This window comes from Neovison vison, chromosome X (assembly GCF_020171115.1).
Source record: "Neovison vison isolate M4711 chromosome X, ASM_NN_V1, whole genome shotgun sequence".
Taxonomy (NCBI): Eukaryota; Metazoa; Chordata; class Mammalia; order Carnivora; family Mustelidae; genus Neogale; species Neogale vison.
Window position 1 is genome coordinate 129,619,763 of NC_058105.1, and position 144,179 is coordinate 129,763,941.

The 144,179-nt window shown below is 46.4% G+C and overlaps 1 protein-coding gene across 1 annotated transcript; it reads left to right on the top strand.

The window, feature by feature from the left end:
* Positions 1-30,996: 30,996 nt before the first annotated feature.
* On the top strand, positions 30,997-113,780 carry PRKX (protein kinase X-linked). The gene is made up of 11 exons (XM_044234765.1): positions 30,997-31,060; positions 33,519-33,634; positions 34,299-35,181; positions 62,806-62,974; positions 77,370-77,633; positions 91,472-91,591; positions 98,808-98,903; positions 102,300-102,357; positions 104,619-104,696; positions 106,500-106,648; positions 109,198-113,780. Exons 1-10 carry the CDS (start codon positions 30,997-30,999, stop codon positions 106,623-106,625), a joined length of 1,974 nt encoding a protein of 657 aa, XP_044090700.1. The 3' UTR covers positions 106,626-106,648; positions 109,198-113,780.
* Positions 113,781-144,179: the final 30,399 nt, after the last annotated feature.

Below are 144,179 nucleotides of genomic sequence, written 5' to 3' on the forward strand. Positions count from 1 at the left end.
CCAGCCTCTAACTCATATTGAGCCCCTCATGTGCCATCATTGGTCTGATGGTGCAGCCCTGCACATTTCCCCCCAAAATGCTGACAACATGTAAGGTTGACTTGGGATTTCCTTGTCTCTATGAGCAAGCACAATCCCCTTTTCTATTCTGGACCCTTTGCATGAGTCTTTGTCTATCTCTGTCTTTTATTGAAGTCTCCTTCTCTGCATTCTCTGTGCTCTGAGATGCCCTTCCCCTTCTCCCCGTGATGCAGACCCTTGGGTGTTCTCCTTGGCAACAGTTCCAAGACATTCCTCTGCAATGTCACTTATCCCCTCTTCTCTCACATGTGCAGACAACTTGGCTTTACTTTCTCTTATTTTCTCTGCAGTGTGTCTGAGGCCAGGAGCAATATTTGGGCTTCTGGACGCTAACAAAGTCTGACACTGATGGATGAGGCCCACCCCCCTCAGAAGCACGTTCTGATTGTCAATGTTCTGAAACACTGGCCTCGGTGATGCCAGGGTGTGTGGAACCTTGCCAGTGCCTTTGTCCAGTTCAACTATGGGAAGTTATAGGAAATGTAGGTTTATAAACAGAAAAACGGGGAGTTGCTGTTGAATATGGATGGTTTAAGACAGTCATTTATTCTGTTTCTCTCCCTTCGTCTGTCTGCCTCCATCTTCCAAGACCCACATACACTGGAATAAAGAGGAAACCAAGGATGGAAAGAATGTGTAAGGAGATAATGGATAATACATGACTTTTGGAAAGCCTATGGCTGATGAGCTGGAAGTAACAACATTGGTGGCTGGAAGGAAATGAGAAGAAGGAACATCTAGTGACAGGCAGAGGAGCCAAGGAAAAACAAGATCTACAACTCTGGAAAATCACACAAATCGCAGACAGACCCTGGGCAGAAAGCAGGAGATTTGCAGAAAAATCCCACCATGTTCCTTGCAGCCAGGTGAACACATTCTTCCCAACTTTGGCAAACTCCGTAGAATGGGTTTCTTTAGAATCAAGGACAAACAGGTAGGACATGGATTCATGAATGCCGGGAAGAGTTGAGGACAAATGCAAGATATTCTGCTGGAGAAAATTATAAGGAATGAAAGCCCACCATTCCTGGGTTGATACCCTCGAAGCATTGGAAGCAGGGACTTAATCAAATACGTATATACCCATATTCAGAGCAAGATTATACACAAGACGTTCAAGATGGAAGCAACCCAAGTGTCCGTCAACGCAAGAATGGATAAATGCAATGTGGTCCATCCATGGATACCATAGGACTCAGCCATGGAAAGGAACAAGACTCTGACATCTGCTACCCCATAGAGGGACCTTGGAAACGTCATCCTCATTGAGAGAATCCAGACACATGGGTGCAGAGTACATGATGCCATATATGTGAAACACCAAGATGGGCATCCTGGTGGCTCAGTTGGTTTACTGTCCGACTCTTGATTTTGGCTCAGGTCATGTTTTCTGGTTCCTGAAACTGAGCTCCAAGTCAACTTCACACTCAACGGGAAGTCTGCTCTTCTCCCTCTGCCCCTGCCCCCACTTGTGCTCTCTCTATCTCTCTGTAAACTAAATAAATAAATCTTTAAAAAAATAAAAAGAAAAAGAAAGATCTAGAAAATTCATACAGCAAGAAAGTAATGAGTCAGTTGGCAGGATATGGGGAACAGGGAACACTTAAATGAGCTTAAAACACCAGATTTGTAGATGGAAAAAATTTTCTGCAGGGAACAATTACTTAAATGAGCTTAAAAACCCGGATCTGTGGAGGGATAAAAATTTTCTGGAGCTACATAAAGGTGGTAGTTGCCCAATGCCGTGATTATACTAAATCTCCACTGAATTGTTCACTTTATAATAGTTAGTTTTCTGTTATGAATTTCCCCTAATAAAAGAAAAAGAAAGAAAGGTTGCATATGGCATGTTGTAATGCCCCGTCCCCTGCTCCTACTGGGCGTCCAGAAAACATTTCTGTTATGAGTTCCTCCACAAGGAAGTAACTGACCCAAGAGAAAAGTTCCAGAGAGAGGAAAATATGGAAGACACAGAGACACAAGTCAGCAACAGAAAGAAGCTTCCAGTAAAGCATGGAATTGTCAGAGAACTAAAAACATCCATTCACTACAAAATATACTATGAAGTATTTTTTTAAAAAATGGAGTAAAGAAAGAACTCTTGGAATTTACAAGGCAAGGTGAAAATCAGGATTGATACACTGTCTGGGATGATAAATCATGGCAAATAAGCAACTCATTCAGAAAAGGGAAAAAAAAAGGAAAGTAATAACACAGAGACAGAAAACAGAAAAGAAGATAAATCCCGTCAGCCTGACAAATAAGTTTTAGAAAAGAAAAAAGAAAGATGGGTTGCTTTTTTGCCGGGGAATCTCCATCTTTCCAAAGGGTAACCAACGTAAAGGGTTCCGTGTGGCGTTTGAAGAAGCTTCCTGAGAGGCATGCATCCGTTTCCAGCTGCACGGAGGCAAGGATGTGCCGTCTTTCTGGGAGAAAAGTCTCTGCCCACCACCGCGTTGGTGTCTTCAGCTCCTCAGTTCCGCTCTTTTGTGCATGTGCCTTTGTAGATTAAATCTGAGGACAGCCACTGTCTGCGGGCATTAATGCCAACACGGATGCCACCTTCCAAAGACAGCCCGTGGATACACAAGCGGGTCCTGGTCACAGGCTCTGTTCCAAGCTGGAGACACGTCTGTATCTTAATGTGATTTCTGAAGCCCATGCTGGAAAATGGAGACACACGCATTGTAGACTTGCCTTGTTGGCTGCTTGGCTGGTTGGCATTCCTCCTAAGACCTGACAGTGCCAGGTCATACTGGCTGGGGTTCTGCTGGCTCAGCCATGGCTGGTTGGAACCCCACTGAGTGTTTGGGTCCAAAACCCATGTGGACCTTAAGATGTGGGCAGAAACTAGTCTTTTGGTCCTCAAAAGGGTTTTGCTTCATATATGGCCATTGAATAGAAACACAGTCACCATCCTTAACATCAGTAATACAAATCCCTAAAAATAACGGGACCTCACACCTCCAAGGGCAGTAAGAGTAGTGGGGTTCACCTGCTGAGCTGATTTGTGGTAGTGACTTAAAGTACTGGACTCAGAGCCAAAACAAACAGGGTGAGCCCATTCACAGAGGACTCCAGATGCACCCAGTGGTAGACTGAGGCTGAGGTAGCATGGACCACCTTATGGACACTTTCTTCTGGGTCTGTGGTCCTTTCTGCCACGTGTATGGTGCTCATTCTGATCTTTTATGAGGATACTCTTTAAGAATCATCATATCTCACAAAACCCAGCACAGAATTCCAAGGAAGGCTGCTCTGGACTAAGCTGTGTCCCTCCAAAGACATATGGTGAAGCCTCAACCCCCTGTGTGTCTCTGTTTGGAGATGAAGCCTTTAGGGAGTAAGGAAGATTAAGTGGGGACATAAGGAGGGCACCCTGATCCCATAGGACTATAGCCTTATAACAAGAAGAAGGCACAACTTTCTCCCTGTCCCCTCTGGCCTGTGCAGAGAATTGGCCACACAAGAACACAGGGAGAAGACAGTACCTACACTCCAGGGAAAGAGTCCTCCCCGGGAACTAGGCCAGCCCACACCTAGATCTCACACTCCCAGCCTCCAGAACTGTGAGAGAATCAAGGGGTTGTGTAAGCTGCCCCATGTGGGGAACTGTTTGTACCTGTTTGTGTCTTTTTTTTTTTTAAGATTTTTTAAAAAGATTTGTATTTATTTATTTGACAAACAGAGATCACAAGTAGGCAGAGAGGCAGGCAGAGAGAGAGGAAGAAACAGGCTCCCTGCCAAGCAGAGAGCCTGATGTGGGGCTTGATCCCAGGACCCTGGGACCATGACCTGAGTCGAAGGCAGAGGATTTAACCCACTGAGCCACCCAGGCTCCCCTGCCTGTTTTTGTCTTTAAGACCAACACCGACCCTTACACACCATAAGCCCTTAATAGTTGTAATTGAATTGAAATTCTTATTGGGGTGCCTGGGTGGCTCAATCCGTTAAGCACCTGACTCTCGGTCTTAGCTCAGGTCTTGATCTCAGGGTTGAGTCCAGTCCCAGGGTTGGGCTCCACACTGGGTATGGGGGCCTACTTAAAAAAAAAAAAAAAAAGTATTGTGACATGGTGGGAGAAGGTATTTGCAAATGATATTACAGACAAAGGGCTGGTATCCAAGATCTAAAAAAAAGAACTTCTCAAACTCAGCATCCAAAAAACAAATAATCAAGTAAAAAAATGGGCAAAAAAAACATGAGCAGACACTTCTCCAAAGAAGACATAAAAATGGCTAACAGACACAGGAAAAGGTGTTCATCATCACTAGCCATCAGGGAGATTCAAATCAAAACCACATTGAGATACCACCTGACACAAGTTAGAATGGCCAAAATTAATAAGACAGTGAACAACGTGTGTTGTAGGGGATGTGGAGAAAGGGGAACCCTCTTACACTGTTGGTGGGAATGCAAGTTGGTGCAGCCTGTCTAGAAAACAGTGTGGAGGTTCTCAAAAATTAAAAATAGTGCTTCCTTATGACCCTGCAATTGCACTCCTGGGTATTTACCCCAAGGATACAGATGTCGTGAAAAGAAGGGCCATCTGTACCCCAATGTTTATAGCAGCAATGGCCACGGTCGCCAAACTGTGGAAAGAACCAAGATGCCCTTCAACGGACGAATGGATAAGGAAGATGTGGTCCATATACACTATGGAGTATGATGCCTCCATCAAAAAGGATGGATACCCAACTTTTGTAGCAACATGGACAGGACTGGAAGAGATTATGCTGAGTGAAATAAGTCAAGCAGAGAGAGTCAATTATCACATGGTTTCACTTATTTGTGGAGCATAACAAATAGCATGGAGGACATGGGGAGTTAGAGAAGAGAAGGGAGTTGGGGTAAATTGGAAAGGGAGGTGAACCATGAGAGACTATGGACTCTGAAAAACAATCTAAGGGTTTTGGAGGGGAGGGGGTGGGGGATGGGTTGGCTCAGTGATGGGTATTAAGGAAGGCGTGGATTTCATGGAACACTGGGTGTTATACGTAAACAGTGTATCATGGAACGTTGCATCAAATACTAATGATGTACTGTATGGTGACCAACATAACATAATAAAAAAATTGGTGGGTATGTGTGTTTATCCTCCTCTCTGAAGTGCCCACAAACCATTTGGGGAGGAAAAAAGTGATAGATACAGAAAGAGAAAACAAAACAAAACAAAACCAGAACAGTTGTATTGCAAGGGAAGTGAATGATAACCATCTTTGTTAGAGCTTCTGGTAGTGTCTGAAATGGCCACTGTGATCATGCCTCCTGGGGACACAGACAGGGCAGGTGTTGGCTGGAAACAGGTACAATCCATCACATTCTGCATTTGATGAAACCCTCACTGTACTCTCTGAGGGGAGTACTGTTACTCTGTTCTGTCCTGGCCATAGTACTCACTACGGAGGGACAGAATGGTTTTACCCACCCCTTCCCCACCCTCAGTGCAGGTGGTGAACCCCATGAGCACAAGAGCCAGGTGTGTCTACATCACAGGTCAACACTTTCATTGTCAAGGGCAGATGGTGAATACGGGGGAGCATATGCGCCCAGAACAGGATCAGAACAGGATGCCCTGTAGGCATGTTTTCACTGATGGAAACAGACGCTTTTGTCGCATGAACATATTCCCAATATCTAAGAAAAAAGATTGTGCGTTGCTATGGTCAGGGCATGTTAAGGTCCAAGGAGAAACCCAGGGGACCGTCATGGTGATGAGGGAGCACAGGGGTGGGAACCCGATGCTGTCCTGCCTGGAAGATTGAAGACAGAGATTCAAATTCAAAATTCAAAAATCAGAAAGATCTGATAAAGGCAAAGTCAACAGGATGTGGTAGTAACTGTCTTCCAAAAAAACGGAAGTAAGGTAGTGATCACTTCTGAGTTAGGACTCAAGAGAGTTGAACAGAAATGTGCTTTTTTTTTTTTTTTTTCCTTTTGATACTGAGAGTGGGAACTAGATTGGGGAGAAGAAGCAAAGTAGAAATCAATTCTCTTTTTATTATTTTTACTGAATAAAAGTCAAGTTTAGGTGCTAAGCATGTATAAAGAAATAATAAGAATTAATGCAATCTTCCAATGACCTTTTTAAAATCATATGCTCTTGGAAGCACATCTACTTGCTTTAATGTCCAAGACTTATGCTCCACCAAGACCACCCAATACGCCCTGTTTGGGGAATTAGTTGAATTTTAGTTTACCTTATTAATGCATGAAACTAATGGAAATGCACACTTATCAAACGAACCATGAATTGTTTTTCCCAGTCACAGAGTTGAGATATTTTTAGAAGAGCTTTGCATGACATGAAGTAGAGTTGACATCTTGCCTAGAGAAAGACCAAACTCAACACACTTGTCCAGTCCCATGTGGGCTATGTTCCTTTGACAATGACAGAAAAAGAAAAAAAAGCTGCCTCTCAACCTCTTCTGTCATGAATCATATATTTTTGAAGAGTCTTTCTCCATGCATTTTTCTCCACACCTGGTCCTCTCCAGTTCTGGAGTTCTGGTTGACCTCGTGCTGCATGGCCATGATGTCATAATCTCTACCAAAAGCTTGGCCACGTGGTAGAAATGAATCAGTGGATAGAATTATTTTTTTTTTCATGGACCACTGAGTAGACAGTATTTCAGAGAGTCAAAGGATTGTAAAAGGAATGCTCACATCCAACACCACAGAAAGAAAACACACATACTACATACATTGTAAGCTTCCTGTGTCCCTCCGATCCCTCAAGAAGGATAGACCTAAAATTCACATTAATCATTAATTTGTCTTATGTACAGTTTTGTCACCGAGCCGTCATCTTGGATCTGCAAATTATATTATGCACATGTTTTTTATCTTCAAATATACATCATTACGTTGCATTTTCTCTTGCAACATGATTATCTCTCCAACATTGTCTGTGAGCATTATATTGTTGAAGGACTTGGCCATATTCCTTTAATTTCATTTTTTGTCTTAAATTGTTCTTAACTTCATGACTTGTCTTTACAGTCTATGACTTCAAAGTCTGGATATCCTGTGACTTACTTATGCATTCTTTTTCCTCTCCATGACCCTTTGGATGGTTTTCCATTTTTTGCTATTACAGACATCAACGCCATGAGCATTTTTGCATAGGGTTCCTTTGTAAGACTTTTTTATGGGAAGTCTTCAGCAGAATGGCTCCTGTTTCCTAAGTAATGCCACATGGTTTCCCCCAAGTAGTCGTACCAATTCCCACATCTACAGACAGAGTATGAGAACCCCCCTGCCTCCACATGTGTGCCCTGCTTTCACTCTTTGATGGCAAACATGCTTTTAATTTTGTATCCCCTGTCTAGGGCTTAGCAAGCCACCTCCCTCTGTTTAATTCTGATTCAGATCTCCTCTTCTTTGAAATGCCACTGGAGACTCTTACCCATTTTTCTACAACCACGTGGTCTTTCCAAGTTGTCCTGGAGGAGGTGTTTACGTACAATGAACACTAAGCTTCTGTTGATTTTTTACAGGAAATGCGTTCTGCCAGTCTTTGCTATGTGTTCTCACTCTTTTATTGGCGTCTTGACACAAAGAACTTCTTGGTTTTCATGGAGTCGACCACATTGGTCTTTGCTCAATGGTTCCTGCTTGGGTTGTGTCTTGGGTGAAGAAATCCTGCCTTCACCCGAGGTCATAAATGCATGCATTCATGGTTTTTTTTCTAAAAGGGGTTAAGTTGGGACGCCTGGGAGGCTCAGTCGGTTAAGCGGCTGCCTTCGGCTCAGATCATGATCCCAGGGTCCTGGAATTGAGTCCCACATCGAGCTCCTTGCTCAGCGGGAAGGCTGCTTCTCCCTCTGCCTCTCTGCTTGCTGCTCCCCCTGCTTATGCTCTCTCTCTCTCTCTGACAAATAAATAAATAATATCTTTAGAAGGGTTCAAGTTTACCCTTTCATACCTAACTGCTTAACTTGGATAGTGTCGAGTATTAAAGCTGGGGTTTCCTCCCTCTGGACAACCCATTTTCTGACCACCATATTAAACATTACTTTCTGACGGACGGTCACACACGAAATGCCTCCCCTCGACGGTCTTCAATCCCAGTGTCCATGCTACCAGACTAGGGCTTCTTGGAAGGAAACTTGATATTGGCAGAGATAGTCTCCACCTGATTTTTCTTCCTCAAAGTTATTTCATCACTATTCCCTATTTTCATATAAATTTATTTTATTTTTAAATTTTTTTTTTTTTAGTAATCTCTGTGCCCAATGTGGAGCTCGAACTCACGGCCCTGAATTGGGACAGTTATCCATAGTATACCCTCATTTTCCTTGTAAACAAGCCTACACCTGAAGCTATGTGTCCTTATTCTTGGTATGATTTATGGACACATTCTGTCTTCTGTTTTTTTTTTTTTTTTTTGTAAGATTTTATTTATTCATTCAAGAGTGAGGAAGAAAGAGAGAGAATGAGACCATAAGCATGGGGAGGGGCAGAGGCAGAGGGACAAGTTGACTCCCCTTACAAAAGGGGGACCAAAGTAGGGCTGGATCCCAGGACCCTGGGATCATGACCCACGCTGAAGACGACACTTAACCAACAAAGCCTCCAAGGCGTCCCTCCTTTTTTTTTTTTTTTCCCCAATATCACCAAAATTTTGTTGATTCCACTCTATTTTATTCAGTATATTTTAAGTTTTACTACAAATTAAATTTTTCTGTAAAAAAGTAAAAAAAAAAAAACCCTGATTGGTTAAAAGTAGAAAGTAAAAGAAAGCCAATTTTCTAAAACTAAATCTTAATTTAAAATAAAATTAACGTCACTAAAATGTTTTACGTGATGTTAATTTGGGCCACATTGACTCTTTGTGTTTCATTTTGCTTCTTAATGTAATAACTCACGTAGGAAATAATGTTAAGGTTCAAAGCCGAGGGCCAAGAAAGAATTCTTGAGATGTCTTTGGTGCAAAAAGTGGTTTTATTAAAGCACGGGGACAGGACCCATGGTTAGAAAGAGCCATGCCAGGGTCATGAGGAGGGGCCCATTATGTACTTCCAAGTTGGGAGAGGGTCAGGGAGAGTGTAAGTGTCTTAGGAATTTTGGAGGCAAGTTTTCCAGGACCTTGAGGAGCTGGCTGTTGTTGGGAAAAGGTCATTTATTACTGTCTAATAAAACCCTAATCATGAGACCCTTCAGATGTCTCTCGGTGGGCCCTATGCTTGGGATGACTGTCTATATCTATCTTGGGGGATTTAGGGATAAAGGGAGTTTCCAAAGGAATTTTTGTATCCCAAAGTAGACTTATAAGGTCCTGGGGGTTGGACTAAGATTGCCTTTTGCCCTTAGGAAACCATTAACATCAAGGCAGCTGAGTCCGTAGAGGGAGGTCACTCAGCCCATTTCAAGGACTTGTCAGTGGGCGGTCGGAAATGTGGTGATGTTTCTTCTGCCTTCGTGTCCCACATCAGTGATCTCTGCGGCTTCCCATTGCTGTGTGTGTGTTCTGCTGCTCTTCTTCTGACTTCTTAAGTCAGGCGCCGAGGTCATTTCTCTGTGCTGTTTTTCTTTCTCTGCCATAAACATCAGGCGGCTTTGCAGAGGAGCCTGTCATGGGACCCCAGGTGCACACACACAGCTCCCGGGCCTCTGATGTGCGTACCGAGTAGCCGAAAGTGGAACTTGAAAATGTTTTCTTGAGGGGTTGCGATGATCTCTGCCAACACAAGGGCACGTGGGGCATAAAAGGTAAACATTTGCCCCGTGTGAAGGCCAGTCTGTTCTACCTTCTCCGCGGTGCATTTGGGTAGAAGGGGCACCTTGTTATGCTTCCAGGAGAAGATCCAGGCGTGGGCTCCGGAAGCAGGAACAAGATGTCCCACATCCCTTCATGCGGGGTGTCTGTCGTTCCGGGACAGAGAAGCAAGCAGATGGAAATCAGCGCTACAAGGATCTGTCACCCCATGGCTAAGTGATCCAAAATAACACCAGCAGGACCCAAGTGGGAAAACACCACAGAAGGGAATTAGCCCTCATTCCTGTTTCTCGGAACGTGGCTTACTGGGCTCCCGGGAGACCCTCCATGACTGTCCGCTTCCTCTAGGCAGAGGACAGGATGCGGGCTCTGTCCTGGCTTCAAAGGGAGACCCCGGGGGCAGAGGGAAGGGGGCAGCGGGCAGGGGGCAGCGAGAAGGGAACTCAGCAGAGACTGCGGAAGGGAAGCGGGACTCAGTTTCCCTGGGACGTTTCTGGGCTGACACAGCAGGAAGAAGGGAGAGCATCTCCAACCCTGTCTCTCTCGGAAGCATGGACTTTTTGCTTATCATGCATCTGCTTCTCCCTCTGCCGCACCCCCTCAGAGAAATAAATAAAGACAAAACAGGAGTCCCGTTGGATCCCATACAGCCCCAAGCCAGCAGTCAGGTTTATTTTAGCTGAGAAGTAACACCGCACCTGCTACGTTCCCGCCCCTCGAGCCCAGCTTCCCGTCCACCATTGGCCCTCCGTGAACACAGCATAATAAAGAACACCCCAGCCAAAACACAAAACCAAAACCACACAAAAGCCTCTCCTTCCCTCCCTACAAACCGTCCTAACAACACTGTAATTCCTTTGCTAGTGCAGGGAAACACCATGAATTCCTTTCCTTGCAAAAAAATGTGCTCCCTTTATCTGGAAAAAAAAAAATTCTGATTATATACTCATCAGACGTGTAATGGCACTTTTATTATGCGCTGGATTACACAGTTAGCATAATTATAGCAACCGCGGAAATCTGTATTAAAACCGTGTAATTGCTTGGCAGGGTGACACGGAACACAGCCCATTCTCTGGAAGAACGTAGAGACTAAATAAACCCACCCCCTGATCTGTATTCACTCACCCCAAACACGGTCCTTTCAAAATAAAGGAAGTTCCCCTGCAGTGACATGCCGCTCCGAAGAGCGTATCCCAATGAAAATGTGGAGCAGGAAAAAAAAAAAAAAATCGGCAGAGGGGAGACTTCTGTGTGAGCATCTCGGATGTTTGGTTGGTTGCAAATAGACAAATTGTCAAGAAGTACAATTTGATCTGGGTCTGTCTGAAGAAAGTATCTGTGGCATTTTCTCTTTCATGGAAATGCATGTTGCAGGAAAACGTCTGTGCGTCCTTGTCAGCAGAAACATCAGGGAGAGTCGGTGTGTTCCGCAGAGTTCTGGGATGGTGCCATGGGGCAGGTTGAATGGGTGGCCCCCAAAATGTGTGCCCACCCAGAAACCAGGAGTAGAACCTTATTTGGAAGCAGGATCGTTGGCAGATGTGACTAGGGAAGGAGCTGAGTCCATCCTAGATCAAGGTGGCCCTAAATCCACCTTATTTGGAAACAGCGTCGTTGCAGATGTAATAACGGAAGGATCTGGGATGAGCTCATCCTAGATCAGGATGGCCCTAAATTCAATGGCAGGGGTCCTTGTAAGAGACAGGAGAGAGGCCACAGACACAGAGGAGAAGCCATCAGAAGACAGAGATGGGAGGGATGTGGTCACAAGCCCAAGGAAGCCTGGAGCCCCAAAAGCTAGAAGAACCGGGAAGGAACCCCCATCTCCAGAGCCTCAGGAGAGACCATGGACCTCCCCGCCTGGATCTCAGGGACCCTGCCCCACCTGGATCTCAGACTTCTGGTCTCCACACCTGACACAGGGTCTATGTCCAACTGACCATCTTCCTTCTAGTCATCTTCACGTGGAGAAGCCCCTACCCCCATTCTAAAAACCAATCAAAGCACCTGCTTCTGCACAAATAAGCCGTATTCATCTGTTGGGCTGCCATGACACAATCCCACACACTGGGTGGGTTAAACCCAGAAATTCCCTGCTTCCTGGTACAAGTCCAAAGTCAAGATGTGAGTAGAGTTGGTTCTTTCTGGAGGCTTTAGGACAGACCCTGTTCCAAGGCTTTCCCCAGCTTCTTCGGGTTCAGAGACAAGCTTTTGCAGGTGCATTTTCCCCACCAATGTCCTCCATCTGCACATGGGCTTCTTCCTGTGTCTGTCCCTTTATGCAACGCCCCCCTTTTGTTAAGGACACCAGTCCCATGGTATCAGAGGGTGCCCCCAATGACTTCATCTTAATTTACTCCATCTGTCACCACCCTCTTTCCAAATAAGGTCATCCTCTGTGTTACTGCAGGCTGGGACTTCAACATACAGAATTTGGGGGCAGGAGGGATGCAATTCAGCCTATAACATACCCTTGATAAAGAAACCTTCAACATTCAAACCAACATGATGTCAGGGACCTGTGGACAAACCCTATTCCAGGAGCTCTTTCCATGGTGAAGGATCTCAAAACTGAAACCCAAAGCAGCACAGCAGATGGCCTCATTTGGCGGGTTTCTAATACTTCTGTGTGTGTGTGTGTGTGTGTGTGTGTGTGTGTGTGTGTGTGTTAGAGTTGTCCAGGGAGCTTGTTAAACACAGCAGCCTGGAGCTCACCCCACTTCTTTGGAATTTGATTCGCCTGGGGTGTGGTTATTTTTTAAAGAGTCTTCAGGTGTTTGACTGCAGCAGGAACACTGGCAAGTCCCAAGAGACTCACGGTCCTGTGTGCCCCACCCAGGTGGCCCCGACTTCAAGCAGGAGCCCCATTAACTGGGTGCATGACCCAGAACTGGAGACACCCGGGGTCATTGCGTGGAGGTGTGGTCACAAATGTGCCTTGCTTCAGCCGATGGGTTTAATTAGCGACTCCTTTGTAGACAAGACAAGAAACAAAAATTGTTTCCAGATAAATCCAATAAAACGTCGTGGATTAAAGACTGCACGGGCGTAGGAATTCCTCCTAGGCGGGATGCGACGTTGTAACCTGTTTCTGTTCACTGAATGCTGTTTTGAAGTTGGAAAGACAGGACCCAGAGCTTTCACGGGCTCTGATGTTGACTGTGCATGTAAGCATCCACTCCCCGCTCATCGCCAGGAACGTGAGAATGAATCACAGTCTCCTCCAGGCCTTTGGACCCCACAGAGCCCAGAATTCCTTTAAAGTGCTCAGGGCCTGATCAACAAGTGTTTGTTCCTCAATTGTTGGCTTTACCACAATAGACCCTGCATCCCTTCTCTGTCTATGAGAATCCCTGAGGCCGTGCATTCTGAGAGTGGGACTCTTTTTGAGTTTGATGGAAAGCGGGAGGAGAAGGATGAAGCCCACGTCAGCTCCTGTCAGTCCCGAAGAGCAGCCTTTTTTATTCAGACACATCTGTTCTGGGCCATAATCATGAAAAAAGGCAGAATTGCTACAATGCATATACAGAGGCAGAAATGGAAATGCAGGCATATTGAAAGTTTGCCCAAAAGGACAGCTTCTTGATTTCTGAGTTGCCTTTTGGTGAACTGTTAGCAAATCCCTTTGTGTAATGGCACGACACCTATACCTGGAACCACGCCTACAACCTGCACCTGGAACCGTAGGTGTAACCCACACCTGGAACCCACACCTGGAACCTACAACTATTACTGACACCTGGAACCACACCTAGAATCCCCCCACCTGGAATTACATCTAGAACCCACATCTGGAACCGCGTCTAGAACCTGCACCTGGAACCACATCTAGAACCCACACCTGGAAACAGAATCTGTTTCCACAACTTCTTCTTAAAAGGGTAATACCGATAGCCACCAGACAGCAGGTAAGAGTACACTCCTACCTGACTTACAGTCAAGCTCTCTTCTGGATGCTAGTGCCCTGACCTTTTTCATTTCCCATGGGTTTTTCTACGTCATCCTCATGGCTGGTGCAGGCTGGCCCCTGGCATTGGGTGGACTTTTCCATACCCACTACTGCCCTTCCTGGATGGCCGGCCCCATGCCTTCCTGAATTTCCCTTTCTCAGTCTCCACAAACTCAATGCCTGCTTTTTTCTTCTTCCTCCCTTGACACACTGCCTGGCACAAAATGAAAGGAACCAGACATTTCATTAAATGCTCCTCCAAGAACACCATCTCTTCCAAACAAGAGGAATGAGTCCTTTGCGGAAGACAACCTGGACTGGAACCTGGCAACCCCCAGTTGCCACCGAGATATATTTTATCCACGTGCCTTCTTGACATCTTTCTCTTCCAGTTCTGCAAGGGACAAAAGGTCATAGAAACCCTCGCATAACATCATGGAAAAGATTCCTAATCTATCCATCTATCCAATCTACCCACATGTCCCAACAATTCTACTCCCAGATAGAAATAAACCCAACGGAGATGGAAACACAGGTTCATGCAGAAACTCGTCCACACATGTTCACAGCAGCGTGATTCACAAGAGCCAAAGGGGGGAACCACCCAAGCGTTCGTCAACAGATGGATAGATAAGCAACCTGTGGTTCATGCACACAGGGGACTATGACTCAGCTGTAAAAAGGAATAAAAGTTCTGACACCTGCTACAAATGTGGATGAACCCTGAACCCACGATGCCCGGCGAAAAACAGCAAATCACAAGATACCACATCTGATAGGTGTGTATTTGTAAGAAAGCTTGGGATAGGAAAATCTATTGAAATAGAATGCAGACTAACAGTTTCATAGGGTTTGTGGGGCTTGGAGCTCTAGGGTGTAGGGTTTCTTTCTGAGGCATTCTGGATCAGGCTGTGGTCATGGTTGCTCACCTCTGTGCAAGGACTAAAAAACCGTTCCCTGGTTCCCTTGGAACAGGTGCATCGGATGCTATGTCATCTCTATCTTGATAAAGCTGTTTTTTTTAAAGAAAGCTTTAAGAGGGCTAAAAGATAACACAGGACCAACCAGCATGGGGCAGAAAGGTGCTTTTTGTGTTAGAACATAACTGTTTCCCCCAGAATTCATACCTCCTCCACTCACTCCTGAACTTTGGTCTTCATCGATTTTTATTTGTGTCCAATCATTTGCTACTGGGTGCTACCAGGTGACAAGCTGAGGCTTGATTATGGCTCCCAATTCTTGACTCCTTTCATTTTATAGACTCACAGGAGTGTAATGGCCGCCATGGTGGGATCTTGCTGGAGCTCCTGTAAAAGCAAGTGTGCTATTGTGATTTGTGAGAAATATATATATATATATATATATATTTGGCACTTCCTTCCCCACTTCTGCTCCTTTCTGGCAAAGAGTTGCTAAAGTCCTTGGAATCGCTAAGCGATAAGATAGGAAGGTATCTTTTGTTACGTGAATAAGGTGACATTTGGAATGCCCAGAAGGATGGGGGCTGGTTGCCACCATAACCAACGGTAGGATTAAAGGGACAGAAATTCATGTCCCACAGAGAGCAAAGGGGCAGGAGGGTGAATCAACTACCAATGGCCAACGATTTAATCAATTCTAACTACAAAATGAAACCTCCATAAAATCCCAAAAGGATGGGGTTTGGAGAGCTTCTAGGCTGGTGAAACAGGACACTTCCACCTTCCTCTGTGCCCGACCCCAAGCTCCAAGAGGACACACACTCCTTAGTGCCAGGCCTCACTCAATAGGAGTCCCTTCCCCCAATTGATTCTTTATCCTAATAATGTTTGTTCCTTTGTAATAAACCAATGGGTAATCTGAGTCAATGAGGTTTCCTACGTCCCTTTGAAAATTAATGGAACCCAAGAAGGGGTCGGGGAAATCTCCAGTCTAGAGCTGGTTCAGGGGCTGACGCAGACGGGAGCTTGGCATCTGAGGTGGAGGAGTGGCCTTGCGGAACTGAGCCCTGACCGTGCGGGACCTGATTCCATCTCCAGGCAGACACTGCTGGAAACAAGGTGCCTTGTAGACAGCCAGCTGCTGTCTGAGAACCAGTTATCTGTGGAAACCCCCACCCCACACACTTGGAAAATGGCACCAGAATTATTTGAGCAGGTGCAAGACCATACTCTTGTGCTATGATACTGGGTTCAAACACGTCCCTGGTCACGGCCAAAGAAACACAAACGGGTGACACAGCACAGGTTATCGGTGTGTCCGCCGGGTTGGCTTGTCTCCTTTGCCCCCATTCACGGCCCCAAGTGAGGTGTTACAGAACACAAATTCAACGAAGCAAACATTGGCGTCAGGAAGCTATTCACCAACGGGGTAGCATCCCATCCAGCAAGTATAGCGAGGCCCAAGATAGAAGGTTTTTGTAGGGAGGAGGTGGAACATGAACAGTATTACCAAAATAAAGGAAAGGTATTGTCCTGGCAAGGTCACCTTCCCTTGTGGGGGGAAGGGCAGGCAGGAGGCATTAGCAGGTGCATAAACTCATCTTGCTTTGGTGAGGGAATGGAGACCATCTCCAGGACAGATACCCTTATTGCTGTGTATCAGAAAATTCATACCTGACTGACCAGTTCAGACTTAATTTATCTCTTTTCCTTCCTTCCTTCCTTCCTTCCTTCCTTCCTTCCTTCCTTCCTTCCTTTATTCCTTCCTTCCTTCCCTCCTTTTTTTTTTTTAAGGCTTTTTATTTATTTGAGAAAGAACACAAGCGGGGGAGAAGCAGAGGGAGAGGGAGAAGCAGACTCCTCGCTGAGCAGGGAGCCCATTGTGAGGCTCGATCCCACCACTGTGGGATCATGACCTGAGCCAAAGGCACAATCACTGACTGAGCCACCACGGCGTCCCCCACACTGAATCTCTGGGACAAGTTGAAACTGCAGTCGACTTAGGTATTAAGCCCCATTTGCTTTGGTGACTTGACCTAAGCATCCCCGTTTGGAGCCTGTGGTTTTCTTTGCATGACCCCAATATCCGCTACCCCTTTCCCCCACTTGGGAGACACATGCAGGAGAGATAAGCCCACCTAGAAACTTAGAACCCCACAACCTGTAACCCAGCAAACATCAGAGCGGTATTTCCAGACACTTGGTTTCCAGTGTTCGTGTCTCCAGAGGAACCCGGGGCCATGTTGTTCCCAGGGACAGCAGCCAGGTCTGGAGATACTTGGGTGGTCAGAGTTATGGGGGAGGGAATGTTTCTGGAACCCAGGAGGTGGAGACCAGAGATGCTTCTCAGCCCTGTACCGTGCACAGGATGCTGCATAGCACAGTCTTCTAGCTCCCGCTGTTCCTAGAGCTGAGGCTAGCAGTCATTTTACATGCAGTAAAATTGGCGTCATTTCTGGGGAAATGAGCCATCTGCAATTTACTTGTGCTCACTTCTGGCTAAGTGCTGTGCCTTAGACCTTCTCATCCAGAGATAAAACGTTTGTGCAATTTTCTCTACCCCTTCCCGGAGAACAAAAGACCACACGGCACTCATAAGATGCCTTCCAAACGGAGCGTACAAAAACACTTAAAACGCTTAATGCTTAAGCATGCACAATTTAGACTTTTTTCTTCCCCATCGCTTGATTTGTTGGAAACATTTGATTCCACTCAAACATCCAAACTGTATTTTAGGAAGTGCATTTGGGTTTGCAAATATGTTTCTGTAATATGGGGTAAGTGCGTCTGGGCAGAACTCACAAATGCATTTCTCCGTGTAAAAATAGATAGTCATGCTGCTTGGCGAAATCACAGAATTTTTCCCTAAATAGTCTTCCGCCTATTAAATAATTTAAATGCATTTTGAAAATTCCCAGAAATAAAATATTAGTTCCAGACAGTAGAGCAAATACACTTTCAAGAAAAAAGATATCATTTCAATATGTGGAGAATATTTTCATAAAAGTCAAAATTACTTTATGGATATCATTCTTAGCAAGCTCAGAATGGGAAGGACACTCTTGGTCTGGTGATCCAGTTTTTAAAAATTATTTTTATGGCTGGTAATCTAGTGTTTAAAGATGCAATCATTTCCCTTTATGGGAGGGTCATTAATGCTGATTCTGTTTAACGATACTGAACCGGAAGGCTGGGCTGGGACCCCATCTCTGTGTCACCTGCACACATTACCTAGAACACAGTCTCCTTGGGGCTACCAACATTTCTTCAAGTTAACAAAAAAAAAAAAAAAAAGAGAGAGAGAGAGAGAGAGAGACAATGTCTTAAGAATATTGAAGAAATGATAGAATGAATACCAAAGTCCCAATAATTTCATTAAAATGGAGAGGATAAAGCCTCCACTTGGGGCTAAAATCACACCATGTCTCCATTGAATCTTGAATCAAGGAAGGAGTGTTAATTTTAGAGGTCAATTCCACAATGACCACACCATGCCCCGCACTTAGCCACGTCTTACTAAAAGTCTACTTAAATAGCACCGACTTCAGTCACACACTGTTTCACAATCGAAAAGTGCTTTATTACAAGGGTCAACATAATAACCACTATTCAGTGCTGAACTTGGAAGCTTTGGGCTTCTTCCTTTAAAAAAAAAATATGTCTAAGCAAAATATTACGAGACCAGTGCTCTAACCCCTGAGCTACGGAGCCCAACTTGTCTAAGCAAAATATTAAATCAATGTAGGCAGCAATGTCACTTTGGTCAGAACCTTTGGGGCTGCTTTTTCAATTTGTTTCATGTCCATGTGTTGGAAGGACCTCCACGGTCAATAAAAGGCAGACCAATGAGAATGAGTAAATATTTCCACCTGTGTCACGTTGAGATAAGTCATCCTGTGAATAGTGGTCAAGGCTGCAGACACAAACTATGTGAACACCCAGGACATGGGCCCTGTATATATGATCCAATTGGAGTCTGTCTACAGACAAGCCCAGAATTCCATGGGATAAATTTGACTTTCCCTCTCAGTGAAGTCCCTCCACTCATACCCATTCAACCATCCATCCTTCTATCCATCCATCCACTAACACATCCATCCACTAACCTCTTCATCCATCCATCCATCCATCCATCCATCCATCCATCCATCCATCCATCCACTAACCCATCCATCCACTAACCTCTTCATCCATTCATCCATCCATCCATCCATCCATCCGTCCATCCATCATGTCTATCTATCTATTCATCCATCATATCTATTATCTACCTACCTATCTATTGATCCATCCATCCAATAACCTATCTATCCACTAACCCATCCATCCATCCATCCACTAACCTATATATCCACTAACCCATCCATCCACTAACCTCTCCATCCACCCACCCACCCATCCATCCATCCATCCATCCAGTACCTTCTCCATCCATCTATCCATCCATCCATCCATCCATCCATCCATCCATCCATCATGGCTATCTGTCCATCATATCTACCTATCATCTACATACCTATCTATTGATCCATCATCCATCTACCCCTACATCTACCTATGCTTACATCTATCTGTGTATCTATTTATCTACCTATCATCTATGCAAACATATATACACACACCCACACATGTAAATTGTACCTATGATGTGTTGAATATAAATAATACATTGTGCTAAGACAGTGGTCTTCAGTTTATAAACACACACACACACACACACACACACACACTGAAGGACATGGATGTGTCCATGGGTGCAACAGGGTGATCAGGTCACATGTTTCTAAATGCTAAGCACACAATCTCAGCCTCAACATCGAAACAGTCTAAAGCCTATTATTATCTTGCTTCCACTTAATGTTAAGGTGTTCATTCACAAAAACTAGTTTCCCCATGGAGTCAACATATATTTGCAACAAATGGTTAGGTTGGAAAGAGGACGTTTGAGGTTTTCTACCTGCTTTTCCTGGAGAAAAGCCGCGTTTGGGGATTCCTTTTAAAGATGTGTTTTTAGTTTCTGCATGACTCTAGGGACATTTTAAGGAATTATTGATATGAGCTTGAGATCACAGAGGAATAGATCATACACAGATTATAGAAAAATCGGCCCCCAAAGTGTCTCCAACTTCTCTAAAAAGACCACGCAAATGCAAGAAATTCCCACAGATGCAATGTTGTAATCATGCTATGTGCATGGATAGGTAAACAAAAATAGCTGAAAATTTTAAAAAAGAGCTCCTTATGCTTAAGAGCATGTTGCAAATGTGACATGATTTTTTTTTTTTTCCTTGTCATCACTGTGATGTCTGCGTTGGACTTCTCGCTATCTTATTTTCCATGCAAATGTAATCTCACCTTCCCAGAATGGGGTTTTCTTCATGGACCTGGTCTGAATTACCAACTACACACTTTAACTGTAAATTGCTTGATTGGGAATTCTGCCATAGGACGGGTAACGGGCTACTTGCTAACGTCATAAGATTATTATTTCTTTTAAGATTAAATGGAGGGCAATCAACCCGAGGGTTGTTTTCTTTCAATGGAAATTGTGGCCAAATTAAAAAAATAATAATAAGTTTGAGACTATCTATGAGGGTATGCCTATGATGTAATTAGATCAGAATTTTCCATCGACCCATTATCTGTCTTAACTATTTACTTGTCTGTCATCTACCTATCGATCATGTATCATCCATCCATCCATTCATCCATCCCTCCCTCCCTCCATACATTTATCTCTATCTCACTGTCTCACTATCTATTTCTATCATATCTATCTACCATCCCCCCCCTCTCATCTACCTATCTATCATCTATCTATCTATCCAAACACATATATACTTACCCACCCATATAAATTATGAGTATGATCTGTGTTGAATTTACAAATTGTGCTAAGATGGGTCCTCAACCAGAAATAATATCCTTTCAGTCCAGAGCCCATTGGGTAAGGTTGAGACATTTTTCGGTTGTTACAATGGGCTGGGTAGGGAGATGGTATTGGCATCTGCTGAGTGGACATGGAAGATGGTGCTCAAACCCTACAACGTGCAAGTCAGCCCCTACAGCACATGTCACTAGTGCCAAGGATGAGGGACCCTGGGGCAAAGATTAAGGAGGAACTATTCAGCAAGATGCAGTAAATATGCATTGATCATAAGCTAATCTACTACCGACCCAACGTGAGAAACAACATGGAAAGTCCCTAGACAGCTTTTAATGACATTTTCAATAAGCAAATGCATTTTCTTTAAAACTGTGTTTGTAAAGCCTACACACAATGAATCCCCTCCCAAACCCCGAAACCTCAAACCACGCCTTGTTTACACATCAAGGTCGGGCCGAACATGCATCTGGCTTTGTCTGCAGTCCTAAGCAGGAAGTGTTAGGGGTGGGGTTGGCTACTGGTTGGCAGAAGTCCGGGCGTCGGTGGCTTTCAGAAGTCTGGGAGGTGACGTTCGGGAAAGCGGGTGAAGCGAAAGTTCTTCTTGCTTCCCTTGTGCAAACTTTACATGGATTCACTGACTGAACGCAGTTTGGGGCAGAGTCAGAGGACTGCAAAGGAACCCAGACCCATCTCTCCACTGTCCCCTGGAAAAGGGAATGTGAAAGACAGAACAGCTGGTCCTATTTCCCAGAAAGGACCTGTCATGTCCCAGGACACACACTTATCCTGCTGCTCCTCATTAAGAAGGGGTCTACATGTCTTCCCCTGGAAGTTCAGATGGACGTACCCTGACCCCATGTCTTTTTTTGCTAGGGCTGCTGAAACAGAGCACCATGAGCCAGGGGCTTAAACACAGGGAATTCATTCTCTCTCCTAGTTCTGAGGGCCAGAAGTCCAAAGTCAAGGTGTGGACAGGTTCCTTCTGTCTTCTCCTCCATAGTCTTTTCCTCTGTGTGCATCTCCCATTTTTTCCCCCTATAAGGACATGCATCACTGCCTTTAGGGCCCACCTGGTTAATCCACCATGATCTCATTTCAACATCTACAAAGACCCCCTTTTCCAAGTAAGGTCCTATGATCACCTCCCAGGTGGGCAAATCTTTTGGGGCACTGGGAGTAGGCTAGGGGTGTGTTACCCTTCAACCAAGTACATAGTCCATTATGTCCAATGGCCTTGCAGCAAAATATGGCGGAATCTCAACACTTTGGCCAAGGATTGGTGAATCCCCGTCCCGGGAATTCAGATTTGTCCAGATACCTTCAGATTCCTTCACGGTGACATCTTTGGAATTGTAGACCTCCCAGATGCATTTTCCAATCCTGCTACTTAGAGCTACTCCTCCCCTGTTGAGATGGCTGTGTGTCTGCATGAAAAAGGTCTCCTGTCCCCCCATTGAAGGGTGGATCCATTGACAGGTGAGTTTCCCCTAAACTCTGCAGCTCACTGCACCAAATATTCTTGTCCATCTTTGGGAAATTTGAGTGTCCTTTCCCTTTTTCTGGACCAATCCACAGAGACCCGCGCTTTTAACAGCTAAAGCCCTACTGCACGGTGTATACTGAATTTTGGTTCCACATATTTCCGCACAGCACCCTAAATTCATTCCTAAAAGTGTTTTTGAGGTCTGTATTCTTCAGGATTTCACACCACAGCACGTCCCTAACCCATGAAGGTCTTTTATCTTTGTATTTACCCAAGCTTATCTGCAACGCTTACATCATCTTTCTTCCAACACACTCAGCAGAACGCCAAACAAATGATACCCGACACTCATCTTGTACCAAGAGCTGCTGTTTATTCTGTTCATGCAGCATCTTGTTGGGAGTGCTGGTGGCCCCGAGTAAACCCAGCCAACGGGTGCATGAAGCACCCTTTGGGTTCCATATCTGAGTCTGATTCCAGGTGTGAGCTACGGATGGTCTTTTTCCTCAAGCTACGTGGGCTCTCTCTGTTCTTCAGTTGTGTCTGCCTCTACCCAGGACTATGACCATATCACCTAAAGCTGTTTTTGAACTGGATTTCTTGGGTGTCATACTGCTGGCCTCACTATGGGGCACAACTATACCTCAACAGAAAACAAAGAAAACCACTTCTGTATCTTCTTCTCAAGGACCTTCTCTCTGTAGCCTTCAGAGTAGAACAATATTTTAGACAAGGGGACATCTTCCAAGATGTGCTCAGGGTCTCAGCCTCCCATGGGGAGCTTAGTCTGGACCCTTGTAGGAACGGTGACATACACAAGTTACCTCATGCAACCATGTGCATGCTATTGGAAGGGTGTCCTTGCTGGGCATGGAGATTGCCCTACTTTGGGGGTCATTGGGCTATTGGACCACTCCTTCATCTTGGACAACTGAACCCTTCCTGCAGGCTCTCAAAACAAAGTCATGCATGTTCCATTCTCTCTTCCCAGACCAATGTCTTGGGGGAATTCGGCCCCCAACGGGCAGCTCAAGAGTTACATTTCTGCAGTCCTGAAGAAGCTCTGACTGGCCCGCTTCAACCGAGTCATCGCAACTCCAGCATAAAGCAACAAACGTCCACACATCAGAGGATGCCAGGAGACCTCTGTGTCCCCGGGTCACTCAGACCCAGATCCCATCTAGCAGAAACCCAGTGTTTCCTCCTTTGCACTCTTGCCCAAGAACCAAGCCGGGCACAATCTCTAACACCAGCCAAGAACGTTCCTTAGGAATACATCACGGGCACAGCTTCCTTTTGCTCTCCCTTACGTATCTCAAGGCATCGGACGGTGAGAACGGTTCTTACAAATTCAAAAATGAATAAACAGTAATTAGTGGCATGACAGATTCATAGCCCATCATTTTTAGCCCCACGTGGGTTGCTCTAATTATACCCATGAAGCCACAATAAATTGGGAGTGGGGAGATCTTTCCCTCCATCCAACGTAGGGATACACAGTTTTCTCAGAAACTTTGTTTCTGGATTTCGTTTTCCCTTCGTGCGTTTGGCCTCCATCGACTCTGTAAATATGGACTGAACCATAGGAGACATTCGTGCCGGGATGTGCTGTTGGCTCTGTTGGGCACCATGACCCGGAGGCCATCTCTCTGGGGAAACAGGTTGTTTCAGGATTTGTGTCCCCCGAGCGCCCGGGTTCTTGCTCACGACACTTTGACGTGGGAAGAGGTAGAGCAGACGGAGAGTGGTGGGCCGCCAAGCAACGTTTATTGAGCAAAGGTGCAAAGCTCCCAGAGACGAAGGCGGACGCTGGTGGGTTGACCTTGAAGTTTCCAAGTTTAGGGGGTTTTTATGAGCTCTTGTGCAGAACTTTCTTAAGCAATCATGGTGTGCTGAGTCATGCCAATCAGGGCTTTCATTATGAATCTGTCTACCTGTTAGGTTCATGTCCACGTGCTGATGGTTTTTTTTTTTTTTTTTTTTTTTTGGCTCATATCTGAGGGCTTAGGTCTTAACGGCCCCATGCCTGTGATACTGACCCATGCTCTTATGGTTCATTGTCTTATTTTAGGACACTTTGCAGAAGTCACTTCTGCAGAGGTTGCCAAGCAGAATGTCAGCACTGCTTGACCTCAACTGTCCTGACTCCATATTTCCTTGTTGGGGACCCTGGTCCCGTCTCCCTAACTGCCCACCTCACAGCTAACCAGGTGTCTGCCCCAGTCACCAGGGTGGGAGGCCCTCTGAGCTGCTTTTCCACCGAAGATGCTGCATTCCAGCATCACCTGCCTGAGTCCCCATCGACCGTATGACCTTTAGCATGTCTTGGTGATGGCCACAGAGGGACCAACACATGACGTTCATTGTCCTGGAAGCCAACACAATTAACATATTCTACTTTATTTTATTTTATTCTGTTTTGTTTTGTTTTATTTTATTTTACTGATGTATTTTGTTTTCTTCTGTTTCCTTTTCTTGTTTTATTTTATTTTACTTTATTTTGTTTTATTTTTTTGTTTTTATTTTATTGTTTTCTTTTCTTTTGCTTTATTTTCTTCACTTTATCTTACTTTTTGCTTTATTTTGTTTCTTTGTTTGTTTTTATTTTATTTTGTTTTCTTTGCTTTATTTTACTTTTTGTTTTATTTTGTTTTGTTTTAATCTATTTTGTTGTATTTCATTTCATTTAGCTTTATTTTGTCTTGTTTTACTTTGTTTTATTTTCCTTTGGTATGTTTTATTTAGTTCTGTTTTAGTTCAGTTTTATTTTATCGCATCCTATTGTATTTTTTCTATTAACATAATTTAACCCCTGATATCAAGGAACATCTCCTGTCCGGAAATTCAAACCAAACACAAAGCCACGCAATGTCATCCTTCCCATCACCGTGAATTGATTCACCCTCCTGGTCGCAAAGCCGTGTGTCTCTGGGCTCCCTTCCAGATGGTCTGCGAAGAGGGTTCCCAAGCCCCCAGAACGGCATATGGTTTCCCATCACACGACTACATCCTACAAAGCAAGGTGCTCCTCATCCACATTACTCTGAGATCTTCCCCACAAATACACGTGCACGGATCGCCTTCCTTTATCATTCTTTTAGGGCGATGACATAGTCTCTTGCAAGGGCATGCCCCAGTTTACTGTTTATTTTGTCGACATAAAGGACGCCATTGCCTGGAGCCGTGTCGGGTTCACAGAAGCACACGACACCACCTGCCGACGCGTCCCACGTCCGCCTGGCCCTACACCCCGTTTCCCCTCCTACAAACACCTGTCACTCCCGGGTACATGCCTTCCCATTACTGAACCAGTATCAGCACATCCACACCCCGAGCCCACAGTGTCCGGCAGGGTCCACTCTGCAGGTGCACAGCCTCTGGGTTTGCCACGACCCATGGGCCCACCATGAGGGCATCGTGCAGAGTCATCCCCTTGCCCGACCCCTCGTTCATTTCTGGTGCCACCACTATGTGCCTCTGCAGAACCCCAGAAGCCTCCTCGTGGGGCTCTCGGGCCTCTGCAGAATCCCTCGAGGAAATAGGAAATGAGTTTGCGTCTGGGGGTCTGAGCCCCTGCCCGGCCTGAAACAGGCATCAGGGGTTCTCTGCGGGAGCCCATGCTCTGTGGGGTTTTCCAACGTTTCATATACATTTTATACTAATATGTATATATTAAATATATATACATAGCCCCTCTAGGCATATGTATATATTATATATACATTATCTGAAATTCAAATTTATCTTGGTGTTTAGCCTCAGTATGTTCCAAATATTACATGGGGACATATTTTATACTAATATATACACACTTACATATTTTGTACAAATATATATATAAATAAGTTAGTGTAAATATGTATATATGTGTATATTTGTATAAAAATTTGTATAGATTTGTATAAATTTGTATAAATTTTTATACAAATATAGACACATTATATATGCCATATACAAATATACAGATAACAAATTAGTATAAATATGTATGTCTGTCTGTATATTTGAATAAAAATTTATAAATTTATATTATAAATAAAAATTTATAAATTTTATACAAACATACACACATACATACATATTTATATGTATATAAATATAAATAAATAACAATATAGATAAAATAATAAATAATAAATAATAAAATAAAAAATAAAATAAATAAAAATATAAATAAATAAATGAAAATTGATAATTCTTTATACAAATATACACACATGTATACATATTTATATGTATATAAATGAAAATAAATAAAAATATAGATAAAATAATAAATAATAAATAATAAATAATAAAATAAGAATAAACTAAATAAAAATATAAATAAATAAATGAAAATTTATAATTTTTATGCAAATATACACACATATATACATATTTATACTATTTTGTACTAATTTATACTAATATATACACATATATTTTACTAATATATACACATATACATATTTTATACTACTATGCATATATTAAATTATTCATATTAATATATTATGTATTATATAATATATTACAGTGTATATTAAAATATACTATATGTGTACTATATGTATATTATACATATTTATATATACATTGTTTATCTGAAATTCCCATTCACCTTGATGTTTGCCTAAGTGTGTCCCAAATACGATATGGGGACATATTTATAGTGATATATATTATATTAATTTCTATATATATTCTATTCTTATAGTTTATATATTTGTATATATAAATGCACACAGATATTGTTTATCTGAAACTCAAATTTCACTGGGCATCCTGCTTTTTTTTTTTTTTTGGTAAAGATTTTATTTTTAAGTACTCGTATCTCCACACCCAGGGTGGGGTTGGGCCTCAACCCCGTGATCAGGAGCCTCACGGTCCACCGACAGAGCCGGCCGGGCACCCCTCATCCTGCATGTTTATTTGCTCAACCTGGGGATCTGCCTGGAGGAAGAGGCAAAGTCATCCTAAGGACGGCTAGGGCCACACCCCGGGCAGCTGGGCTTGCTCAGCTCAGGACACGCTGTCCCCTGTCCCCTCCCCTGACTCGGACTCACCGGCTCCATCCCTCGTTCAGGTTCTTGTCCAAATCCCACCCACCCCCCGCCCTCCGACCTAGTAAATATGCCCAAACATGGCCATTTGCATAGGCAAATCATGTACATCTCTGCACGCACACGTACATGATATGGCACAAAGGGTTAATGCATACTTATACCCATGTAATTACACGCATAGCATGAAAACAGATAATTACGGCGATCCCAACGTGCCCCTCCCTCCGTCCCTCCTGCTTGGCTATTTCTCTCTCTCCAGCCAGCAGGTCACATCCTCTGCCGACTGCCACGGCTCATCCTCCTTCGCTCCCCAGTGGGATCTGAGCCCCAGGAGATGGGGATCTCAGTCTGCTCACCCCGGTTTCATCCAAATGCTCACGTCCCGAGTGCCTGGCACTTGGTAGGGTCTCCACCACACCCTGGCTTCAAGGCTATGCAGTGCTGGCAGCCTTTGCTGTTTCAAGCTTGGCTGCAAAGAGCCGTCTTCCCCAAATGCCTTCACAGGTCGGGGCCCGGTTCCCCAAACGCAGCCACATCAAGCAGGTGCATGTGACCACGGGGACGGTCCCTTCCTGATAATTCTCTGTAGCATCTGCATGCACTCAGACTCTCCTTTTCAGGGTGCTGCGGTGTCCATTGCCTGGAAAGCCGGCCTACGTGGGGTGCTGTGTAGGGTTCCCATCACGTGGGGGGACCGGACACCCAGCTCTGAGCGAAGCTGCCTGACTCCAGTGGGAGACAGAGTGACTTTTCTCAGGGGTTGGCACACCCGACAGCCCCATCGCCCTACCCTGAGGACCGGCTGGGTGCACAGACTCAAGCCCTGACAACAGCCCTCCCACGGAGCATAATAGGAATACCAGTCCCGACGTGACTGCCAACACCCAGGGCACAAAGCCTACATAGATACTTTGCACGCTAACATTTGCCTTTAAAATTAGCTTCTGGGGGCACCTGGGTGGCTCAGTCAGCAAAGCATCTGCCTTTGGCTTAGGTCATGATCCCAGGTCCTGGGATCGAGTCCCGAGTTGGACTCCCTGCTCAGAGGAAAGTCTGTTTCTCCCTCTCCCTCTGCCTGCTGCTCACCTGCTTGTGCTCTCTCTGTCAAATAAATAAATATATAAAATCTTAAAAAAAAATAAAAAATTAAAATTACCTTACGTACTTGTAAATTATGTGTGCTTTAAATGATCATAAATGCACAGGTAAGTCTATATATACACACAGGCTTGTGTACAGGTGGCTTAATACATATTAGGTTTGCATATTTGTATATATGTTTATATACATTTGTATACAATGTATACATATATGTTACATTGTAACATATACATTTGTATATAGACACACATATGTCTATATAAAAACATATATATTTTTTTCCTTTATGGTTTCTTAGAAAACTCTCCCTCTCCCCAAATGGTGTATATTTTTTTATAAATTATGTAGAGCATATATTAATATATTTTATTGTCTAATTTTTATTTTTTAAAAGATTTTATTTATTTCAGAGGGACAGAGAACCCGTGCACAAGCAGGAGGAGCCACAGAGGGAGAGGGGAAAAGCAGTCTTTTCTGCCGCAATAACCAAACCATTTCTGAAATCTGGGCCCTGTCGCGGGAAACCCGAGTTCCCGTGTTGAGACAAGTCCCCTTTTCTCAGAATTTTGGAATCTGGGCTGTGATGCTGGTTCTTTTACATCAACTGTTCACCCCCCTGGGGTTGGGCTGAGACATGAGCTTTGGTGGGCTGGTGCTGACCCATTCCTGAGGAATCCCACCAGCCAAGTTCTCTCCTCCAAGGTCAAGGCATGAGTCTGGCTTTGCTCACACCACCTTAATGTCCTTCATGATGCATCAAGTTTCCTCCTTACGAATCTCGCCCCGATAAGTCCTGATGACTAAATAAATCTGGTTTGCAGATAAGACCCCGTAAATGTTCTCTGTTCCTCCGCCCTGGACATGAGGATGAAACGCACTACTGTGGCTTCCTAGCAAGACCTGACATCACTGTCAATCCAATCTGTCATGTCCCGGAAACCAGTTCCCAGACCTCTCCATCTGGATCTCCTATGATATCATTTCTTGTGTTCTGAAGTCAGCTTCCTCACTACAGGAACATGCAGAAACCCTGAAAAAAATGTGGGGAAGATACTCAAAATCCACGGACAACCTTTTTGACACGTTCCCGCCTTGAGAGGGTCACCGTAATAGTGTGCAGATGACACACATTCATTCTCTCACCGTCCTGGAGGCTGGAAGTCTGAGATCCAGGTGGAACTGATGCTCTTTCCTTCTGAGGCCTTTCTCCGTGCTATGGAGACCCCGTGTTCTCCCTGTGTCCACATGTGGTCATCCCTCTGGGCGTGTCTGTGTCCTCATCCCCTCTTCTTCTAAGGATCCCAGTTCCATGGGTTCAGGGCCCATCCTGCTGCCCTCGTCTTACCTTAATCCCCTTTAAAGAGCCCATCTCTGAATACAGTCCCATTTCAAGGTCCTGGGGAAGCCTCAACCTGCAAGTTTTGGGGGACACTATTCAGCCCCTAACCAGGGCTAACCTTGATCACAAAGCCGTTGCTATTCTCCAAAATTTAATCTTGAAAAACAAATTCACAGACATAAAAGGAAGAGAGTGAAATGCGTGATGGCTTCTAAGACGGTAATACTTCCCCTAATGGACATAACCACCGAAAGTATGTAAGAATTCTCTCCTCCCTGCAAACTAGTTCATCTTTCAAAAGTTAGCTGGATTTAAAAAAACAACAACAAACAGCGACCACTTTTGTTCTTTGATACATTTCTTTGATTGTTACTTATTAGCAACATTTTTTTTCTCCCTATGTCAATGACCTTCAGTATGGCTTTTCTGGGAAGGGCATGAATGCTCTTTGACCAGATTTCCGTTTGGTTTTAGATATATATCATGAATGCTTCCCATCAATGTATTTTAACTTTGCTTATATTTCCACAACTTTCTCACATTTTTGAGTTTTGGTTCTATTCATCTATTTACCCCTGTGGTTCTATTTCTGACGAGTTTAGAACGTCCTTCCACAACCACACAGGGATTTGAACGCTGACCCCAGGATTTTCTTCTGGTTTCGTTGTTTGGATTTTACCTCCTCTCAACACCTAATATTCCTGGAATTTATTTTAGTTTTCTCTTCTCCTGACGCCTTCCTGTTATTTTTAGAGACCCAAACAAGGAGACCATCTAAGTAGCATTTAATCCCAAACAAAGTAACAATTTGATACTAATGTATCCTTTATGATGGCTGGAGAAACACACAGCTCCATTGGAGAAGATTTTTCTCTTGTTACTTAGTCAGACTCTTGATTCCTTGGAAGTCAGGGCTCCATGCATGAAAAAGCCCATCCTTTCGCCTTCGGGATGTGTCCCGATTTTCAAACTTTAATCTGGAGAGACGGAACGCCTCAAGGTTCTGCTTGATTTTATCGATGCATGACTCACTCATGTGACTGAAATCCGCAATTATTTGAGGACTCATGTTTCCACCCTGCGATGACTTAAGTGCTCGGAGCCCATCTGGAATTCATGACCTGGCCACCCAGGGAACCCTGAGTGGTGTCTTCATGGTGAAGACGGCCTTTGCCTCCCTGGACAGGCCATTTTGAGGTCAGCTTCACCTGGTTTGAACACATGGGTTGGAGTCTTTATTGGGATCTTTTTTGGGAGGGGGTGGATGAGGGCATCTGTAAGGTAAATTAGGTTGAAGCAGTTTGGAAAATGAGGTCCATTTGCATGAAAATAGGGCACCTGGGTGCCCACACAGGCCGATCTGCACTGTGGTGGCTAGGCAGGGCTCACACTGGAGCGAGGCTTGGATTCCTGTGGCTACGCATATAATTATAAAAGAAGTTTCATCACCTCTGATGACTCACGATGGGCCTGGCTGCCTCTGCGGAGGCCCAAGGGCCCATCATTGTCACAGAATGTAACCCACAAAGTAGGTTACCACGAGTTCCCAACACATTCAACCCACGCAGACCCCCCGCAGGGCTGACCTGCAGGACGAAATGAGAACCAAAAGCCTGCACAGCGAGAACAGTGAGTGCTGCCCCAACTTGGGATCTCGTCTTGCTGAGAAAACATTCCTCGGCGATGGACCAGAACATCCAAGCCCCATTAATTGCCCTTGCAACAGCAGGTCTGAGGAACGGGGAGCAGATATACCAACCACGGAAAGCCAAAGCCACTCTGTTCTATTCCTACCGCACAGGGGGCACCTGGTGGAGGCCCTTGTCTGCCTTAGGGGCAGAGCTAATGAGCAGAGTCTAAAACCCTAATCCTGCCGAAATTTTCTGCCTGCCTCCAGAGACCAAAATCCTAAGCAGACAGGTCTTCTGGCATCCATGATAAAAAAACAAACAAACAAAAAACAACAACAAAAAACAACAACTCCCATCCCTGGCTGAGTCCAGATTCAATGCACGGCTGTACTGTTTTGTAGGATCACTTTCCAGAAGCCCTGGGAAGGCCTCTTTTAATAAATACTGAAACCCATCATGTATGTTTCCAAAATATGGGTTTATCTGACTGAGTGGCAAAACACAGGGATATACCGAACTCAAAATACACAGGGACGCATGAGTTGGTTAAGCAATCTGCCTTCGGCTCAGGTCATGATCCCAGGGTCTTGGGATGGAGTCCCGCGTCTGCCTCCCTGCTCAGCGGGGAGTCTGCTTCCCCCTTCCCTCCTCTCTTCCCCATGCTTGTACTGTCTCTCATAAATAAATAAAATCTTAAAAATATATATATATGTGTATACTTTTTCATAATATAAGTTTATAATTATAATTATACACTATATAGAATATTAATATAATATATATAATAAGCACATAATATAAGTTTATAAATATAAACTTAAAAATTATAATGTCTGTAAACACAGCTGAATATGTTTTTTAGGATACATGCTTTACAATTTATAATGAAATGTATTAGAATATGCATTATAGAATGTTAGAATATACTCTATCATATACGTCTAATATATGCATACGTTGTAAAGTCTGAAGGCAGCTGAACATGTCTTTTAGGATATGCAAGTTAGAATTTATTTATTTATTTACTAATTAAAAGATTTTATTTACTTATTTGACAGAGATCACAAGTAGACAGAGAGGCAGGCTGAGAGAGAGGAGGAAGCAGGCTCCCCGCTGAGCAGAAAACCCAATGCGGGCTCCATCCCAGGACCCTGGGATCATGACCTGAGCCAAAGGCAGAGGCGTTAACCCACTGAGCCACCCAGGGGCCCCTGCAAGTTAGAATTTATAATAAAACAAAATAAAATATATAATAGAATACATTAGAGTATATTATAGAATGCCACAATATATATAATATGTATCATTTTATGTATCTCTATGTTGTAAAGTCTGTGAAGGCAGGTGCACATGTCTTTTAGAATATAGAGAATAAAATATATTAGATTAGATATCCTAGGATACAGTAGAACATAATGTATATGATATATAATGTAATCTGTATACATTGTAAAGTCAGCTTTCTTTCTCTGAAGCTCATGGACACCTGCACAGGTGAGGGGGCTGACCTGCTGGTCCCCTCCGGGTGGACGCAGGAACTCTTCTTTCCGCATTCCCGAGCTCAGCACATCCTGTGTGCACCCCGAGGGCAGGCGGCCGCCTAAAGGCAGTAATGACCCCACACACACGGCACCTAACCTACGGGGGTTGCTCTGTGTCGTCTCCTGAGTCCTGGGCTGTGGTTTCTGAAGAATTTTTATGATCCCTCCACATGAAAGTCTCTTTGTACAGCAGCATGTTGCAAAACCTGCCCAGGATATTTATAGGAAGATGTGGGTCCTTGGCCAGTGTCACGGGCAGGAGAGGAAGGAGTCACACCAACTCTGCAACCCAGAGTTCAATTCCGAAACTTCGTCTGGAATCCTTTTCTGCCCGGGTGCAGCAGGAAGGGAAAAGCATGTCCCTAACTGACCTAGCCTTGACCACCAACCCTAGTCACCCAGGAGCATCAGTCACAGTAGCAAGGGACATGGGGACCTGCCCCGGAGGCCTGTCCTGGGTCCCCTGAATGGCTCAGCAGGGCCTGGTGGCCAGAGGGCCTCCTGGTTCCAACCCGGTGCGCGGGGCCTGCTCAGGGCATGCATTTTTTGCATTCCAGCTCAAGATTTGGCAACAAGCAAAGAGCAGGCCTCATGCCCGGGGAAAATGCCACCCACAATGTGCAGATGAGGGTTGGGCCCCAGCTGACAGCCAGGGGCCGGCAAGGCACACCCAGAGACCGCATCTGATTTCCTGTGGCCCCCTCCCAGTTGGCCGAGCCTGGCAGACAGGGCCTGGTGTCCCTAAGAACGCCCCGTCCCCGACCCCAGGACAACCCCGTCCAAGGGCGGAATGATTGAGATGCCTCCAAACCAGGTGGGGGGCGGTACGATCTCCTTCAGCAGCTCAAAGTGCGCGTCCTCCGGGCCGCAGCTGGGAACTGCCCTTTCTGGGCCGCGTTTGAACCGGATGCCCGGGGACAGGGTGGCCCGGTAAAGGACAGGACGACCAGTTACATTCTAGTTTCAGAGACGCACGCGTCGTCTACTGCGCTCAGTACATCCAAATGAGCCCCGGGACATACTTACACTGCGGGGGGCTGGGGGAGGGGACTCTGTGTCCGTCTCAAATACAAACGGATTCGGGGCGTCCTGCGTTTCTTTTCTAAAGTGGTGCCAGGTGTGTTTAAAACAGCGACCCACCAAGCTGCGTGCGTTGCGTGTTTTTTTTTTTTTTTTTTTTTTTTTTTTTTTGGCGGGGGGGACGAGGGGGACAAAGGGGTAGGGCTCGTCCTAGCTCTGAAACCTGGGTCTCCTTGTTTTTGTTTAAAAAAAAAAAAAAAAAAAGGTACTTTGGATATAATCATGGATTCTTAGGAATGTGCCCAGAAACTGGAGCGGGGGCAATGGGGAGCCCGGCGCCCTTACGCGCCAGCCCCCCGCCCGCCAGCTCGCATTTTGCATCACCATGGTCCCCCCGAGAAACCGGGAAGCTGACACGGGCCGGGTTTTTATTCGCTAGACCCCGCAGCCGCCCTCGGGGACGCGCGGGCAACGAGCGGCCGCCCGCCCGAGCGCCCCAAGCGCCTTTCGCTCGGGTTCAGTTTGATTTTTTAACTTTACTTTTGTTGGAGCCACGCCCTCGCGGTCCCCCCAGCGCGGCCCGCCTCCCACCCCTCCGGGCTGGGGCGCGGCGAGCGCGGTGGCCCGTCCGCGCGTCCCCCGGGGGAGCTCGGCTGGGGACCTCAGCCCCGGGGGACGCCTCCCGCGGCGCTGCGGGCGCGGCCACCTCTCGGATCCCGGACTGGGGCGCGGCGGGGGCGGAGCGCGGGGACCCGAAAGGCCCTCCCGTGGGCGGGCCGAGTCCGGGCGGGCTCCGGGGCGGGTTGGAGAGCGCGCGGCCCCGCCCAGGCCGCTTCCGCCCGGCCCCCGACCAGCGCGCACGCAGCGCCCGCGCGGGTGGCGGCCGGCGCGGGCCCCCAGGAATGAACAGGGAGCCGGGTGCCGGCGGCCGGGACCCCGCCTCGCCCCCGCCAGCCCGGGCCGCCGCGCCCCCAGCCTCGGCCGCGCCGCCGCCCCCGCCCCCGCCGCCGCCGCCCGGGCCCCCGGGCCCGCCCCCCGAGGCCGCGGGCTACTCCCACCAGCTGCTGCTGCTGCTGCTGCAGTGAGCGCCGCCCCGCGCCCCGCCATTGTCCCCGTCGCTCCGCCTGTCGCGCCGGGCCGCGGACCGGGAGGCGGGGGACGCGCATGGGTGGGCGCCGCTGATGCCGCCGCCGCCGCGCCGCCCTCCGAGGCTGCGTCCCGGGAAGCCCGGACCTCCGCGCTCCCCGGCCCGGCCCCGCGCCGCGGACTGGAGCGCGCCCCCATGGAGGCGCCCGGGCTGGCCAAGGCGGCCAAGGCGGCCGCGACGGACTCCGAGCCTCAGGAGAGCCGCGGGGAGACCCCCGACGGGGCGCCCGCGCTCTGCCCCAGTCCCGAGGCGCCCTCGCCCGAGCCGCCAGCCTACCGCCTGCAGGACTTCGACACGCTGGCCACCGTGGGTGAGTAGCGCGCGCGGGGACCCGGCCCGCAGGGTCGCTCGGCGCCGCCCGGGACGCTGGCGTCAGACAAAGGGCCGGTGTGTCGTCGCCGGGCCGCCTCCCTCAGCCGGCCCTGCCCGGTCCCGTCCGCTCGGGGTCTCCGCGAGGGCTGGCGGGGCGCCCCTGGACCCTCGGGCGCTCCCAGAGTTGGAGGGTGGCCCTCCACCAGCTCCCGCGGGCCTCCCCGAGTGTCCGCGCCCTGCCCCGCGCGCCAGGAGTGTGCGGACTTGCAAGTCCTTTCCTTCTCCCCCCCCTGGTATCTGTGCCACCCGACGTCACAGAACTTGCCAGGGGTCATCTCCTATGGGGGACCTCGCCCGACCTCCCAGCCAGGGGCCCCTAGGGATAGAGGCGGCGCCCAGAGGCAGCTACGGAACTCCGGCCAGCCTCCCTGTGCCCAGCGGCGGGATGCTCCGGCGCAGACTTGGGACCTTACTGGGGACTTGGCGGGGGACAGGTGTCCTGGGGCGGAACGGGGGCGGGCGTGGGGTGGGCGTTTAGGACGGATTACACGTGCCCCCCTCCCCGCGCCTGCTTTTTATCTTGTTGTTCCCAAAGTTGGCATTCCGGGGCAGACGCTGATTTCCTTTTGTCCTGTGCGGGGAAAGGCGCTGGTAGATCCTGGGGCCGCCCTGACTGGGCTAGAAAATTCCCCTTCGGGCTGGGGCTGGGTGCGAAGGGTGGGCACAGGCCGCTGTGACTTCTTAGCAACTCTTTGTTGCTCCCGGGGCTTGGGAGATGGGTTTCTTGTAGGAGACCTGCATGGGGAAGGCGGCAAGCCACAGGTCACCAAGGGGCTGGGGGTGTTCAGGGGCTTTTCCCGGGTCCCCTGCCCATCTTGTGAAAAGGAGGAAGCTGGCCAGGGCGTCAGGAAGCCAGGGCTCAAGGTCACGGCCTCAGAGTTTAATTAGAAACGGACAGGCACGGCTACACTGGGGGACGGGTCTCCAGGGAAGCTGATTCGGGAAGGAGGGGATGGCGGGCACCTTCTCTGCCGCTGTGTGCCTCTCTCCGTCTCTCGCTGTTTACCTCCTTCCGTCCATCCGTCCCTCCCTCCCTGTGCCGCCCTTTCCTTCCCTCCCCCCCGGGGGAAGCTGGCACTGATGGGAAAGCAGGCTGTGTTTTGCAGGGCTGCAGGGTAGGACAGAAACCCAGCCCCGGCGGTCACACCGGCCGTCGGTGGAAATAGAGACAACAATGGAAAGTTGGTAGAGGACCGAGTCTCCGGGCCTCGGCACCGAGGGCCAGCAATTGTATCTCGTCTGGGCACACGCACGGGGCTTGTCAGCGATGCCAGGGCTGGAGGACAGGGTAGCCCGCAGCGTGTGGGCAGGCTCGGGGGCTGTCGCCACGACCTGTTCTGGTGCTGGCGGTCCCGAGGGGCCCTGGGAGCCCTACCTAGTGGGTACGGGGCGGCCAGCCAGTGTTCTTGTCCTTAAAAATAGAACGTGGCCGCCGCTGGGGATTGAGGGGGCCGTGCACGGGAGGGGGATTTCTTCCACGGGCTCTTGCCTCTTCGTGAAGAGGACGCTTCTTCTCTGAAGATAACTTCAGTGGTCCCCCCTGGGTGTGATGGACACAGGACGGGCACGGCTCGGGGAGGCTGGGGATTCCTTCAGGTTTGGCCTCTGTCTCTCGCATACAGACCCACCACCTGGAGGTCCCGTCCTGACGCGCGGTGGGTCCCACAGAGGGGCCAGGCTGAGCTCTGCCGGAGCCGCTACAAGCTCCCCTCCTCGCTGTCCCCCTGTGCCCATCAGGCACCCGCAGGTCCTGCGTGGTCCTGGGCCGTTTGTATGCACTTTTCCAGTTGAGGAACGCGCCCCTCCTGGATGGGAACCCAGCCCCCACGCACAGCAAACCCACAACACACCGACGCCCCAGACCTCTCTTTGCTTTCCTTCAGCGGCATCTTGGAACCTTCTATCCGGAAGGAGTCAGGAGGCCGCCGGGCTCCGTCCTCGCCGCACACATTTCGTCCGTGCTTTTTGCTCTTTTCCTGACCCCACGCGTGGGCCCTGTGATTTCCGTGCCTCACATCTACCTGCGAGGTGGGCACGGATGGGAGGCTCCCCAAGGGGCAGACATGCTGAGTCACAGTCGCAGACACACGGTGTGTGGGTCTGTGGGTCTGTCCGTGCAGGTAGGATGCCCTGGGTTCTGTCCGAGTTCGTTGGGCACGCCCGCTTTGGCTCTTAGACAGTCCCCGTGTCCTCAGCTCTGGACCCAGCTGCAAAGGGATGGATGGCCCCTGCACGTAGGTGGAGAGCAGGACGGTGGGACTATGGGCATTTCAGACCCGCTGATTGCCCAGAAATCCGGAGAGCCGGGAAGAAATCTCAGCTTGTGCTGCTGCGACATCTGGCGAGCAGGGAGGCGACCCTGGCGCGTGTCCGGGCCCCACTGTGATTTCCAAGCTGTAGAAACTGGGGAGGGAGCAGCCAGGCGGCCGCCCGGACGGGACGTGGGAAAGCAGGCTGTGTTTTGCAGGACACTTCAGGTCCCCACGAGGACGCTTGCTTGATTCCCGCGGTGACAGACAACGTGCTGTAAAAACAGAATCATGGGTTTGGAAATAATTACAGACTCCCGGGGCGTTCCGGAGTCCGAGACCGGCGTCCGTCCCGTGCAGGCTTCATGAAGCTTCCCTCCGCGGGGACATCGTGGGTGACCCGGTGTGAGGAGGAGGAGGTCGGCGTTGGTCCCGCTGGGCTCAGAGGGCACCGATCGTGCGCTTTGCTCCTTGCTTGTGCAGGCTCTGCTGCCATTTTCACCAGTTTTATCTCATACCTTTGTCAGCCGACACCCCCCCAGATCGAGGACAGAACCGATGCGTTCGGCGCAGCCTGGCGCGTCCTCCCCGTCCCCTGTTACCGTTGCACATAACAGCCGTGGGCGGGTTGTGTTTCCTTAAGACGGAGGAGACCTTCCTGCATGAGGGTTTTCCAAAATTACACGAACTGTTAGAAAAGAGTATCCCCAAGGGCAGAAGTCCTACACGTTGTTCCCCTTCGTTTTTTAAAAACGGGCATAAAATTCATAAATTTTAACATAAAGCGAACCCTTTTCCCAAGGAGCCGTCCAGCTGCGTTTCGTACATTGAGAAAGTTGCATGACCAGCGCATGGGTCTGCTTCCAAGACGTTCTTGTCCCCAGACGAGACCCCCGTCCCCGTGAGCTGTCCCTCCTCAGCCCCCTTCCCCCGGCCCCCGGTGACCAGGAGTCTGCGCTCTGTCTCCATGGACTTTCTGGTTCTCTGTGCTTGATTCTGTTGCTTCTTTTTTTTCCCCCTTGTCTTCTCCAAGGGGTGAGGGTCCAGTGGGAACAGAGCATGGGGAGATGCGGAGCCCAAATTTCCCTACTCAGGTGGTGAGAGAAAAATGCACCCACGAGACCAGATGAGGACAAACTGGGAATCAGAAATGGTCAGCGGGAGTGAGCCCATGATGAGCAAACACAGGCACACAACCTCCGCTGTCCTGGGGTGAATCGAGTCCCACCCCCATCCCAAATCCATGTCCTCCCTCTCAGAACTGCAAGGGGAACCTTATTTAGAAGTAGGCTCTTTGCAGATACAGGTAGTTAAGGACCGTGAGGAAGTCCGTTGTTCTTAAATGCAATGACAGGGGTTCTTACAAGAAACACAGGAGGAGACACAGATGCAAAGGAGAAGCCATGTGAGGAGGAAGGCAGGCATGGGAGGGATGCGACCACAAATCCAGGGATGCTTGGAGCTCCAGAAGCTGGAAGAGTGAGGAAGGACCCTCTCCTGGAGCCTCAGAAAGGAGCATGACCCTGTCCCACCTGTCAGTAGCCGTGCCCCACCTGGATCTCAGTGGTCCTGCCCCATCTGGATCTCAGTGGTCCTGTCCCACATGGATCTCAGTGATCCTACCCCATCTAGGTCTCAGTGGTCCTACCCCATCTGGATCTCAGCGGTCCTGTCCCAGCTGGATCTCAGCGGTCCTGTCCCTGCCTGGATCTCACACTTCTGGTCTCCAGTGCTAGGAGGGGATGAATTCTCATTGTTTTAAGACACCGCGTGGTGGCAGCCCCAAGACAATTAGAAAATAAATACCCCTGCCAGAGAGGATTGCAGAGCTGACTTCTAGGCTGCTTTAGACCATGGTGCCTTAGGTCCATGCACTGGTTTCCCCAGATCCTTGGAGGGGCACACCATCTAGCTCCAAGCTGGACCGATGGTTTCCATGGGCGACCTAATCCAAGCGATAGTGTTCAGACAGCCACGTGTCCATCTCAGAAGACGGGGCATCCGTAACCCACTGCTTGAGGAAGGTCGTCCCCAAAGCTAGATGCAACAGAGCCAGGACTTGCTCTCCATCTGCCTCTACTGCTCCCTTGCAGCCATCCTCTCCCTCCCCAGAGAGCAGCCAGGTGAGGCCTGCACGCACCGTCTGCTTCATCTTGTCACTCGCTTTGTCAGATCCGCGGCTTTCCCACATGGCCAGACACCAAGGGGCGCCATCTTGAATCATGTCTGACCTTGGGCTGCTGTGACAAAGTACCGTCCACCAGGTGGCTTATGACGACCCAGCTTTAGTTTTTGCAGCTCTGGAGGCCAGAAATCTGAGGTCAGGATGCCAGAGCGTGGATGGTTTCTGGTGAGTGCTCCCCCTGGCTTATAGATGGCCACTACCTTCCCACAGGGTAGGAAGGGAGGCAGGGGACGCAAGCTTCCTGGCGTCTGCTATAAGGGAAATAAGGTCATCATAAGGGACCCCGTTCTCATCTGATCTTAATTACGCCCCGGAACCCGCTTGCAGATATAAATAGTGTTATATTGGGAGCTTGTGATTCATCATGGGAAACTGGGGGTTGGAGTTGGTGCACAAACATTGGGTCCACAATACGCTTTTACTCCTCGTTATGTGTTGTCCTGACTTCCTTCTCCTGAACTCCTACCTTTGGGGTACAGGTGGCTGCCCCAGCAGCACGCTTCCCTCATCTTATCCTGGAATTCCCAGGGGAGGACAGCTCACTCTCCATGTCTGTCTAGGACAATCCTCCTTGTCCCTGCTTGCATTACCCACATGGGTGGGGACATGGCTGATGGTCTCAGATCCCTTTCCTGGGTGAGTTCCTCTTCAGCTGAGGAAACCCTGGGAGGGTGTCTTTGTCACTGGGAGAAATGGGCAGAAGCAGCACATGCTGCCTGGGTTCAGCGGTGAGGACACTTCTGACCACAGTGTTCTTTTCTGAGAGATTAACGTGTTACCATTTCTCTGAAAACCACTTTCAGTCTCTGGGAAGGACATCGTGGGGCTCTCTCTGTATTTCCCCCAAGGTTTCTTCAAGACCACAGTGTCACGACCTTCACTACCCTTTGGAGACTCATCTTTTCCTTTTTTTTTTTTTTTCTTGGGGACTCTATGTGCTGTTTCTTGCAGGGAAGGGGAGGAAAGTACTGGGTAACCCAGGCTGATGATGTCGTGATGATAGACGGGGCCAGTCATCTCCCGTGATCTCACAAGGATGTCCACGAGGGGAGCTGGCCGCTGCCTCAGGGGGTTTCTGCCACCCTTCTCTGTTTGCACCGTCTGGTAACTGTTGGTGGCCCAGCAGTCCCCTGCCCTGTGTCCTCCTCTCCCATGGCGCCCATGTCTCTTGCCCTGCTTCAGTGAGGCAGCTGAGTGGGGACAGAGACTCTCTGGGGCTCTTTGCTGGCCCCATGTCTAGGGCAGGGGTTGTCCCTTCTCCCGGGAGCATGTGGCTCATGGTGACATCATAGCACCCTACTGCAGAGCTGTTGGGTTGTATTGTGGTGTTCAGTACGGCCTGTGTGCTGAGGGCAATGGCCCAGCAGCTGTTTATTTATTCCCTCTTACATAGGCCAGTTGTCATGTCCGCATTGGGCAGGGACCTTCCCGGAAAGCCTGAAAGTCCCCCATGTTGGGAAGTCCCTGGGCCCAGGCTCCTCAGGTTGGTAATTATCCCTGCTCACGCTGGACCCTGGATGGCGCAGGTCATAGGGAGCTCAACACGGGGCCCTGCTTCTTGAGTTTATGTTATCCTGAGAGTGGTGGGCAGTGAACACCTGCATTTGGGGGTTTATTGGAAGTCCCTGTCTGAAGTGTGGGGGAGAACAGAGCAGTGGCACTGGGATTGGAGAAGCAGTGTGCAGAGGAGGAGTAGGTCCTGCGTGGGAGGTCCTGCGGTCTGCCTTTTCCAGCATGAGAGGTTTGCTCAAATCCTGGAAGGTGAGGAGGCTTAGCCGTGGGGACACCCTGGGAAGACCACGGGCACAGAGGCTGGTTCTCCACCTTGAGCGGCAGCAGAATCCCCTGGAGCAGGTGGCCGGCCCCACGCAACAGATTTTGTGATACCCCAAGATGGAGGGCGCCTGAAACTCAGCATTTCTAACAAGTTTCAGTGGTGCTGCTGCTACTGTTCTCTGCAGTGTGCTTTGGAGCTACAGGGCCACCTCAGAGCCCACCGGGCATGTTCTCGAAGTTCTCAGAAGGTTACTGTGGGCCAGTGTGGGACGGGACAAGCAGAGACGTGAAGGTGCAGAGCTTCTGTGTGGGACCTGTAGTGTGTGTCCTCATGTGGGTTTTCCTGGCTGCATGTGCGAGGAGAAGGGGTGTGGGTGGTGTCTCTTATAAGGACACTTACATATGGTCTGTAGGATGAAGGCCCACCCTGATGACCTCGTTTCACCTTTGTTACTTCTTGGAGGTTCATCTCTAAATACGTTGCGATTTAGGCCTTCAAAGCATGAATTTTTGTTGGGTTTGGGGGTGTTGGACACCAACATTCAGTCTGTAATAGTGACTTAGAGAAGAGTCCTGGGTAACTCCATGGTTTTTGGGTGAAATATATTTCGGGGGTGAAATAATTAGAAAACTGGCACTGCCATTGGGCCACATTGGGGGAGGGTTCTGGATGGAGCGTGTTGGGGAGAGAAGATCTCTGTGTCATCACCATCACCTTTATCAATGCCTCCCCCTTCCACCTGCTGACGTTCTACCTTCTCCACCATATTGATCATCTCAACCATCATCTCCATCATCATGACCACGGTCACCATCACCATCAAACTCCTCATCATCACCACCTTCCTGTCATCACCCACCCACATCTTACTGCTTTCTACCATCTTTCTCACCAATCCCATCATCATCATCATGGCCGTCATGACCACCATCACCATCGTCAGCAGCCCCATCATTGTCGTCGCCATGACCATGACCACCGCCTTCATCACTACGTTCCCTTCAACTCCCGTCCACATCCTACCACGTTTCTCCCATCTTCAGCATTATGTCTGCCATCGTCGCCACATGGGACAGTCGTGAAACTTTTCTTTGAAATTCACAGAACACCAGATTGTTTTACAGTGAACATCTCAGGCACATTTACCACATCTACAATGTGGGAGCATCCCTTTCATCTACTTCTTAAACACGTCCATCAGCCCCAAAAGAACACCCTGTACCCATTAAACAGTCACTCCCTATTCCCCTTGCCCTTGGCTCCCACCAGTCTACTTTCTGTCTCTGTGGATTTGCACATTTCATAGGCATGGATTCATACGGTATGGAGCCCTTTTTTAACTGGTTTCTTAAATTTCAAATGGTGTTTTTGAGTTTTGTCCGTATAGTTAGTATGGGTCAGTAGTTCATTCTTTCTTGTGACTAATATTTCATGGAATGGATAAGACTACATTTTGTTTCTCTTTTTGTGGTTTGCTTAGAGAAACAAAGTAGCAGAGATGGGACGGCTTCAACAATAGACATTTATTCTCTCTCTCCCAGTCCTGGAGGCTGGAAGTCAAGATACACGTGCGGCCAGGGCTGGTTCCTCCTGACACCTCTCTACCTTGTGTGTAGACTCCATCTTCTCCCTGTGTCCTTGCGTAGTCTTCCCCCTGTGCATGTCTATGTCTTTTTTTTTTTTTTTTTTTTAACTTATTTGACAAAGAGAGATCACAAGTAGGCAGAGAGGCAGGCAGAGAGAGAGAGAGAGAGAAAGAGAGGAGGAAGCAAGCTCCCTGCTGAGCAGTGAAGCCAATGCGGGACTCGATCCCAGGACCCTGAGATCATGACCTGAGCCGAAGGCAGTGGCTTAACCCACTGAGCCACCCAGGCGCCCTATGTCTTAATCTTCTCTTCTTATGAGGCAGTCCTGCGGGATCTGGCCACACACCTCAGTGACCTCCTTTTACCTTAATCACTTTTAAAGACCCAGTCTCCAAAGATAGACGTATTCTGGGGTCGTGGAGATTGGGATGTAAATACAAATTTTCTGTGCGGGAGAGACAAAGTTCAGCCCATTCCACCTGTGAAACTTTGCTTTAGAGATACTGTGTCCCCTTGGGGGGTCCCATCATGGAATAGGGTAGCGTCACCCCAGGTGGATTTGGCTCATCAGCTTCCAGGGCCGAAAGCAAGATCCATTCATGAGAGAAGGCTAGAAGACTCTGGTAGTAGAGCAAAGACCCTCTCTGCTCTTCTCGGCAGCACCTGTCCTTCCCGTCGTCGCATGCATCAACACCCACCCATCATCACTCGTTCTTTCTCTCCGGTCACTTATAACCATCCCACAAAGGTGTTGGGGCTTCCATTGAAGTGATGCCCCCCAGAACCCATCAACTCAAAATGTTCTTTGTTCATTCAAGTAGCACCTTTCCCAGACCACTGCATGGCTGGTGGGCATTCTTTCTTCCTTGAAAAGGGAGAGCCCCTTCCGATGAGAGGTGTTGCTCATTCCCAAGGTTGGTGTGTGTAGGTCCTGCTGCCGGAATGCCCCATGTTCCGGTGGCTTTCCTGGGGTGCTGTGTGGATCTCCTTCATGCTCCATTGAGAATGGCGACCCTCCAGTCCATCTGCTGTGATGTCTGTGTAACTGGGTGTATGCAACCGGGTCCCTCTGTGTGTGTCGGGAAGTCACCTTGGGTGACCACTCTGGATGGTCAGGTGGCCTCTCCAACTTTCTAATACTTTTTTTTTTTTTAATACGAATTTTTTAATGGTAATGATACCATGTGAAATTCACCATTCTAACCAATTTTGAGTGTACACCTCAGTGGCATTAAACAAGTCACACTTTTGTGTGACCATCACACATGGAATGGATAAGACTCCATTGTGTTTATCTTCTTATGAGTTTGCTTAGAGAAACAAAGTACCAGAGATGGGACGCCTTCAACAATAGACACTTATTCTCTCTCTCTCCCAGTCTTGGAGGCCGGAAGTCCTAGGTTTGCCTGCCTCCAACACTTATCCATCTGCCCAAACTGAAACCCCACACCCATGTAGAAGTTACTTCTGGAGAGATTGGTGTCCTTGAAGCTTTTTTTCTGGGTCTGTAGCTCATCCCTGTTTCATGACCTACCTTTCTTACTCTTTTGCTCCTGGGGGCTGCTCCCACCATTCTTGCTGGGGAGCAGGGGTTTGGGCAGTCAAGAACCAACCCAGTGCATGGGATTGGTGCTCAGCTTCTTGGGTTGGGTGATTGGGACAGAAACCCTGCCTCTTGGCCTCTCTGGCTCCGATCTCGGTGTTCCCTAAATGGAACATGGTTTCATGATGGTTGTGGACCTGGTTTTCCATCCCACCATGTGCCCCACACAGTCCTTGAGGCTGCGTCCATGAAGGGCTCAGACCCTCTGTGATGGAGGTGGTCCTTGTCCACGTACCTGGTCAGGTTTGTGTTGTGTTTTATTCCATCGTTGGAGGAGGAGTGTGGACCTTCAGCCTGGAGCACCTGTGTCTCCTGTCCTCTGTGCATTAGCCAGGAAGTAAGCACGGCTCACCAAAGCAGGCATCGTGATTGCTGTCATCATCATCATCATTGTGATGACCATCCATTCCCAAGTGTAGTGGAGGTTCATCATTTCAGGCATGGGTGCTGGTGACATTTGCCTAGATTTGGAGCTTCCTCCGTTCAGTGCACCTGCCGTCTCTGGCCAGGCTTGTCCTGAGGCTGCTGAGAGCCATCACCCTCTACCCACCCCTGCACAGGACACCTCTGTGTGATAGCTCTGGGGTTAGGGAATCGGGGCACAGGGCAGGGTCCCAGAGGCAGCCCCACTGCAAGGTCCTCTTCCCTTGTTCTCCTTCTGTGATCTCTCTCATGGACCTTCTCCCCGTATCGCTTTTCCGCAGCTGCTCTAACAAATGACCCCATGCCTAGTGGCTTGCAACACCACATAGTTTTTCAGTCTCTCAGCTCTGCAGGGTGGTGGGTGTTAGTGGGTTCATATCTAGGGTCAGCAGGGCTGTGTTCCCTCCCAGAAACTCTGGAGGAGAGTCCATTTCCTGCTTCTTATAGCTTCTAGCTGCCGTATTCCTTCTTTGGCTTACGATTCTTTCATGCCACCAGCCGAGTTGGGTTAGATCCTTCTCGCGATGCTGTGTCTCTGTCTCTGGTCTTTCTCCCCTCCCTCCCTCCCTCGTAATACTTGGAAGGACTCACCCGCATCACTGAGGATGTCTCCCTATTGCAAGTCAACTACTTAGCATCTGTAAGGAACACCTGGAAACTCAGTTCTCCCTTAAACTCTCGTAGGCACAGGATCTGGGGATTAGGATGTTGATGCCTTTTTCGGGGCAGGGGGTGTTATTCTGTTTACCTCCTGTCATGTGCTCTGTGTGCTCGCCTTAGAAATGGCTTCTAAGAGTGGGCTTCAGAGAGTGGGGTTGGGTGGGGTGGGGTGGCCGCTGTGCCCTGTCCATCTGCGCTGACTTCCGCCCACGGACAAACCACATTAACACTAAAAAGCTTTCCTTAGGTGGAGAGATGCTGGCTCTGATTAGCTATGCATGTGGCTTTAAGTTGTGTGTGTGTATGTGTGAGAGAGAGACAGAGACAAAGACAGAGATAGAGAGAGGTGGGAAGACAATGGATTCATTGGGTTAACCCACCAGTTTACACCTGTCCCCTCCTGTACCTGACTGGACCCTGACAAGGACTCATTGCCCCCCTCCCCTGGGACTCGTCCCCTTCGCTGGGCACGCACAACCCATTTTCACGTGACAAGGAGCCCCGGGGATGGGATGGCCCAAAGCTGGGATGAGACAGCCTTACCTTCCAGAAGCTTGGGCCCGGCCCCAGATGCACGGTCAGGCGGGGGGCTCTGAACCAGGCACCAAGTTTGGTAAACGTGACCAGTTCTTTGTTCTGAGTGAGCTCATGCGAGGATTAATAAACACAACGAGAGCTTCTAGGCAGCTAATTCCAGGAGTGTTCCCTTTGCTTCTCGCGGGTAGGGGTCTCCAATTATATGCTGGGTGTGGTGGACCGGGATGGAATGCTCAGGCTTCACCGTTAGGACATGTTGAAGGAGTCCAGTGGTCTTTGGACGACATCTGAATGACACACAACGTGATAGTACCTTGACACCAGTGCACTTGAAGTTGTCCGGTGATCTGTCCATGGATGGATCCTGAGTGGCCAAGGCTCACCCCAGCAGAACGTCCTATGTCAAGGATGGAAGTGGGTGTGTGTTCCATGGCTCGCTCTTGCTCCCCGTGCTCCCCAAGGAGGCCAAGTGGAGATATTTCAGGGTGGGAGCCTGCTACAGCCCTCAGCATCCCAAGTCCCCATGTAGGAGTTTTCTGTAGGACACATCTGGGTAGTCCTTCCGGTCCCTTAGCTCAGCTCAGGTGTCCACTGGACCCTGTCAACATCTGTTTGCACCTTCCCAACCTGCTCAGTGCAGACAGCCTGCCCAGGCTATGTCCTGGGCGCCCCGGGACTCTGCGTAAGTGGACAGTTCTATGTTTGAGAGACTCATGCACCTTGGGCACGGTGTGTTTCTTGTTGACCTTCGTTTCCCCCCTTCCCCACTTGGAAATCCCTACTGGTTTCTCCAGGAGGTAACCGAAGAAGGCTACTGTCCCACAGACACCCTGCTGAAATGCATGCGGTCCCACCAGGCAGGCACATCCAGTGTCACGAGAGCCCAGTGTCCTGGGCAGGCACAAGAGACCCTGTGTTGAGGTGGTTGGTTTGCAGATCGCTCCGATGAAGCAGCTCGTGGAGGAGGTTCCCCGGGCAGCCTCCAGGGAGTTCTTCTGAAGTGGTTGACAATTAATTTGGTGGATGATTTCATCCCGCTGGATCATTATCTTGGGAGCCACTCCACAGAACAAAGGGCCGGGGCAGATGTGGGGCTGGGTGTGTCTGGGTAACAGCCGGGGCTCCGGAGAAAGAAGGTCTTTGTCATGCCCGCTCCCCCCCGCCCCCTCGGGGATCTGAGCTAGGAGAGCAGCCAGAAGCGGGGCCGGCTGTGCAGGCGGGCGTGCTCACGTTGGGGGCATGTCACTGGGCGGTCCCCGTTGACCATACGGAGCCAGCCGGACATTTGGGGACAACTCCCGAGGAGGAAATCGTTCTGCAGAGATGGCACAATTCAGGAAGGGCATGGAGCAGCCAGTCTGCCCAGATTGTCCTCTTCTCTGGGGCTGGATCCTATTGTCTTTCCACCTTCAGAAAAAAGCAATGCGTGTAGGAAAATAAAATCAGGAATGACTCCCTACACCCTGGACGCTCGGGCGTAGTTCTTGTCGGGTGATTGGACTTAGGAAGAGTTTTCTTTGCTCCGTTTTTACACATTCTGTATTTTATTTTGGTGACAGATACCAGAGTGTCCACTGTGTGGATCTTTTCCAAGAACCAGAGTTTCCTCTCTTTGATTTTTTTTTTTTTTTTTCTTCTTCTGTCGATTTCCTGGTCTTCATTTCACGGATTTCTTCTTTTGTGTTTGGTCTTTCTTCTGCTTCCGGATGTGCTCACCCTCCCTCTGACTTTTCTTCCTACAGTGTTGGAAAAACACAGGTCAGCAGCCAACGGATAGAGAAGCGTGTCCCCAGAACGCGCCGCATTTCAGGACAGCTGCTCTGAGATCCGGGGGCTTGTGTTCCTTGGAAAAGAAAATCTGGGGGCGCCTCGGGGGGCTCCGTCGGCGAAGCGACTGCCTTCGGCTCAGGTCGTGATCCCAGGGTCATGGGATCGTGTCCTGCTTCAGGCTTCCATTGTTCCTCTGGAATGTTCCAGAAACAATGACACACACCGCAGTTGGGGTCCCAGGCTCCTTAATTTATTTTTTCTGCCATTGATCTTCATGTCCCAAAGGGGTGGTGTGTAGTTGTTCGAAACGGGTCTGACTTTCACTGCCCTGCCATGATGGGGCTCGCATGGGAATGTGCCTTAGGTCAAAATCTCACCTTGCCGGGAGAGAGTCAGGCCTGGGATGTAGCAGACGGACCCTTCCCTTGGTTTCTTGGCTCATGATGGGATCCCAACGTGCTTGCTGTCTACCTGGCTCACCTGCATCTTGAGAAGGTGAAGAAGGATTGATTGTTACCCTAATGTAGGGATACGGCGGGGGGATAGTTTCCGATGTCTGTCTTGGACCCTCAGGCCCCTTCCCTCCTGAAGCCTCCTGGAGGATGACGTGGGAGCCCCGTAGTCATTGGGGAAGCAGGATTGAGCTATGGGAACTGGATATCCCTAGGGATGGGGAAGGAAGGTTGGAGGGAGATGGCTGGGGGCAAGCCGAGTCTCATCATGTTGTCCAGGAGCGCCTTTGATCCTAGAGGCTGTGGCTTGAAGTGGGAACCCTTAGCAGCAGTGAATGGAAGACTTTCTACATCTGGCTGTGATTTCTCCAAGGACATGTTCTTTGGTCAAGACTTTCAGGACGCCCGGATTTCATATACGGCATGTCTTCCCTGCATTTGCAGAATGGACTAGTCCATTGAACGCCTCTTGAGGGAGCGTGTTGGTTGCATGATGGCTCACTACGATGAGCTCATCACCAAGACCAAAGTGGTTCTCCAGGTGGGGTCTGGAGAGCCTTCTGGGGGACTCCATGAGTCAAGGGTCCTTTCATGCTACCATGAAGATATTTTTCATCCTTTTCTCTCTTTCTCTCTCTCTTGCCTGGGTGTGTGGCTGTTTCCGGAGGCTCCCCGACCTTGGGACGGTATCACCTGTGACCAACAGCAGACTGTCCTTACTCGCTCTTGTGTTTTAGACATTTCTTCTTTGCTTGCTGATATGGTTACTATCTCCAGAGAGCGACGCCCACAGGCAAGCAGACATGGGTTGCGGTCCCGGATCTGTTTCTGAAGGTCTTTGCCAAAGAATCTTGAGATCGGGGAGCTTGAAAACTCTTGTTTTAAACCAGTGCCCCAGTCTACGAGGTTCTTGATGGACCACCAACAGGGACTGACTGATGGGGAATCTTATGTCCAGAGAGCCTTCAGGGAAAGAAGCGCCTCACTATGCCCCAATTATGTGGCTTGAATTCTCGTTTTTCATCTTGCGCCACCGAAGGGAATGAGTCGCTTGGTTCAAAATCAAATGCTACCAATTGCATTGCTTCTTAGGAACTCTGGGTGTCCCCATCGTGATGTAGGTTTGGGTTATCTTTGCAAAGGCATCATTTAGGCTGTTCTGAAAGTTGTAATTAGCGTGTGCCCTGGGCAAGGAACTGCAGAGTTTATTTGGGGGACATTAAAAGATAGGATGTAGTTTACATTTCCAAGAAGCTTACTAAATACAGATAAATGAGAAAAGGTCATTGTGTTCAGGGTTGTAATCAAGGTGCCAAGAAGGAACTGGGATCTGATAGCAGATGTTCAGGGCTGAGTAGGGTTTCGGGTAAACACAAGTGGGGAGGAAGCACACAGCTTCTGAGGCGCTCCAGGACCAAGTTCTCCTAATGCTTTTGCTCTCCGCACCCCCAGCCTCTCTCACACATGGAAACTTTCTGAGTCCCTCTTCTTGGTGTCCGTCTTCTTCTTCAGTGGGAAGAGACCGCAAACCCGGTGTTTATCAGGAGGTTACCCTGTGTGAGGCATCGAGATAAGTAAAGACATGTCATCCGAGGAAACGCAGATAATTCAGGGCACCAAAGAGAAGACGGATGAAAACAAAAAGAGGAACACAGGAGACCTTTTTAGAGTCCTGTTTTCAGGGAAGCTGGAGAAGATACTGTTCCCATCAGCGAAAATAGGATGTAACAGCGAAAGAGAAACCATTGTGAATGGGATTGCGGAAAGTTTAAATAATTAAAACAGTAAATTCCCCCAGATCAAAGGGTGTCTTGGTCCTGCTTGCTTCATGTCCACTCACCTTGGAGGTGTTGGCTGCCGGAGGCACGGCTCTGATCTACACCTTTCTCTTGAGTGAGCATGGGGGGCATGTCTCTGAAGCAGTGTCTGTTGGGGGTCCATGTCTCCCCAAAACCAGGAAGCCCATTGTTGTACATTCCTGGGGCTGTTCTGACAAATCCCTGCAAACCTGGTGGCTTACAAGAACAGAAATTTATGCTCCCCCAGCTCTGGAGACCAGAGTCTGGGATCCAGGTGGAGCAGGACCAGAGACCCAGGTGGGGCAGGGCCACTGAGATCCAGGTGGGGAGGGCCATGTTCCTCCTCAGGTCTGCAAGGAGGGTCCTTCCTGCCTCTTCCAGCTTCTGGGACTCCAGGCATCCCTGGGCTGGTGGCCACGTCTTTCCATCTCTGCCTCCATCTTCATGTGGCTTCTTCTCTGTGTCTGTATCCCTGCTCTTCTGTGTCTTACCCTTATCATTGGATTTAGGGCCATCCTAAAGCAGGATGACCTCTTCTTGAAATCTTCAACTTCGTTACATCTGCAAAGACCCTGTTTCCAAATAATACCACATTCCCATGTAGTAGGGGTCAGGACATGGACCTGCCTCTCTGGGTGGACACAATTCAGCCCACGACACCCTTCATCCTTGACATGTCCACAGGATGGTGCCACGTGGAATTTTGGACCTTCTTCCCCCAAACCAAACCACTCAGCAGATCCGTGCACACCTGCCAAGGTTTCTGGTAGATGACCGCAACTTGTCATGCTGACACGATCCCCTGGAGTCTTGTCCACCCTCCCTCTGCTGCCCACCACGCCCCTCCACTGCTGCCATCTTGGCTGTGCATCTCCCTGTCACCCCTGCTCTTCACCCTTGGCTCTAGCCTCTGTCCTGATTGGTATCACAGCCCCCATACTGCCCTGGCTCTTCCTCCCAGTGGCTTCTATCATGAGAAGGACATCTTTAAAACAAAACAAAAGCACACGGAACCCAAAGCCACCCCCACAGGCACTTCCTGTCATTGGGTGATTTCCTGCTGCCCTTGGCATGAAGAACTCACTCAAGGGGTTTCACAGTCCCTCCCTTCTCTTGCTGCGCTCTCTAGTGCTTCTCCGAAATTCCAGTGCTCTGTGTGGCTCCCGCCTCATTCCCTTTACTTCTTCCCAGTCACCCTCCAACGTAGTCTTCAGTCTGCTCCACTCTCCAGTTTCCATTAGAAACTTCCTCAAAAGGAAAAGTCTTGGGTGCCCTGGGGGCTCAGTTGGATAACCCTCTGCCTTCAGCTCACGGCATGATCCCAGGGTCCTGGGATCGAGCCCAGCATCGGGCTCCCTGCTCAGCAAGGAGTTTGCTCTCCCTCTACCCTTCCCTGAGCTCATGATCTCTCTCAGACACATACTCTCTCTCTCAAATAAATAAAATCCTTAAAAAAAAAAAACAAAAAAAAGTCTTTTCTGACCTTTACATTAACATAAGGTCCATTTGTTTCTTCCTCTACACACCTGTCTTATGGAGTCATCAAACCTGAGGAAGCTCATTAAACCCAAATGAGCTGATCAGTGTTGTTACAGCTATTAAAATTGATGGTTACTGTCCACCTTTCTGGCCTGATTGTAACTAACCCCAGTGAACGTGGAAACCAGACTTAAGTTGCTCCTTGCTGCTTTGCAGTCGTATAGAACACCTGGCACACAGCCAGACCAGTGGTGGGGAAAAATGCCGGACCTCATTGTGTTGACTGGATCTTTGTTCAGAAAGCGAGGTTATACCCTTGGGATGAATATTTTCACCCCATGGACTGCCTAACTCATTTGTGGTCAATGGTGGAGTTTTCTAAATATTTCTAACCTGGTAGTTAACCCTTGATAACAGAACTGAGCGTGAGCCCAATGGTAGAACTTTAAAGCTGTCCAATATGGCACCCGTTAGCCCCATGGAACACGGTAAGAGTATTGTCTCATTAACCAGTCAGTATTTCAGATCCTCAGGAGCCCCCTGTCAGTGCGTGCCTACTGGCAGCAGACAGCAGGATGGAGAAGGTTCCTGCCCCATGGCAAGTTCTACTGGGCAGTGGGTCTTAATAGGGGACAATTCTGCCCCTACTGGACACTTTGCCGTGTCTCAGCTGCAGTTTGGGGGGCTGAGATGTGGGCATCAAATGGAGGAAGCTGCCTTAGTGAGAGAGATTCTCTCTGATTTGTCTGTCCGTCCATCCATCCCCTCCTCCATCTGTCTTTTGGTCCGTCCATCCATCCATCCATCCATCCATCCATCTATCCATCATTGATCCATTTATCCATCCACCCATCCATTTATCCATTATTGATCCATTTATCCATCTGTCCATCCATTCATCCATCTGTCTGTCCATCCATCCACCCTTCCATCCACCATTGATTCATTTATCCATCTGTCCATCATCCATCTGTCCGTCCATCCGTCTGTCCATCCATCCGTCCATCTGTCCGTCCATCCATTCATCCATCCATCCATCCATTTATCCATCATTGATCCTTTTATCCATCCATCCATCATCCATCCACCCATCTGTCCATCCATTATCTGTCTATCCTCTATCATCTATCAGTCCTCTATCTGTCATCTGGCTGTGTAATTACCCTGTAGCAATCACTTGGCAGTGGTTTTCAACCAGTGGTGTTTCTGCTCCTCCGTGGACACCTGACAAGGTCAGGGGACAATTTTGTTTGATGCAGCTGGGTGTAGGGTTGCTCTAGGCATGTGGTGGGTGGAGACCAGAGACGCTGACGCCCTGCCCCGGAGAGTCATGCAGTCCCAAATGTCTACAGTGCTGAGGTTGAGAAACCCTGATCTAAAGGGCTGTAGTACATTTTGGAGCATTTCAGGGGTGACTGTGACATTCCATCCCATCCTGCAACCAGCGTAGGGCTGCATCTAGGGCTGCCTAGCTTTTAAATTGGGAACGTGTGAAGACCCATCTTTGTTCTTCTTGGTGACAGTTCACCCAAGTGACATTCAGAGTTCAAAGCTGCAGATACCATGCTTATAGGAACTCCACAGCGGAGCCAGGAATTCCAGGCATTTCCCTTGTGGGACATTTGCTCGTGTTGGGGGTGGGTGGAAACTTCCTGTGTTTTTTTTTTTTTTTTTCCTTCCTGATTATCCGTTCTGTATGTCTGATAGGGGAGAGGATAATTTAGTAAATAACTTGTAGAATTGTGCTTTCAAAATGGCTGTTCTATTTTTATCTTTTGAAATAGGACAGTGTGAAATCGAATGTCAGTTGACTCAGCAAAATTCTGAGGGAGTTACTCGTTTAAAAAAAACAAAACAAAAAACAAAGCCGTCTAAATTCACACAACCCCCCTCCCACCCAGGGTTGAGATGAATTAGTCCAGTCTTTTCACCTGATCTTTGAAGTAAATATTCTAAGTTTAAAAAAAAAAAAAAAAGAATCTTCATGAGACTATCCAAAACACACTTCTCTTCTGTAACTTTTGCTTATTGAGGTACAATTCATAGGCCATATGATTCATCCTTTCAAAGTGTCCAGTTCTGTGTTTTAAGTTCAGTAACAGAATTAGCACATTTTTTTTAAGGGCCTTGTCCCCCCAAAACAGAAGTCTGAGCATAGTTGTGTACAGCAAGAATTTTATTTTTATTTATTTTTTAAAGATTTTATTTATTTATTTGACAGAGAGAGTGAGCGAGCGAAAGAGAGAGCACAAACAGGCAGAGCAGCAGAGGGAGAGGGAGAAGCAGACTCCCCACTGATCAGGGAGCCCGATGTGGGGCTCGATCCCAAGACCCTGGGATCATGACCAGAGCTGAAGACAGATTCTTTTTTTTTTTTTTTTTAAGATTTTTTTTTTTTTTTTGAAGATTTATTTATTTATTTGACAGAGATCACAAGTAGGCAGAGAGGCAGGCAGAGAGAGGGGGGAAAGTAGGCTCCCTGCTCAGCAGGGATGTGGGGCTCGATCCCAAGACTCTGGGAGCGTGACCTGAGGTGAAGGCAGTTGCTTAACCGACTGAGCCACCCTGGTGTCCCCAACAAGAATTTTAAAAAGCTGGGTTTTTGAAGGAGGATTGCATGTGTTAGAAGCTATTTCATATATTGCAGCTTATAACCTTTTCTGAGATTACGAGGAGGGGGAAATGCTCCCCCCCAAAAAAAAGTCAAAACAAAAACAAAACAGGAGAGTTTTACAGTGATAAATTCATGCATTGTGTTATAGTAGTGAACTCTTAATACAGTGGTTTTGAACTGGGAGGGGTCACTTACACACGATTTTTATTTTATTCTAATTTTTTTTTAACAATAAATGCAGTATGGTACTGTAAATGTATTTCCCATAGCATTTTATCAATCACGTTTTCTTTTCTGTAGCTCACCTTATTGTAAAAATACAGTAAATAATGCATAGAACATGCACACTCTGGGGTTGTCAGCTGTCCTGAGGTAGGCTTCTGGTCAACCATGGGCTATCAGTAGTTACGTTTTGGAGCAGTCCGAAGTTGCGTGAAGATTGTTTGGCTGCATAAGGGGTCGGCACAGCTAATCCCTGCGTTCCTGAAGGGTCAGCTGTCTAGGTCACTCATGGAGTCCGAGAGCCTTCCTGCTGGGTACCAGTCTTGCTAAATTCCTTCAGACCACATTGAGCACCTGCTCAATGAATGTGTCATTTTCCCACCAAGTCATGTACTGTTGGTGCATCTTGGGCCACGGCAGGGGAGGAGGACAGGGATGTACCATCCTCAGATAGTCTTGGATCTGAAGCATGGTCCAGACCCTTCAGTAGCTTCTTGGGGGTGCCACCAGGGAAGGGTTGTGGTCAGTACTGCTCACTGTAGACCCCCTCTGTCCTTAATGTACCACACCAAGTTGAAAGAGAAGGAAGGAACGTGTTCCCTGGAAATGCAGGGCAGGGCACAGTGGCTGGCCAAGCAATGGGCAGGGAGGTGGGGGGTGCTCTGTTTACTCCTGGAGACAGCCCCTTTGAAGCGTGCTTCTCTGCAGTATACATAGGGAAAGCATGTACCCCAACATTTCCTTCCCACGTCTCTGCAGCCCTGCTAGGAAGCTGTCCTGTAGATCTCCCATCCACCATTGGCCTGTTGGCCATCCCCCCATTTCAGGGGCACAAGGTCTCCTGCACCCTCCTTTCCTCCCCTGGAAGGTGCCTGCCCTGTTTCCTTAGCATCTGGGATGCCCGTTGGATAGCGCACGGAGCGTCCTGATTGAGGAGACACTGCCCATTAGGAAACGATGCAGGATAGGGGTGATGGTGAGCTACATGGGTCTTTAACTCAGGCATGGCTGTGCCGTCCCTCTTGCGTGTCAGGAGCGACTCTCACTTCCCTTCCTAGCAGTCGCCGCTGGTGTGTTTTAAGTGCTGTCGTCCGTGTGTTACTGTTCTACTCACGCATGGCGTGCTGGGTGTAGGCTCTTCCAGGATGGGGGGTGGACACGGGCTCGGTCTTGTGCTGATTTTTTTTTTTTTTTTTTTTCTCTCTGTGCTTGAAGCTGTTGAGTAGTTTTGAGCGTCCCAACCTTGTGTGGCCTATTATGTGAAGCAGGAAGTTAAGTGTTAATGCCAAGTGGGTTTTGATGAAGTTTTCTTTGCTGTTTGGGAAATATGCTTAAAAAGTGAATTAGTATCTGTCTGTCTGTTTATAAGCTGGTGTCTTTCTGTCCATCTGTCTGTCCATCCATCTCTTACCTATCTCATTTTTGTTCTCTGTCATTTATCAATGTATGTATCAACCACCTGTTTATTTGTCTATATCTCTCTTTATGTACTAGCTGTCTAATCTTTTTGTCTCTCCATCCGTCCACCCCATCCACCCATTATCTTACTTATATCAACTGTCTGTCAATCATCTGCCTATGTTCTGTGTGTCTGTCTGTGCTGGTCTATGAGCTTCTATTATCTTCTCCTCCATGCTTCTGTCCATCCATTATCTGTCTCATTTATCTTTTCAATCAGTCAATGTCTCTGTCCATCCATCCACCCACCCACCCATGTATTCGTCTGTTTGTCCATCCATCCATCTGTCCATCCATGCATCCACCACCATCCATCCATCCATCTATCCATCTAACCATCCATCATCCATCCATCCATCCATCTATCCATCTAACCATCCATCATCCATCCATCGATCCATCCATCCATTCATCCGTCCATCCATCCATCCATCCATCTATCCATCTAACCATCCATCATCCATCCATCCATCCATCCATTCATCCGTCCATCCATCCATCCATCCATCTAACCATCCATCATCCATCCATCCATCCATCTATCCATCCATTCATCCATCCATCCATCCATCCATCCATTCATCCATCCATCCATCCACCTACCCATCCATCCGTCCATCCATCCATCCATCCATCCACCCATCATCTATCACATGACTGTGCATCTCTCCATCTTTAACTCCTTCTGTGACTCTTCTTACCCTGGGATCAGGGAACACAGTTTCTCTGTAACCCAGTCAGAGTCCATTCCATGGCACAGAATAAAGCCCTATTGTCATAGCCAGATTAAATAAATAAATGAAGTGGCATTTAATTTTGGCTGTGCCTTTGGGGAGGAGGAGGAAGTCCTGAATACAGACACATTCAAATCAAACCCAGTATCCATGTCTGTCTTTGTGTTTACTTTTTCTTTTCTTTCTTTCTTCCTTTTTTTTTTTTTTTTAAAGGAGGCACCACACCCAGCATGGAGCCCAGTGTAGGGCTTGAACTCATGACCCTGAGATCACGACCTGAGCTGAAATCAGGAGTCGGACGCTTAAGCGACTCAACCACCCAGGCACCTCCGTCTTTGTCTTTGTTTAAATAGAAATGCCTTTGTAATTATTTGTGTACATGTGAATACTTTTATGTAATTGTAGTGGTTCACTCTGACCTGTCTGGGCTGGCTGCCAGGGTTTCTTTAGTTGGGATCAATTGCTACCTTTTCCTTCTTCTTCTCTTGTTCTTTTCCACAGTGTGTAAACAGCGAGGTCGTGGGTTAGGTATTTAAACTCCTGTGCTCAGTTTGAATGCTCTTTTGGACCTGTGCTGTGTTGTGGTTCTTGTGTGTCTGCTTGATTATGAGCTCCTTGGGAACTGAGAGCATGTCCCACTTGTAGTTAGTTGTACGTTTATAGTGGAAGACCTCATGGGGCGCCCATCTGTGGGGAAACTCTGCTTGAAGGGAGGCCAGCGAGATGCACGGTTCTGTCTCTGGGAGTGTCAGGGGGGACAGAATTTCATTTCGTTCTCATTTCTTTATTTTCGCAGTTACCTGCAATCAGGCTCAGGACCATGGGCTAGGATGGATCCATCAATTAGTGGCACTTGCTTAAAAACTTACAGGGACAGCAGGAAGAACATCACGAGGAGTCTTTTACAGGAAACTACAGGAAATGCCTCTTTTTGCTGCTGTCAAAAAACAGTGAAATCATTGCACTAAATTTAGCAGTAGACTAAATGTGTGGTGGAAAAAAAAAAGTAAAATAAAAGTTAAAAAAAAAAAAAAAAAAAAAAGTAACCTAAAATGAACTATCCAGGAGGGAAAGATTCTTAGCAGCTGGCTCGGGATGTTGTCCCTCCTAATTTTTTTTGTTTCTTTGTTTTTATGGTAGCAAAGGAAGGTCCACTCAGATAAGAGAGAAGGCGGCAGGTGACCTGCTCCAGTCACTGGACTTTTAGCTAATCAGACTGAACAGATGTTCTTGGAGCAAGAGACTTTATGGATTCCTTTTGCAAAATATCTATAGTCAGTTCCTGCATCTGTGGCCTTAAGTGATAGGGTTTCTTTCTTTCCTTTTTTTAAAAGATTCAATTTATTCATTTTTAGATAGTGTGCATGAGTGAGGAGAAGGGCAGACAGAGACAGAGAAAGAATCCTAAGCAGACTGTGTGCTAAGCCCAGAGCCTGATGTGGGGTGAGACCTCACCACCCTGAGATCAAGATTTGAGCTGAAACCAAAAGTTGGGTGCTTAATGGACTGAGCCACCCTGGTGCCATGTTATAGGACTTTTTGAAGATGACAACCTAGGGTTTCCATCTAGGGTATAATGATCAAGATGACTTTTTCTAAAACTGTTTAAGTAAAATATATGACTATTCATAATTTAAGAATCACAAGATGTTGTAAAATAATAGATGGGAGAGTCCACATGTGCCCTCACCCCCAGAGATAGTATCTTCCATAATCAAAGGGTGTCCATGAAACTAGGAACTGGCTTCTCTTGATCCCATTAACACCTGTCTGGACCTTACTTGGATTATAGTGGAGATATATATATATATATCTATATAGATATAGATATATATTTATTTATTTTACTTTTTACAAATATATGGAGATGCTTTAAATGCTCTATGGTGCATTCTTTGTGAAATCTGAGGTATTTAGGGCCAAAGGTGTTTATGCCATACAGAAACATAGGACCGAGATGCCACCCTGGGATCTAACCTCCTCCTCTCTCCTGCTTCTCTATCTATGTGGGTTCCTCTGACGTTGCCCACATTTGCAAAAGGACCTCCGTTGGTTTAGGCAAGAGATATTCTGTTGCTTCTTTCATTAAATGGTTTCCTCCATTGGCGTATCCATGAATTCAGTCATCTGCACATTTATCCAACTAACATGTGCCCAGGGATTAATCACACAGGTATGGAAAACATGAGCTTACTGCCACAAGTTACAGTCCAATCCCAACATGGACCCCTCCCCCCCCAAAATGGTGGTCTCTGGTATTTTGGAAGTTGGTGTGTTGACTGGAGCATTTTTATCATGGCTAAACTTTAGTACCATTTTTCCCGTGATTCTCTAAGTAAGAGTGCTTCTTACACCCTGGGCATTTCTAGTTCTTGTTGGTCCTAGTTGGTCCTCCCAGAGCCATGGGTACTCTTTGGTGACTTGATATCCCAGGTGGACTTCCATTCCCCAATATTACAGACGTGGTGTAGAGAATCTGCCTCAGAAAGTGAGCAACTCCATAACATCTCTTTTCAGATGACATTTCTTCAGCTGCATGTTTGCGGAAACTTCTTCGGAAGTGTTTTGCACATGTCAGACTTTGGAATTATGATAACGTGGAAGTGGGAATATCAGCCCTTCTCTCTTTAGCCCTGTAGCAGGAGATTTGTCTCCAGTCCCCGTAGTCTGGTGTAGGATCCTTTTCCCATAGGGTATGTTCTGTCATTCAGTCAATGGTTGATAGATGTCGGCATCTCCTACCCCAAAGAATAAGGAGTAGAAACAAATGCCAGTTATGTTTAATGGAGCTTACTTAAAAAAAAAAAAAACCTTTATCACCCTAAATTTTTTTGGTGGAGGGGACGATTAATGTTCTTGATATAATATACACACAACAAAATTCATGCATTTTAAGTGTCTCCATTGATGACTTGTTGACAAGTGCATAGAGTTACGTAACCACCATCACACAGAACATTTACGAAGCTGACTTCATTTTATGCTGATGGAAGATTCATTTATTACCTCCACTGAGGTGCCGTGTGATGGGCTTTGCATGTGTTATTTTATTTAAAGCCTGTTGGGCGTAAAGACTTTTTCTTTCCAGTTTTATTGAGAGATTCTCGACAGCACTGTGTGAGTGTAAGGTGTACAGCATAATGAGTAGACAAATTCGTATTTTGAAATGATTACCTCAATTAGTTAACATCCATCTCCTCATGTAGCTAAAGAAAGTTCTTTTTCTTATTGTGAGGACTTCTAGGTTACTCTCTTAGCAGCTTTGACATATATCCTATAGCAGTGTTAACTGTGGTCATCAGGTTGTATGGTAATGTCCCAGGACTTAGTTATCTTACAGTTGGAACTTTGCACCTTTTGACCATCTTTATCCAGTGTCTCTACTCCCGTACCCCACCTCCAATCTGAACTCTTTTCTATGAAGTTTTTTTTTTTTTTTTTCCTTTTTAGAATCCACATATAAGTGAGATCATTCTCTCTTTGCCTTTGACTTATTTCACTCAGCATAGTCCTCAAGGTCCATCCATGTTATTGCAAATGGTAGGAACCTTTCTTTCTTTCTTTTTTTTTCTTTCTTTTTTTTGTTTGTTTGTTTCTTTCTTTCTAATGACTGACTGCTATTCCATTGTGTATCTTACTGGGCAGAGGCAGATCCTGTGGCCATCCTTACCTGCAACAAAGCTAAAAAAATGGACTTTCCTACTTTCTGAAGGGAGTTATTGAGACCTGGGGGTATATACTGGTGAGGCTCCCAACACCAAGTGGGGAAATCTGTGCCCATTTTCTTTACACCACCTTTATACCTTTACAACCAATACCATTAATGTTGTCTTGTGTTCTGTGCATTTAAGCTGGCCGAGCTGAAAATTAGAGAGTGCTAGTTTCATCCACCTTGAACAAGACTCCTATCCTGTGTGGTCCGGTCACCTGACTGTGGTGTCCAGGGACTCCTGCATCCCCTAGGGTAGCTCAGGCTCCGGCTGCCTGAGTGCATTAGTAACCCGTTTGGAGTTCTATGTGCTTTCAGTTGACCCTGCTCAGACAGAGTTTGAAAGACGTTGCCTACAGCATCGTTGTTTCCACGTTGCTGTGGAAAAATCTGAGTCATATTTGGTGTTGTCTTTCACGTAGGCACAGGGAACGTCCAGATGCAGGTCAGACACTAGGGCTGAAAATGCAAAATATGATCTAGTAAAGGCAACCCAGTGATGAAGGGACTCCTTCCCTGGGGGTGGTGGAGAAAGGTGATCAGGAGGAATGGTATCAGAGAGAGAAAGGAGGGGGAAGCCACATGGTCTTCTTTCTACCACAAAAATGTGACAACATGGCAGGACTTACAGGTTGCACTATGGTCTGTCCTGTCGGAGAGAGGGACCATAGAAGCCCAAGGATTCATGTGTTTGCCCCACTTCACAGATCAAATAAAGGGCAAATCTTTCAGCAGGTGCTGGTGTCCCCAATTATGTGCACCTAGCCCAATGGAAACCTCAGTGTCTGCCTAAAGACCCCTAAGCTTTGCCGGTTCATCCTCTTTTCAGCCTCTCCCCCATAGCCCGCCCCACCCCACCTCCCATTTGGGACTCGATTCCACAGCATCTCACCCCATGTGACTGCCTTACCCTGTTTCAGTTCTGTGTTCACTTCCCAGTGACCTTCCAATGAGCACATGCCTCATCATTTGCTGCTGCTTACACAACACTTGCTTTCCTGGGTTTTCAGCGCTCCCTCTCTGCTCCTCCTAGGGTAAAATATTCATGATCGGAAACTCTGCCTAAAAGCCAAGGTTACTCATCGTGGGCCCCGCCCCTCCCCGCCATCAAGGAGGCGAGGAGATTTATTTCACAGCCCGGCAATTCTCATTTATAGAAAACTCTAAAAAAAAAATGTTCTTGCTTGAGTGTGACTCCGTGCTCTTGCTCATGTTACCGTACGTAGGTCCTAACCCTATGCAAGAAGAAAGGATGTCTGCTGCTGTGTGGTTGTGTTGGGAGGGAGGAGAACGTCCTTTGTCTTCCCCGCAGATCTTCCTGGTTCCTTTCTTCCTTTCTCCCTCTTAGGTTAATTGCCATTTTTCTAACCAGAGACCCTTCCTGTTCCCCAGACTTTCTTCCCCAGAAATGCCCCTTCCCATGCCTCATTGCTTAGACACACAGTGATGGAAAACCCAGCCGACATGGATAAGCTCACTGGGCACCCGCGATCCTAACGCTTACACATACCAATTTCCATTTTTCTGCCCCTCTACTTTACATTTGCTCTAGTCACAGGAAGAATTCCTTTGGATCTTTGATCTCATGTTTGCATTAAGTGGTTGCCCACCAGTATGACGGGTGGACACCATGCCCCACACTGAGGCTCAGAGGAACAGGACAGCCTGACGGTGGAGAAAGAAGATGCATTTGGGTTGGAAATGTCCCACCAGGGTACAAACGAGTGTCGGATTTCCTTGCATAGTTGTATTTTTAAAATTTCACCCCAATCTCAGCCCTCTCTCCCTTTATATCCTACCCAAGTAGCCATCTTTTTCCCGTATCATGTAGGTATCTATCCCATTTTCCAGTCCTTAGCAAATTCTGAAATAAAGACCAAACGCTTTGAGGAGGCATTAATTAACGTGTTCAAGAGCCTTCTTCATGAGCGTCGCGTGCCTGATACCTTTGCCTTTATCTAGAAATCCCAAAGAGAAACTATACAACACGTCTTTACCACACTTCTGCATCCCACCTGTCTTGTATGAGTGTGTGCGTATGCGCGTAGTCTCCACAGTGGCCCATATGCAGAGGGGATGGCCAGCTTTCCCTCTAATTCAAGAACATTTCCGAGGCAGGTCTTCGTCAACCTGCCTTTGATATGTCTTTGTCGACGTGTGTGTTGTACATGCCCTCACCTGAAAGTTCCAGAATGGAGCTTCTTGGAAATACTCTCACCCACCATATACCACGGTTGGGAGCTGCAGAAGCTGATGGATTCTCTTAAGGTCCTGATGCAGCCTGGTGTGCTGTCTCCCCTTCCAGGCACCGGGACGTTTGGACGGGTGCAGCTGGTCAAGGACAAGACGGCCAAGCATTTCTTTGCTCTGAAGGTCATGAGCATCCCCGACGTCATCCGCCTAAAGCAGGAGCAACATGTACACAATGAGAAGTCGGTGCTGAAGGAAGTCAGCCACCCCTTCCTGGTCAAGCTGTGAGTCTTCCCCTGCCCCCCACCACTGCCTTCTCTGGGTCCTCTCCCTCTCTGAGATGTCGGGCCGGGGGTGGGTGTGTGGAGTGAGGTCACAGCTGGCCCTCTGGCTGGATGGGACCAGAGCCTCTGCCTGGGCCTTGCTCCCATCCTGGGTGAGCAGTAGGAGTGTGGGTGGTCCCACCAGACACTCCATTCCCCTCATCCCCTTCTGGGTCACCATCACCAGTTCAGCCTCATTCATGCAGGTCACTCCTCGGGTTTCTGGGGGACGACTGTATCTTCATTTGGACACACCACATATGTGTCCAGTTGAGGGTTCCCCGCACTGAACAAATAAATCCCTGTTCTCCCACCCTGTTTCCTAATACAGGATAAGACCATTCTGCACCCAGGTGCCAGAAATGGGAGGCCCAGATAGGGCTCTCTTTCCCCATCCACATTGTGGGTGCCTTCCAACCAGGGTCCATGTCTCCCCTCCACCCTCTTCTTCTTGTTCCTTCTCATTCCCAACCCACAGCCCCTGCCTGAGCTGGGGCCCCCTGTCTCTGCCCTGATGTCCAATACTGGCCTCTCACCTGGTTTTGCCCTAGCATCCTTTCTTCCTTCCTTCCAAGGCATTCTTCATCTTCCAGCCATGGTGATCCTCACCAGATACCTGTCTGGTGACTTTCATTGGTACCTACAGATCCACGTGGAATAGTGACCCCAGAATCTGACCCCAGCCACCTAGGGCTCATCGTGGACTGACCTCTGGGTTTACCTTCTGCTTGCTATCTCTTTCCCTCCACTCTGCCATCCGTGGTCCCATCTCGGAAAGCCACCTGCAGTAGGGGGGAGGTGCCACCTGCAGAAGGAGGCAGATGCCATCCTTGTGGTCATTCCCTGTCTCTGGCAGGCCACCCCTCCCCTGCAGTGCCTCCTTTCTGTGTGTCTCCCCACCAAGCATCCCTCCCTTTGGACCAACTCCTATCTTTCTTCTCTGCTACACCTGTCCTCACACAGAGACAGCCCTTGGGCACAGCTCTGGAACATCTCCCGTGCACACAGACTCTGAGAAGGACGTCTGTAAATGCACAGCTGCCCCAGCCCCCCATCCTCTAAGCCCAAAGCAGCGTGTTGCCCAGAGTCCCGACTCTGTTGCATGTTTAATGAGGAGGAGAAACGAATAGGCTGAATTTTTTTTGTTTGTTTGTTTTACTTCCCTTTTATGGAGCTGTGGGTGATCTTGTACTGATAAAGAGGGGTCAGGTGCATCTCAGGGTTTCAAGTCCTGGAAACAGAAATAGTCAGTGATTCGGGGACTCAGCGTTGCTCACTCACCATGTGTGAATTCCCCCATCCGGTCCACGGTGGAACAGCCATTAGAAAAATGAGTGCGTTAGATCTTCCTCTGGAATTAAGGAAAGCGTCTAGTTATGTCTCTTGGAGGAACTAAAGTAGTGATTCTAGGGAGGATCATTAGCTCGCTAGGGTTTTAAATAAATATCTTCTACTGGAGACCTGGGTTCCGTTATGATATTGCCAGATTGCCGTCACGTGTCTAGGGCTTCCTTCCCAAGACAGGGAGTCTCAAGCCAACCACTTCATGGTTGAGAAGACACAACGACCTTATGTTTACACATGATGGACTCTGGATGGGCTTTGTGATTGCAGAACTGGAGTACAGGTCACAGTCAAATGTCGTCTTCTTATATGTCAAGTTCAGTGAAGGGTGTGGTTGAGGAATAGGAATGTCTCATCATTAAATCAACATGGAATTTGAGGAACAATTCACTCGTCTTCTCAGAAGGGTTATCCTCATTGGCAGAATGTGGTAGGACGTCATTTAAAAATCTGTCTACCAATCCTGATCCATTTTTGGTTTCTCCCCAACAGTACTGAGATACTGCACAAAATGAGGCACGTTGTCGTGTCTGCTCTGTCCTGAAATGCTCAGATTATGGAGAAATTATTATCAACAACAGATCCTTTGAAGATGTAAAGTGATGTGAAGTGATATACATTTCTAGGTGGCCGTTATCTGAAAATTATGGAAAATGAAAGTATCAGTCCACTTGGGCTACCATAACTCAATACCATGGAGTAGGGCGCCTAAACAAAACACATTTATTTCCCATAGTCCTGGAGGCTGGGAGTATGAGATCCAGGCAGGACTGAGGCTGATTCCCCCTGATGCCTCTCTCCTGGGTGTGTAGACCCTGTGTTCTCATTGTGTCCCTACATGGTCATCCCTCTGTGTGTGTTTTGTCTTCCCCTCTTCTTTTTCTTCTTTTCTTTAAGAAGATTTTAAGATTTTATTTTATTATTTTTTTTTTTAATTTGAGATAGAGACAGCACAAGGAGGGGAAGAGGCAAAGGGAGAGCCCTATGGGATTATGGTGTACCCTACTGACCTCATTATACCTTAATCCCCTCTTTAAAGACCCCATATCCAAATATGGTCCCATTCTGAGGTCCTGGAGTTAGGGCTTCAACATGTGAATTTGGGGGGAGGGGATATAATTCAGCTATAACACCTACTTAGTGACTTGCCAAGGGTAGACCTCTCAGAGCACGTGGATCATATTACGATATTCTTCTAGCGCTTGCTTTTTTCTGTGTGTTCTCACTGGAGTGACCAGGTGTGTCTACACACTGGGTATGAGTTGAGCTAGTGAAATCAGACTCTGGAAATTCTCTGAATGTAGCATGGAGATCATGCTATGGATGGGATCCACATGTATGGATGGGAGCCACAGAGTGTCCAGGTCCATGTGATGAGGGACACGTACTAGTGGGGAAAGACCATCCGTGAAGAATTGTATTTAGTCCCCCAGCGGCACAGGTTGTCTTGTGAATGGAGGTCACTTCACCCGACACCCTGCATCCCACAAACTGTCTGAAAACATGGAGCAGGTTTTGCTTGCATTTCTTGAGGCCACATGGAATGCTGTGGATTCCGGGTATCAAGCTGGTTATTTGGGCCTTGAAGTTGGGGTTGAGTGACTTGGCAAGTCCGCCGGTGGCATTGTCCGAGCTCAGTATGGGAACCACTCTAGTATTTTTGAGAAGATGTCAGGGGATTTGTTAAATGCACATTTGAGAACAAGTTCTGTTTGGAGATAAAGTCGTTCCAAAGGCCAGCTCAGCCCATGGCGATAATTTTAGAAGAGCTGAGTAACTTACTTTCTGGGGTGCAAAATGCAGATTTCCGTGGGACAGAGACTTGGGGTCTGCCCAAACACCAGCCTCTGGGGTCTGCTCTTTGCCCTTTTGAGGGCATAGAAATTGCTGATGTCCTAGATTCGTTTGACCCCAGAATAGGGTTTTCTGCCGTGACACCATTGACATAGGGGATCCAGATCATTCTCTGTGGTGGTCTGCTCTGTGTAATGTAGGAGCGTAAACAGCCTATCTGCACTCCTCCAACTCAGGCCAGTAGCATGCCATGTACATGTAGAGAGGAACTTTCCCCAGACCCTCCTCCTCCATCTCTCCTGTGAGCATGTGTCCTGCTTGCCTGTCTCCTGCTAGAACCCAAAGCCACAGAGTTTGGATCTCACTGTCTGCACAGAAAAGTGTCCGCACATGGCCGGTGTGCCAACTCAAGGATGCCGAGTGCAGAGATGGGGAGGGAACACCATGGGTACAGTACACGCCATGTTCCAGACAAGGAGAGCAAAGAGATGGAGTTTCGGGAGCAGACTCCCGTGATTGTAGGGGCTGCCAAGTCTGAAATCCATGGGATTGGCCAAGTGATTTGAAACGAAGGTAAGAGCTGATGTTTCTGTCTTGAATCTGAACTCTGCAGAGCCACCTGGGAAACTGCTGACTCAGGCACAATTTTTATATAGCCGTCAGATCCAGAGGCAAAATACCCTCTTCAATGGGAAACCTCACATTTTGTTGTTGTTGTTGTTCTTTTTTAAAATATTTTATTTATTGACAGAGGGAGCAACAGAGCACAAGTTGGGGAGGGAGAAAGAGGGAGTTGAAGAAGCAGACTCCCCACTGAGCAGGGAGTCTGACTTGGGGCTTGATACTAGCACCCTGGGATCGTGACCTGAGCCGAAGGCAGACACTCAACCAACTGAGCTGCCCAGGCACCCACACTTTTTTCCTCGTAAAGCTGTCAGCTGATTAGATGAGGCCCACCCATCTTATGGAGAGTCATGTATTTCTCCTAATGTCTGCTGACAGTACATGTTAATCACACCAGGAAAAAAAAAATGTCTACACAGCAACATCAAGATTCCTGTTAGATCACATGTCTGGGCACCAGAGCCTCTTGGAATTGATCCACTAAAGTAGCCATCGCAAAGGGCAAAAGCAAGAAAGCTTGAGCAGAAGAGCAGAGCTGTTCCCTCATTGGGCATTTGAAGTGCCCACTGTAGCGGACAGGTTGGGGGCTGCTCGCCCAGACTGGATAAGGAAGTAGGACACATTACCTACAATCGCAGTGTCCAGATCTTGAGCAATACTCTGGCGAGGAACCCTGTTGTACAAGCCTCCCATCTCTGGCCTCCAGGGACCATGTTCTCATGGAAGTCCGTGTGGATTTCCAAGCCTTTGTTTACACTTTTGCAGGACTGGGGAGTTTTACCCTCTTCTGTCCTCCGGGAGGGCAGTTCCTCCATCTTCCCTCCCTGGTTGGTGTCCTTCATGCCCCCTTCCCTGTACCTCTGGGTGACAAGGGCTTATTCTTCTCACTGCCTTGTCTTGGACATCTCGTGGTCAACTATGTTGATGCCACAGTCTTTATCGAACTCTCTGCACCGTGGGTTGGTCGTTCTCCATTGACTCAGAGGGGCTGCAGGAGGTCAAGGACAGGTCCATCTGTCCCAGGAACTAACTTGCAACCCCCTACACCTCTGTCTGACCTCCTCCCGTGTCCCGCTGCGTGTCTGCTTCCAGTCCCTCCCCCATCTCAGCCCTCTCTTATTTCTCCTTTCTCCTAACCGTGCCAGGTTGCTTTTTGTTTGTTTTTCCAAGATGAGAAAAGAACCACGTGTCTCCTGGATGCTTGTGACTGGTTGTTCCCATCATTCTGAAGGACGTAGGAGAGTGTTTCTTGACCAGCAGCTTGTTCCCTTTCAGTGTTTGCATGTGTGCTTGCAAACTCTGGAGATGGAGATGGAAATGGCCTTGCTTGCAAGCAGCTATTCCCATGTGGTGACCGCTCTTAGGGAAATGGGCGCCTTGCGTCTTTTGCTAAGATGTCCCCCACCACCCTGCCCACGGTGTGACCCGTTGATAGGCTTTCAAGGCAGAGCCTAGTGACTTTACCTTGGGTCCTGGTGGATGGGGGCGGTGGCCCCTCTTTCTGAGCCGCAAAGATGTGGGACCAGTATCGCTGGCCGCCAAACAGCGACATTTGGCATAGGACCTCTTGGTGTGCTCCGGGTGTGCTGTGCTGCCTGCCATGGGGCGGAATCAGTCAGGCTTCTGGCACAGGTAATGACAGTTGTGGATGGTGATCATGCTTCACCAGGGCTATTCTGGAAGCCTCCTTGTCGTGCTGATGTGATCTCCATCGGGATGGGAAGAATGATCCGCACGCCTGCTTGGCTCCGGCCACCTTTACCTCTTCTTACCATGGGTTCCAGCGCTCAGACTTTACCTGATGGAAGTTGCTGCTTCCAGATTTCTCAGCCTGGGTGCTCCTGACATTTGGGGGTGGATGTCTCTGTGAGGTGGGGTGTCCCAGGCATTGTAGGACGCTGAGTAGCATCCCTGGTCTCCACCCTTAGATGCTAGGACTTCTGTCCTTTCCCATTTTTGACCATCCACATAGCTCTGAGCACTTCCAGTGATCCCTTGGGGGGACAGAGCTGTGCCAGCTGAAAAAGCCAGAGCTGAAGACAGAGATGCAGACAGTAAGTGGGCATGCATGGGGTCCCACTGTCCCTTCCTGGACCCAGCCGCTGAGCCAGGAGTTCCATCACTGTGTCTGTGGTGACCAGCCTGTGGACCCCATCACGTTCCCTAACCTGGTACACCTCCTTGCATATGAGCAGAGCCAGGCTAGGGCTGATGTTGCCTAAAGCAACGATCTCTCCGTGTCCACCAGCTTGGGTCTGCTCTCCGTGTCCCTTAATCCGCCGTCAGGTAGTTGGTAAAGCTGTTCCTTCGTTGCCCTTGTAGTCACAGGGGAAAGAAGACCCTTTTCTGACTCTCTATGCATGCTTGTCCATTTGAAGCTTAAAAATGCTGACAATGTGTCTTTGAGTTTTGGAGGTTCTGGGAGTGTCTGGAAGGGCAGCATCTGTGCCAGTGAGCAGTGGGGAAAAGCAGATGGGAAACAGGGCAGTCTGCATGCTGTGGGGGTACAGGGGGAAACATGTGCACCTGGGTGCATTTGCTGGGCTCCTGTGCGCTTGCCGGGGGCGGGGGTTTCCAGAAGCATGAGGAGGAGGACACGCTGTCCCCACCTGGCCCAGTAATATACTGGGGATGGCACACTCCCCGCAGCGTGGGTGGGGGGTGAAGTGGAGCCTGTTTACAGAGGGGCAAGAGGTAGCTATCTCTGGACAGAGTGGTGCACAGCCACCAGCTAGGGGCCATCAGAACCACTGGTGGTAGGCAGGGGACCCTTGGGGTCAGGAGCCAGAGGACGCCCTGGAATGGGGGATGGAGTAAGCCAAGGGCACCTTGGGGCAGATCTGGTTGCCATGGTGACAGGTCAGAAAGTAGAAGAAACTTTCCAGAGCCTCAGGTTGCACAGAGAGGTGAGCAAGAACAGATAGGGTGACATCCATGGGAGGTGTCTACTCTTCTTATTTAATGGCAGAAGTCCTCTGCAGCATCACAAGCCATTACGATAGACTCTTTTTATTTTTTTATTTTTTTTTCCAATTTATTTATTTTCAGAAAAACAGTATTCATTATTTTTTCACCACACCCAGTGCTCCATGCAAGCTGTGCCCTCTATAATACCCACCACCTGGTACCCCAACCTCCCACCCCCCCGCCACTTCAAACCCCTCAGATTGTTTTTCCGAGTCCATAGTCTCTCATGGTTCACCTCCCCTTCCAATTTACCCAAAAGCACATACCCTCCCCAATGTCCATAACCGTACCCCCCTTCTCCCAACCCCCTCCCCCCAGCAACCCACAGTTTGTTTCGTGAGATTAAGAGTCACTTATGGTTTGTCTCCCTCCCTATCCCATCTTGTTTCATGGATTCTTCTCCTACCCACTTAAGCCCCCGTGTTGCATCACCACTTCCTCATATCAGGGAGATCATATGATAGTTCTCTTTCTCCGCTTGACTTATTTCGCTAAGCATGATACGCTCTAGTTCCATCCATGTTGTCGCAAATGGCAAGATTTCGTTTCTTTTGATGGCTGCATAGTATTCCATTGTGTATATATTTGCAAATGACATATCAGATAAAGGACTAGTGTCCAAAATCTATAAAGAACTTAACGATAGACTCTTTTTAAATGAACGAGGCTTGGCTTTTGGGTCGGTTAACACCTTCAGGTAGGAGCCCTGCCACAGACTTTGCACATAGAACACAGTGGTCAGTGTTAACAGCGGAAGGCACTGCTCTGAGCTGAGGTCAGGGACAGGCGGGGGGCCTGGAGTCAGAACATCCTGTGTGTTTCTTGTCGTTGTAAACTACAGCCCGTTTTTTTGTTCTTCACAGGTTCAGATCTACTCTTGAATATACTTAAAACTTATAATTTCTCATTGCAGTAAAATGCACCTAAACGTGCAATAGGACACTTTACCTATCTTTAAGTTCACAGCTCAGTGGCATTGAGCACATTCACGCTATTGCATCCCCCCTGTCATCTCCAGAACTTTCCATCTTTCCAAACTGAAGCTCTGCCTCCATGAAGTAGTCGCTCTCCATCCCTATCTCCCAGTCCCTGGCCCCACCATCTCTCTGTCTCTATGGATGGGACTCCACTAGGGACCCCATATACATGGAATCAGGTAGGATGTGTCCTTTTGTGTCTGGCTCCTGTTACTCGGCACCATGTTCTCAAGGTCCCTCTACGTCATAGCTGGTGCAGGAAATGTGCTTTTCAACGCTGAGTCATATTCTGTTCTCTTCATGGACCACATGCTGTTTATCCACCCATCCCTCCATCCACCCATCCATCCATCCATCCATCCCTCCCACCATGCATCCATCCATCCATCCATCCCTCCTTCTGCCCACCCACCTGTCCCTCCATTTACCCATCCATCCATCCCTCTATCCACCCATCCATCCATCTACCCATCAACCATCCATCCATCCATCCATCTATCCCTTTGTCTATCCATCCATCACCCGTCCATCCATCCATCCATCCATCCATCCATCCACACATCCATTCATCCATCCATCCATCCATCCATCCATCCATCCATCCACACATTCATCCATCCATCCATCCATCCATCCATCCATCCATCCATCCTTCTTTCCATCCATCCACCCATCCTCCATCCAGGAACACTTGGGTGGCTTCCACATTCTGGCTCATAAATAATGCTGCTAGGAACCTGCTGTGTACATGTGTCTGTTCCAGTCCCTGCTTTAACTGCTTGAATGCATTTTCAGTTTCTAATTATATCTCCTTCCTCTTAGTAGAGAGATTTAAGATTTTCTCTTTTCCGGTTTTCTTTTCTTCAGGTTGCCTCACTCAGGGCTTTCCTATCTGCTTCCCACCCTCCCTCATCACCAGGTCATCCCATGGGCAGTCTGATATGGATCTTTTGTGTCCTTCAAGTGCATGTGCACACATAAACACACACACTGGGTTTGGGCATTATTGCAGTATATTATACACACCCTTCCCTCTATTTCTGTCTTACCTTTGTGGGGATCCCTTGTGGGGGGTTTTGGGAGGACACATTTGGGACGTTTCCATCGGGACAGGTGTGTATGTGGGTGTGCATGTGCTCCAGAAATCCCCACCTGACCCCTTTGCTCCAAATTTTGGACTTAATGATTCCAGCCAAGCCATGCTCTTTCTTCCATCCCAGCTTCCCCCTGAGCTGGATGTTTGAGTCCTCCTTATTCCCAGCCTGTCCTGCTCAGATGCCTCCCAGACAATTGAGAGTCCCTCTGTCCAAACATGAATTGTTGACTTTGCTCCTGGCCTCCTATCCCCAATCAGTACTTCCTTTTGGTTTCCCCAAATGGCCCTTCCAGTCCCCCAGGCGCTATTTTGGATCCTCTTTTCTTTGCCTCCATGGACACTCCAGCCCGGGATCCTGCCCTTTCCTGTTGTAAATCACATCACCACATCCATCCAGATCTGTCCAGTTCAGTAGCATCTTCACAGAAGCTACTACACACAGTGTAGTGTGAATGAGCTACTACTACAGCTCACCCATATCCCTCTCTTTCTCCTGAGCATCCATCCACTCCAGATCCCAGGATAAGGCTTCCTTTTGGTGTAACCATTGACCTGGGCAATTCTCTGCAGTCAAATCCCATGGGAGAGGGAGGTACCCTGTGTGCATACGATAGAATTCAAGCTCTTTGGCACAGAGTTGTCCCAGTGTTGTCCTTGTGCCTCAGTTTCCAGGCTTTTTGGATGTCCATTGGATAGTCTCTTTTGCCAGAGGTTCATCCTGCCTGCGGGTCCCCCCTTCCACCCACTCTTGACTCCCTCCTGCCATCCTGTGTTTCCTATTTACACTCAGCTCCCCAGTTAGCCTGCAAGGCTCAAGACCATCAACACTAGACCTGCCCTTTCCATTGCTCTGTATCCAGATTGTTACCTGACGCACAGTGAGGTCCTTGGTCAGAATTTACCCAGTAAGGGTGCCTGGGTGGCTCAGTCCATGAAGTGTCTGCCTTCAGCTTAGGTTATGATCCCAGGGTCCTGGGTTTGAGTCCCATGTTAGGGTCCCTGCTCAGTGGGGCATCTGCTTCTCCCTCTACCTGCTGCCTACTGCTTGTGATCTCTCTCTCTCTCTCTCTTTTGGATCTATAAAATCTTAAAAAAAAAAAAAAAATTACCCAGTAAATGAAGCAAAGAGCAAGTTTGAATGTGGAAGTGAATAGAGTTGTGTTTCAGGAGTTGTTGATCCACAGTGCTCAAGCAAGACTCTTAATACATACTGAACTTTAGATCCACAAATGCCTCTTTCTCTCATACCACTGGTGACAAACCTGCTTATGTCTTTTTGCCCTTGGGTTTTGTTGTTTATAGACTCCATGCAAGGGGCCAAGTCCTACAAGGAATGGGAATGAGTTAACCAATGCTTTGGCTGATGCCCTTATTACGGTTTCTCAGTTTCTAAAACCAGATTTGAATTCATGTAGGGCCACCCAGACTCCTCCTCCCTTCCCACAAGCCCCAACTGATGACCTAATGCTTGTCAATGTTTTTGGAAGAGTAACGTCAGCATCTCCTAAAATATTTTGGTTCTTACTCATAATGCCCAATGTTACCCATTCTCTCCATATAAGAGAAGTCTAATTCATGCAAATTTGAGGAAAAGATGCCCGTGGAATTTTTTCCCCCTCTTAGGATATTTATTGGACTTGAGGAAAGACAGGGAGGGGAGCTTGGGCCCCCACAAATTTTTTTTTTTTTTCCCCCACAGTCTCAGTTTTTGAGTCTTCATGGAGTACGTTTATTTGAAAGCTGTTACTTACTTCTCAAGGATTCTGGAGATGGATTGCGCTGGACTGTGAGGTGTGTAGGTAGGATTGTGTCCACTTAAGATAGAGTGCCCTTTTTGGGGTTGTTGTTGGCACTTTGTTGGATTTTATTGAGAGATCTGTGCAACAAATGGGCTACACATGTCTATAGGGCTAGTTCTCCCCACTCAGTCATTTGTCTGTGATTTTTGTCACTGTGATAATCTGATTGTAGATGTTTGGTCTTTGTCCCTGCCACTGAGCTCTTAAAACCCTTGGAATTTCCTCGGTGATAAGAGTGACAAAGGTGGCTTTTGTTATGTGAACAAGGTGACTTTGGAAAACACCCTAGAGGCAGGGGCTGGTTGCCTGGGAACCAATCCTATAATTGGAGGGTTAGAATTCTTGGTCCTTTTGCATAGGGGCGGAGGGGCTAGAGGCTGAGTTAATCCCCAATGGGTGGTCATTTAATCCTGAAGCTTCCCTGAAACCACAGAAGTACAGTGTTTGGGAGCTTCCAGGATGGGGAGCTTGGGGAGATTTGGGGGGAGTGGATCACTTGGAGAAGACCAGATGGCCGGTTCTCAACCTTCCCAACACCTGGTGCTCTGCGTCTCCACCATCTGGCTTTTCCCAAGTTTTATCTCTGTATAGTAAACCCATGACCCAGTGAGTAACATGTTTTTCTGAGCTCTAGGAGCCCCTCTGCCAGATTATTGGGACCCAAGGAGGAGCTATAGCAGCTCTACGAGACACACAGGACCTGGACTGTGATTGGCACTGGAATTGTGTGTGCTGGGGGAGTGTTGAAGGGGGCACCCTTCCCCTGTGAGATCTCCTGCTGTTTCCAGGTGTAGACAGCGCCAGAATGGAGTCGAATTGTAGGACACCCTGCTGGTGTCACAGAATTGCTCGGTGGTGTGGGGAAAAGAACAACACATCTTGGAATTGGGAGCAGAACAATAGATACCAGGTCTCAATTTTTATGTAGATAGACCTACAGGTGAATGAGATTCCACTCCCCTGGAGCCCAGTTGATGGACTCTGAGATCATCAGCCCCACTCCTTCTGCCCGAATCTCCTGGCTCCACCCATCCTGTCTTGGGGGTTGACGGATTCCACTTGGTTGATTAATCCCCACTCCCCTGGCCCTGTTGTCATCTCCCCATGGTGAGTTATCTCCCATGCCTTCCAAGGGTGACATTAGGTTGCATTCCAACATGGCTGATGCATTGTTCTCAAGCGTTGAGAAAGGATCGGAGTAGATTATTATTTGGGCTGTGGGTCAGTAGGAGTGGCTGTAGAATATATCCAGAAAATGGGTGCATACTAATTGGTGAGTGTGCGCGCGCGTGTGTGTGTGTGTGTGTGTGTGTGCACATGCATGTACCTAATGTATTTGAGTGGTAGACAGGATTCTGCATATTTTCCTACCTTTCCAGTGAAATTCGACAAAACTGCGGAAGGTGGTAGTGCTAGGACTTGATTTTGACCATGGGGGGTCATTTCCAGGGCTCCATGTTGCCCCCAAATTCTGGAACACCAGGCCTTTTCTGGTCAGTTCTAGCTCAGTTTGGCACTCCTCCTGTTCAGGAGTAATCTGGAACGTTCCCCAGCCTCCAGAAAGGTTCATTCTAGAAGTTCACCACTCCCGTGCTGTTTGGACCCTAGAACATAATTCCCCACCAGGGTGGTGAAATCGTTGTTGGATTCCAAGCTCCCCCAGGAGAGCAGAGTATGGCCACCATTTGCTTTTGAAGTACTGGGCATTTATATGGAAGCGTTGCAGGAAGAAAACGTTCCTGCCATACGAATGAAGAAGCTGAGCCTGGGGCAGAAAGGAAACCCCCCTCCAGGCTTGAAATGGTCGGAAGCCTGTGGCTGGTCACAGAGTCTGTGTAACTGTAAACGATTTCTCCAGGAAGTGGCAGTAGCAACCAAAACCCCCAAAGCAGCGTTCCTGCTTCCTGTATCCGTTCGTGCCTCCAGACCGCAAATCTTGAGCGTTTGGAGCTGCCCGAAGCAAGAACGGGAAGCAGGACACAGATGCAACGCCTTCAGTAACTGAAAACAGGGACCTCCGGCCCGTTAGTAGGTTGGAGAGACGATGGCGTTTGTGCAAAAACCCCATTGGTGGGTACGTGTTCTTTCCAATCAGCAACCCCGAATGATTTCCACGTGCATTTCGTGAAAGCCTCTTGTACATCTGACCGGTGTTTTGCTGATACATGGAAACACCGTGATGAGCAAACCAAACATCCTTTTTTTAACTGCTTTCCTGGAGCGGAGCAGAGTGTTTCATTTCTGTGGTGGGGATTTTTTTTGCTCTTGTTCGTCATGTTTTTATTACTTTGCCTTAACTCACATGCATCCTGATCACTGGATAGGCTTACCCCTTTATGGTTTCCCTTCCAGTTAATAGTCCTGTCGTGGCAAGCTGTCCCTCCCCACCCCACCCCATTTTACTTTATTTTATTGGAGTGGCCCATCCCGGCAGGTGAGACCCTCTGCTAGAGCAGGTGCCATGACCATCCTCCTGCAGGGATGGCCGGTTCTCTGGGCATAATTGCATTTTTTGGTGAAAGCTTATGGGGAGTCAAGTCTGCAGGGAAGCACCCTAGTGTCCTGATCCCAGAAGATGCCAGCAGGAGCCTTACAGTATAGACACGCTAGTGTGGCCATGGTTAGCGTCCTGTGCGTCCCCCATCCCATGGGGCGGCTTTTCCTGGGGGACTTCCTACGTCCTCTTCATAACGCAGACCATAGTTGCGGACCTGGTTTCTCTTCTCCCCAGCTCTCCTGTATGAGAAAGTATTCCTCCTCCATCACCGCTGGCCTTCCGGCAATGTGTTTTTTACTGTTTCCTTCGGCCAAGACTTCTCGAAAGCAGACAGGACCTGGTGTCTCAGTCACGCTCCCCCTCCCTTCCCCACCACCGCTTCTCCTGACCGTAACAGAGCTCTGAGTGTCTTTGCAAGGGCAAAGCGCCTCTCCCGACTCTCCGGGACATTACCCAGGCCGGTGTTTGGGTGGCGGTCTGTTCATTTACTGCATATTTCCAGTCTTGATTACAGGGTTGGGTTGCCGAACCAGGGGTGATTCCCTAAGATGTGCATGAATTTTCTTGGGCTGCCCGAACAAATCCCATAGACTGAGGGGCTTGAACAACACCCATTTATCTCCTGTAGTCCTGGAGGCTGGGAGTCTGCGTTCCAGCTGCGGCCGAGGGCTCGTTCCTCCTGAGAGTTTCCTTCTAGGCATGTAGACCTGTGTTCGCCTTGTGTCTTCACAGGGTCATCTGTCTGTGCATGTCTGTCCTCATCTCCTCTTTTTTATAAGGACCCCAGTCCTATGGCATCAGAGCCCACCCTGCTGACCTCATTTTACCTACATCCCCTCTTCAAAGACCTTATCCCCTTGAACGTTCCCATTCTGAAGTCCTACAGTGTAGGGCTTCCACGCATCATCTTGGGGTAAACCATTCAGCCTGTGGGCTGAGATTTTTTTTTTTAAAGATTTTCTTTATTTGAGAGAGAGTACAAACCCAAGCCCATGGGAGGGGTCAAGGGAGAAGCAGGCTCCATCCCAGGACGCTGAGATCATGACCTGAGCCCAAGGCAGACCCTTCACCAACCGAGTCCCCCAGGAGCCCTCTTGGTTTTCTTGCTGCCGTCTATTAACCTCTATCTCTAGCAGATTTTAACATTCACTTGCTTGCCTATTTTAGCGTCCAGAGCTCAGTGTGGACACCCTGGCCTGCGTGGAGGACATCATTCATGCTGTGGGGCTCACTCCCATGCTGCTGCTGTTCCCCGCAGGTTCTGGACGTGCCACGACGACCGCTTCCTCTACATGCTCATGGAGTTCGTGCCCGGCGGCGAACTCTTCAGCTACCTGCGCAACCGAGGCCGCTTCTCCAGCAGCACGGGGCTCTTCTACTCCGCGGAGATCGTCTGTGCCATCGAGTACCTGCACTCCCGGGAGATCGTCTACAGGGACCTGAAGCCCGAGAACATCCTGCTGGACCGCGAGGGGCACATCAAGCTCACCGACTTCGGCTTCGCCAAGAAGCTGGTCGACAAGTAAGCTGCCATTTTCCTTCCATTCCCACTTGTGTTGGGGTTCCATGGCGTCGTTCACTTGTGTTGGACGCCCAACTTATCTACCTCAGCATCATGGCCTGGAGGTCCTTCCACATGGTTGCACATGGTGGGATGTCCTTTTCCAAGCACAAATAATAGCCCTTGGTCTGTGTAGACCACGTTTCCTTTCTCCGTTCATGTGTCAGTGGACACGTGGGTTTCACTGTTGGTAATGCTGCGGTGAGCACGGGGGTGGGGCAGATGTCTTTATGATACTCTTTGCATTTTCTTCACGTCAGTACCCAGTTGTGCTGTTGCTGGTCGTAGGGTCCTTCCCTTTTCAGCCTCCTGAGGCCCCTCTAAGCCGTGGTCTGCATTTTTGGCTGCACCAGTTTGCATTCCCGCCAATGTCATGAGTGTTCCCCTTTTCTCCACGTCCTCGCTGTCACCAGTCTTGGCTTGCCTTTTTGATCATCGCCGTTGGTGGGTGTGTGGTGCTGTCGCTCAGATGACTTCCTCTTTTTATCAGAATTATATACCTGCTTACACTGCGTCAAGGAACCCTCTCCACTCCCCTCCCAACCCATTTCCTCTCTCCGCAGAAGACCCCTTCCAACACTTGGGTTGGATTGTTCCATTTTATGGGGTCCAGCTTCTGGGACAGCTTCCAAAATTTTGTCCTGCTGTCTGCTTTCCCCTTCTGAATCCTCATGTCTTATTTATTTATTTTTAAAGTTTTTTTTTTTTTTTTTAATTTTTTTATTTGTTAGAGGCAGAGAGCAAGACAGAGAGCAGGAGAGGGAGGGAAGGGTTGAGAGAGAGGGAAACAGATTCTTCGCTGAGTAGGGAGTCCAAATCGGGGCTTCACATCCCAGTACCCATGGATGGGGACTTGAGCCAAAGGCACGTGCTTAACCAACTAAGCCACCCAGGTGCCCCATGCTTTATGCTTTATAAAAACTTCTTCCTGGGGAGTCTGGGAGGCTCAAAGGGTTGAGCCTCTGCCTTCGACTCAGGTCATGATCCCAGGGTCCTGGGATGGAGCCCCGCATCGAGCTCTCTGCTCAGCAGGGAGCCTGCTTCCCCCTCTCTCCCTGCCTGCTTCTCGGCCTACTTGTGATCTCTCTCTCTGTCTGTCAAATAAATAAAATCTTAAAAAACAAAACAAAACAAAAAAACAAAAAAACTTCTTCCTGTTGTTCCTCATTGCCTTTTGGGAGGGGTTCAAGGTGGACATGACCGTTTCACCATATTTGACAAGAAGAAATTATGCACGAGGTCATCTTGGCGGGCTCATCTTGGGGGACTCAGTCGGTAGAGTGTGCAAGTCTTCATCACGGGGTTGGGAGTTTGAGTCCCACGTTGGGCATACAGCTGACCTCAAAATAAAATCTTGAGAAAAGAAAGTAGACTTTTAATAAGACAGCCTACCTCATTCAGCATATGTCACTTTAAGATAATGTCCCATCTTGGTTTTTATTTCGTAGAGTAATGAACACTGAAAAAGTCTTCTTGCTGACCAAGTAGATTATCCATTTACTGTTTTTCTCTGTCAGTGAAGGCAGGGTCCATACTCCGTGCCCACAGATTTCTATTTCAGCTGGTTCTCCAATGTCAATTTGTAACCCTGGGCTCACAGGAACAGATGTTCTTACCATTGTTTGCCCTGGTGGATCTCATCACAAATAGTCCTATAAAATGAAATCTTAATGGCGTTGGGGCATAAAACGTCTTCTTCATGTCCTTTGTCCAGTAGTCCAGACTGCCCTTTGGCTCTGGGTGAATGTTTCCAGTGAATATGTGTGATTTAAAATACTTAACCTTCAGCTTCAGTGAGGCTGGTGCAAAGCTGGTAAGTGTTGATGTCCATGGGTCTTCCAATGTCATGGTCTATAGGGAACGTCTCCCTACATTAGGAACAGTTTGGCCTTTGTATAGAGAATACACGGAAAATTTAAGATTGTAAATCCCATGCATTGAAGCCCAGAGTTCCCATGAAGCCCTGGGGGCTTGTCTTGGGTCGAAAGGTTTGCTTTTTGAATGGAGTTCTTCATTTTTAAGTCCAAAGACATGACTAAAGGGAAGAAGAGTGTAAAGATGGGTTTCGAAACTGTCTCATGTGCTGTATAGACCTCTCATCACGTCATATGTTAGTTTTCTAGGCTTTTGTTTCTTTTGTTTTTTGGATTATTTTGCTGTGTTGTTGTTATTATTATTTTTTTTCCCATCCACTAAAATGTGAGCCTTCTTTCCTATATTCCACGGTTGGCTCATTGGCCGCTTGGTACAATTAGGTGGGGAAGAGAGTCACACACCCAGACAGAGACAGAGGGAGACAAGGCTGTCTTTTGCTGATACTATTACACCTACACGTCCTAAAATATTCCACAGAAAAGGCTCAAGACACGTGTTCTGTTCCCCTGGACACACTGAGTAATTTATGCTCCTAAAATTAACCCGTCGAGCAGTGCCATCCTGTGCAATTACAACACACACCTCATGTAGGATTTAAACTCTTCACGAAGCCATGTTTTAAAAGGTAAATATGTCAGGGCACGTGGGGGGGCTCAGTTGGTAGAATGTGCGAGTCTTCAGCACAGGGTTGTGAGTTTGAGTCCCACATTGGGCATACAGCTGACCTCAAAATAAGGTCTTGAGAAAATAAAGGAGACATTTAATAACATAGCCTACCTCATTCAGCATAGGTATGATACAAGTATTTCCGCATATAATTACTATGAAAATTGAGAGGATTTACATGAATTTCTGCTGCTAAGTGCTTCAAATCCCTTGTGCATTTTATCTGTATGGTGCATCCCTATTAGGGTCCAATAATTTCATCAGAAATACTTCATCTTTATTGCATGTCCACAATATTTACAGCTGGAAAAACAAGACTCACATGCCCAGGCTCTCTGAAAATACCGGAAACTTTCTCCGTAACTGCATCAAGTATTGGGTTTTAAATGTAATTTTAGATTAAGTGCAGGTTAAAATTTTAATTCCTTAGTACATTGTAAGTGTTCCAAAAGTACATACGGCTGGTGGCTCCCATGCTGGACAGGACGATCTATAAAATACACCTCTTTGGGGCACCAGGCTGGCTCAGTCCACAGAGCGTGTGACTTCATCTTGGGGTTGTGATTTCAAGCCTCACACTGTGTGTAGAGATACTTAGTAAAAACAAAAATTTTAGGGATTCCTGAGTGACTCATGGGTTAAGCAACCAACTCTTTTTTTTTTTTTTTTTAGGATTTTATTTATTTGACAGACACAGTGAGAGAGGGAACACAAGCCAGGGCAGAGGGAGAGGGAGAAGCAGGTTCACCACTCAGCTGGGAGCCCGATGGGGGTCTCCATCCCAGGACCCTGAGATCATGACCTGAGCTGAAGCCAGACTCTTCACCCACTAGGCCACCCAGGTACCCCAAGCATCCAACTCTTGATCTCAGCTTAGGGCTTGGTCTCAGGAACATGAGTTGGAGCCCCACACTGGGTATGGAGATTACTTAAAAATAAGAACTGAAAAAAAAAATTTTTTTTGATGACGTGGGCTTGGCCAAGGTGATAATTGCATTTCTCGTATTCTGGAAACGTCTGCATTAATGAGAAACTTGATTGTGTGGGTGAGCAGTTTTACACAAAGTGACTCATGTCTCTGATGATTTTTAAGAAAGCAGCCGTCCTAGGGATGCTTTGTGAGGCAGTTAAATTCAGTCTGGTTTTGCCCTATAAGATATCATCCATTACCCTTTCTAAGAATAAAGCACGTAAAAACGAAGTGGTTTTCCATGACCTTATGAAGGAAGACCTTATTAATGCAAAATAATGGGTTTATAATGTTAGGCTGCTCCCTATTGGCAGCACTTGGTATATGGTACATCTTTTTTTTTTTTTTTTTTTAAGTCCTTTTAGTTTGAAAGTCTGATTCAAACCCACCAGATGTAAAATATTTCACAAATTCACATGAGGATAAGTTTGAGCCGTGTTCCTCTGCAGTGAATCGGGTATGTGGATTTCAGATTCAGTGCATGATGGTGAGTTTGTACAAAGCATCAAACAATTAATGAACTTAAGACATTGAAGTTTGGGACACCCGGGTAACTCAGGAGGTGAAGCGTCTGCCTTCGGCTCAGGTCATAAACCCAGGGTCCTGGAATCAAGTTCTACATCGGGCTCCTTTTTCAGGGAGGAGTCTGCTTCTCCTTCTGCCTCTCCCCTTGCTTGTACTCTCTTTGTGTCTCTCAAATAAATATGTAGAATCTTAAAAAAAAAAAAAAAAAAAAAAGAAAGAAAAAAAAGAAAAAGAAAAAAGATGTTAAACAAAGAGGCCCCATTAGCATGTTGATATCTTGCTTTTTAAAAATTTTTCGTTTTATTTTTTGACATATTGCTTTTACAAAGAACTTTCTTTTTTCACTGTTTTGTCGGTTGCAAAAACATTTCCCTCTTTCTTTTTATGTATTTTTCTTGGTTTGCTTGATGAGGTCTCTCCGTTCTGGGCCAGTCCAGGTGACGTGATGCCCGTGGGTACGTACGCCCGGCCTCCCGTCCAGTTCAGGATTCCAACAACTGACATGACATTTCCATGAACTTGGAAAGAAAACGTCCCCAGGGATCATGACAAAACATATGGAACCAAACAGTGCTTCATCTCCAGTAATAATTTTGAACACATAATTGAGAAAAGCACATTTCTTTTTCCTTTTTTTTTTTTTTTTTTTTTTAAACAGCAGGGCACACAATGTGGTTAAACACCTTAAAATTCTATATTCTTCCCTCTACCAATCATAGTCATTTGCTCATGGTAACTCCAAATGTCATGTTTTCCCTAGGTTCTGGATAACGGATGGATTTTTCCTCATCCAACGTAATCTTGTGGAATTCTTGTTTAATTATAGTGACCGCTCCTTTTCTTGTACAGAAGTATTTGGCACACACATGTGATATTGCGCACCTAGCCTGCATAACAGAATAAGGGACACACTAGGGTTATTTTTCATTTTCTAAAATGATGAAAATAAAAGCAGCAATACGTTTAATTTAGTTATTCTGTTGTATTTTTTTAAAATTTAGGGGAGACATTGAGTGCTATTTTTTAGATTCTCATGCCTGGCCTCTTGCCAGCAGTAAACAACATTGCACCCCATCTTTGACGACTGTTACTTAATGTTCTCAAACATCCACAAAAGCAGAGGATAGTTTACCTGAAATCCTGTGTGCTCATCACCCAGATTCAGTAGACATCAAAGCTCTGACACCTTACCTGACTCTTGACCTCTCCCAAATTTCCATCCTTTGTATTATTTTAAAGCAAGTGCCCACCGTGCTCTCATGGATAATGATTTAAAGAAGTAATAATAACATCAGTGCCATGATTGCATCTTACAGAATATAAGAAAAAAATTCCTTAAGATCATCTAACATCCAGTCAATACTCGGATTTCCCCCAAATCTCAAAAATGTCTTTTTCTTCCCCATAAACAAAAATTTAAGCAAGGTGTCTATGTTGCATTTGGCCGGATTGTCTCTAAGCTCCATTAATTAAATCCATTAACTACCCATTTCAGCTTCCCCTCTGGACCAATGCCATTTATTTGTGAAGTAACTGGAGTTGAGCCCCATAGGAAGCCCCATGATCTAGATTGGGTGGGTTGCTTCATGGTGTCCTTTGCCTTGTTCCTCTGTCCTCAGTGTTTCTTGTGAGCCAGTGGTTAGATCTTTGAACTAGATTAAATTCAGACTCATTGGATCCTCCCTTCTGTTCCTTCCTTTCTTTTTGGCTTTTGAGAAACAGACGGTGATGGGTTTCTTGTTGTTCCTTTTGCCTGATAGCAAGAAGCATATAGTAGGTGCTTGTCCTTTTGTATGTGGGTCCAAGGGTTGTTCCTGCCCACCCTCCCTTCCCGCTGTCCACTCTGTCACCATCACCGGGTGACCTGTGGTCTTAGGTTCCACCAGGGGCACTGCTTGTGCCCCCATTCTGAAAGAAATGACAAAATGCTGATGCTGTCTCTTGGCTAGTCCTTTTGCATTTCTCAGGTGGAAGTTGTCTATAAAGAGCCCCTTCCCCTCATCCCTCATTGGGTGACCTTCCAACACTGCCCTTCATGAGAGCAGGAAGGCTGTCCTGCATTCATTCAGCTCATTTAAGGGTTTCCAGAGTAATGACCTTGGCCCTTAATGACCTCAAAGGGGGCGATTGCGTTTTTTTTTTAATACTGTTACCACTCAGAAAACACACAATCGCATGTTATTAATTCAAAGTAATATATTTTTTCCCCTCCATGTTTAAATTGTCCTCCTCTTAATAGAGAGTGACCCCATAATGGCTCAGACTCTCCTTTTGGGTCGAAGAAAAGGTTTTTGATCTAGACAGGTTGTGGTTGCGCAACATTCAGAATGCACCAAATGCCCCAAAATGGCTTGCTTTACAATGGCAAATTTTGGGGGTGCCTGGCTGACTTAGAAGAGTACTCTTCCAATCAGTCATGGCTCTTGATCTCAGGAATCATGAGTCCGAGCCCACGTTGGTTGTAGAGATTAGTAAAAAAAAAAAAAAAAAAAAAACAAACTTCAAAAAGTTAATAAAATGGCACATTTTATGTTCTGTGAATTTTGCCTTGATTAAAAAGGCAACAACAGTCCCATCTTTGTAGGAGCCCCTGGACCCTTTTGCCAGCATTCCATTGGCTTTGACAACTTCCTGGCTTTCATTGACTAGAGGAAGTCCTGGGTTGCTGTATGTGCATCTCCTCTGTCCTGGAGTCATCACTTCTTTAAGGAACTCTGGGCATTGTTGTTGGTGGGAAATAGTATTTAAAGACCCCACAAGAGGTGCTCCTCACTGTGGGGGTTTCAGAATTAAAAACCACTTTTTTTTTTTTTTTTTTTTAAATTTTCAAGAGAAAAGCAAACGATGAGTCCAAACTTCAGTAGTTGTATTTAAGGCCATGGGTTTTTACTTAGTTTTTATGAATTATTCTTGTACCTCTTTGCTTACCTGGAAACCCTCCCTACCCATGGCATTTATCCACGAAGCACGTCCTTTCAGTACTGCACATAGCTGACCTTGGTATGCACCCCTGCAGTTGAAATGTTCCAACCCAAGATGTGGGTTCCGATGTTTTAACCCCTTTGTTAGGAAACCAGCCAGAGAACCGAGCCCAAGTTAAGTCATGGAACTGGTGAGGGACTTTGTTTCATGAAAACAAAAACCAAACCTATAAAAGATTGAGTGTTAGATGAGAGCCAGGCTTTGAAATCCATCCCTTTCTCTCCCTCTCATTCATTCCTCTGCACCAGGGCTCAGCAAACCACAGGCCATGGGATCTGGCCCACCACTTGTGTTTTGTAAATAAAGTTTTATTAGCACACACTCACACAGTTTGTTTACGTCTTGTCTACAGCAGTCCTCCTGCTGCAGGAGCAGGGTTCTGTGAGCCTGCCGAGACAGATGGCCAGAGATAATATGTAAACAGATGAATGTGGCTGTGTGCCAATAACACTTTCTTTGTAAAGTACACGAGGGGCTTGGGAGTAAATAGAACAAGGCAGCGTCCCTTGGCAGACCATGCCATTTTAAAAAACTATTTTATTTAAATTCAATTAGTTAGCATAGAGTGTATTATTAGTTTCAGAAGTCGAGTTTAGCGATTCATCAGTCGCATCTAACACCCAGGGCCAATCACATCACATGTCCTCCTTCATGCCCATCCCCCAGATACATCCCATCCCCTCCGCCCCCTTCCCTCCAGCAACCCTCTCTGTTCGTGACCTAGAGTTAAGAGTCTCTTCATGGTTTGTCTCCCTCTCTGATTTCGCCTTATTTTATTTTTCCTTCCTTCCTCTGCGTTCATCTGTTTTGTTTCTTAAATTCCACCGATGAGTGAAACCATATGATAGTCATCTTTTTCTGATTGACTTATTTCGATCAGCATAATACCCTCTAGTTCCATCGACGTTGTTGCAAATGGTGAGATTTCATTCTTTCTGATGGCTGAGTAATAATTCCATTGTGTGTAGGTGTGTGTGTATATTTATATATGTATAATATATACATATTATATATATACACATATACATATATAAATATACACATATACACACACAAACACACATACCACATCTTCTTTATTCATCTGTTGATGGACATCTGGGCTCTTGACATAGTTTGGCTCCTGTAGACAGCAGTGTATGCCTTTTATATTTATTTATTTATTAAAGATTTTATTTATTTATATGTGAGAGGGAGAGAGAGCACAAAAGCAGGGGGAGCAACAGAGGGAGAGGGAGAAGCTCACTCCTGGCTGAGCAGGGAGCCCGATGCAGGACTTGTTCCCAGGACCCTGGGATCATGAACTGAGCCAAAGGCAGACGCCCAACGGACTGAGCCACCCAGGTGTCCCAGTGCATACCTCTTAATACTGTTATAGTCTCTGTGCAGTAAAAATACATCATCTGCTCAATATATTCACCATCTGGCCATTTCCAGACACAGTTTGGACTGCAACCCCCAAACTAGACCGTCTGTGGTGTGAGCTGGTTAAAACCAACCAGAAGGTATATTGATCCCACGGATGGTTATTCAGGCACGAAAAGTAACAAAGCCACAACATCCGTGAACCTGGAAAGCAGTTACTGCAAGTGAAATAAGCTGGATGCAAAAGGCCATGTAGTGTGTGAGTTCACATTTATGAGCAACCTATTGTCAAAGTGTAGAGCCCAAAGGCAGGATAGATGGATCCAGGGCCACGTCCGCATACTGTCCTGAGCCCAGCCTGTCTGCTGGTGCTGCCTCATGGTGTTCCTGCCTCCCCTCGCACCAGTGTCAGAAACCACCAGTTTACTCCCAGATGCTACGTAGACGCAGCAGGGCTGGGACATGCCCAGGATCCTGGAATCGGTCAGACTGTCTGCTTCTCTCACACGAGCGTGCATACACATACACACATACACACTATTTTAGAGTTTATCCACCCCACGTCTTCATTGTATGGATGAGAAATCAGAAGCGCTGAGGGGAAGATGACTTGCCCACATTCCCACAACTGCCGGGTGATGGTACCTTGTGACTGCCAGCTCCGATTTCTTTCTGTTGCCATCAGCCTCTCTTAATGGGAGCATCACATCAGAGCAGGGATGAAGAATGAAGAGGGGAGCTGTGGAGATCCTTGCTGCAGTAGCACTGCAAATACGGTTGGGCTGCTCAGGTCAGGCGTATAACTGCCTCTGTATGTCTTTTTTTTTTTTTAATATTATTTGTTTGTCAGAGAGAGACACGACAGAGTACCCGTGGGGGGAGAGACAAGCAGAGAGTGAAGCAGGCTCCCTGCTGAGCAAGGAGCCTGATGCAGGGATGATGACCAGAGCCAAAAGCAGGTGCTGAACCACTGAGCCACCCAGACATCTCGCGCCTCTGTATGCCTTGCTTTGCTCATCTGGGAGGTGCGAATTGTTCCCACTTTGTAGGATTGTTGCTAAGAATGGGTGGATCTGCTGATTGGAAAGAAATCCTTAGGGCAGCTTCTGGCATATACTAAGCATTGAGTAGACATAAGGTGCTTCTAACTCTATTGTCCTCATGATTAGTATCACCATCATCACCTCCTTCACCACCATCACTGTCATCACCACCATTAAAATCACCACCATCATCATGACCATCAACCTCATCACCTTCATCCCCACCACCACCATCATCATGACCATCAACATCCTCACCTTCATCCCCACCACCACCATCATCCCCATCTACACCATCATCAGCACCATCACTATCACCACCATTGCTATGGACTGAATGATGTCCCTCCAGAATTCATGTATGAAATCTTTAGCCCTCCCAAGGCCACTGTATTTAGAGATAGGGCTTTTAGGAGGTAATTAAGGTTAAATGAGGTCAAGAGAGGGGGGTCCTAATCTGAAAGGATTGACTACCTTATAGGAAATGGATTCGTCACAGTTCTGGAGGCTGGCAGTCCAAGCTCAGGGTGCCGGGCAGCTTGGTGGCTGGTGAGGACTCTGGCTGGTTTTTAGATGGCTGCCCGCTCACTGTGGGGTAGGGATCTCAGAGAGAGATCGCTCTGTCTCTCCCTCTTCTCACAAGCACACCAGTTACTGAGTGAGTTCATCGTGGTCCAATATGACGTCGTCTTAACTTCATTACATCTGCAAGACCCTATTTCCAAATAAGATCACATTCACAGGCTGTGGCGTTGAGGATTTTGGGGGGAACAGGGTTTGCCCCTGGATAGATGGCCTGGCAGGCGATAGGAAGTGAAGAACACACGAGCAGTTCGACACACATACCTTGCAGAGAATCCGGTCTTTCTTTCGTTAACACAGTCTCTGCCCCCGCCAGGGTGGAACTGATAACAGTGAGCGCTGAGAACCTCAGGTGTAACCTTGCCTGCTCTCTAGAGCTGTGTGAGCAGCAGGAGAGACGGCTGGGGACATGGATAATTCACAGCCTGGACCCGCGGCCTCTGAATAACATCGGGGCTCTTTGTCTCATCTTTCCAGGTTGACCGCCGTCCGAAGCTCTCTAGATGTTTATGCCGCTGTGTACATCCACGATGCACTGGGGCCGTTTGCAGGAGGGCCTTCCTCTGAACAAGTCTTGGGCTATGTAGGGAAGCTCAGAAGCTAGAAGGTTCCACAGCCTTCTCCCCTGTGCCTCTTAGGCTAGGATGGAGCCAGCAAGAAACGCACCTTTCCAGATGCAAGGGGAGATGCTGTACCTGATGCATATATAATGACCTGCGGCCACCTCACCTGCTCTTAACATGAGCCCAGAGCTCGATTTCCAGCTAGCTTCAGGCAGCCTTGGGTGTGCCACCAGCCCGGGAGTCCCACCAGCCTGGGAGTCCAGCATGAAGGACCTACCCCATACATTGGCATAAAGGACGCACGTCTGCCCTCGAGCTCAGGGTCTCGGTCACTAAGTGGAGAACCCCTCGCAACATTCTCTAGGGTGACAGATTCCCACACCCTCTCCAAACTCAGCCTTTGTCCTGCCTCTGCCGAGGTTCTGCTTCCCTTCCCTTGACTTTGTTCATCAGACACTTGTCTTTGCATCTTCCCTCCTGGAGAACACCCTGCTCTGCCTGGCTTCTTCTGCCTCTCTCTGCACTTTTTAATAAAGATCGTTGCAAAGTATACTTAGGATAAAGTTGATTGTCTTCCCCATTTTGAAGGACACGGTTCAGTGCAATCAGATGCATTTGCGGTATCTTGCAACATCGCTGCCATCCCTCTGCACAATATTGCACCCTTCCCTAGTGAAGCGCTGTCCCCATGAAATACTTACTCCCTCCCCCCTCCCCTAGGCCCTGGCACCGCCATCTCCTTTCTGTCTGTCTGCATTTCCCTGCTCGGGGGACCCCGTACACATGACGTCATACAATATTTATCTTTCTGAGTCTGACTGAGGTCGCTCAGCAGCATGTCCTCCAGGTTCATCCACATTGTTAGCAGGGGTCCGTGTCATGCCTTCTTTTTTTTTTAATTTTTTCAATTTATTTATTTTCAGAAAAACATTATTCATTATTTTTTCACCACACCCAGTGCTCCATGCAATCCGTGCCCTCTATAATACCCACCACCTGGTACCCCAACCTCCCACCCCCACCCCTGCCACTTCAAACCCCTCAGATTGTTTTTCAGAGTCCATAGTCTCTTATGGTTCACCTCCCCTTCCAATTTACCCAAATTCCCTACTCCTCTCTAACACCCCTTGTCCTCCATGCTATTTGTTATGCTCCACAAATAAGTGAAACCATATGATATTTGACTCTCTCTGCTTGACTTATTTCACTCAGCATCATCTCCTCCAGTCCCGTCCACGTTGCTACAAAAGTTGGGTATTCGTCCTTTATGATGGAGGCATAATACCCCATAGTGTATATGGACCACATCTTCCTTATCCATTCGTCCGTTGAAGGGCATCTTGGTTCTTTCCATAGTTTGGCAACCGTGGCCATTGCTGCTATAAACATTGGGGTACAGATGACCCTTCTTTTCACGACATCTGTACCCTTGGGGTAAATACCCAGGAGTGCAATGGCAGGGTCATAGGGAAGTTCTATTTTTAATTTCTTGAGGAATCTCCACACTGTTCTCCAAAGAGGCTGCACCAACCTGCATTCCCACCAACAGTGTAAGAGGGTTCCCCTTTCTCCACATCCTCTCCAACACATGTTGTTTCCTGTCTTGTTAATTTTGGCCATTCTAACTGGTGTGAGGTGATATCTCAATGTGGTTTTGATTTGAATCTCCCTGAGGGCTAATGATGATGAACATTTTTTCATGCCTTTTTGAGGCTGAATCACATTCCATGGTATGACTGGACCCTGCAGAGCCGTGGTCCCACATTGGCTTCCAAGAAAAGGGTCTATTCTGAGCCTCTGTCCTGGTTTCAGGTTACCTCATGTGGTTCCTAGACTGTAGGCACCGTCCCTGGGTCACCGGTGGTCTTCCCTCTGTGTGTGTTCATGTCCTCATCTCTTTTTGTCCTCCTCCATCTTTAATGAGGTACGATCGGCAAATTGTACATATTGACATTGTACAATATGGTTTTTCGAAAGGCACCTGGTGTGATTTAATGCCGATTGTAAAGGGATTACCGCACTCGAGTTCGTAATCACATCTGATCCTCTCACCTGGTTACCACTTTTTGGCGGTGGTGGGAACACGCATAAGTTCTGTCTTTTTTGGTAAATTTCAGATGTGAAACACGGTCTTATTAGCCAATCAGCATGCCATTCATTACATCTCAGGGCTTATTTATATGATACTCAGAATTTTACCTTTTTTTTTTTAAAAAAAAAAGTCTTTTTACAGGTGAGTTCTGGTTCACCTCCATGTGGAGGCATGTGAACTGGGAGAAAAGGAAGACAGTCAGTCTTGCGTTTTCCATAGAGCGTAAAATTTAGAGATCTCGGCAGAGAGGTGACACACCTGTGACCCATCTATGTTTTAATGAAACATAGTGCCTCTTTTTAAGTATAAGGAGAATTCTTTTGTAAGGACAAGAGGAAAGGAACTCCATTTTTACCTTTTGGGGAAAAGAGAGATCTGAGACACCACAGGGGAGGGGTGACCAGAGTAAAACCCAACACACCTGACCAGGAGAAGCTCCACTGTCTGGGCTGGGTCCAGTTTTGGTGGGGGCGGGAGGGGTCAGCATCCCTTTTTTTCCTAGCCCACTGTCCCCGCGGTGAGGCTAGAAGCTAAATTTTTAGCAAGTATCTGCCATTCTGCAGAGACAGTCCTTTCAAAAAGCCCCTATGCTGTGTAAATCTTAAATATCCCAGTGTCCCCTAACCTAAGGATTTCTAGAAGCCACTGGTGAGGTGAAAATGACCTTGAACCCACAGAAATGTTGAAAACACTTCATAGGTTTTTGGGAGCAGGTGGAAAGGGCCATTAGCGGTGGGTTTGCCTTTCCTCTGGAGGCGAGCGCTAGCTTGTTGATGGAGCAGACATGTAGGTTCATGATAGCTTAGTGAGTGAATTCTTGACTTTTTCCCCATATCATTTCATGGGAAAACAGGTACCATGGCGTTTCTGTGTTTGAGTAAACCACGGTAAATGACAGCCACCACGTGAGGTTGGGATACCAAGGACGTTCCTTCAGTTCTGTGGGGGTCAATGAGTGTTTGTAAGGGAACAAGTCCTCTTAGACAAAGGTGGCATATCAGTCCAGCATGGTGTGTCCACGGGGTGGGCATAGGGCATCGTGTAATCACCAATGTCATTGTCACATTCAGTCCTTCTGAGATACACGCAGTCATCCGGCACTCCTAAGTCTCCATTATGCCCTTCTCTGTCCTCAGGACATGGACCCTTTGTGGAACGCCCGAGTATCTGGCCCCTGAAGTCATCCAGAGCAAAGGCCATGGGAGAGCCGTGGACTGGTGGGCACTCGGCATCCTGATCTTTGAGATGCACTCCGGGTGAGTAGGAGGGTCAGCATGTCCTCTCTTGTGCTTCCCTCCCCAGCTGCTGGACGTCTAGTGCTTTTGTTGGCAGATACCTGTGGTGTCTTCCCGTGCTGGCTTACCCGTGCCAGCACAGCAGTGGGGGACACACGGGAAGCCCCAGCATTTGGAACCTTTCTCCTGTCTAAATGTCCTTGCCTCCCATGACTATAATATTAAGTCTTCTGCATGGGCTCTTTTGGAGCAAGGCAGAGAGCTCAGGTAATGACCATACGTGTTGATAAAGATACATAAATTGTATATGGTTTAGGATGTTATGAATGAGTCACGTGCCAGAAAGGAGAGCGTGTGCCCGTACTTTCTTGGCTTGAGGCAAGCAAGGTTCTGCTTTCCCCACATGTGGACAGCAGAGGTGTTGAATGGGCATCACGGTATCACCGTGATTGAGGAGTCCAGCTTGGCTGAGGCACGAGGCAGGTGTGATGTTCCTCTACCAGAAATGTAAAGCAAACATTTCCCCTGCTTAGAGATCCTAGATGTGGGGATTCCTCCGGGTTCCACGGAGGAAGGGCTCTTCTCTGATGATGCAGCTCACAGCCAGCTGATCTGTGAGGTGCCAAGACAGTGGTTGGGGGCCCTTGGACGTGCGGCCCCTCTGCCTCCTTCCGCCCTCCCTGCCCTGTGCTTTGTCCTCCTCCTTCAGGCCAGTTTCCTGCTGGGGTGCTTAGCAGGTGCTTGGAGTTTACCCCCAGTTGAACCCAAAGCCGACTGACTTCCACGTCTGATTCCCCGCAGGGCAAGACCAGAGCTTTTTGCCTGTAAACCTTCCCTTTCAGTTGGAAGGAATGATGGAAAGAGGTGTATTTCTGCACTGAGGGTGTGGCCAGAGTGGAGTCTTGTGAAAACCTGTATTTCTCTATTATCTGTTTATCAACTCAACTATCTACTCATCTATCTATCTGTTATCATCTATGTGTCTGTCATCTCTTGTCACCTCTCTGTATCACATCTATTTCTCCATCCGTCTCTCTCCATTTGTCCATCTACCAGTCCGTCAGTCCATCCATCACTTGTCTATTCTGTCTGCCTGTCCAGACATCCATCCGTCTGTCCATCTGCTCTCTGTCATCCATCCATCCATCCATCATCTCTGCCTATTCATCCATCCATCCATCCATCCATCCATCCATCATCTCTGTCTGTCCATCCATCCATCCATCTGTCCATCTGCTCTGTCATCCGTCCATCCATCATCTCTGCCTATTCATCCATCCATCCATCCATCATCTGTCTGTCCATCCATCCATCCATCCATCTGTCTGTCCATCTGCTCTCTGTCATCCTTCATCTCTGCCCATCCATCTATCCATCCATCATCTCTGTCTGTCCATCCATCCATCCATCTGTCCATCTGCTCTGTCATCCATCCATCCATCCATCCATCATCTCTGCCTATTCATCCATCCATCCATCCATCCATCATCTGTCTGTCCATCCATCCATCCATCCATCTGTCTGTCCATCTGCTCTCTGTCATCCTTCATCTCTGCCCATCCATCTATCCATCCATCATCTCTGTCTGTCCATCCATCCATCCATCTGTCCATCTGCTCTGTCATCCATCCATCCATCCATCATCTCTGCCTATTCATCCATCCATCCATCCATCCATCATCTGTCTGTCCATCCATCCATCCATCTGTCTGTCCATCTGCTCTCTGTCATCCTTCATCTCTGCCCATCCATCTATCCATCCATCATCTCTGTCTGTCCATCCATCCATCCATCTGTCCATCTGCTCTGTCATCCATCCATCCATCCATCCATCATCTCTGCCTATTCATCCATCCATCCATCCATCCATCCATCATCTGTCTGTCCATCCATCCATCCATCTGTCTGTCCATCTGCTCTCTGTCATCCATCATCTCTGCCCATCCATCTATCCATCCATCATCTCTGTCTGTCCATCCATCCATCCATCTGTCCATCTGCTCGGTCATCCATCCATCCATCCATCATCTCTGCCTATTCATCCATCCATCCATCCATCCATCATCTGTCTGTCCATCCATCCATCCATCTGTCTGTCCATCTGCTCTCTGTCATCCATCATCTCTGCCCATCCATCCATCCATCCATCCATCCATCCATCATCTGTGTATCCATCCATCCATCCATCCATCATTTCTGTCTGTCCATCCATCCATACTCCCTGTCTATCTGTACATCCATCCATCCATCATCTGTGTCTGTCCATCTGTCCATCCATCGATCTATCCATTCTCCCTGTCTGTCCATCCATCCATCCATTCATCCATCCATCCATCTGTCTGTGTGTCTGTCTTCTGTTTATCTGTCTATCCTTCCTATCCATCCATCTATCCATCCATCCATCATCTGTTCTCTTCACCCAGACGTGTCTAGCAAATCACACAGAACTGAATTTCTTGACAGACACCCCAGTCCGTGAAGTCCCAAGCTGAGCAGAAGGTTAACATGAATCACACACGGAGCCCATCCGTCCAGACCATAACAACGGTTGGGAATGTGGACGTGCCCGTCTTCGTCCGATTCCCCCTCAGACGCCCTGCAACCCATCTCCCTTCCTTCATATTACTGACCACTAGAGGTCAGCATTGTTTAATGATAAATGAACCCCCGGTGGCCAGAGCTTCATAGATGAAATTCACCAGCTCTGTTTTCCCCATATTCCTACCGTACATTCGAATAGGATATCTTCTACATACTACTGTGAGAATATACTACTGTGAGCTATTGTTAGTAAACACAAGTTTGGGAAACAATATTGATGGCCTATAAAGAAAGTATTGGAATTAAAATAGAATTAAAATCGAATAAAATTAGAATATAATATTGGGATGTATTAGAGTAAATATATTAGGATTATTATGTAAAAATACTTATTGGAATGATTAGAATATTATGCTATTAAAAAAAAGAATATTATGCTATAGTTCATTCAAATATTAGAATATGCTGTATTAGGATATTAGAAGTAGAATGTTCCTAATATTCTCATAGTGTATTTGTAATATAATACACTGTAATATTAGGAGTAGAACAGAAAGTAGTGAAGTAAGATCTAATACATTATGAGGCTCTGACTAGAATAATTGATGAATCGTTAAAACCCCCCATCCCAGGCAAAATGCTGAATGTCGTTCCATTTACCCATTCCTCGTTGGAAGGGGTCAAGGCTTTCTGGAGGGATTTCTTGTGGGACGCAAGTCCGTGCACATACCACAAGTTTCGCCAGTCCCTCGTGATTCCCTCTGCAGTTCTGTCAGACTCAACCTTCAACCTTCCCCTGGACCACCTCTGAATTTTCCTCACTGTCCCCTCCAGCTGCTTCCTCTCCTGCCCATGTTTCCCTGGTGGCAGGTGGAAATATCCCGTGCGCGCGCACACACACACACAAACACACATACACACACACACTCCACAACCAGGCCACGGTTGCTGAAGGTGCATGAAGAAAATGCATCCACATTCAGAGCCGCATTCTGGGAGGGAGGGGAAAGCCCTCCCAGAGCTCATGAACGAAACTTGTGGAACCCCAGGGTTCCGTGGGACCCCACATGGAGAATCATGGCCGCCATACTTGAGACAAGGTGTCCCTGGGACTCGTTCCTACTCTACACTCTGCTGTCCATCCTTGCACAGCCTGGCTCTTTGTCCTTGTCCCTTTCGGTGAAGGACACAGGCTTTATGTTTTCTACGCATGTACCATGTCAGGGGGTCTTCAAGGAAGACATCAAAAATGGTGAACCAGTAGCACGTCCCCATTCTGTGTTCTGTCCAGAAACTCTTCCTTCTTTTCTCCTGAGTCCATGTCCAAATCGCCCGCCTTGACCACCGTTAGGGTGCCTCTTTCTAGACAATCCATTCTCCTGGAAGGTGTGGGTGGGTAGAGCGGATATGTGCAAGTCATTATGGAGTGAGGATGGAAACAGCAGCCAAGTTGGCGTGATGCTGGGAGAGGAAACTCTCGACCTTCCTACATGCCCACAGGCAGGTCGTCCTTTGGCACGCCGCTGGCTGGCTCCGTTGATCTCTTTAGCTTACTTACATAATGCGTGCTGGGTGCTTGTTGGAGAACTGGAAGGATTCTGTTGGATAAAAGACAGATTTGAAGATTTCTTAGGGTGCTTTCCACATGCCTGGGGCACGGCTCCTTCTCAGATCCCTGTTCTCTCTGCTTCTTCCTTCGGGCAAGATCTGGTACTGCTCATTTATTACCATTTTTTCCCGCTCGTTAAACCACTGCTAACATACCTTCCCCATGATACAGACCCGTAATGCCTGCTTCCTGAGAACACTTTGTTTAAGGATTGTCCAATAAAGGCTGTTAGGTATGTAGGACATGTTTTCTCCTGGTGTTTAACGGGCCGTTTGTCAATGTGTGCCTTAGCCCTGATGAAATCCTGAGACAGGGCTGCCACCCAAGAAAGCAGTCAGACCCCCCTAGCCATTGTTAGAGCATCTGGCTGACCAGAAACAGCCGACTCGGGAGCTATGAACTGGAAGGCGTAGTCGGCGGATGCATATAGACCTTTCCTCCGAGCCTGGCCTGCGCAGTGTCTCAGGAGAAGCTCGTAACACTAGAAGCCAACAGTGGCCAAAGTAGTTGGAGTAACGAAACCCAAATAACCAGTGGCTCAGAGATTCTGCTGTGGCCTTCCCAGCACGGGGCCTCTACTCTCTCCAGAGCGTATCCATGAATAGCTAAAATGTCACAAAGAAAAAAAGCCTTTTCACACCTTTGTCATGCATGGCTACACGTTCACATTGTCTTCCATTGTTCTTATTCAGCTCCCTCTTCTCCCTCAGCTTTCCCCTCACTGTCCTTTTTTGGTACTTTGCGTTCTACAGTTTTCCAGTTTTTCACTTCTCTGTAATGTAAATGCAGAGTTAATGTGTCTGTTCTGTATATCGGTCCTGGGCAGGACAAATGGCTAAAAACATGGTGGCTTACAATGGAAATCCACCCTCTCCCACCTCTGAAGACCAGAACTCTGAGATCCAAGTGAGGCAGGGCTGCTGAGATCCAGATGGGGCAGAGTCATGCTCCCTCCCCAGCCTCCAAGGAGGGTCCTTCTTGCCTCTTCGAGCTTCTGGGGCTCCAGGAATCCCTGGGCTGGTGGCCGCGTCCCTCCTTGTCTCTGCCTCTGTCCTCACGTGGCTTCTCCTCTCTGAATGTCTTCTTCTGTTTCTTATAAAGACCGTGACTTTGGATTTAGGGTCCACCATAAACCAAAATGGCACCCACAGTCCCATTTCCAAACCGGTGCCCAGTCTTTCTTCATCCAGGAGTGATGCCTGCGTAAAGAGAACAAAGAAATGGGTGTTGCTAAAAACTTAGAAGCCAAGAGATCCAGGAAGTATCCGTAGGAGTGTCCTGGGGCAGCTGTAACAGATGACCAGAGACGAGGTGTCTTAAAACCACAGGAATGCATCCTCCTCCAGCTCTGGAGGCCAGAAGTCTGAGATCCAGGCAGGGCAGGGCCCCTGAGATCCAGGTGGGGTAGAACCTCTGAGATCCAGGTAGGACAGGGCTGTGCTCCCTCCAGAGGCTCCAAGAAGGGTCCTTCCTGTCTCTTCCAACTTCTGGGGCTCCAGGAGTCCCTGAATTTATGCCCACGTTCCTCCCTTCTCTGCCTTTGTCCTCATGTGGCTTCTCCTATGCTTGTCTTTCCTCTTCTGTCTCTTGCAGGGACACCTGTCATTGCATTTAGGGCCACCCTGATCCAGAATGAGCTCATCACAGTTTGTGTCCCTCAATCACATTCGCAAAGTCTCTTTCTCCAAATAAAGTCACGTTCTCAGATGGTTAGGGTAAGAGCATGGATGTACCTTTTTGGAGATCACCATTGCCCTCGCTATATTCTGGTTTTTTTAATTTATTTACTTTTTTTAAAATGTCAGAAATTGATTTGAAATCAACAGGAATTTTTTTTTTTTCTTTTTCCTATTGACAGTTGACCTCTTCCATCAGGATATCATAGGAAAACTCCCTCTTTTTTTTTTTGTTTGTTTTCTTTTAAGATTTTATTTATTTATTTGGGGAGCGACCATGAGCAAAGTGGGGGGCCAGAGAGGGAGGCAGAGAGAGAATCTCATGAGGTCATGACCTGAGCTGAAATCAAGAGCCAGACGCGTTACTGACTGAGCCACCCCATGAAAACGCCATTTTTTAAAAAAGATTTTATTTATTTATTGGACAAACAGAGATCACAAGTAGGCAGAGAGGCAGGCAGAGAGAGAGAGAGGAAGCAGGCTCCCTGCTGAGCAGAGAGCCCAACACGGGGCTCGATCCCAGGACCCTGGCTTCACGACCTGCGCCGAAGCCAGAGGCTTTAACCCACTGAGCCCCCCAGGTGCCCCTGAAAATGCCATTTTATAAGCTATGGCCGGTGGTTCTTTCAGGGAATTAGACGTTCTCCTTCTAAAGGATCCAGTTACCAGTGGGTAAGTGTTAAGGGTCTGCCTTCTGCATTCTGAGCAGACACCAGATGTACAGCTTGTGCCTTGGGCATCTGGGTGGGTCTGGCTCATGTTTATTAAGTTCTGTATTTTCTTTCATTTTTCTAGCTCTTTGCCCTTTTCGGTATGTTCTTGTGTAACTTATTTCAGACTTTTCCTCCCCTATTTCAAGGTATTAGAGAAGACATGTCTGTTGGTTTCTGTGCTAGGATGACAGTCTTTCCTTCTGATAACTATGCCGTAGACGGTAATACTTGAGTGAGCAGGCCCGTGTTGCCAATAAAACTTTATTTATAAAAACAGGCTGCCAGCTGTGATGCGCTGGATCTTTGTGGCCCAGAGTACAAGTTAGGAATCAGCCTTGCTCTTGCCCAGCTCCCTATGTGTGACCTACGTGAATTCATCTAGTATGGAGGTTCAGATACTGGCTACTTACGGACGTATAGTCTACCTGGACCAAAGAGAAAAGAATAGGACACAGCCTTACATGTTCTCCTCCATTTGCCCTGCTCACATTTATTGAGCACCTACTGCGTGCCACATAGTAGCCTATGTTTGAAGACTGCAAAGAACTGGCACTCCTGGTCTGATGGGGGGGGGGTGACCTTGTGAACGTCCTGCCTGCATCGAGCTTCTAGAAACACCGTTCGCTACGAAGCAGAGATTTTTATTTTTTTTTCCATGCCTGCTCTCCGCTAAAAATAGCTGTTTATTTTTCTTACAGGTTCCCTCCGTTTTTCGATGACAACCCGTTTGGCATTTATCAAAAAATCCTTGCAGGCAAAATAGATTTCCCCAGACATTTGGATTTCAGTGTAAAGTAAGTAAACCGTTTTCCCTCTTCGTCGGGGCGGGGGAGGGGGTGTTTATTTTTAAAATCACAAACAAGAAATCACAGAGCAAGCATCCGCTGAGCGGGACGCCATACTGTGTTCTTACTAGGCTGCGCCCCGTGTCTTCTGGACAGTCAGCTTTTCCACAAGACGGGAAAAGGTGGTCGTCATTCTACCGTAATGATGCTTAAACTTTTCATGACTCTTGGCCAGATTTTACGGGCCTGGAGAGAAATGACATTTACAATTAGCCAATACAGGCATTTGTGAATCACACCGAGTAAGAGAACCATTGGGGTATTGGACGAAAAGCCGTTCGCCTCCTCTAGCTGGTTTTGCCGTTGGCGGGACTGTTGATGGCTTTAGCAGGCTGTCTCTTTTTCCTCCTGCTTGAGTTACTTTCATTCTTAAATTCCTTTTTCATGCTGATATTAAGGCTGATGCACATCTGCTATGAGGACTTCTCTACAGCTTCAGTGTTTGTGACTTTGGGTGTGCGGGTCATGAAATTTATGGTGACGGCAGGGAGACAACTGAAGTGTTTAAACATCTCAGAACGCTTTTGGCATTCCAGTTACCTTCGTCCATCTGGTCACCTAGGAGGCATTTTTGTACCGTGATTTCTAGCTCTTTCCTTGCTTTTCTCAGGTGAGCCAAGCCCGGCGGATCCCAAGCTGGTTCACTGAGTTTAGTCAAGAACTAAACTTTTCTCTCTTTTTTGCTATTTTTTTTAAAGTAGCCCATGGGCAGGGAGTACAGAGAAAGCTGATTTCATGACACTGGGACAGCTGCCAGTTGCTTTTCTCACTGGTGAAGGTCATCTCAGTCCCCCACAGAGGCTCTCCTTCCAAGTAGAAGACAGCGTTTCCCTGGGCTGGTTGGGCCTCAGAGGGGGTGGTGTGTTTGACCCACCAGGCAAGTTTTAGAAGATGAGCAAACTAGGTTCCGTGAAAAATAATCATCCAGAAAGTGGACACTCTGTCCTGTGAATGGTAAGACAGTGAGGCGTGAAGGGAGATTGAGCAGTCAGAACTTTCTTTTCTCTAGAAAGAAATGGAAAAATGCTACATAGAGCTTCTCCCCCAGGGTCCAACTCCCATTAGACTTGAGTGACATTATGTCACATGGATATGCCAACATTTCCCAGTGGTTGGCTTTGATTGAAATCTACTCACGCCCATTGGCAGATCAGCTGGTTGGTGGTGACCCTAGACCATTGACATTCAGGGTAAATCTAAGGGGTGTGGGTATCCGTTGTCTTGTGTGGATGCACACTGGCAGAGTCCATCCCGAGGTGTACAGCTGTGGATTAGCTGTTGCTCCCCATCAATAGAGTGTGGACTGTCTCTTGCATTCTCCAAGTCAACCCCTTGTGGAACCCTCTGACGGTCTTAGGCTGGGCAGAACCTTGGGGGATATATTCCCTTCCTCTTGCAAGCAATGACATAAACTCTTCCAAAAGCTGGCTGGTTCTTGGTTTCCCCACAGAACGGACAACGCATAAAATCATAGGTCATTTCTTCCATCATTGGTGGGAAGGGCTCAGGTCGGTTATGAACATCTTACGTTTATACTGTCCTATGGAAAAAAAGGGACTACGACAAACATTAAGTTTAATCTACGTTTGGTGTCTCAACTCCCTATGCCTCTTTTCCTTGTAGTCTATTCTTAGAGAGGCCCATCAGGGTCTGCCCTGCTGTCCTTTGGTCTTCTCGTTGAGCAGGCTCCTCTTCTCTTTTGCCTGGGACCCCTGTGTCCCCCGCATGGGGGCTCAGCCAGAGCAGGAACCTGGGATCCTTCGGTGCAGTTGCTGATTGCAGATGATGGTTGAGAAGAACTTCACTTCTTCCCATTATTGTCTAGATCTTCCCAAGTTGGATGAGAAGCAGGACCCTAATGAGTCTTGCGTATCCAAACCACTGACGTTGGGCGCCATTATGGTTGGATTTTTACTTTCAAGTTCTCAAGCTCTTCTGTTGTTGTTGGTTCACAAAACCTCGGCATTTGACTGTGTCACCTTCCTGCCTGGGAACATGTGTCTTTGGATTGTCACTAAGATTCCTTGTAGGCTCTTAGGCAGTTGAAAGGACATCAGAGCTTTGGGGCGTGTTGCCAACGTGGTAGACCAAATACCTTCCCAGTGTTTCTTCCTGTCTCAGAGTGGTCGGAGAGAAGCCAGGCAGGATAGAATCAAGGGATTGCCACAGAGCCTGTCCCAGGATTACAGGCAGCTCCAGAGTTCCTACACGGCTTTGCCGTATTGGACAGCCCCTTTACATCCGTACGTTTTGCTTTTGGGACTGTGCTGTTCTGTAAGCGTTCAATTTTATATTTTATTTATTATTATTATTATTATTATTTTAGGATTCAATTTTATATTTTAAATAAAACTTCATTTATTTAGAACCCCAGTGTAAACAGCTTTAAATAGATGCACTAAGTAAATGGTAGAGAAAGAGAAGGGAAAAAACCACAATAGTTGGGATTGTTTGAGAGTGTTGTGTTTGGTGATTCACAGTCTAGGCATAAGGCATTCAGGGATCTTGGGACCCTGGACCTTTCCATATATTGCCACAGGCCTTGGGATTCCAGAGTCCGTGGCGTGAGTCTGGGGGTGTGCTCCTTAACCCAGGGCATAAGGTTCCTTTCAGTTTTGCAAAGTTGTGTCATGGGTTTTTTGAAGCTGGGCCATAGGTCTTTTGATTGGTCTGGGGAATTTCAATTTATATTTGAAGTCTCTAGATATTACTGCCCATAATGTATTCTATGTGTTATGTGCAGAGACACACACAAGCACAAATTTTATTTCCTTACCTTTCATTTCTAGAGCTAGCCTGTCTTCTGAATGTCTTGACATAAACTATCAGATCATAATGGCTCTGTATTCTGAAGTGGATGGGGAAGCAGAGTTTAAGGGACTCACAGAAGTTTGTGTGTTATGGGAGAGCAAGCAGCGTACAACCAGAATCCCATAAATAAGTAGCTCCTTAGGGCAAACCATGGCCATTCATTTTGGTAAAAGCAGATGTCTTCTCTTGGGCAAGGACAGACTCAACAGGTACATTTTAAGTGAAATGTCGTATACTTGGGGCAGCACATAATTTTCTCGCATCTTCTATTGAAAGCCTCGTTTTCTGCACAATGATGTAATGGACCTGTTCCACTTTGCTCTGTCCCTCTGTGTAGCCAGCCCCGCTTTGCATAAATTATTTGGAAACTCATATCGGTGAAGAAACAATTGTGAGAAAATGTGGAGGCAAAATGGAAATTGATCCTCCCTCCATTGCATAATGTGGTGGGTGGATTTTATTGCCGTTGACAGGCCATGTTTGCTTGGGTCCGTATCAAGATACATCTTCTTTTTGTCTCCTTCCCGCATGTAGAGACCTCATTAGGAAATTGCTGGTCGTTGACAGAACCCGACGCCTCGGAAACATGAAGGTCAGTGTTTGTTTTCATACGTCTTACGCACGAGACACTCCCATCACTTGGCACCATACATACATTTCTATTTATAGAGACAAAGGCACAGTGATCGTGTTTAATTGTTGGCTGAAGTTCAGATCTGGGTGTCTGGGCATGCGAAATCCACCTGGGTCTATACCGCATCCCTTCTTCACTCCAGACGAGTAAATGCCTCACCCGTCACCTCCAAGATGTCGGTATTTTCCTTAGTTATTTTGTCTTTTCAAATAACGTGATCGACCTATAACTCACGTACCGTACATACCTCTCCATTCTGAGTGTGCAGTGCAGTACCGTTTACTATGTTTGCAGAGTTGGGGAACCATCCCCAAAGTCAGTGTCAAAGAACGTTTCCTCCTTCTCAGAAAGAAACCCCATACCCTATGCTGTTGTTATCCAATCCTTTCATCTCTCCTGCCCTTTCTGTCTCTGTAGATTTCCCTGTTCTGGGCTTTCCTGTAAATGAATCACAGCATAAATGATGTTCTGTGTCTGGCTCCTCCCATGTTTTCAGGGAGATGCTAGCAGGTGTCAGTGCTTTGTTCCTTTCTAAGGACAAATCACACTCCATTCATGGATGGACCCCACTGTGTGTACTCATCCCTCCGCTGATGGATAGTTGGGTTGTTTTCTGCCTTTTGACTGTTATGAGCAGTGCCATAACTGTGGGTGTGCACATCTGCATGGGAATTAATCATTTGAGAAACCGTACATCCTGTGTGATTTTCACAAACTTTTCATGTGGAGGGGAATATATTTAAGAGATGATTGCGTAAATGGTATAATATCTTATATGCTTGTTTTGGTTCTGTTGTGGCACCGCTGAGTCTAAGAGAATCTGGGAACATCTTCTCAGCTATTTCTGGTTCTGGATATCCATGGAGGAACTTAATCATGGGTACATACCTTGGTCTTGTCTGCCGTAGTCTTGGGAGACACAGTAGACCTGTGTGCAAGGCTTGATTCACACCAAGCTCTCAGGATCGTCTGTTGATGTGGTTGTATTTGTGTTCAGTGGCTGCTGTAACAAAGGAGCAGAGTCTGAGATCCAGGTGGGTCAGGGCCACTGAGATACAGGCGGGTCAGGGCCATGCTCTGTCCCAAAGCTCCAGGGGAAGGTCCTTCCTCCTTTTCCAGCCGCTGGGGCTCCAGGTGTCCCTGGGCTTGTGGCCACATCCCTCCCATCTCTGTCTTTGTCTTCATGTGGCTCCTTCTCTGTGTCTGTGTCTCTCCTACTCTGTCTCTTGCAAAGACACCTGCCATTGGATTTAGGGCCACCCTGATTCGGGATGAGCTCTTCTCAGATCCTTCGCTTAATCAGATGTGCCAAGACCCTATGTCCAAACAAGTTATTCTGCATAGGTACCAGGTGACATTTCACAAACTTTATGTTATGTTCAGATCTACTGGCTTCTTCCTATGTCACAGAATTCATGTGTTTCTGTCTTAACAATTCCCAACATTTAATGAATTAAAAAAATTGCTCCAAGGGCCATAAAAAGGAATGAGATGGGTGGGGTCAAAGGCTGAACACCTGGGAGGGATTAGGGCTAGGGATAGGATAGGGGATGAGGTTGGGGTTAGGGTTAGAGTTAGGGTCAGGTTTAGGCTAGGGTTAGGATTTTCAAAGACCATGATGCCATTGACATCTGCAAGTTGGCCATTGGTGTTAGCCTTGAGACTGAAGCAGACAGACCATAAGAAACCATTACTATTACACAAACATGGATAGTGTAATTGGAAAGTCCCGCTGGGTAGCTGTTAAGATCTCTGAAGTGGACATGACGGGTTTGGATCCTAGTCATGGGACTTAACTAGCGTTGCAATACTGAGCCAATGACACCATTTAGTGAAATATGGTTTCTAGGTCTGTATGATGAAGATGCTAAATTCTGAAGAAAACCATCAGGATAAAAACAGGCGGCAGACTCAGAAATGTCCTTCTGTCTGTCTTGTTGTATCTCAGGAGCCTGAGCCAAAGTCCTACTTCTGTGTGTGGTCCACACTGGTCCTGACAGGATTTCTTTCTACTCTGAATGAAAGTGAACAGAACACAACACCTTTATGTATATATTTTCCCTCCTAGGTCACAGTCCAGGGACGATGACTCAAAACATAGCACACTTTTTAAATTTAATTTTACTTGTTAATTCTCTACTAAGTAGAGATTCTCTGGAATGTTTTCTTCCCTGTCCTGTCAAAATTCTGTCTACTGACGGTGCCTGTTTCTTTTGAAGAACGGAGCGGATGACGTAAAGCGACACCGGTGGTTTCGAACGGTGGATTGGGAGGCGGTCCCACAAAGGAAACTGAAGGTACAACATACGTATGAGGGTGACTGTTGGCTCGGAATTGTTACCTGCCTTCAGCAAGGGGCAGAGTCTGATTATGACTTGTTTACATATAGCTGATACACAATTTATTTGTATACTACAGCTGATCATCTCAAATCATTAATAAGCCAAGATCCTTTTTCGGTGGAAATCTTAGTGCTACAGAGACACGTAGAGGTAACGGGTTAAGACCCCACATTTTACATTTGGGTTTTTTGAGACCTGGCTCTGTCCCTCATTTGAACTATGACTAGGATGACTCCCATCCCACCAATTTCTAATTGGGAATGGTAAATGTTTTAACACAGATCACATGTTTGTCCAACATTTATGGATATTATACAGTGATGGTGGTAGTATTTTCTAGATCACCTTTCTTTGAACTGAATATATACATGTGCATACACACATAGCACACACGCACACACATTTTTTTAAAAAAAATTATTTATTTTAGAGGAAGAAAGAGAGCATACACATGTGAGGGGGGACAGAGGGGGAGGGAAAATCTTAGCCTGACTCCTAGAGCTGCTGGGGGACTTGATCTCACGGCCTTGAGATTGTGTCCTGAGCCAAAATCAACAGCTAGACGCTTGACCCAGAATTGAAATGTATTTTTTTATTTTCATTTTTTTTTATTTTTAAAAAAGATTTTAAGGATTTTATTTATCTATTTACAGAGACACAGTGAGAGAGGGACTACAAGCAAGGGGAGTGGGAGAGGGAAAAGCAGGCTCCCAGCTGAGCAGGGAGCCCGATGTGGGGCTTGACCCCAGGATCCCAGAATCATGACCTGAGCCAAATGCAGTTGCTTAACAGCGGAGCCACCCAGGTGCCCCTGAAATGTATTTTTGACAGGAATCTTCAATAATGACATTCTCAACCTTGGACTTTTAGAGTCAATGGAAGGACTTTAAAAATGCTGATGCCTGGCCCCCAACCCAGAATGTAGGGTTCAGCCCAGACCACCAGTGTCTCCATGAACTGTTTTTAAGTGTTTTAATGTATTCAGTGACTAATTTGTTAAAATTAAATAAACAACATATTTCCATCATTCAAAAACCAAATCAGTATTAGAAGATGTGCATTACTGAATGTTATTCTCTTGCTCTATTTCCTCCCAAAGCCCATTATTTTTATAAATAAAGTTTTATTATTAGCACATGGCCACCTGCATTCATTTACATGTCGTCTGTGGCTGCTTTCCCTCCACCAGGGCAGAGCTGAGCATTGAGCAAAGAAATTCCTCTGCCTGCGAGACCAGAAATATTTACTGACTGGCTCTCTACGCGAACCTTTTTGGCTGACCTCCTTTTCAGTGCCAGTGACCTCATTTTATTGATGCTGAATTGAGGCTTGGCATTGGTGATACTATCAGTGGAGCCTGCTCTTGTTGACGGCTTTCTGGGGTTTTCCAAATTCTGGCCACTGGACCAGCCACTTCAGTATCACTCAGACCTGGGCAGGCCTGGGGATCTGCGTGAACAAAAAATCTGGGTGGTTCTCCAGTCTAGAATTTAAGAAGCAAGGGCTGGCTACCATCTTTTCTCCCTTTGTTTCTCATAAAGCACCATTGGTGGACACCTTACTCACAGTATTTCTGGTTCAAAGCTTTCCATGCTCATTAATAATGCAGGGCCAACTTTGGGTTTTCTGTGTTTTCCCAAGTCATGTCTGTTGATATGTTAAGTTGTAGACATAAAGGGATGCACGTCCCATCCAGGTGCTTAATGTTTCCTCTTGACTTTGACTCTGTGTTTCCCGCCACCCACCCCGGTCCTGCAGCCTCCCATCGTGCCGAAGCTGTGCGGCGAGGGCGATACCTCGAACTTTGAAGCATACCCCGAGAATGACTGGAACACGGCCCCTCCAGTGTCGCCAAAAGATTTGGAAGTCTTCAAGAATTTCTGAGGATGGGAATCATCATCTGGAAGGTGTATCTTTAGATATACTAAATATGCATCAGTGAAGATGGCGTGTCCCTTTATCAAGGGGATGTTGGCGTTGGCCAAGCAGGGCTTCCCTTATCCCCGGGCACTTGAGCAGTGAGGCAGAGCTAGATGGAGTCCTTCTAGCATCAGCTTAGTCAATGCCCAGGGTTTGTTATGCAAGACATGTGGTGTGGCCCAGAGACAGCGTTGCCTCCAATGTCCCACTCCCCAGACACTCCTATTGGGGCAGAATCCATATCCAGCTAAGACCCCTGTGAAATCTGTGTGCACCTGCACATCCCAAGGCACAGCCCCTTTGGTAAAAAAAAAAAAAAAAAAAAAATTAAATCCCTGAGTCCTTGTGTTCTAGAAACCCTGAGTTCCAGACCAGCTTCCTTCCAGATACCAACTAAATATTTTTGGAAGGTTTTTTTTTAGACCCCCTTTCCCTAAAAAAACTGATGACGGCAGTGAACACCTCCGATGGAATTGGCTAAGCTCCATTTGACCATTAAAAGAATGGATTTTTGAGTCATTTCTTGGAACCTTTAAGGTCTGTGACTCTGTGTGGAAGTGATGGCTTTGAAGGATCTTTTGAACATGGGTAGTGAAGACCTTTCAGTTACTCCCAGTTCTGTGAGGAACTTGGTGATGTATAGCACTTGGTTTTTCCTTGTGACGACATGCAGGCAAGAAAAATGGCAGGAAGGAAGAGAAGCAAGATAAAACCAGTGAGAGGTCTCCTCTTTGACATTTCTTGTTTTTTTTTTTTTTTTTTGGGCTCTTTTTATCCCCCCAACCGTACTTATGCGGAATGGGAGAAATAACTGGTCAATACAATGTTCCAGAACCCTTACAGGGAGGGACACATTGCGTACCAGAGACCTCTACTATCTGTGGTCTTGCCACGCAGATCCCGAGGGGAAACCAGCCTAAACGTTAAAATGTGGAAACAAAAATTCAGTGAGAGAGAAGATAGGTGTCCCTGTGGATGAGAAGGGAACATGTCTGCTTAATGGGTATTAGTGTTTTCAGCACGTAATGACCGTTCTCCGGAGGTTCTCTTAAAAAAGACTCTCTTGAGCTTTTCCAGCTTCTGCAAAGCTCATGAAGGCCAGTTAATGAGTTTTAAAAGTAGGGGGTATTTCTAAATTTGGGTTTTGCTATCTCTTCTGTTCATTTGCTTCAATTTTGGATGATTTGTCTGTAATATTTTGTGAATGATTTTTATTCAGTCATCCTTAAATGGAAGGCGTGATCCATCTTCCATCTTGATGGAAGACGTGGTATGTTTTGTAGTGCACGACACTTAGTTGATAAGCCAGAGGACTGCAGCCTTTTTGTATCAGGGATACTATTAAATTTACTTCAGGAGACACAAATCTGCCATCTGATGGGGTCTGTCATGTACTTGGGGTTAGTTTTCTATTCACGGTTGGGATTTGTACCCCCAGCGGCCCCAGATAGGTTTTTAACAGATTCTGGAGACAGGAATAACTTTCTCAAGGCAAGGCATATCCTTGGGAATATACGTGTAAATGGCATTTTTTTTGTGTGCCTGGAGTCATCCTTGATGGACTTCGGCCAGTGGTGGGGACGCTGTTTGATGACCTTCTCGATGAACCTGGGGAAATCAAGAAATCATGTCATGATCACTTGACTTTGTGTTTATTCCACCACCTTGGATTTTGGTCTCTTGCTGGAGCAGCTAGACATCTTAACATTTGACTCTCTTTCCCCGATTTTGCACAGAGGATGGGACAGAGATCCGGCGTTTTCAGTGCCGAGTAAACAGGCAGGACCATCCATGAGGGAAGGTTATTTCTTCATGAAGCAAAGTGATCTCCCATTGATGATGCCCAAGCGCAGCTTAGTGCCCCCTCTCCAGAGCCACTTAACAGCTGTATGACTAACCCACTCACCCTTGGAAAGTAAAGTCTCCCATCTCTTTAGCTCCTGGAGGGGACTGTTAGGATGCCTGGCAGGGAGAGACCTCCCATTTTGGTTTTTATTTGACTTGAGATATTTTCTCGCTAGCTGCAGTGAACACATTGAGACAGGACCTGGTTTTGCTTGTGGAATCACTCTCCTCTCTTTGCATAGATGAACATGGGATAATTCTATGTGTGAAGATCTCATATCCTATTTGAGACTCACCATTAAAATGCTGCTTAACTTTCTTTTTTTTTTTTTTTTTTTTAAGACTTATATACTTAGAGATAGAGAGCATAGCAGGAGGGGCAGAGGGAGGAGAATCAAGCAGACTCCACGCTGAGCAGAGCCAAACGTGGGGCTCAATCTCATGACCCTGAGAGCAGGACCTGAGCTGAAACCAAGAGTCAGATGGTTAACCGACTGAGCCACCCGGGCATCCCACGGCTTACTGATTTTATTAATAAATATTCATAGAATTCATGCTTCTGGATCTTTGCAGAACATTTGTTCTTGTGTATTATGGAGTTATTTTTGAGTTCTTAGTACGATTATTATAAAACTTACCCAGTTATTCTGAAAACGAACAAAGTCCTTTTTTTAATTTGTGTCTCAACTAGGATGATTTGAACCTGCTGGGAACAAAGAGCTGCACATCCGCTGTGAAGAAGGGTCGCGTCCACGGGATAAGGACATTTCCATATTCTAGAAGTCCAGATGTACATAAAGAGACTGCATATCTGTACAAAGTCACGGATCTGGCATTATTTAAGCAACTGGAAATTAAGCATCATTAAGCAACTGGAAATCTACTGCACAGTAGGACCTTTCAGAAAATTGTTTGGTTGTAGATTTTTATCTTATCTCTTCCTGTGATGACCCTACTGTGATGTCTTGGTTTTCCTCGTAGACTTAACTTTATGAGTTTGAACTGAACGTGTTTGGTTATAACCACAGATGGCGCGTGCGTGTGTGTGTGTGTGTGCTGCATGTGTGTGTGCGTGTGTAAAAAGACCGTGGGACTGGTGCACAGGAATTGCACCGTGATGTTGATCTTCATACTTGGGCAGAGCCTGCGATTCTGTAGCTTGTGAGGAAACCTGTTGTGGTGGTCCATGTCCCGTATCTTTCGTGCTTCCTGTCTGGTAACTTTAGGTCTTGAAACCAGAAGGGAAGACAAGGATGTGTCCATTTGAGTTTGAGTGTGAGAATACCAGTGGCCATGAACGTTGTTCACGGCATGGAATGCTGTCCAGAAATTTCCTGCATCACATCCGGAAATTCCGTAGTCCATTGTGGTGGTGATGGGGAAAGTGGCAGGTGTCTAACTGATAATATCTCATTTGAGCTCTGTGTCCAGCCAGATGCAGAGCCAACAAGTGACTTTCCATGTTGGCTCAGTTGCACGGGTGACTTTCATGCAAGCGTGTTTTTATTTTAACTTCCATTGTGGGAAGAGTAAGATGCAAATGAGCTATAGGGTGTCCGTGTTTGATGTAGTAGAAATTAATCCCTCTTGGTTCTTCTGTTTGTGAGCATCCAGCACACTCTTGTCTCGTAGGCAGGGCGGGCTTGTACAGACTTATTAGTGGGTGAGATTTTGTCTTTTTCTGTTTGGACCTGATTGTGAAGGTACCATGAAGAGAGCACCCTGCCCATGCTTTCCCCTTGGGATTGACTTAATGCAGGGTGGGTGCAGAGTGGGCTCCAGTGGGAGTGTGGCTAGATGTGGGTCTTTCTAGAAAACGAGGCATGCAAAGAGGTCCTGGGCGTCTGTACTCTCTGTGATGCATTGCCTTGTCTCTCTGCTGGCCGTGACTCAGCTGGACAAACAGAGTTGCTCACATCTGCATTGTGTCTGGTCTTAGGGCTCAACCATGACCTTCTGCAGGGATGTCTGTGCACTTAACTAGTAGGTGCCAGAGCCTTTGCGACCACAGAGGGACACCCACATAGAACTCCCAAGACCCTGTCTCACCCCTTCCTTTCTTCCCATGGTTGGCCCAGAAAAGTCCACCTCCTTGGGCACTGGGTGTGGGAGCAGCACCCGCCCTGGGAGATGTGTTCCTGAAATGGGTGCGGGGAAGAGGCAAACCTGGGCACCCTCTCAAGGCTTCTCCACCTCATGTGTTCTCGAGTCACCTTGTGGATTCTTGGCTGTCGTAGACATTATTATTCTCCAGTGCTGTGCCTGGAAAGACCTTTTCTGTCCATGTAACCCTTTGTACCTCTCCTCTGCGATCACATACGTAGACATGGAGAGCCGCCGTGTGGGAAAGTCCATACATTTCTCTGAGCAGCAGAATGTCAAAGGCCACATAGTCGCCTACCAGATTGGGAGAGATCCCACTCACAAGTCAGAAGGCTGGGGTTCTGTGTGCTGCAAGGTGGACTGGAGAACATGTGCACCCACCCGACCTTTAAAAGACCCTGAAATCAAAGCCACGCCACGTTTCCCCCTTTCTCATTCATCACCTGCTCTTCAAATACAAATCCAATGAGTAAGGTCAGGGTGACTCCAAGACTTAGTAAAATAAGTGGTTTGCAATGAGTAACACAAAGGAAAATTATTTTTAAAGGGCGAGCTGTATGATATCCCAACAGAACAGTGTTTTCAGTCTGGACTGAGCAATCCCTGTGCTGGTTTGCGTTAAGTAGGGGGCCAGAATGGGCATCGCTTTCAGCACAAAGTGTCTCATCATGGACTGTTACAAGTCTGACGCTGACAATTAACTGCCTCATCATCGACTGTTACAAGCCTGAATCAGCAAAGGGATGGTGCACTGAGATACAAACCCACGTGGGGAAAGCAAAGATCTCATGTCTCCTGACTTATAAAAATAAATTATTATTTTGGAGCCCTGTGCTTAAAAAAATAAAAGTAAATGAAACACCTTTCTTGAACGTGATAAAGCATTGTATTAGACACTTTGACCCTTACGCATATTTTCGGGTTTAGTTCTCACTGTCCCGGAATTAATATAGGATGTGAAAATAGCCTCAAGAAAGCATGAAATGTGATGCCTTAATATTGGACAGATATGCACACACATACACACACACACATGCACACACGCCAACATTGGAATGCATGGATCACATGGTTCTTTAAAAACATGGTCATCGGCCGTGAGCCATGCAAAACAAATTAAAAACTAAAAGGAATTCCAAGAATACCAGATGGTGTTAAACTCAGTCTTGCCATTTCAATATTCAAGGTGGCACATGCCATGTGTTAACGGCCCGTGGCTGGACTGTTAAATTAAGCAGGGTGACGTAATGCAAAGACTGATTTAATCAAAATGAGTCCCAAACACATGGGACACTCATGATATATTATTGAAAAGTAGTCTGCTCGGCGGGGGCACTCTGAAAATTTCAGGTATCTGATCGGATATCTGTGCGCAAAAGTCACAAGAAGAAATGTCATGGAACTACTCGCAAAATCTGCATCAGAAAAAAAAAAAAAAAAAGACTCCTTTTCGTTCTATGCAATTTCATGAGTTGGCAATATTTTCTTAAATACAGATACCATTAAAAAAAAATTCCTCAGGAAACGCGTGTTTTGCAAAGAAATGTGTTGGGGCGGTTGTTGTTTTTCTAAGGGGATTAGCACCTGCCTGCTTGAACACACAACTGTAAAGCTCAGAAGGAAATTGAGTCACAGCTGGCCATACAACATATCCTACGTTGGGGCCAGCCAACTTTCATTTCTTGCAGAACACATGTGAGAACCTTGCTTGGCCTAAACGTATCTACTGTGGCGATGGGCACTTTGTGATTTCTGCTGTTGACATGATGATGGGTCAAAAGAAAGCCCGGCAAGAAGACTCATGTGCCCAGCTCATGTCCTTGTGATGGCTTCACACTCCTCGTCCCATCCCTGCCCACCCACCTGTCCGTCTGGTACAGGGCACTGTTTCATTCTGTGCTCTCTGCCTAAGAACTCCCTTGGTACCAACGACAGAAACAGCAGTACCACTAGACAGTCCTGTGACATGCAATGCGTTTGCCATTTCTTTGTATGACTTCAGCTGCCTCTAGATTTTGGACCATTTTAACTGTGAAAATAGGGCTCTGTGCCATCAACTAAAAAGACCCCAGTGCCCCCCAGTCTCCAGGCACTGAGAGCTGTCCACCCCCAGGGAGAGCTTCAAGCTGCATCAAATCTCATGACCACATCAAAATTCTCATTCTAGCCACGTGGTTATTGTAGTGCAGGAAAAAATACTTGGTTGGATTTTTCCCCCTAAACAATAGATTTTATACCCCAAAATGAATACATTCACAGAAGCCCCTGAGGGCTCCGTGGTGGAGACTGAGAAGATGATGCCTAAGTTGCTCTTTTTCTGGAGGCCCATCCACCGAGACTATGGGTTTTATCTGCGTTGGGCAAGTCCTGTGTACCTGTATTGTGTGTCCCTATGTCTTATGGAGGTGAGAAGGCCTTCTCTTCACTTCACCTTCAGTGGACGATGTCCACTTACCAAAAAAAAAGAAGATAAGCACATGAACTGTTGTGTTAATCATGTATTTGGGTAGTTTGGGGTGTGTGCGTGCGCGTGTGTGTATGTCTTGGTGGCGAAGGATGTGGGAGACGTGTTTTCTCCAAGTATCACGTTTCCCTATCAAGTTGACTTTGCAGACCCCGTGGGCTTAACGGTCCTTCGTAGTAACAGGGAAACGCTCTGTCATGCTTTCCTATAAATTATTGTGTTGTAATGCATTCTGTTGTGCTTTCCTTAGCTTTTCCCTGGTGGACACCTGTCTTAATTTAAAAGTCATTATGTGTTTGTTAGCAGATGGGATTTCAAGCCTTTTGACACTCAGGGCATCTTGTCCTCTGAGATGGGTCTTCAGCTCTGCAGAATGGTCATAGCTTCCTTCTTCCTTGCGCTGTGCTATGGGCAGCCTGGCCGGGGTGGGGCCCGGGTTGGCCGTGGGATGCCGCAGACACAAGACGGAGTGCCTTTGCAGGTGCGGTGAGCCCCGGCAAGCCAGCACTGGGATCCCTGTGGGGTCGTCCCAGCTTCTCATGTGGAAAAAAAAAAAAAAAAAAAGTCTGTTGCTAATTCTTTCAATTCTTGCACAATGAAAATCACTGTGATTTGTATATATACCCTAGGAAAATTTTACTGCTGCCTAATTTATGTAATAATACTATTCATTCCAGGTTTGTTTAATAAAACTTTGTATCTTTTAAGATGCCTGATTGTGGTCTGCTTCTTTGGTTATGGGACAAGCTCGTCTGTGTTCAATGAGTTCAAGAAGTCAGCATTGTCTCTTAATTTAATTTTTAATTTTTTTAGTTGAGGTATCATTGACCTATGGTATGAGTTTCGGGTGAACCACATAATGATTTTATCTCTATAGATTGCAGAAAGAATGGTTACCACCACCAGTGTAGTTAATATCCATCACCACACATGGTTGTGAACTTATTTTTCTTGTGACGAGAACTTTTAAATCCTTTCTTCTGAGCAAGTTTCAAGTATATGATACAGTATTATTGTATCTCTTTCTGTAAAGGGCCAGATGGTAAATATATCAACATTGCAGGACACACTGTATCTATCAGGAGCATAAAAGCTTCCCTAGACAGAATGTAAACAAATAGGCTGTGTTCCAATAAAGTTTTATTAAAACCAAAGCACGGTTCTGGGGCCGGATTTGTTGCCTAGGCCACACTTTACCAGGTTCTAATCCGGTGCCTGAGGATGACTTTGCCCATCACCTTTGCAGCTTGTTAAAAATGTGCTGTCTTCATCGTTATAAAAAAATAAGTTATATGATTGCACATTCTCTTTACTCACATAGCTCGACCCTCAGCTTTCCAAGTCGCCTTCTGCTTGCTAAAACCATGCTGCCTCATCACTCAGGTCAACCCCTGTCATCGGTAACACTGACAGCACCTGCTAGAGCCGGGTAGCAGAACGTCCCAGCAGACTGAGGGTCCCACCGGAGCCTGTTAACCTGGCGACCAAGCTTGTCCCGTTCTCCTCCTGGAAATTCCTTGCAAGAAGGAATCTTCTGGGGACAAGCAGGGCAACTTGGGATCTGGTTCCAAACCTGTGCAGGGACTGTTCCAGAATTCCTGTGGAGTAGGTGCTCACATGGTGACATTCTGGTTTAGGAGAGGGAGTGATGTGTGTGTATGTGCGTGTGCATGTGCATATACATTTTGGAGGAAAGCCAGAAGGTTCTTGAAGGATGGATAGAGATGATCCAGGGAACATGGTCTTGATGTTTTTGGATACCCTCATAGGGTTTTTTTTCTTTTTCCTTGTATTTATTTTTTCTTTTCTAAACCACACATTATTTTTATGCAGGTCTCACTTCCCTGGAAGCCACGGACATTTTGCATTTTTGTTAAAGGGATCGGATAACCTTGTCCCCAAAACCTTAAGGAAAAGATTTGAATGGATGTAACATTTTTTTTTTTTTTTTAAACCACCCATTTGTTGTTTCCATATCGTAGCTGTTGGAAATAATGGTATTGTGGACATGGGAGTGTGGGGATCTTTTTGAAAGACAAATTGAAACCACAGTGAGATGTCATGTTACCCTTGTTAGACTGGCTGTCATCGAAGATGAGAGACTGGAACCCTCGTGCACTGTTGGTGGCCATGCACGCTGGTGCAGCCACGTGAAGCACGGTGTGGCGGTTCCTCGAGGTACTAAAGATGGAGCTTTCATGGGATCCAGCAATTCCATTATCATCTAATATTTAAAAATACTGCCAAGCATAGGGTGTCTGTCCACGTTAAAGGTAGCAGAATGGAGCCCCAGAAATTTGAGATCTCACAGTCCATCTATCACAGAGCTCAGATTGGAGCACCCTGTGGTTCCTGCTCATTCCAGCGAACCACATGACGTTTCACACTAAAACTAACAAGATGCTCATTAAACCAAGAACCAGATGCTCTGTGTTCTTCTGATGAGAACATCGGACACCGGATAAAAGTCAAAACGCTGAAGACCTACGGTGACTGTATTCATGGGAGAATTTGGAATTTGATGCTTTGCTTTGGGCAGAAAACTATGATCTACTTAAACTCCGCTTAGTCAGCCGATCTGAGGTCTATTTTAACAGGCAAGTTGCCTTCCAAAAGTTCATGCAAGAAACCATCTTATGAGCTGTGAAGTTACAAGCAGAGATAAACTTTTTTTTGTTTTGGTGGTAAAGAATACATAATATGAAATCTACGTTCAACAAAATGTTCAGTGCACTCTATGGTGTAGCTAACTGTAGGCAAGGTGTGGGACGACACATCTCTGAAACACAGTCACCTTGCAGAACCCAGATGTCATGTTCGTTGAACAACAACAACCCATTTCTCTGGGTCTCTCCCCCAGCCAACAGTTGGCCAACGCAGAGAGCTGCCCGCCTGGGTCTTGACTTCCACCCGAAACAAATCTTAGTTCTGAAGGACATCATGGAGAAAAGACTCAGGCTTTAGTGTCTCGTTACAAGCATCTGGCTTCGAGCCCGGTGCAAAACCAGCTCTTACGGCGCCCTTGGGAGCAATGTCTCGGAAAGCGACTGGCCAAAAAACAAATCTTCGTAATGAATCAGAATTTGTGGGCAGGATGCTTAAAACCAGTGCCTTGGAAAAAGGGTAGGGGGAGCCCCACAAAAGGCAAAGATTAAAAAGTGAGGTCAGTCCAGTAAGTGGAACCTGCACAAAGGTCACCTGCCCGGCAGAGATGTGAGTTGTTTGGTCATTCTGCACCATGCTGAGTTTTGAGGATAAGTAATGGCTCAGATGTCTGAAAGGCCAGGATGGGCAAATTTGGCATGATGACCGATCCATTAGAGTGCCCCTAAATACCCATTTCACTGTCAACAGATGGTCAGACGTGTTTTCTTTCTCTTGGTTCCTTTGCTTCTCCTACCAAACTCTACACCATCCCTTGTGTTAAGGGGAGCAGTCCCTGAGGGTCAAATTTGGGAACCCTGTCCTAGTTTCGGATATAATTTTTTTTTTTTTCGCCTTTATTTGATGGACGCCAGGTTGACTCCGTTGGTTAAGTGTCTGCCTTCAGGTCGGGTCATAATCTCAGGGTCCTGGGATGGAGCCCTGCCTCAGGCTCTCTGATCAGTGCGACTCCGCTTTTCCCTCTGTCTCTGTGATCTCTTTTGCGTTCATTCTCTCCAATAAATAAATGGAAATCTTCAAAAAAAAATTTAAAAAGTTGAGTCTAGTTGACAGAGTGTTACACTACATTCAAGTGTACCATATAGTGATTCTGTATGGTTTTCTATACGTTAATGCTGTCCTCACCGTGGTGTGTCTGCCATCTTTCCCCATACAACGCTGTCACAATACCGTGACTGAATTTCCTATGCTTTGCCTTTCATCCCCGTGACTCACTCCATAACTGGGTGCCTGTGTCTCCCACACCCTTCTCCCATTTTATCCACCTCCCCACCTTCCTCTTTGGTAACTACCACAGTGTTCTCTGCATTTGTGGGTCTCTTTCTGCTTTTTGTTTGTGTCTCTGTTCACTTGTTTAAGATTCCACATATGGGTGAAATGGCATTTGTCCTTTTCTGAGTTATTTCAGTTAACATAAGCGAAATGGATTTCTAGGTCCATCCATGTTCTCTGAAAGGGCAACGTCTCATCCCTTTTTAGGGCTGAGTAATATTCCCGTGTATTTAGACATTGCATTTTCTTCATCCGTTCATCTATGAATGGACACTTGGTTTGCTTCTTAGCTTACATCTTGGCTGCTGTAAACACAGGCATGCACAGATCTTTTTGAATTCGTGCTTTTCTTTTCTTTGGGTAAATCTCCAGTAGTGGGATTACTGGATTATATGGTAACTTTATTTTTAACTTTTTGAGGAACCTCCATTCTGGAATGGCTGCCCTAGTCTGCATTCCCACCAACAGTGCCCAACGGTTCTTTATCTTCCCCATCCTTGCCAACACTTGCTGCTGCTTTTTTTTTTTTTTTTTTTTTTTTAAATTTTAGGGGCACCTGGGTGGGTCAGTGGGTTAAGCCTCTGCCTTCAGCCCAGGTCATGATCTCAGAGTACCAGGATTGAGCCCCACATTGGACTCTCTGCTTCGCAGGGAGCCTGCTTCCTCCTCTCTCTCTGCCTGCCTCTCTGCCTACTTGTGATCTGTGTCTGTCAAATAAATAAATAAAATCTTTTTTAAAAACTTGAAGAAATAAATTTTAGCCACAGAATATAATCTTAGACATCATTGGGGCTTAACACCAGATCCTGCAAGCCGTGATTTGCAAACCCTCCCTGTGACATGTTGGGCAGAACTATCCAGAATCCCTCCCCCACAGGTACACCTGAGACAAAAGTTGAGAAGACCGTTCTAACATATGATAGGAATAACGTACAAAGAGTGTTCTCAGATACGGCTTTATTAATGTCCAAATGCAGCAGCATTTCAAGTTATTATTTTTAGTACTAGTGGGGAGTCACCAGATTGAATGTGTGACCTACTCTTGCATCTTGCATAGTGTTAGAAGAGCAGTTTTTTTTGTGCAAACCCGCATTGCCTGCCTTGAATCTCGTTACTTGTCTGTGTTAATTTGGAACTCAGTATTGCTGATTTGATTTATTGATTGATTGATTGATTGATTTGAGAGGCAGAGATCACAAGTAGGCAGAAAGGCAGTCAGAGAGAGAGGAGGAAGCAGGCTCCCCGTTGAGCAGAAAGCCCGATGCAGGACTCGATCCCAGGACCCCAGGAACATGATCCGAGCTGAGGCTTTAAGGTAGAGGCTTTAACCCACCGAACCACCCAGGCGCCTTTAGTATTGCTGATTTACGGAAGGATTGAAAGCCAGCTGGGGTCGAAAAGAAACCGTTTGCCGTCTTTCCCATGACGTCTGTGACTCGAAAACTGGAATCCTTTTTTTTTTTTTTTTACTTCATTCCCATTTTCCCACAGGTACACACCAGCCCTCTGTGCAGTACACGAGCATTTTACAGGACAGTATTCATGGGCCATCACTATGTCATATTTTCTTTTCTGTAGTTCCTACTCAATCTCAGTAAATTTGTATCCCCCCCCCCCAACAACTTTGGGACAAAATTGCTATGGTCATCGGATATTGCAATGTGTTTTACAGTCTGCTTTGGGAATCCAGTTGGATGGATTTCCCTTCCTAATGGTGGTGGAATATCTTTGTCAGCTCTTGGCAGCTGGTGATGGGGCCACCAGCCCCTCAGTACTAACCTTCCCTGATCCTCCTTGAGGACCCCATAGGCACTGGACTTCTCGAGACACTGGTGTGTTCTCTTTTCCAAGGAGAAAGAGGTGCTTGCGGGTTTCTTTGTGTTTGTCTTATTATTTCAAGATAGAGGTTTGGCTTCTATGGCCAAAGAATCCAGCCTGTCCTTATCAGGATGGGGGACCCTGAAATACTATCCATCTCCTTGTGTCTGAACCCCATATGTGTATTTTCCTTCTTTTGGTCATTCCTCTCTTCTGTGCCTTGGTCTTCACTGAAAGTTGGCTTCTGACCTTGAGAAACTATTCTTTGAGGGGCGTCTGGGTGGCTCAGTGAGTGGGGCGTCTGACTCCTGATTTCGGATCGGGTCATGATCTCACTGCATTGGGCACTGTACTCAGCGGGGTGTCTGCTTGGAAAGCTCTGACTCCCTCTGCCTCTCCCCTTTCTCTATAATAAATAAATAAATAAATAATAATAATAAAGAAATCTTCAAAAATTCTTCAAAAAAATGTTAAAAAAACATTGTTTAAGTAATGATCAGTAAACCTCCTGGTAGGGTTCCAATACAATAGTAGATGTAGTTTCTAGCCAGGCAAGATATATGTGGATAACCCACTTTAAAAAATCAATCTTTCTTCTTTCTTTTCCTTCCTTCCTTCCTTCCTTCCTTCTTTTCTTTCTCTCCGCACGTGGTTCACTCCTCACACTGGTAATATTGAATAGTTAAAGTTAATTATTGAAAAACTGTTTTAAGTATTAAAATATGTAGATAGCATTGTATTTAATTAATATTGTACATATTGTACTATTAAGGAGTAAGAGGAAGTATTAACGGTGCACCTGCATCTTAAACATAGCATGGAAACAAGACCTACTTAACCACGTAGAGAGTCACACTTTGTTGTGACTCTTTGTTGAGCACTCTTCCATGTGTCTGTGAACCATTTGCATGTCTTCTTTGGGGAAATATCTCTTCAGGTCTTATGCCCATTTCTTGACTGCATTTCTTGGAAAACGATGGCCTTAAAGAATATTTTGACATTGGGGAGCATTTGAGGGTCGCTCACACAGCAAAGCGATGAGAGAAACAAGCTCTGCTTCCACGTGGATGACAAGATGGAGCTTGGTGCCAGGGTGAGATCCTGAATCATCACACGTTGAAAGCTGGGACAGGTGGTACCAACGCACCAAATCAAGAGTTGAGCTTGGCTTGTGCGGCCTTCCAGTTGCATGGAACAAGAGACACCACGTAGAGAAAATGGCAAACCAGTTCATACAACGAGAGCCTTCAGTGCACAGATAGACAGAATGTGCCCCTGGGCGCAGAACTCAGTAGGAGAGAAAAGAGATGTTGGGAGATGTCCATGTGGCATCTCCATTTTGCAGTGGGCATGCAAACAGCATTTTCTGATGGATTCTACTCTCCCCACCCCGATCTTGTCTTGAACTTTTGTCTTGAACTTTTCTTCTAAATGTCACCAGCGTTAGATCTTTCCCAAAGCCGAAAGTATGTACAACAGCAATGTGGGGAGTCGTGAGCTGGAGTCAGGCTGGGTCATTGGGAGAACCCTGGACTATTAGAGACCTACATTTGTGTCTGGGTTCTACCTCTATCTGGAGCCAAGATGGCGGGCAAGTTGGCTGCTCTGCACTCCCATGTCCCCATTTGTGATGACAGCTATTCCTGTCTGTGTCTTTCTGATCCCAGTGCTGGAGTGGCTTCCCCTGCCTTCCAAGCAAAAGACAATACCCTCACAATATGCAGAAAGCCATCCTGATTGTGCCCTCCATCATATCAGACTCCCTTTGGTCACTCCATTTCCAGATGCCCTGGCCTCTGCTCACTGAGAACATCCCATGGCAACTCCTGCCCCAGGACCTTTGCTCTGCCTCTTCTTCTCTGCTTTTCCCTCAGTCCATCTTTTCCCTGTTTTGGTAGAAGACTCCATGTTTTCCACATTCCAGCTTCCCACTGTTCCAGAGTCTGAGTCTGTGTTTGCTTCTGTGAGTCTGTCTGCCAGCCGATGGTTAGCTTCTCTTTCTTGAAATATGTACTCTCAAGTGGAGTCCGATTGTGGAGCCAGCATTATAAAGAAATCATTATAAATCACTCTTCACCATTCCTTCCACTTCTGAACTTGGCCACAGATCCCATCGCGAGGGTCTTGCTTGTTATTTTAGGTTATGAATGCCAAATAAAACTTTTATTAATTTCATTTTTTATTGGCGGCCACTTCTTGTTGGAGTACAGTCTGTGTGTAGCAATGGGAGGTTCCTTCGCCCGTGTGGACCCATCGTATTTCTATAGCATTTGAAAGTAAATTAGCAGAGGGGTGCCTGGGTGATGTAGTCAGTTAAGCCTCTGATTTAGGCTCAGGTCTTGATCCCCAGGTCCTGGGATGGATTCTTGCATCCGGCGCCCTGCTCAGCGAGGGGTCTGCTTCTCCCTTTCCCTCTGTGCTCTCTTGCTCTTTCTGAAATAAATAAATAAAATCTTAAAAAAAAAAAAAAAGTAAAGCAAAGAAAGAAAGAAAGTAAATGAGCAGATGTTCTGAAAAACATTATTGTCCTTCTTGGCAGTTGTTGTAAAAAAACAGGGAGGTTGTAGTGGGCTGAGTTTCTGCCTTGCGAATGTTCCCGTTTTCAGGTTTACCCGTCTGCTTCGTGTCTAAGTAGAAGCTGGCAGCAGAAGGCATGTGTCTCCTCAATTTGTGTTTATGCTACGGGTCTACTAGCTTACTTTCAGGACGTCTTGGTAGCACGGAATTTTTCCTAGAGGCATTCCAGATTTCCGCTGCACATTCTTTTTCGCGCCTGTCACGCCCATCACCAGCCCCAGCATATCCTGTTCACACTGAGAAACCCCGTTTATGGCTTGCAGACACCCCAACGCCATGTGCTTTCCTTGAAACTCAGTTGCAGATGGGTTTAGGTCTCCTGCGATGGTGTGCTGGTCAGCTGGTTCCTCTCCTGGGAAAATGATGCCCAGACTTGCAGTTTTCGCCCATTTCCATGGTGTAAAGTCTGAGTCCCGCCATGATGGATTGTAGGGTACCAACCGCTTGGGCTCACACGATCATGCAAGTGGGCCTGGTCCCATTTTGGAGTGTTTAAACAAGTCAACACTGGAAGCAAAAGTAGAGGAAGGAGCACGGGTCCTGGATGGGATTAGTGTCCCGTTGGTGGGACATCAAAGCATGGACAAGTCTTCTGCTCTTCCTTACTTGATCCTGGTGCATGTGGTAGCTCACGGGGCTTCCTTTAGGGTCTGTGTACTTTCCCCATTGCATAGACAGTCCATCCTGCAAGGAGAAGATGGAGGAATGTGGGGCCAGCATGCACCCTGTCTCCCCCCTTCTGAAGCACCCCCATGTGGCTTCCCCACCCTTCCTCCGTCTCCCTGCCTCCAGCCTTATACCTTTAAACCTTCACACATGAATACAAAATAGAGAAATGCCCACCCCTTTTCCTCCAAATGCCCTCCTTATAGATACCCGTCCAATTCGAGCCAAAACGGGCTGATGAACCTCCAGAAAATATTCCTTTTGATTCCCCTTCATGGACTATGTTCTTCAAGTGTTCCCCAGAATATTGATAGCATAGTACACCATACAAAGAAAAATTTTTTTTGCAATTTTGTAGGCTATTTCAGCTTAATTCGTGGCTTTTTAATTAAAAACGGTGGCATTTTTAATTGAACCTACTTCACCATCCCTTATCTGTTACTTTCTGCATGTTTTTAAACTAATTTCTTAAATTTTAGTTCCGTTACTTCACATATAAAATATTGGTTTCAGAAGTATAGGTCCGGGATGCATCAGTCTTCTATGACACCCAGTGCCCTTTACATCCCATGCCCTCCTTCGTGCCCATCCCCCAGTGACCCCATCCCCCTACCCACCTCCCTTCCAGCAATCCTCAGGTCTGTTTCCTATGATTCAGAGTTCCTCTCTGCATATTGCTTTCAAGTGTGTGAAATGTTTATTTATGGAATCTGCCCCTTCTATGGGTTACTTCTTCCTGGTTTGTATTTGCAAGGCAAGCTCCATAGAGAAGATCATGTCCACATGCCTGAGTTTTCTTGCCGTGGGCATCCATCCCTCATAGAAACAAAACCAGAGGGCAGCAGAAGTTTCTCTGTGATGGGATTCTCAGACCTTTGGTTTCTTTTACTCTTTTCTATGAAACGTACTAAGAAAGTCACCGAGACAAGAATACAGTGGCGTCGGAAATAACCATCGAATTAGGGCTATATTTGAAAATGAGCCACAGTGAGTCCAAAAGATGGAGGAAGTGATAGTCATAATAAAAAAGAAAGAGAGAGAGAGAGAAAAGAAAAGAAAGGAAGAAAGAAATAGAAAAGAAAAGAAAAGGAAAAAAAAGAAACAGAAAGGAAACACCTTATTTGGGGTCAGGGGAAGATGTCTACAACATATCGACATGCATTTTTTTGTTTAAAAAAAATTTGTAGGAAATTTAGTAAATTTGGGTTTTTTTAGAATGTTGCATTTTTTTTAATTTTGTAATAAAATTAGTACATTTTACGTTTTTTTAGAATGTTGCATTTTGTTTTTTTAAAAACATTTTTATAATAAAATTAGTAAATTTGGGGTTTTATAGAATGTTGCATTTTGTTTTTGTAAAAACATTTTTGTAATAAAATTAGTAAATTTTGGGTTTTTTAGAATGTTGCATTTTGTTTTTTTAAAAAAATTTGTAATAAAATTAGTAAATTTTGGGTTTTTTAGAATGTTGCATTTTGTTTTTTTAAAAACATTTTTGTAATAAAATTAGTAAATTTTGGGTTTTTTAGAATGTTGCATTTTGTTTTTTTAAAAAAATTTGTAATAAAATTAGTAAATTTTGGGTTTTTTAGAATGTTGCATTTTGTTTTTTTAAAAACATTTTTGTAATAAAATTAGTAAATTTTGGGTTTTTTAGAATGTTGCATTTTGTTTTTTTAAAAAAATTTGTAATAAAATTAATAAATTTGGGTTTTTTTAGAATGTTGCATTTTGTTTTTTTAAAAACATTTTTGTAATAAAATTAGTAAATTTTAGGTTTTTTAGAATGTTGCATTTTGTTATTTTAAAAACATTTTTGTAATAAAAGTGACTCCCCAAATCCAGGTAGAGCGTGCCTGCTTAGGGGGCAAAGAGGGTGCCTGTGTAGAAGCTATGTGTCCATCTGCGCAAACCAGCACCCATAAGAAGGGTCTGGAACACACGAACCAGGTGGTCATGGAGGGAAATTGAAGCCGGTCACCAGGGAAACCTTTTAACGGGATTCTCAGTTACTACTCTGTTGTTTGGGCTTTGAAGTTTAATATTCCTACCGTCCACTGGTGTGCATGGCCACCAGAGCAGACCCCTGTGTCTGGGGCATTTGTGGAACACCCTCTCATGCCCTGTACATCGATTGCCAACATCATGTCAGCTCCGTCTATAAATGTCTATAAACGTCGTCACCATTCACATGGGCAGGTCACACCCTCCATGACCAAAGACTTACCATGAATACCTGACTCCTGCCAGCCATGTTGCCCCCTCCCCACCGAGGCAGGTGCAACATGTGGGAGGCATGACAGACACACACGCCAAAGGAGACTGTCGGGGAACAACACATTCCACACCTCAGAAACAGGTCCAGGAGTCCCCTTGTGTCAGAACAACTGGAAAACGACAGGTACGCAAACATTCCGTCTGCAAAATTCCGCATCCCACGTGTGCATTACGCAACACTATTTTTCTACCAACCAGGTAATGACCGGTTTTGGGGGAGACGTGCCCTTTTCCATTTTGACGCATTAAACGGAGAATAGTTACCATTGTTTGTTTATGTTTTCGTGCTTTCTGTTTCTAATAGGGCTTATCCCATCTGAAATCTGCTCGTTGTTTCATAAATGCCTCAAGCCACATCATTTCAGAGTCTATTTTGGGGTCACAGGCTGGTGTCTGGGTCATCTCACAGACTCCTATGTTTTGATGTATTCCAGAAAGGTGCCAGGAGTGGAAGGCGCCTTTTATTTGTAAAATATATTTCAGGTCGGGGCATCCCGGCTGGCTCATTCGGTAGAACACGGGACTCTTGATCTCGGGGTCATGAGTTCAAGCCCCATGTTGGACGTGGAGCCTTTTAAAATTAAAATAATTTTATTTCCGTTCCACGGCAAGTCTTCACGCATGTGCTTAAAAGATGTGTTCTTCCTTTTGTAGTATCGGGGCCACGCCGCGGAGCCTGGAGGGAAAACTTGACATGCGTTCGAGATTTAGAACATTCTGTTCTATACGTCTTCCAAGAAAGGGCAGCAGCCATGATCAAGTGTTAAAAAAAAAAAAAAAAAAAAAAAAAATTCGACTCGGGAGTTAATATTTCCCAACATGCACAAATGGATATCCGGGTCGCACTGGGCCAGTGCATGTAGCTTTAGGGAAGTGGGTCCATGTTTTTCATTTTATTTGTGAGTCAGTCCCGTTGAATGCTTCCCAGGAAGGAAACCAGTTGCACAACTTTGGATGAATAATACTGAGCTGCAGATAGAATAGGCGGAACTCCGTTCTGGACGGTCCTGTGACCACCACGGCTTTGGTTTGTCCTCGATGATGATGAGGTCCAACACATTTGTCAGGGGCAGAGATGGGTGGGAAACAGGACAGATTGGAGATCACAGAGACCAGAGCCGTGAGTTTAGGTAGCACACCCTGTGTGTGTGTCGTCCACACAGAGAACCGCTCGGAATTGGTCTCAGTGGTTGATTGTGGAAGTGTTACCCATCGCCAAAGGACCAGTGGGAGGAAGGAGTTCCCCCGCCCCAGCTGCTGGGACAGCATGATGGAAATAAATAATTTCAACATCTAGGTAGGTATAGGTAGATCCTATAATTATGTATAATGTCTTAAGCTTAATGGTGGCTTCCCAGTGCTTTTGAGGTCCATATGTCTTCCATTAATGGTGATATGCTTAGCAAGTCACACACACACACACACACAAACACACACACATGCAGTTACGTGAAGACTAGAAAGACACATAAACCTTGTGTCTCCTACATTATTCAAGGATCTGTGATTTCTCATTGGTTATGGTTCCAGAAACTGGCCCTTCTCACGCCAAAAGCAATTTGCACCATTTCTGTTGAGAGCCTATTAGAAGTATCTGATTACATGTCCTTGACCCACCACAGAAGTACACGGAAAGTAATTTAATTTCTGTTTGGATCCAAAAAGGACATTGGGAACGAACGGATAGATGTTTTATTTTTTCCTGGCTGGTGTCAAGCTGACCTCTGGACACTTTTGCCTTCTATGTGTCTCCTCTGTGAATGGGCAGCAGTGCTGACCAGGGTTACAGAGACAAGGTGGTCTCCAAATCCCTCTCTCTCACATCTTCTGCAGGAACCACTCAGGGGCGTTGTCGGGCATGTTTTCCAGATTGCGTTCCTCTCAAACTCAGGTCTACCAAACTAGCTAGAATCCAGAATTTTTCCCAGCATCCAGAGCTCCCACAATGTCGAGAGTCCAACAAGCCTCCTTGCCTGTTTACACCCTTCCCAGTAAGTGCCCTCCACTCTGCAAAACCCATGAGCTTTGGACACTCATGAAGAGGCCAAACTTTCCAGAACTTTAGTCAATAAGAAACAGCAGACTCCTGAATAATAGAGGAGATACAACACTTTGGTTTATTTATTTATTTATTTATTTGTAACAGTGTCTGTATGCAAGTCTTACAGAATCACCTCTCCATAAATGCCTCCATGATGGCTCTGGGAACCAGATGAGCCCTTCTCTGTCCCCTCACAGAGAATCAAAGGCCAGTTTCCCAATTTGAATCGGTGGGGATGGGACCATGTTTGTTGTTACGCTCCACTCTGTGAGTTCCATAAGTGTATCTTCTGGTGATGGAACATGGTGGTGTTCTGAGCCTTCTCTTGTCTGGGACCAGCTCAGACAAGCTTGGGCAAAAGTTGCCAGAGAATTACAAGGCAGGGAGATCTTAGGAAACGAGGTTATCAGGAGTGTAGGGCTTGACCCAAGTATAAATACATGGGACAGCCATTTGCTGCCTTAAGAGTTTTTTGTTGTTCCTTTTCTCTTTGTCAGCTTTATCTTGGAGAATTACAATGGTTGATCGTCATGGTGCACCATGAGATGGTCACACATTTGGCGACGGGCATGGGCTTCCAGTGCAGATACCTCTGGAACAAATTGCCCCTGATGGGCAGTGGCATACAGTTAAGGCAACGTAATATCTCCTTGTCCACAAGGAGCATCAGAAGGACAATATTTAAATGTTTCTCCCAATACCAACGTGTTGTTACTACAGTATCATCTGCTACTTAAAAAAAAAAAAAAAGAAAAGAAAGAAAGAAAAGAAAAGAAAAGCTGCAGTTTCTGCTCATAAAGGTAGGTTTTCCAGATAAAATATAGGAGGCTCAGTGAAATTTGAATTTTGGATAAGTCATGAATGATTTTTTTTTCTTTTTTTTAAGTAAAAGTATGTCCCAACTTCAAGTTGGATTTTGGGTAAATCCTGAATAATTTTAAAGTAGAAGTCTGCCCATTTGCAGTCTGCCCACATTTGCATGGGACATACTTCTACTTTGAAAGGATATTAGGAGGATATTAGGAGAAGTAAGGGAAAAGTGAGTTGGGGGAAATTGGAGGGGGAGATGGACCGTGAGCGACTGTAGACTCTGAGAAATAAACTGAGGGTTTTAGGGTGGAGGGTGGGAGATTGGATGAGCCCAGTGGTGAGTATTAAGGAGGGCCACGTGTTGCATGGACCACTGGGTGTTGTACATAAACAATGAATTTTGGAACGCTACATCAAAAACTAATGATGTATTTTAATGGTGACTAACATAACATAATAAATAATAAATTTTTAAAAGGTTACTCATTTAAAAATTATATTTACTTTTACTTGAAAATAATAAATATTTCTAAAGTATAAGTATATCCCAAATTTACATGGAACATACTTATACTGTAAAAATAACTCACGTTCCCCAAACTTTTACTTATACTTTGAAATCATTTATTATTCTCACCAAATTCTGATTCGACTGGTTAGTGTATTCATGGTAAGGATAAGTATGTCCCACGTAATGTTTGGGATATACTGGTACTCACGGGCATCCCGTATTCTTGGGAGCCAAACCGGCAGCAGCCCTCCACAAAGGGTATTGTTGCAAATTGTCTTGGACAAATGGGCAATCGTCCTGTGATCTCCATATGCTTTTACTCAGAAAAAAAACATCTAAATAAGATCGACTTAAGGAAAACAAATCTTAACAAATCCTATAAAATACCCCGAAGCATGACATTGTAAGTTAATCCACCTGGGATGTCCTAATCATCCTTTTGCTAACAGTGCAAAAATTTTTTGGGTTGGCTTTTATCCCAGATTTGGCAGAGTAAGTCTTAACATGGGAGAAAGAAGAAATTCATCGGACTTCTGTGTCTGTGAGGGCCATGCTGCCCACAGGGAACCCTACATGGAGTAACTACCAGACAAGGTACTGTGAGTGATTTCATAAATCTTTTATTATGTCCCTGTCCATCGGGTTCTCACCCTCGTCCTGCCTTCGCCATGGATTTAAATATGAATTGATGTTGAGAAAATAAACACAAGAGTCACTTCCTACTGTCTTTAAGGCTTTACAATAATAAGTAAGCAGTTCTTTCCTGACCTTCTCCTATTTATACAGGTGGGCTTTATTTCTCTGGGCAAATGAAAGCATTTTGAACTAATAAATTCAACGGCCTGCCATTTGCCGTGACGTTTTGATTTGGTACAACCGTGACCCAGAAGGAAAAGGCTCTATTTAATCTGAGCGTGGCCACCAAGAGAAGGGCATACCTGCTTTCAGGGAGGTAGTTGTTGCTTGAGACAAACGTGTGCATCTACAGAGCGTTGAGGGGACCTGAGTTTTTATTGAGATTCTAGAAAAAAGAGTGTATAAGCCAGAGTATGTGTCTTATGGTCACCATGGATACCTCTGGATTGGGTGGCTCCAACCCACAACCATGGCTTTCGTCAACAGAAGAAGAAGTTTGGACCAGTAATGATGGTACAGATTCCTCTTCAGGATACCTTAGATTTATGATCTTTCTGGACCAGAGGACATGGGACTTTGGAATGTCCACTTGAAATACTTTAATGGCAGGTGGGGCCATGAGCTGTAAAACAGAAGTGAGTTGTCAAAAGGCTCATCAGTGCGGGTTCTGGAGGAAGGGAGGTAGGAAGAAGGAAGGGAAGTGACAGGAACTAAGACATGACCAGGTGGTTCAGGGTGCTAGAGACACGGAGAGCTGTGTATTGGCGACAGTTGTATACCCAAGACAGAAGAGGCAGAATCAGTGAGTCCTACAGAGGAGGACATATGAGCTGTTGATGTGGGAGGGGTCACCCACCCTAGTTCAGTGGGCTTTACCTTCTACTCTGGCTTTTCTTGTCTGTTCTTCTTCTGGTCTTAGCTGATGCCATTGCGGCCAAGGCCATGCTTAAAAAACAAGCTATTCTAAACCTCTATGGTGAGAGGAAGGTTATAGTAAGATTATATCTTTGTGCTCTTTTGAAATAGTGTAAGGGGAAAGGACACACCCTAGGCTTGTGTATTGGAGGAAGGTGTGGTATGATTTCAGAGTGATTTAAAAAATTAACAAGTCATGTTTAGTAATGATGCATATTTCATGTATGGTGTGTGTGTGTGGGGGGGTGTGATTCTACAAGAGTATGAAATGCTCCTCTTTGTATGAGAATGCAACAGTTGAGGTCCAGCAGAAGCTCATTTCCAGAACCTCAGTGTCTGGAGGGGAATGCGGGAAGAACAAGAAGAAAGAATGGACTGGCCCGTCTCTGCCCTTGGGTAACTTTGGCTGAGTTATGAAGTGCGTGCTGTAGAAGAGGAAGGCATGTCTTGTTGGAGAAGAGAGGGAACTCTCACAGAACACACAGTGGTTATGTGCAGAGGTTGGTGACATGCAGAGTTTGTAGGAGAAAGGAGCTAAAACTTCCTCAGCTCCCTGCTTGCAGGTTGGGTGGTGTGTCTTATTTTCAGACCTTTTCCTAGGGGACCATATAAGGTGGGGCAAGATGCAAGGGAGCCTTTAAAAGGAGCTAATTTTCTGCCATACTTGGCAGAAAGTGTACAGTCCATGGCAGAAGCCATTACATTCTTTAGAATGTTCCATCCCAAAGGGACCCGGCCATGGTGATGGGCAAACCAGAGAAGCATCCCGCTGCTGGCCCTTCTTCCTTTGCTTTGCCCCTCTGTTCTTCATATCTGCTGTATGGGTCCACATCCCACAACAGTGTGCTCACACACGGCTTGTATCTCATGCTGTCCTTTTGGGGCACCTCTAGCTATTATGAAGAAGAACATTCTTTCTCAAATGAATGTATAATACAGATGCACTACCAGGGAAGATACTGATATTTTTGAGCAATTGTTAAACTAGTTTAAAGGATATGGGGGGAAAAAAAAAACAAACCACATCTGAAACAAGCCAAGTCCATCATGGGGGACAGGGCAAAGAGTGGGGATTTGTCCCACAAGGGTGGAGTCCCTAAATACCAAAGTAGCAAGAACAGGTAGGCATTGGTGGTGAGGGCAGCAAAAGAAAAATGGGACACAGAGGAGATCCCCCACTTTGGTGCTTTCTTGATATGGCCCTTTGATGCTTGAGAAGGAGGACCTAGGGCATTTGGAAGGGAAGGGGAGAATTGTTGGAAAGATGGCGTTGGAGAAACTGGTTTACTATATGACAGAAGTCACAACAGGGTCCCCTCCTTCTCAGTGCATACAAAGATGACCTCTAGATGAATTAAACACTTACATGCTGATGATCAAATAAACTAAAAGGAAGTAGACTATCCTTTTGATCTTGGAGTAGGCAAAGATGTCTTAAACAGGATCCTGAAAGCAAATATCCTGAGGAATTTTACTTCTTCATTGAAATGAAGGCTTTGTGTCAAGGGCATCACGGAGAAGTTTAACAAGTGGTTGAAAGGGTCGAAGACATTATCTGTAATATCCACATATAAGAAAAGGAAATCTTATCTAGAATATAGATAGACTCTTGCAAATGAATCGGAAGAAAACAAAACAACAACAACAAAAACACATGGAAACCCCCTAGAAAAACAGGCAAAGGAAAGAATAGGGCATGCAAAAAAAAAAAAAAAAAGTAAACTCTGTTAACAAATTCATGACCAGGGAACTGCAAATTAAAGCAACAGTGAGAGGGTTTGCTTTGGAATTGCAAACTACATAAAACAAGAATATACTTGGTTGTCTCCAGAGGATGAGAAAATGGCAGCTTTCCTGCCCTGATGGCGATGATCAGTGTTGGGGCTGACATTCCGAAGAGCGTTCTGGCCAGGCTAGATCTTTGCTAAATGAGTAGACAGGACCTAGCAATATTCCTTATGGGGTATAGATCCCGGATCAATGCCTACAGAAGCGCACAAGTGACACATCCAGCGTGTTACACGTGCCTTTCAGAAACCAAGGGCGGCTCAGGTAGCCGTCAGCACGTAAAGCTCCTAAAACGGGGTCGACGCATGCTGCCTGGAGAGGGACAGCAGAATCATTGGAAACGCGGCAACATGATTAGGTCTTAAAAACATGTTGTTGAGTGTTTCAGAAACAGAATGAGATTGATGGCCCAGGGCTATTTATATAAATGAAAAACACATACTTGCATTCGTACTTGACAAGACACAGGCACCGTTCAGGGCCGATGTGAGATGGATTGCGGGGCGGGGGGTGGGGGATGTGGGTTGCTGGGCTGGGGGCAGGGATGTGGCTAAAGGGAAAGACACACATCAGCAAGGGGAGATCTTGCTGCAGGTGGTGGTGGCTGTAAGACCAGTAATTAACTCACCTCCTGGTATGGAGGTCTAAGTAAGAATATCAACAGATGTATATAAATAACTAGAATATAGGCAGGAAAACACACCGGAGTGGGGTAACATGGAAGAACCAAAGAGATGTTGGAGGTTGAGACACCATGATGGATTTAGGTCAGGGTTTCCCCATCTTGGCACAACATCTGGGCACTGGGTCAGTCTTTATGGGAGGACATTCTGCATACTGTATGGTGTGGAGCGACGTGCCTGGTGTCCACCAGCAGATGCCAGGAGCATCCCCTGTTGTGCCATTCAAAAACCATCACTAGGCATTTTCCCTTATCCTCTGGAAGAGGAGGTTACAGTCACTCCTGTTAAGGATGACTTATGGAAGGGAAGGCAAGATGGTGTATGAGAGGAGGTTCTGAAGACAAGAGTAGGGTTGTGAGTGGTTTACAAAACACCTGGGATCGTCTTGAAGCCATCTGCAGAGCCCTCGATGGGAGTCCCATCGGATAGGTCTTGGGAAGTCTCTTGTAGGTGCTTCGACCTCCCCAACTGTTGGACCTCACCCTTCCCTTGGAAAGCCAGATAAAAGAACGTCAGCAATCCCATTACAACGAGGGTTCTTGGCACTCCTCCATATGCTTCTGAGGATATCTGCAAGCACAGGTACGTGGCGATGGTGGTTACATGCTCCAAGTTATGTCTTCTCAAGTTTCCTGCACTTGGTGGCACCCCGCTGTCCTTTCTGCTTTATATTACCAGAGGACAGAGTCTCCTTTATCATGTCTGTTGTTCCTCATCATGCCTCCCGCATCAGAGCTGTGGGTGCTCTAGGCATCGGCGTTTGTGAGTGACACGGAGATGAGGAGACAACCCAACACTGGACCTTGGACACCCGGCAAAAACCCTTAGCCATACACACCACCAGGAGCCTCTCCCTGGCTCTTCCTCCATGACGCCTGGAATAGTGTGGAGTTCCGGTCTCCCTATTCGGGCTTATTCCCCATTTCCCTCTCCCCTTTCTAAGACCACTGCCATCTCATGTAGCCCGGTGACAATACTCAAATTCTGCAGAGCCTTTATTTGGCACCACATGTTAGCACCTTCCCTGTGCATTACCTAACAGAGACAGTAGGGTGGAGATCCTAGGTTTATCACTCTGCTGGCCCTGGGCTTACCAGCTCAGGCGGTAGAGAGAGATCCAAATGGAAGAAGCCAAGGAGAGAGAAACAACACAGGAAGCAGAGAAAACAGAAGAACAAACCTAAGGCGAGGGTTGCAGTTGGGGGAAGGGCTGAGCATCCACCAAATTTCAGGAGGCAGGAGGGTAGTTTGGGGATTACAACGCAGTCGTTACGTGGGACAAACAGGACTTTCCAGGCTGTGTATTCATGATCTCCAGAGTGTTTAACTTTGAATTTACTGACAGATTTTGGATTACAGAAATGACAATTATGCATTATAATTCTGTATTATTATTTTATATTATATTGGCAGTCTATTATAAGTAATGATATACATTGTAAATGATCAGATGGCCCCTGAAGCCAGCATCTCAGAGCACACAAAGTCTCATTTGGAACCTATTCAGTGTGACTTAGCAGTCAACTCCACGTCTTAATAGTCAGACTCACATCTCTGTACTGCCACATGCCTCAGTCACCAACCTGCCCAACTGGACCTGGCAGGCATTCGAGTATGTAGCCTCTCAGAGATTCCCATGCACCATACAGGTTTTACTGACACAGGCTTGTACATTAGGCGTACCTTACTATTTTGTACTTTAATTTTTTAAATTTTATTCATTTTTATTATTTCTAGTTTTACATGTATATTGCCTATAGCCTTTTCCCTGTGGTTACTTTTGTCATTCAAATTAAGGGTTGGAATTAATGGCGTATCTGTGGTTTCTTCCAATTCAGTGAACTCCTTTCATCTGTTGACTCAGGTCTTCTGTGTTAACTCAGAAAAGTTATTTTTTGACTTTTCCTTCTGGGATTTCTTTTGGTTGGATGGGCTTGTCGGCTTGGATGCACTGAATCTTCTGTGGCTTGACTGGATCTCTCCTCTATATTAGGACAAAACAACCACCAAAGCCCATTCCCACAGCACTCAACACTTGCTCCAAGATTGGCCTCGATGGGCTTGCTTTCTGCTTCTTGGACTTGAGGTTTTGCGGGTTGTGATGCGAGATGGGCCTAAGAACATCCTGGGAACCAGCCTCATTGGTTCCTCAGCCTGGCTTTTGGTGTCTACGCACTCTGTCCTGATTCTGGAATATCTGTCGTGCTTTTGCAGTCGATGCTCTTCAGAAAGATCCATGTCTTCTCCTCTCTCAGGAGTCCCTCCTGTGGATGGGCAGTCCTTTGTCTCCTGTGTATGGAAGTGGTTGAGATGGAAGCTCCCTGGGATGGGGTTGACTCCATTGAGAGAGTCAATGCCAAGATGGCAGCCCGAGACTGTCCTCTGTCGTCATGTCCACCTTCCCTGAGCCACCTGCACCTAACCTTTCTCTGCCAAATTTCCAGCACTATAAATTCTTCAACGTCTTGGTCAGGCTGTTGCATTCTGCCCAGTGCAGTCCTTGGAGGGCCTATGGAATTACCAACCCAATCTCATGTGCTCGTTTTCACCAGAACGTGGTCGCTATTTCTTTATGCCTGTCACCTTGTATATATTATAACTGATGGCACTTTTTGTCCTTGCATTTATTTCACACCGTGTCCCCAGTATGGGAAGACTCAAAACTGTTTGTCTCCAACTGCCACTTAGAAAAGGCAGCCTTCTTCCATAATCATGAACAACAGAGAAAACAAACAGGAGACGAGTCCCCCTTTATCCTTGTACTAAAACGCAACATGTTTTTGATGAGATCCTTCTGGGTAAAAGTCGCTGACGCTCACAAAAACAAAGAGTAAAATTACTTCAGCAAAGACAGTTGGCTAAGGAAATGGGGAAACCAAAGGCAGTGTTTTTTGGAAGGGTGTTCCTTTTTTTTTTCTTTTTTTTTTCTTTCTCCAAATTGCTCCAATATAAATGTATATTTGGATGTCAAATTTAGTGACCTTTGTGGGCTGGAGTATTAAAATAAAGTCCGGCCTCTCACCTTGAGAAAATCCACAGCAGGGATAGAGCCCTTGGAAGATGATTACGGACCTATCAGTGTGGTGCCTTTAACTGCAAACAGCTGTCCCTTGCGAACCGCTGGACAGTGGTCATCACCCTGCTATCTTAGGTGTGGTCCAGAAAGAGTCATCCTGCTGACTTCATTGTAAACTAGTCTCGGGAAAGAACGGACGCCATATGGAAAGAGAAAGACCCAGTATCTGATGCTGATTTCACGTATTTCCTCCACTTTACCATGTGTGGGTTTCAGCGACATTGGGTCCAGAGGATGCTTCAGGGCTGGAAGGCCTTAGTGGCTTTTCAGCGGCAATGCATGGCTCAGTTCTTCCAAGAAGGCAACATTAGCCAAAGACTTTTTAATGAGTCAATATGTTAACTATTAAAAATCTAGTGTGAAAAAGGCAATCTTAATGGAGTTTTTGCCCATCTTCTCTGTAGGGTATGCCTTTGGGGCTGGTGGTAACCGGATTGATCTACCCAAATAAATAGGAAGGGCATGGGTTTCCAAAGGGCCAATGGAGCAGAACAGGGCGTTCCATAGGTAGAAGGGGGGAAATTCAGGTCAAACAGCATTGCTTTTCCTTAGCATTTCCATGATAGCCCAGTTTTGGTATGTGGTATGCTAAACCTTTCTCCTCTAATGCTTCTTGACACACAAGAGCCATTACATTAAGGCCAGTAGAGACCAGAACCACAGCACAGCTGTGCCAAGACACACATTCTCAGCTCACAGAGAACACGCTATGGCTGTTTCTGTACAACCCAAGTCATGCAATGTCCATCCATCACATGATGAGTAGCTCCCGTTTCTAGCTATCATGCATTGACTCATAAACCCACAAATGCGGAAGGCAATTGTGTAAACATATGGGCCAGCCTCTTGCAAGGTTAGAGTAGCAACATTCTCTAGACGTTGGCATGGGGTCCAGTTTTATGGCTTTGCAAGTTGGTTTGCCCTAAAATGATAGAACCAAATATATTTGTGTAACTTTGCAGAACCACCAAAAGAACCAAGAAGAATCTTGGTAAAAGGTCTTCTCTCTGTCTAGGAATATAGTCATTGACCACTAACGCTTGGAACTTCACAATGTCATAATGATGACATTTGCCTGCCATTTTGCATATGAACCTGGATGTGTGCTCACCCTATGGTCCTTCACACCGTGTCTTGTTCATCCAGAATGATCCAGCAGACATCAAAACACAAGCCCAAACAAAAACCCCTCTACTATGTTAACATCCAGCATAAAATTCATTGTTAAAAACATGTTAGGTGCCAGAAACAATGGAAAGAGATTAATTTTTTGGACATTCACACAGTCACATTAAGGTTTCTGTTGATAAATGCTTTGATGCCTTCTGGGTTTTTTGTTTTTTTGTTTGTTTGTTTGGTAAGATAATTTGTTTGGAATTCAAATTCTCTGTTAAACAAGCATGCCCTTTTTCTCCTTGCTTTTTTTTTTTTCCTAGTCCTGTCACTTCTTTTTCTTTTTTTTTTTTTAATTTTTTAATTTTTATTTTTTCAGTGTAACAGTATTCATTGTTTTTGCACCACACCCAGTGCTCCATGCAATCCGTGCCCTCTTTAATACCCACCACCTGGTTCCCCCAACCTCCCTCCCCCTGCCCTTTCAAAGCCCTCAGATTGTTTTTCAGAGTCCATAGTCTCTCATGGTTCACCTCCCCTTCCAATTTCCCCCAACTCCCTTCTCCTCTCTAACTCCCCTTATCCTCCATGCTATTTGTTATGTGCCACAAATAAGTGAAACCCTATGATAATTGACTCTCTCTGCTTGACTTATTTCACTCAACATAATCTCTTCCAGTCCCATCCATGTTGCTATAAAAGTTGGGTATTTGTCCTTTTTGATGGAGGCATAATACTCCATAGTGTATATGGACCACATCTTCCTTATCCGTTCATCCGTTGAAGGGCATCTTGGGTCTTTCCACAGTTTGGCAACCATGGCCATTGCTGCTATAAACATTGGGGTACTGATGGCCCTTCTTTTCACAACATCTGTATCTTTGGGGTAAATACCCAGGAGTGCAATGGCAGGGTCATAGGGAAGCTCTATTTTTAATTTCTTGAGGAATTGCCACACTGCTCTCCAAAGAGGCTGCACCAACTTGCATTCCCACCAACAGTGTAAGAGGGTTCCCCTTTCTCCACATCCCCTCCAACACATGTTGTTTCCTGTTTTGTTAATTTTGGCCATTCTAACTGGTGTAAGGTGATATCTCAATGTGGTTTTAATTTGAATCTCCCTGATGGCTAGTGATGATGAACATTTTTTCATGTGTCTGATAGCCATTTGTATGCCTTCATTGGAGAAGTGTCTGTTCATATCTTCTGCCCATTTTTTGATATGATTATCTGTTTTGTCTGTGTTGAGTTTGAGGAGTTCTTTATAGATCTTGGATATCAACCTTTTGTCTGTAGTGTCATTTGCAAATATCTTCTCCCATTCTGTGGGTTGCCTCTTTGTTTTCTAGACTGTTTCCTTTACTGTGCAGAAGCCTTCCATTTTTAACAGAATAGAGCACATACCTCTTGGTCTTAATGACAGAGACCTTATAGATGGGTCCCTTCCTACAGGAATTATATTTATCATTATGGACTGATTGTACCGTCCGCACAATTAAGTGGTTGACTTTTCTATGCATCTATGTCATGCCTTGGTTGGTTCACAACATGAATTCATGCATACTATTGGTTCTCCATGTCTTTTTGGGCAAATAAAACCCAATTTCAGCACTGGACATCATGGCATTTCTTGGGTTCTCATTCCAGGAAACCCTCTCTTTAGCCACCATTATGTGTCCAGTGTATCACCTACCAGCTTGGAGCAGCCCTTCTGCCTCTTTCCCTATAGACTGTGAACCCCTATGTATGCACAAGGAACAGGACAGCCCTGCATGTGATACCCAGTGAAGTCATTTATGACATAGCCCGTATCTAAGAACATTCTTCTAGACACGTGGTGCCCAGATGCGTCTGTCCCTTACACTTCCATTTTTAAGACTTGCTTCCACGGCAGAAATTAATTCTCACATGGTGGAACCTTGTGGGTAGCCTGTTTATAGCCCACAACATGGGTCCAGCTATAGACATGGATGACCTAATTCATTAAACATATGCACATTCCCCCCAACACATGAGCCTGGACAGGGAATAGCGTGTGTGGCAGCCACTGGATCGTGCCCTGTCACGTGGAGGCTCTTTCCTGGACAGCCTCCCCTCTACCCTCTTAGAGAGATACCCCTGTTTATATCGACAAAATGTGCAAAATATTCCTTCTCTTTTCTCTTTCAAGAACTCCAGGGAGGGTTTTTATTAGGTTTTATTATGGGATTTTGTGGCATAACACATGTAAGAGTTAAGAAAAAGATTTGTTGAAGAACACACTAAAATCTAGACTAGAAAGCGTGTGTGTGTGTGTGTGCATGTGTGTGTGTGTCTTGAGCAAAATCTAATTCTTCATCTCGAACCACTCTACCTTCCTATTCCTGACAATGGTAAATCGAATAGAGTTGGTGTGATTAGAGCTGTTTAAATTTTGATGGAAAAGCCACAAAATTCAATTGTGACTGTAGTGAGATTTCTTCCACCAAACTACCCAGGCAGGGCTAGAAGCCTCCCTTGGGTTTTTGTTTTTGTTTTTTTTTCCAAAAACTCCTACCTTTCTGATAAAACTTTTCTCTCATAACAATGTTCTCCCAGTCTTCTTATCCCTGGTTATTCATTCTGCCCCATTTACTTTTGTTGTAGGCAGAATGATGGTTTCCCCAGCAAAGGGGCCCACATCCTAATTCCCAGGACCTGTGAATGTTTTTGGTTACAGAACAAAAGGGGGATTTAAAATTGCAGGTGGAGTTAAGGTAGTTCATCTACTGATGAACTTTGGGAGAGGATCCTGGGTTATCCAGGGGGGTCCAACGTGACCACAAGGATTTTTAGGCATTCAGGAGGGCAGCAGAGATCAGATTAACTCTGTCTGAGAAGGACTTAATCCACCATTGCTGGTTTTGAGGATCGAGGGAGGGGACAGGAGCCAACGGATGCAGGCACCTCCAGGAGCAAGGGATTGGATTCTGTATCAGAGCCCTCCAGGATGAACACACCTTGATTTTAGCCCACAACATGGGTCCAACTATAGACATAGACGTAGACATAGACAGATCTTTCCCAGACTCCTAACCTCTGGAAATGGAAGAGAGTCTTTGGCTATGGCAGCCCCAAGAGATGAGCACCGTTTGCTCTATGGGTGATGGCAGGCCATTTCCTTGAACCTGCAGACCACCAACTTCTTCACGTAAAGGTGGCACCTTCTCCACTCATGGCCGCTGGACTGAGTCTACCTGGCAGAAGTCAGGAATGCTGCTAAAAATCCTCAGCCACTGGGGGGCCTGGGTGGCTCAGTGGATTGAGCCTCTGCCTTCAGCTCGGGTCATGATCTCAGGGTCCTGGGATCGAGCCCCACATTGGGCTCTCTGCTCAGCGGGGAGCCTGCTTCCCCCCCCCCCCCGCCTGCTGCTCTGCCTACTTGTGATCTCTGTCTGTCAAATAAATAAATAAAATATTTTAAAAATAAATCCTCAGCCACTGATGACAAAATTTTCAGACCCCAGATGTCAAGAGTGCTCAGGTTATAAAAACCCTACCTTCTCCAAAGCTGAGATGATTAGGCATATCTTTACCTTCGAATTTCCTGCAGGCTACTGTTGTATTCTTTCTTCACCACGTACCATAGGTGATCATTTGTTTGTCTAGCTTCCAGGAGCCATTTCAGTACTATCTTTCCAAACTCTGTGCATCACTCAGTTTCTAAACCAATACAGGATGTTTTTAGCTCTTGTTATAGGAATGGCCTCTCCCAGGCGACACTTTCTAGACCAGTTACTGCTACATGTAAAATCAACTCTTAACTTTGATGTTTCACTGTAACAAACACTGTATCTGCTCATAATTATTTTTAAGATTTATTTATTTTGAGAGACCACGAGCAGGGGGAGGGTTAGAGGGAGAGAGAAAGAGAGTCCTCAAGTAGACTCCGCCCTGAGCACAGAGCCCAATGTTGGGCTCAGCCCCAGGACCCTGAGATCATGACCTGAGTCAAAATCAAGGGTAAGACACTTAACCGACTGAGCCACCCGGGTGCCCCTGCTAATAATTCTATGAATCAGCCGCTTGTGCTAGTCTCCATTGGAAAGTCCTTCTGTTGGTCTTATCTGGGGTCACCCATGTGACTGCCGTCATCACGATGGTTTCGATGAGACTGGATGGTCTCAAGCCAGTTCTCTCCCATGCCTACCAGGTGGTCCTCGCCTTTACCCTAGAGCCCTGAGGTTACATTCCCATGTGAAGAAGCCAAGGTAGATTCTTTGAGATGAGCAACCATGAGTGAGATGTTCAGGTGGCAGCAGTTCCACGAGGCAGGCGTGTGAGTGGGTCCCAGCTGCCCTCATCCGTCCATCCTCCGTTAAACTGCCAGCTGACTGCTGCCACATGACAAATCCTAGACTAGACCAGCAGAAGAACCATCCCGTGGAACCCAAGCTAAATTGCTGGCCCACGGAAATGTGAGCAAACAAGATGGTAGTCGTTTGTAGCTACTAAGTATTGGGGTTGTTTGTTACACAGCGATGCATAACTGACGTGGGTCTTTAACAAGCAGACCGTTTATTTCATGGAGATGTAGAACCTTTCGTGTCTATTTTATAATGAATTCTAACATGGAAAATAAGTTTATCATTGGTTCTGTGGAGCTAGAAGGGATAGGATGGGATGGGGAGCCTGTGGGCAGGGGGTAGTGGGTTTTGGCTGCAACAGGCTCCTGGTGAAGCGTGTTCTTCCTACATGGGTTATCTCATGGTCATGGGCCAAGGTCAGCTTGGGTTTCCTAAACCCAAGAGGAAAATTCTTCCTTAGAATAGAATAGACTAGGAAATCCCCTTTCAGTTGGATCCCATGAGAGGAATTGATCTGTTTCAGACAGCATTTTGTTTGCTGGTCACTTGACTTGAACACAGTACAGTGTCCTTACTGCCTAATCCATAACCCACTCTATTCAACCATTACCCCTTATTTCCAACAAAGCCTTGAAAATGTACATGGTCAGGAGTCTACCTTGGGTGCAGACATGATGTCATTTGTTTGCACAGAACACTTTGACTTTCATTGGGAGAATCAGTAGCAACTCTGAACTATAATTGAGATCTTTAAATGTTTCTGTTTGGGTAATCAATATTTTTTTTCATTGATCTGGTTTTTATCCCTCTTCTTCTTAATGCTCTGGTGCTTGTGTAATCTGAGGGCAAATCGGCCTATCTGTTTCTGATTTATTTTGTATTAATTCAGTGAATATTTTTTATATGTACAAGAAGTCTTCTGAGAGTATTTAATATACTATTTTGATCTTTCTGTGCTAAAAGCATGGAGCCATATTTTTTTTTTTTCTTTCCTAAGGGTAGAAATCTGGAAGAGATTTAAATTATGATCAAAACAGCAAACTCATGAAGTTTGAATGGTTTCTAAACTTGGAAAAAGGAACTTCTCAAACCTCTTTCCTTTTAGGAGAAAATTAGTTTTGAGCTCCTTGGCTTTGCACAAAATGTCCCTCCCTTTTTTTTCTTTTCTCTTTTCTTTTCTTTTTCTTTTTCTTTCTTTTTTTTTTTTTTTTTTGAGCAGTGTACATAAGATTCAACTGTATGCGAATCACTGATCTTTCTGCCAATCCTATTGTCATATTTCACGTCATTAAAACATTTCAGAAACAGCTAAATAATCCATTGATAAGGCTAACCTTTTTGGCGTAAGGAGGAGGTACTTGCAAGACGTCTGTTTTTAAAACGTGGTCATGATTTTTCAGGAACATTTAGTCACGTTGCTTTTGGTAAGAAGGTAGGAAGTGGTGATTTTAGGAGAACACAGGATGTATAGAGTTCTTTCTACATACATGTAGAAAGTGTACAGAGTTCTTTCTACATACATCAGGGCAGGGAGCTGCTGGATGGAAGATGCACCACGGTTTCCCCCCACCACCGGCAAATATCAGGAAACTCTCCCGGGGCACCCGAGTGTCTGCCGATGTGCACCCCACAGCATCAGATTGAAGTCCATTTAACTTCCCTCACCCTGAAACAGAACCAGAGGCATTAGAACGGCAGCGGGAAAAAAAGCTAGCCCGCAGTAACTGTCCAGGAGGTCAGTTTTATTGCCCATGGTGCGAAAGGGGGTTTCAGGCATAAGTCGCCTTTTACCATGTCCTTTCAGCTTCTCCCTGCAGCTGGACACACACTCCCCTCCTATTGTTTATGGGCTCTCTGGAGTTAAAAATCAGCAGTCAGGGACGCCTGGGTGGCGCAGTTGGTTGGACGACTGCCTCCGGCTCAGGGCGTGATCCTGGAGTCCCGGGATCGAGTCCCACATCAGGCTCCCAGCTCCATGGGGAGTCTGCTTCGCTCTCTGACCTTCTCCTCGCTCATTCTCTCTCTCACTGTCTCTCTCTCTCAAATAAATAAAATAAAATCTTTAAAAAAAAAATCAGCAGTCAGTGTTGTAGAATTCTTCCCAAGGATCATAAGAGAAACTGAGGCATCCATTCAGTTACTGACTTATCTGTATCAGTCAGGTCTGATTCCAGCACAGCTTAGGGTTGGGAGAAATGGGGCGAGGAGGACCTCTGGGTACCCATAGTGTGTGCACATGCGCGTGTGCATTAGACAACCGATTGCATTAGCAATCACAGAGGACATGGTAAATCATAGGAGCTGCCGGGGCATGGACAGGGGGTCTCTGTGCTGCTGGGGATGCAGAAGCAGGTGGAGAGTGTCCCCACAAATGACCCTACATGTACTTTGATGTGAAGAGTCAATACATAGGGAATCAGGCCCATCACTGAATGCTAATTCCTGGGGAGACAGCAATTTCTGTATTTACCAAGGTGCCCATTGTTTTAATTCCCCCAAAGTGTTTCATTTTAAATACTTGTGTTTTTATAAATATCTGTCTACCTGTTTGTCTATCATCTATGCATCTATTAGCATATATACTAATAAGTACATAAGGATAAATAGAATAGATTATAATATAAAATATAAATTAATTAAAATAGGTAAATAGTCGGTAGACAGGTGTAGATGCAGAGATAGGTGATATATATCAGCTAACTAGATGATAGATAACAGATATAGATAAAGAAAGAATAGATGGATGGATGTGTAGATATGGATGGATGGATGGATGATACATGATAGGTAAATAGATGGATGGATGGATGGATGAGTAGATAAGTGGATGGATGGATAGATAGATATATAGATGATAGATATGGATGGATGGATGGACAAATTGATTGATAGATGGATGGGTGGATGGATGAGTAGATGAGTGGATGGATAGATAGATAGATATGGATGGATGGATGGATGGATGGATGGATGGATGTATTCATAGATCAGTAGGTAGATGGATGAGTAGATGAGTGGATGGATACATAGATATGGATGGATGGATGGATGGATGGATGTATTCATAGATGGATAGGTGGATGGATGGATATGATGGATGGATAAGTAGACAGATGGATAAATAAATAGGTGATAGTAAGATAAATAGACAGATAGATGATAGATAGATGATGGATGATTTCAACAGGCTTCAAAGTTCTCAGCAAGTGCTTGGTTGACCATTTTTACTGTTGATAAAGTTTGTGGCGATTCATATTCCACTAGAAGGTTTGAGCATCTTTTGAAGATTCCTTGGCTGGATTTTCTTGTTTTCCTAATGGGTGTCTAAGGAATGCCCCCACTTGTCTGGGCCCCAGCTCTGAGCTGTTAGAGGGGAGCAAGCCGGGACGCAGAGCAGGGACTTACTGCTGCAGGAAAGTCAGACAGGTGAGTTAGCACGTGTCCCAGTCTACAACCCTAGCTTCCCTGGGGGCCCCAATGAACATGTAAAATGAACTACTTCTAGGATTTGATCCTCTGGTCAGTTGGCTTTCGGAGAAGTGACCAAGGTCAGGTGATAGGATGAAGACCTCAGGTTAGTTAAAGGCAGTGTAAAGTGGACAGACAGTGAGCGATGGTTCCCTGGGCTAGAGTCCGTGGCAGACCCCTGACTGTGGCTGAGACAAACAGACAGAAAGGGTCTTAGTGAGACGTTCCTAGTCTTTTCTGGCACGTGATGGGGACCTCCCATGAACTGACATCCTTGTTACATTGTTTCTCTAAAACAAACATGGTTCCTGCCGTGCACCATGCCTGAACTTCCCTAAAATTCCGTGTGGGTTGGCTGTGGTGACAAAGCTCTCGTTCCCATGCCATGAGCAACTCCTACTTTTTTTTTAATTGCAGTCTAATTGACATTGTCCGAGTTTCAGGGGGGAAGTGTGTTGACTTGAGG

Coding starts and splice junctions, on each gene's coding strand:
- PRKX (XM_044234765.1), top strand. CDS start 30,997: ATGGGCCTGGCTGCCTCTGCGGAGGCCCAAGGGCCCATCATTGTCACA. Junction 91,592..98,807: donor ATCTTTGAGATGCACTCCGG/GTGAGTAGGAGG, acceptor TTTTTCTTACAG/GTTCCCTCCGTTTTTCGATG. Junction 98,904..102,299: donor CATTTGGATTTCAGTGTAAA/GTAAGTAAACCG, acceptor TCCCGCATGTAG/AGACCTCATTAGGAAATTGC.